This window comes from Odocoileus virginianus, chromosome 4, assembly GCF_023699985.2.
Source record: "Odocoileus virginianus isolate 20LAN1187 ecotype Illinois chromosome 4, Ovbor_1.2, whole genome shotgun sequence".
In the NCBI taxonomy this organism is placed as follows: Eukaryota; Metazoa; Chordata; class Mammalia; order Artiodactyla; family Cervidae; genus Odocoileus; species Odocoileus virginianus.
This window is the reverse complement of record NC_069677.1, coordinates 93,560,207-93,704,385: the sequence shown is the minus strand read 5'-3', so window position 1 is coordinate 93,704,385 and position 144,179 is coordinate 93,560,207. Positions and strand designations below refer to the sequence as shown.

Sequence of the window (144,179 nt, the reverse complement as noted above, 5' to 3'; positions counted from 1 at the left end):
GTACTGTACAATGCTAGTTTTAAATGCAAATATAAGAGCATTTAACTTGCATTTGCAGTCACCAATTCACAGCTTGTACATGCGTATGCATTTCATTCTTACCAGAAGAGTAGAAATGCCACACATGACTGACCAAACTGTTTATATTTCTTTATATGTGCACATTCTACCAACACTTTCTTACCTTCAGCTTACTAATAAATAGAGATGGACTGAAAGAAAACTATGAGTTGTCCTATCTTTCATTTTCCTTCTATGACATCATTTTCAGAGTGGCTAACAGAAAATAATAACGTTCCTCAGTTATTCATATTTTATATAACACCACTGCTCTTCTATGTCCAAAGCAAGTTCTGTCCCAAAGGAACCAGAAAGGCCTCTCAGCACTGTCAGTACCCCCTGGGGCCCCAGGTACAGAGGTACTGATATAGAACCGGCACACAGAAGTATTCTCAAAAGAAAATTCAGACATTATTACTTGATATGAATATTTCATTAAACAAGAAACAAACTGGGAATTCAGTTCGGTTTAGTTGCTCAGTCGTGTCCGACTTTTTGCGGCCCCATGGACTGCAGCACACCAGGCCTCCCTGTCCTTCACCAACTCCCAGAGTTTACTCAAATTCATGTCGATTGAGTCAGTGATGCCATCCAACCATCTCATCCTCTGTCATCCCCTTCTCCTCCTGCCCTCAACCTTTCCCAGCATCAGGGTCTTTTCAAATGAGTCAGCTCTTCACATGAGGTGGACAAAGTATCAGAGCTTCAGCTTCAACATCAGTCCTTCCAATGAACACCCAGGACTGATCTCCCTTAGGATGGACTGGTTGGACCTCCCTGCAGTCCAAGGGACTCTCAAGAGTCTTCTCCAACACCACAGTTCAAAAGCATCAGTTCTTTTGGTGAATTAGGAGTCTTCAAACTAGACGTCGTTAGAAGCTTAGCTTTCAGTAGTCACAGCTCAGTTCGTTTTTGGGTGGTTACTAACATTTCCACTTTTTTAGAGTAATATAATTATTAAACTTACTAGTTTGTAGCTGACTGGCTACAAAGCCGTCACTGACATTAACATGTGAGTGGTAAGGTCACACTAACATAAAGAAAGCTTAAATCTGTTTACGGTCAGAGCCCGCGTTTTGGAGAAAACACCCTGACAACATAACAATGGAGTTTGCAGTCAGAGCAGGTATCAATGCAATTCGTAGAAAGAAATTAGGTAGTTGCTTGGATTAGGGGATGGAAAATAGGGTTTGGTTGCTAAAACCTTGTCCACCGAAGCCAAACAGAAATACAGAGACAGAGCTTCGAGGGAACAGAAAAGAGTAGCTTCAGTATTTTTCCCAGGCAAAAGGGAATCGCAGAAGGCTAGCGCCTCAAGAATTGTGCCCTCCTCTCTCAAGAATAGGGAGAGGTTTTATATTCTCATGAAGGTCCTGCCTTTTTTTGTTGTTGTTGTTGCAAAGTTTCAAAACGCCACAGTTAGCATCAGGCAACTCAGCAACTTTGACAGGTATCCCTAAAGTTATAGGCCCATTACCTTCTTTCTGAAATACAGAATGCTACAAGAGAGTCGGACACGACTGAGCCACTGAACTGAACTGACGAGAGAATACAGGGGGAGAAAAAAGCCAGGTGCAGAGTATAATCTACACGGAGTCAAAGAGCAATCCGCTTTGTCAAGGACGGGTCCAGCTACAAGTGTTTGTTAGTAGTAACAGCTGAAGAAACAAGCAACATCGTTTAACTCTTAGCTGGTATGTGCCAGAGGCCGTTCACTCATTTCTGGTTTGGCTGTAACAGTTTGGACCTGAAAAATACTTAGAAAGTAGAATTGACAGGACTGGGTAACCAATAGGACACGGAAAAGCTAAGGAATGATAAATAATCAGGAAGATTTTCCCAGGCTTCTGGGCAAGTAACTCAACAGATGCTATTGCCATTTTCTGAGGGGCAAAGAAAAAGAACCTGGACCTGAATATTTCAGAGGTCTGCAATCTCCCTAACAAAATCCATTCAGTTACTCCAAAAGCTCCTCTCTGTTTCGGCTTGCATATCTCTTTAACTGAAGCTTCCCTGGTGGCTTAAAGGCAAGGAATCTGCCTGCAATGCGGGAGCCCTGCGTCGGGAAGACCCTTAGAGAAAGGAATGACCAACCCACTCCAGTATTCAGGCCTGCAAAACCCCACCCCTTTAACGGCCTCCATGCAGTGGGCTGACTGCTTCGGCCGGCAAACCATCAAGAAAACTCTTCTCGCCAGAGGGAGCCCTTGCGCACGACCTCGAAGATGGGCGGCGGGCCCAGTAAACCGGAAGCTTTTCACTCCCTAAAGTCCCCGCCCCTCAAGGTGTCATGGTGGCTCCGCCCCTAAGCCCCACAGCGGGTGGCTGAAAAGCGCCGGACCACTGACTCCGCCCCGCGGGAAACGGCCGCGGCCGCGCGAAGGCGCAGTCCCAGTGAGATCGCTTCTGGGGACTCGGCCCTTGGGGGCGGGGCTCCGCTTACGCCGGGGGCGGCCCGCCGCGTCACGTGACCGCCAGCCAATGGGCGCGCGCGACTGAGAGTTTGAACGCGGACGGCGGCGCGATCTGGGGTCTGAGGCTGGGGTCCCGGAGGTCCCGGCGCGCGTGCCCGGATCTTCCCGCGGAGCCTGGTGTGAGCAGAGCGACAGCTGCGGCGGAAACCGTGGCCCAGGTACCGTTCCGGACGTCCCGCGAGAGGCGGGTCTGCGGGCCTCACGCCCGCCCGCCCCGGCTCGCCTTCTCCGGGGAGGGGGCCGCGGCTTTCCGGGCCCAGGGGCTTCGTGCCGCGCCCCCAGCCGCGGGGTCTCCCGGTCATAAGTTCGGCGGCCAGAAGCTCGGGCCTGGGGCCGGCCTGCCCTTCGCCCTTCTCCGAGTTCCTCGTCTGTTCAGTGGGGACTGAGCCTCCCGCCGCGCGGAAACTGGGAAGTGAAGCGTTCGCGGGACTCCAAACCCAGGCTCGAGCAGAAGGGCCCGCAGTCCGGCAGCCTGAGCAGGTGGCGTCCTTCGCTTTGGCCGCTTCTCACTCTGGAGAAGCCGCATTGGCTGGTCCTCCCGGCCGCCCAGCGGCAGGGGCGACGCAGGGTGAGGGTGGAGAGCTCCCGCCCTGGTTCTTTGGAATCCAGACCCCTAACCCGAGTCCAGTGCGGCCCTGTCTTGACTTCTTCTCCAGGCTGCTGGCTGCCACACCCCCTCTTAAGACCGTCGGTCCAGACGGGAAGGAAACTTCTGACGGGGCTCATCTCCTTTTTAATTTTAAGTTGACTTAATGTACGAACGAAAGTTTTTAAGGTAGACTGTACTTTTAAAATAACTAAGCCAACTTGCTTAGTTACCTGATTTGTCTGGCTCGCAGACATATCCAGGTTTGAACTAAAGAAACTTCCTTGTGATAGGTAGGGTGTTTTATACATCCCGCTTAATGTCAGCGCTTTAAAAATAGTAGTTGTCCTGGAGACATGCCAGTATATATTGTATCTGTATTGGCAGAAAGAAAATGTTTAAATGAAATCTACAGTGTCTGTATTTAAGAACCCAGAGGAAAATAAGGAAGGCCTGGAGAAAATACTCAAGAAAATGTAAGGTTCTGGAAAATATTTGACAAACTCAGAGGAGATGAAGATGTGTTTTGTAGTGAAAACTTATGTATATAGATTGCCATAGGAAACTAGAATTGTTTTTGTAGTTTTAAGACCTGCAGAGTACAATGTAGGGCAAAAGGTGTTCATGCAAAGTAGTCTGTATTTAGTAGCAAAATACTGATGCCATCATAGTGCCTAGTATATAGTAAGCCCCCAGTATTTGTTACAGAATTAATAAGTGGCATATTACAGAGTCTTTGGGTTGGAAATCTTATTGATTAAACCTTTCCTATAAAGTACCTGAGGAGGATAAAATTATGCCACAAATATTAATGTAATTTAAAAGCTACAAAATGTAGATTATTACCAGATTATCTACTTTGGGCTGATTCTACAGTTACAAAGCCTCTAATCATTTTTTATGGACAACCTGTGTTTTCAATTTTGTTTTATATTTGATACCACCCCTTCAAAAATTTAATGATCTCTATTATTTTTAAAGTCCTAGGGCAGAAGATGGCCAAGGAAAGATGTCTCAAAAAGTCTTTTCAAGATAGTCTTGAAGACATAAAGAAACAAATAAAAGAGAAAAGGAGTAAAAATTTGACAGAGATTAAACGAAAGTCTTTGATCATTGCACCATGCCAAACGACCAGTAAGAGATTTTCATGTTTCCTGTACATCATTTTAAGGTTAGATTTAATTACTGATAAAAAATTTTATTTTCTTTTAGCCAACACTTCCAAAGTGCTAAACTATGAAGACAACAACAGAATGTTAGCCTTAGCTTTGGAAAATGAAAAGTCCAAACTGAAAGAAGCCCACGATGTCATCTTAAAGCTGAGGAGAGAATGTTACTTCCTCAGCTATCAGCTATACACACTGAAAAATAAACTTACGTCACAACAGACAGAAGAACCTGCTCAGGTATTTTCATCGGAAAGGCTGGATTTCTTAGGAAGAAAATGTTAAAGCTTAAATTAGCAATTTAAATCAATTGTGTTTTTTAAATTAATTATACTGATAGCTCTGTTATTAGTGAATTGGTCAGAATGTCTTTTCTCAGTGCTCTAGCCCCATAGTTGTGTGTGGCCAGTTAAGAATGCTTCAAGCATACTGGTGACACTCCTATAACTTGCTTCCGAAAGAGTGTAGCAAGACAAGGTATAAAATAAATAGTTTAGCCTCTTGCATGGCCAGGCTCTTTGTTTTTTTTTTATTTTTATTAGTTGGAGGCTAATTAAAACATTGCAGTGGTTTTTGTCATATATTGAAATGAATTAGCCATGGATTTACATGTATTCCCCATCCCGGTCCCCCCTCCCACCTCCCTCTCCACCCCATCCCTCTGGGTCTTCCCAATGCACAAGGCCCAAGCACTTGTCTCATGCACCCAACCTGGGCTGGTGATCTGTTTCACCCTAGATAATATACATGTTTCGATGCTGTTCTCTTGAAACATCCCACCCTCGCCTTCTCCCACAGAGTCCAAAAGTCTGTTCTTTACATCTGAGTCTCTTTTTCTGTTTTGCATATAGGGTTATCGTTACCATCTTTCTAAATTCCATATATATGTGTTAGTATACTGTAATGGTCTTTATCTTTCTGGCTTACTTCGCTCTGTATAATGGGCTCCAGTTTCATCCATCTCATTAGAACTGATTCAAATGAATTCTTTTTAATGGCTGAGTAGTATTCCATGGTGTATATGTACCACAGCTTCCTCATCCATTCGTCTGCTGATGGGCATCTAGGTTGCTTCCATGTCCTGGCTATTATAAACAGTGCTGCGATGAACATTGGGGTGCACGTGTCTCTTTCAGATCTGGTTTCCTTGGTGTGTATGCCCAGAAGTGGGATTGCTGGGTCATATGGCAGTTCTATTTCCAGCTTTTTAAGAAATCTCCACACTGTTTTCCATAGTGGCTGTACTAATTTGCATTCCCACCAACAGTGTAAGAGGGTCCCCTTTTCTCCACACCCTCTCCAGCATTTATTGCTTGTAGACTTTTGGATAGCAGCCATCCTGATTGGTGTGTAATGGTACCTCATTGTGGTTTTGATTTGCATTTCTCTGATAATGAGTGATGTTGATCATCTTTTCATGTGTGTTTTTGCCATCTGTATGTCTTCCTTGGAGAAATGTCTGTTTAGTTCTTTGGCCCATTTTTTGATTGGGTAATTTATTTTTCTGGAGTTGAGCTGGAGGAGTTGCTTGTATATTTTTGAGATTAATCCTTTGATGGCCAGACTCTTTGAATGGTCAGCAAAGTGAGTCAAAGGGAGGGCAAGTAAGCTGAAGGTCTGGAAGTGGTAGTGGAAGCCGAGTAGTCCAGAAGTTTTAATCAGTGCTGTTAATCTTAGCTTTTCTATGTCGTTTTGCTTCACCCGTGGGGTTATGTAAGGACTACCTTAACTGGGGAGATGAAAAGTAGTTAAGTGCTTTATGGAGAATCATTTTTACCTACTAGTTGGCTAAATTAGGACAGTTCAGTTCAGTCGCTCAGTCGTGTCCAACTCTTTGCGACCCCATGAACCACAGCACGCCAGGCCTCTCTGTCTCATTACCAACTGCCAGAGTCTACCCAAACCCATGTCCATTGAGTGGGTGATGCCATCCAACCATCTTATCCTCTGTCGTCCCCTTCTCCTCCTGCCTTCAATCTTTCCCAGCATCAGGGTCTTTTCAAATGAATCAGTTCTTCCCATCAGGTGGCCAGAGTATGGGAGTTTCAGCTTCAGCATCAGTCCTTCCAATGAATATTCAGGACCGATTTCCTTCAGGACAGCTCTACATTAACTGCCAAACAAGGAATATCTTGAACATTTTGCTGTCAGCTTTTTAATCTGATTCTGTTTGTGTCCAGGGGTGTATAGAAAGGCCAGCCAAAACAACACATGGAGAAAGTTTGGTTTAGGATCTTAGAAGAGTAGTAATGAGCTAGTTTCTCCTCTCATTTTCCTAGAGGCTACTGCCCAGGAAACTCCATGGGGCAGAGAAAGAAGTCGGGTGGTAACACTTCAGTGTCCATCTGTCTGCCACACCAGTGAAGACAGCTGTGTTGGCACCTAGGGCAGCAGCAGAAGCCAGAGCATAGTGCTGAGGGTAGGGGCATGGACTCAAGAAAGGAATTAAGTCCCCTCTCCATCAGAGGAGGGGTCAGTGAAAGAGTTTTTGCTTCCCTGCAACTAAGGTGATTCCACGTCTCTTCTGTGTATAATACATAGAATGTATGTGTATATATACATACATGCAATATATGCATTGTAGTGTGATAGAGAATTATCTATACAGATTAGATTTTTTTTTTTCTTTTTAACCTTCGTGTAAGGGTTAGATTATTTAAAATAAAACAAACACTTTTTTCCCTCAAAATGTAATCTTTGCTAATTGTTTTTTCTTGTTTGGTCAACTAGTGAGGAAAAACACTTCTCCATAGACATTTGACTCTTCCTCTTCCCTTTTCAGATTTTTGCTGAAATCACACAGAATAGTGTCAAGTGAATATTTAATAAGATAATCACAAAAACTGGTGGAAAAATTCTTTTATTATAGACCTTTTGACATTTATCAATGATTTTTTAGTATTAAAAGATAGCATTAGTTGCTAGACAAAAGTATTCTTAACATTTAAAACATCAAAGTTTGTTTTCTGCCACATATTTTATGTGTCACTTGCTCTCAACCATCATTGGGTACTTGTGCATCCTTGTTTATGAAGTCAATTTGTAGTGATAGAGAAGCTTAAAATGCTTTAATAAGAATGTTTTTATTTCTTGCCTATCAATAATTATCTTGCCTTTTAAGGATTAATCAGCACTAATAGCGTTTCTTACGTTTTATTATGGATCCTGTAAAATTTTATATCTCTCTGTAGTTAAATATCCTCTTTTATTTACCTTCAGTAATACTAGCTTTAGAATATTAGCTGTATTGATAATCAACTTAAAGCTTTAATTAACAGGATTAAATTTCCAGTTTTATTTCTGATGAACAGTTTCAACCTATTCATTATAATGTCTGTATATTGGTTGTCCATCAAATTTCATAAAACAACTGCACTGAATTGGAATGACTTTTAAGGAATCAGACTGGGCCTCTTGTTTCCCTGACACACATCTATTTATACACATCTGCCTGGGTCTACACTTTCTCTCCTTTTCCTTCTGGTGCCATTGGCTGAAGTGTCTGCTCCTATCCAAGGCCAGTCCCTCCCCGTGTGATCCGATTCTCCTCTTTCCTTCTTCTCTAGGACTTTGCTCCTAAAAAATCCTGGATGAAAGTGCAAACTATCTCCCTCTACCCCGTTGTTCCAGTTATGTACAAATGTGCTTTAGTATCTCTTTCACCTTAAGAGGAAAAGAAAATAAATGGAACCTCTCCTGATCTCATTCTGCTCTCTCATTTCTCTGCTTCCATTCATAGGGGAACTTTTCCAAAGAGAATAGAGCACTTACTGTCTTCCCTTCCTCAGCTTCCATTCACATTTGAACTCTTATGTCAGACTTTCATCCCCACCATTCTGTTGTCACTGTATATCTGGGTCACCAAAACCTCTTTGTTACCAAAGTCAGTAACTTTGGTCACTTTTCTTTCTTTGTTGGCTTTGAAGTACTGCTATGATACAGGAATGGCTTTGCTGGAAGTACTTTGATCTCAGCTTTCTTACCATCATAATCTCCTTGTTTACCTTCCTGACTGTTCCATGTACGTCTCTTTTGCTGGCTTCTTTCTTATACTCCTAAACATCAGTTGTCCTAGACCCATCATATCCCTTCCATAGCTTTAAATATTGTCTTCCTGCTGGTGACTTCCAAGTTTGTAGCTCAAGATCTACACACACACACACACACAGTTATTACTTGATATATTCACTTAAGTATTTATAAAGCATCTCAAACATACTTTGTACAAAGTATAAACTCTACTTTTTCCCCCTCCCAAAGATACTGTGGACTTCTGCCTCCCTCTGTAGGTCTTGCTCAGCTCAATCAGGCAGCCCAGGTGCTTGCTCAAGTCAGAACCTCGAGAAGCTTCCCTCTCACTCATTGTCCCTACCTCCACCCCTATTCAATGTGAGCACAGTTTGTTACCCCAAAACCTTCTAGGCTAAACCTTCACAGCTGTAGGATTCAGTCCAAGTGGACATGTCTTGCTTGATTGACATGATGACTTCCTAGCTGCCTGTGCCTTTGGCTCTTTTCAGTCCATGTTTCACATAGTGGTCTGATTGATCTTTTTAAAACTTAGATCATTTTACTTCCCTACTTAATATTTAAATGACTTCTCATCACACTTAGACTAAATGCCAAACTCATGGCCCTCAAGGCCCTACATCATCTGGCCTCTGTGTGCCCACCTCCTCCTGGTCTTTTCTGTGAGTGTGTTCCAGCCCCTGTGGCCTTCTTTCCTAAACACAGCAGGGTTTTCCTACATCATGAATTTTGTGTTTTCTGTTACCAGTGCTTCTCCTTCAAGTGACTGGCTCTTTGCGTTTCTTCAGATTTCAGATGAAACTCATCCCATCCAAAAGAGCCCTCCAGACATCAGTTACTCTGCCATTTCACCCTGAGTAAATATTTCCTCCATTGCGTTTATGACTACTAGCTTTTTTACATTTTCTCTCCCTATGCTAGATTGTAGGCTTTAAGAGGGTAGTACTTATCCTGTTTTCTAGTTATGTATTCAGTTCCTAGAACAGTCGCTGGCATCATAGCAGACTGTCAATAAGTATCTGTTGTTGAATAAATGAATGCTTTGTTGTGGATATTTTGGTTGTACCAGTGTTTCCTTTGTTTTAATACATTAACAGAACCTAGAATTATGTTCCTCTGGAATGGACTCCAAAAGTGGAACGGACTCCAATAGTGACAACAACTCCAGAGACTTGTTTGTGAAGCATTTACCGTTAGTATCAAATTCATTATTATTAATACCAATAAATATTTAACTGTGATCCATTTGTGAAAGGAAATTAGTATCATACTGACTTGTATTTGAAGTCTGATACTCTCTCAAGAATGTATTTAAGAAAATTTGATGTGTTGAAATTCTGTCCTATATAGCCACACCAAAGCTTTCTTCTATTTAGTTACTTTTTGATGTCTACGGATAAGAAGCTTCTCTTGAAGCTTCATTTGTGTTTTTCTTGTATCGTGTTTTCATTCTTAGAATTGGATATTTGAATGTTGGTTATTTTGCCAGTAACAGAGATAGTCTGGTTTAGAAAAGAAATCTAATAAACTACCATATTTAACAAATTGTTACACTGACTCGCTTATCCATTTCATTCTGAAATACCATCAGACCTCATATACTCCTTCTCTTGAATTAAGGGTACTCTGTTTCCTTATGAATTACTGAAATAAAATTAGATTAGTCAAATGCACAGATCTTAATTACAGAGCGCAGTGAGTTGGACTAATATATACACCTGTGAATCGAAACCTGGGTTAAAGTGCAGAGTATCGCCATTGCTCTGGCCAGGACCTCAGCTGAGCACTGCTGACTGTTTGGCCTGGATCATTCTTTGTTGTGGACGTGGTCCTAAGCACCGTGGGGCATTTAGCAGCGTCCTCGGCCTCTACCCGCCAAATGCCAATAGCAGCCCCCTCTCAGAGTTGTAAGAGCCAAAGGTGCGTCTAGACATTGCCAGGTGTTGTGGGGGCCCAGGGAGAGAGGGCAGGGTACCTGTCTCCAGCGAGAGCTCCTGTCGTGAGCCGTCCCTCCGTGGCCCTTCTGAGGCTGTGCCCCTCCCCTTGCAGAAGTAGTCGCTAATGTGATTTCTGTCCCCCTGTTACTTTTAATCACAAATAGTTTTTAAACTGTTGAATATTAAGATCCGATGCAATGTTTATGTGATGGCCAAAAAGTAAGATGAGATAATTGAGTTTTTATAAGATTTCTAAAATTGTTATTGATTGGTTGCTATTATTGTTTCTACAACTTGTACTTAAGTTTTTATTTCTAGAGAGGTAAATTCTGTATAGAAAAAAAATAAAATTAGAATGAAATGGCCATATTAAAGCATAGGAATGGAAATTTCTTATTCCATGAACCAAAGAGAAAAAATTTTTAAAGAAAAGGAACAGTGTTAATTCAGAGGAGTCAATAGGTAAATGCCACAAAAGTATGTTATACCAAAGAAAATCACAGCTTGGCTAATGATACAGTAGTCTTTGGAAGAGGAATCTAACTGAATTTCTTTTAATGTAGTTTATACATTAATCTGATTGGCTGTTTCTCCAGTTAAATGATGAGTTAGGGAAAGTGTTCAGGAGGAACTGTTCAATTTGAGGTGTACCTCCTAGGGGGAGCCGAATATCAGTCATAACAAGTCTGCTTCCATGTCATCATCATAAGTGTTTTTGGTTTCCTTTGATGCAGAACAGATATACTGATTTAGAATGGAATTATGAAATGTTACTAACAGAAAAAAATCTTTGTAGAAAATCTTAAATGCTTTTCTTGCATAACTGTTAAGTTTTTTATTTTTTATTGGTACTTTCTAAGGCAAGTTCTTGAGGATGCTGACTGTCCAGGACAAGAAGAATCATTCCAAGTAGAAGGTAATTCAAATGAAAATCTAAAAATACTATTAAGGCACGATGAGATCTTTGAGAACAAGTAGCAATTAAATTTCTCTAATTTTTGTTTTTTTACTTTTTAAAATCTGCTCATCTGGTATTCTGCTCAAAGCAAATATCTGTTTATTTTATACAGAATAACGAAAGAGTTTTAAAATCCACCCATTTTTATTTTTCCAAATCTGTAGTCAAAAACCTTGGTTACAGCTGTGGCTGCAGTTTGCTGAGCCTATGTGTTACACTCCGTTAGGCACTTAACACACATCATCTTCCTTAACCCTTGTAACAACCTTGGGATACATAGGGACAGACAGTCAAGAGGAAATAAATAGTGAGCTCCCCAGACTTTTATTTATTTAGAGTAAATGGAAAACTACAGGAAGAATTTTCATTAGTTCCATTTTTAACTTTGAATTCTAAGATTCTTAATTTAAATTTCCATAAAGTGAACCTGTTTTTCTCATTTATTTTACTTTTTTAATTCTCAGAGCCAATACCTACTATTTCTCAAGACAGACCGGGATTTGATTTGGATTCAAGTGAAGATAAGTCAACTGATATTGTCTTACCTAGAACTATATCTCTCCGTCGTGGATTAAAGAAATACAGTAACAGTCCATGTCAGATTACTGCTGTGGATGATTTTGGAATCAGTCATTTGTCAGAGGACTCTTTGGAACTAGAAAGGATTAGATTTGCAGACCCACCTATAAGCACATGGATACCTGAAAATATAGAACAAAGTGTTTGTCGGTACAACAGAAGTCAAATTTACTCATCACCAAGGCTGATTCACCCAGGACAAGCTACTAAAACAAAGAAAGACGTTTATGACTATAAATCACAGCAAACTAAGCACAGAGGTGCCAAAGAAAGAAAAGGAAAAGAGAAAGCTAACAAAAGGGGAAAATCAAAATCTGTATCAAAGTATAAAGGGAGCAAAAGTGAAAATAAAACTGTTTCCAAAAAAAAGTTGAATGAAGTTGTCACCTCCTGTGATGCTTACAATTTTAATTTGGAAGAAGGTGTTCACCTCACTCCTTTTCGGCAAAAAGTGTGCAATGATGCTAAAAGAGAAGAAACCAACAATGAATCTGAAGTGAGCATCTGTGAATCAAGCTGTTCAGGAGATGATTCTGATGACCTCTATGTTCCCACATGCAAGTCCAGTCCAGATCTCAGCAGTGAATCAACTAGGAGTCCTGTCCCCAGGCCTCGACCTAAGCGAGCACTGAGACATAGGGGCGGAAAGGAGACGGAGGGCTCTGAGATGAGGGAAGCTCCTCCTGGTAAGTGATTCACTTGTTTGCCTGCATTCTTATTGTTTATGATAAATGGTCATGCCTGGTGCTTATATACTAGCATTTACCATCTGCTTCTCTGGAGGAGGTTATAGACTTACCATCTGTCTCTCTGGGGAAAATTAAATAGTGGGGGACTGGAGATGGTAACCACAGTGTGTTGCTTTGACATACTTTAAGCTAATTTAAATCCTCTTGAAGAACAAATAGTACTTGTCATGGAGAGGGTGTTTTTACTTTCAGTAAATGAAACCTTCCAAAGCGAGGAAAGTTGTGGAGTTAGGTTGAATTAAAATTCCTATTATGCACTCCCCCGAAACATCCCCCTGAAAATGAAATCGAACTGAAATCCAGCGACCTGTAATTTTAATGACTTTGCTTTATCGTCAACTTGACAGGATCCAGAATTTAAAATAATTTTCTATTTAGTGAAGGTGGCCTAATAAGACCAAGAAAACCTTTTCCTCAATTCCTTAGTAGTATTTTATAAGATATGTGTAAAACATCTAAAAACTGTGACTTAGAAAACCTTGCTTTTATTGGTTATATCAGAAAGTAGCCCAGATATCGACAATGCAGCCTGCTGCCGCCCACAAAGATTTTTATCTGGGAATTGTGTTAAATAGTTAGTGTGCGAACATAAACAGGCAAGTTTTATCATTCTCAAAATGCTGTTGTGCTAGCTCATTTGATCCCCGTAACAGCACTGTTATGGTTGTTATGATGGTGTTAGTCAACTGTATCTGACTCTTTGTGACCCTATGAATTGTAGCCCACCAGACTCCTCTATCCATGGGATTCTCCAGGCAAGAATACTAGAGTGGGTTGCCATTCCCTTCTCCAAGGGATCTTCCCTATGGAGGGATTGAACCCAGGTCTCCTGCATTGCAGGCGGATTCTTTACTGTCTGAGCCACCAAGGAAGCCCCTAGTTAGGTGTTGAAAAGTGAAAAGTCGCTCAGTCGTGTCTGACTCTTTGTGACCCCATGGGCTATACAGTCCATGGAGTTCTCCAGGCCAGAATACTGGAGTGGTTAGCTGTTCCCTTTTCCAGGGGATCTTCCCAACCCAGGGATCGAACCCAGGTCTCCCGCATTGCAGGCAGATTCTTTACCAGCTCAGCCACCAGGGAAGCCCAGTTAGGTGGTTCAGTTCAGTTCAATCACTCAGTGGTGTTCAGCTCTTTGCGACCCCATAGACGGCAGCACCCAAGCCTCCCTGTCCATCACCAACTCCCAGAGTTTACTCAAACTCATGTCCGTTGAGTCTGTGATGCCATCCAACCATCTCATCCTTTGTTGCTCCCTTCTCCTCCCACCTTCAATCTTTCCCAGCATCAGGGTCTTTTCCAGTGAGTCAGTTCTTAGCATCAGGTGGCCAAAGTATTGGAGTTTCAGCTTCAGCGTCAGTCCTTCCAATGAAGATTCAGGGTTGATTTTCTTTAGGATGGACTGGTTGGATGTCCTTGCAGTCCAAGGGACTCTCAACAGTCTTCTACAACACCACAGTTCAAAAGCATCAATTCTTCGGTGCTCAGCTTTCTTTACAGTCCAACTCTCACATCCATACATGACTACTGGAAAAAACAATAGCCTTGACCATCCGGACCTTTGTTGGCAAAGTAATGTCTCTGCTTTTTTAAATATGCTGTCTAGGTTGCTCATAACTTTTCTTCCAAGAAGTACGCGTCTTTTAATTTCATGACTACAGTCACCATCTGCAGTGAATTTGGAGCCCCCAAAAATAAACTCAGCCACTGTTTCCCCATTGGTAGCATGCAAATATCTCTTTTAAGAAGTATGCTGTAATGATTTTAGATTAAATCAAACAAGATTGGCCAAATGTTGATAATTATTGAAGCTGAGTAAATGGGGGCTCATACTGTTGTCTCCATCCTTGTGTACTTAAATTTTCATAAGTTTTTAAAGGAAAAAAACACTAGTGTTACTCGGAATTTGGTCCCCAGACCTTCAGCATCACCTGGAAACTTCTTAGAAAAGCAGAACCTCATGCCATACCCCACATCCTTGAATCATAATCTCTCTTTTTAACAAATTTCCTGGAAGATTGGTATATGGGTAAAAGTTTTAGAAGCTTTATTCCAGAACATAGCAACTGATCCTGATGTTGTTTAACCATAGTTTCCAAACCAAAAGTTGGAATAATTAGTATAGTACAATTTGTTTATGTAGGGACAAGAAAGACAGAATATCTGAAACCCAGGTAGCCCTGAACAGTGGTTATTAAACATAAAATCATTTTACAGTTTAAGTTTAGTTTTTCCTGGGAAAGAGTTTGCTTTTTAAAGCAATTTTAAGAGATTATTTGCCTTGTAGTGTTCTTACTGTGTGCTGGATACCTCTCTCCCAATATAGATGTAGCTCCAGGTAGAATAACTTGGATGTTTCTGATAGGAAAATCTTTGGGTAACTTTTTCATCTACCAGCTTGATTAGCACACGTGCATGCTCAGTCATGTTCAACTCTGTGACCCCATGGACTGTAGCCTGCCAGTCTCCCCTGTCCTTGGGATTCTCCAGGCAGGAATACTGGAGTGGGTTGCCAATTCCTCCTCCAGGGGATACCCAGGGATCGAACCCACATCTCCTACCTTGGCCGGTGGATTCTTTACTACTAGCACCAGCTGGGAAGCTTTACTAGAGGGAACCCTGTTTCTCCTGGTTTACATAGAGACTATGACTTAGAATTCTATTTTATTTAGTATTTGGTTGGCCAAAAAGTTCACTTGGGTTTTTCTGTTAACAGCGTGTGCAGAATAGAATGCACTTACGTGGCTTTCTGAGACTGTAAGAAATCAGTTGATAATAATCTTTGGAATTGAAAGAGATAGAGACCTGGATAATTCTAAAGAACAAGGTGTGACTAAGTGAAGTTGCATAGTTGAAACTAATTCATTGTGCCCCAGCTATCAGGGAAGAATTTTCATTTTTTTCTTTAAATTTTTAAGAATTTTAAGTTTTAGTAAGCTATTGTTTTAGTAAATTCTTCACAGCCACAATAATTATTTCATTGTTATACTGAGAGGAAAAGATGAACAAGTTTTTAAAAACCTATGTTATAAAATGCTGGATTCTGTGTACTTAGATTTTTTTTATTGAGAGATGCTTGCTTTACAGTATTGTACTGGTTTCTGCCATACATCAGCATGAATCATCCGCAGGTGTACACGTTCCCCTTCTTGAACCGCGTGTGTACCTCTCAGCCCATCCCACCCCCCGGGTTGCCGCAGAGCTCTGGGTCGAGCTCCCTGTGTCACACAGCAAATCCGCACGGGCTCTCTGTTTACATGTGGTGATGTACGTTTCCATGCTGATCTCTCAGCTCCTCCCACACTGTCCAGTAGTCTGTTCTCCAGGTCTGTCTCCATCACTGCCCCACAGATAGGTTCATCAGTACCACCTTTCTAGATTCCATACACATGTGTCAATATACAAAATTTGTCTTTCTTAATTCACTTTGTACAGTAGGCTCTAAGTTCAACCACTTCACTAAAACTGACTCAAATGTGTCCCATTTTAAGGCTGAGTAACTTTCGGTGGTATATATGTACCGCAATTTCCGTATCCATTCATCTGTTGGTGAACATCTGAGCTGCTTCCATGTCCCAGCTGCTGTAAACAGTGCCGCAGTGAACACTGGGGCACATGCAGCTCTTTCCCAGTTATGGTTTTCCCAGGGTAGAGCCCAGTAGTGGGATTGCTGGATCACGTGGTAGTTCTGTTCCTAGTTTTTTAAGCAAACTCCATACTCTTCTTTCTGTGTGGCTGTATCAATTTACATTCCCAGCAGTGCAAGAGGGTTCCCTTTTCTCCACATCTCTGCAGAATTTACTGGTTGTAGATTTTTTAATGATGACCATTCTGACTGGTGTCAGGTGATACCGCATTGTAGTTTTGATTTGCATTTCTCTAATAATGAGCGATGTCGAGCATCTTTTCAAGTGTGTGTTGGCCAACAGTTTATGTTGTCTTTAGAGAAAAGTCTGTTTAGGTCTTCTGTTTGTTTTTCCGGTATTGAGCTGTGTGAGCTGCTTGTATATTTTGCAGATTAATCCTTTGTCAGTTTTGTTTGCAATTATTTTTTCTCATTCTGAGGGTTGTCTTTTAATCTTGTTTATCATTTCCGTTGCTATGCCCTTTGGAGGGCTTCCCTGGTAGCTCAGCTGGTAAGGAATCTGCCTGCAATGCAGGCACCCTGGTTTGATTCCTGGGTCGGGAAGATCTGCTGGAGAAGGGGGGAGGCTACCCGCTCCAGTATTCTTGGGCTCCCCTGGTGGCTCAGCTGGTGAATCTGCCTGCAATGCGGGAGACCTGGGTTTGATCCCTGGGTTGGGAAGATGCCCTAGAGAAGGGAATGGTTACCCACTCCAGTGTTCTGGCCTGGAGAACTCCATGGGGTCACAAAGAGTTGGACACAACTGAGTGACTCACTTTGCTGTGCAAAAGCTTTTAAGTTTTATTAAGTCCCATTTGTTTACTTTTGTTTTTATTCCCATTACTCTAGGAGGTGGGTCAAAGAGGATCTTGCTGTGATGTATGTCAGTGAGTGTACTGCCTATATTTTCCTCTAAGAGCATCATCGTTTCTGGCTTTATGTTTAAATCTTTAATCTATTTTGAGCTTATTTTTTGTGTATGGTGGCTCAGACAAAAGAATCTGCCTGCAGTGCTAGAGACCTGGGTTTGATCCCTATGTCAGGGAGAGCCCGTGGAGAAGGAAATGGCAATCCAGTATTCTTGCCTGGAGAATCCCATGGACAGATGGTATTAGAAAGTGTTCTAGTTTCATTCTTTTATATGTAGCTGTCCAGTTTTCCCAGCACCACTTATTGAAGAGGCTGTCTTTTCTCTATTGTGTATTCTTGCCTCCTTTGTCAAAAAAAGGTACCCATAGGTGCGTAGGTTTGTCTGTGGGCTTTCTGTCTTGTTCCATTGATTTACATTTCTTCTTTTGTGCCAGGAACATATGGGCTTGATGACTGGTTTTGTAGTAGAGTCTGAAGTCAGGAAGGTTGATTCCTCCAGCCCCATTCTTCTTTCTCAAGATCGCTTTGGCTATTTGGGGACTTTTGTGTTTCCATATAAATTGTGAAATTTTTTGTTCTAGTTCTGTGAAAAATACAACTGGTAGTTTGATTAGGGATTGCATTGAATCTGTAGATTACTTTGGGTAGTATAGTCATTTTTCACAATATTGTTCTTCTAATCCAAGAACATGGTATATGTCTCCATCTGTTTGTGTCATCTTTGATTTCATTCATCAGTGTTTTATAGTTTTTTGCATACAGGTCTTTTGTCTCCTTAGGTAGGTTTATTCCTTGGTATTCTTTTTGTTGCAATGGTGAATGGAATTGTTTCCTTAATTTCTCTTTCTGATTTTTCATTGTTAGTGTGTATGAATGTAAGGGATTTCTGTGCTAGTTTTTACCCTGAAACTTTCTATATTCATTGATTAGCTCTAGTAATTTTCTGGTGGACTCTTTAGGGTTTTCTATGTATAGTATCATCTCACTGCAGATAGAGTTTTACTTCTTTTCTGATTTGGATTTCTTTTATTTATTTTTCCTCTCTGATTGCTGTGGCCAGAACTTCCAAAAGTATGTTGAATAATCATGGCAAGAGTGGGCAGTCTGTCTCGTTCCTGATATTCGAGGAAATGCTTTCAGTTTCTCACTGTTGAGAATAATGTATGTTGTGGGTTTGTTGTATATGGCCTTTATTATGTTGAGGTATGTTCCTTCTAAGCCTGCTTTTTGAGGAGTTTTTCTTTTCATCATAAATGGGCTGCCATTGCATCCTCCAGGGGCTCTTCCCCACCCAGGGGTCAAACCTGCGTGTCCTGCATTACAGGCGCCGCCAGGGGAGCCCTGATCCTTTCAGTGTGTTGTTGGATCCTGTTTGCGAGAATTTTGTTGAGGATTTTTGCTTCTATGTTCATCAGGGATATTGGCCTGTAATTTTCTTTTTTTATGGTATCTTTGTCCAATTTTGGTGTCAGGGTGAGGATGGCCTTGTAGGATGAGTTTGGGCGTTTTCCTTCCTCTGCAGATTTTGGATGCATGTAAGGTGTGTAATCGCATAATTTCAGTCCCTGTGTTTGTCTGTTTTTTGGAACTGCACTCAATAAAACTTGTTTTTGTAGGTGCACTACTTGAAACTCACCAGTCACCTCATTTTAGCCTGAAGGATATCACGAATGTCCCTTTGTATCCTGTGATGAAAACCAGAAAGCTTTCTCTTTCTCCAAAAAAGAATGTAGAAAGCCCACCAGTGTCTTTACGTAAACGCAGGTGCACAGCCGCCATCGTGAACTATAAGGAACCCACGCTTGCTTTGTAAGTATTTGGCTTGTGGGAACTCACTTTTAATGACATGCCTGGGAGAGTAAGGTTATAGAGCTTCATTAAAGGGTGAGCCTCATTTGAAATACACCATTTTGATGAAAAACTGAAGTGAGAATATTAACAGTGGCATGATCTACAGTAAACTTAAACTGAAGAGTAAGTTAGTATTGGGATGCTTACAATTATGCTTAAGAGTTCTCTTTATTCTTACAGGAAACTGAGAAGAGGGGACCCTTTTACAGATTTGTGTTTCTTGAATTCGCCTATTTTCAAGCAGAAAAAAGATTCCAGGCACTGTTCTAAAAAAAAATAAGTGTGAAGCAAGTACAATAAAGCCTGTGTTAGATGCTGTTGAAATTCATCCTACACCCGCTTCTGTGGCGCCAAGAGGGAGTCTGTAAAATAGTATTCAAATGGTTAAACTATTGCCGTAGAATATTCTCTTGACAAGACTGTAGATCATGAGCATGTCTTCAAAACTATACTTCAGAAGTGATGTGTCTTAAACCTTTGTTACATTTGGTTTATTTTTCTTCTAGCTATAAAGAATTGGACTGAAGCACTATCATAGTTTAGATTTTTTTTATATTGCCTAAAACTTAATTGATGTATCTTATACCAACATTGGGAAATTAATCATGTTTCTTCAAATTAAGATGTTTTCGTTATAAGGCATCTTTTTTCCCTTAGGTGGGTAGTACTATGATTGAATGAATTTTTGAAGACACACTGAAGATCTTCTGAAACTCTCTGTACAGTGTTTGAATAAAATGAATCCTTGTCATTCGCAGTAGAGCATATGCTAAGCTGTTTGTGGGTTCCTTATACCATCACTGTATTTGATTTTTTCAGACAAAATGTGTATGAGATTGTGATTAGAGCACAATGGTTGCTTAGGCTCAGGGACTGGGTAAGTGACTACCTCTGAACCCACAGCTCCACATGCCCGTTGTTGAAAGTGATACATTAGCATAATCACAAATTATTGCGTCATGGCCTCTCAGAATAGTTCCTTGTTTAGTCAGAAATGCCAAATGTTAAATGTGTGAAAGCCAAGGCCTTTTTTATGCATTAGCTCAAATTGCTAAGTCCATGACCAAGGGACACTGCCAGTGGCAGAAGTGAGGTGTGCTCAAACCGGAAGCCACAAATTACCTCAAGTCAGGTCCTCAGGTGACGTGAAGCCAGTTTGCGACCCAGCCAACCTGGGACCCTGATGTGGAGAGTAGACCGCGGCCCGAGCTGGAGTGGGTCTGGCCTGGTTTAACTGCTCCAGCCTGCCCGGGGAGGACCAGCTGCCTTGGGGTCTCTGCCTCTGCCTGTAAATCCTGGTGTGACTTCATTTCCTCAAAGTTCCTAATTAAAGAATAGAATCTACCTTTCTAAGAAAAAAGTAAATTCAGTGAGAGTTCAGTTCTGAGAGTTTGAAACCTATACTTTTATATACTTCTGTAAATTTTGATTCATGTTTAAAGAGCAATAAAGTTTGTATAAGATAGTGCGTCTGTTTTTTTCCATTCTTTAAATACAGACGTATCCTATCTCTCTGGTCATCTTTGTCTCCAGCCATCACTGCTCTCACCTTCTGGGCATTTCTCCCCCAAACCTTGGCCTTCCCTGTGGCCATCGCCTCTGTCACATTGCCATCCTCGCTGTCTCCTCTTTTCTCACTGGAGCCTCCCTATCCCAGTCGGCGGTGTCTGTGTTCCCGGCTGCCTCTTCTGACGCTGACCTCGAGTTGTCTGCTGCATCTCCACAGCTGCCCGCGTCCCGTGCCAGTCACACCCGACATCCCTGACGGCAGCCCAGACTTCCCTGCTCCTGATGGAGTCCTGGGTTCATGTGGCCTGCTCTCCATCACAGTCTCTCGCTTTTCCAGCTTGTTTATTCAGCTGCTGCCCTTCCGCCTGCGGTCTGAATTCATTCAGACTCTAGGACGGCTGTCTTCATTAGGGTTCAGTGCAGTGTTCAGAGCTAGTCAGTCACCTGCTGCATTGCAAGAGCTCAGCAGCCACAGGTGACTCGTGGTCACCACACGGGGGATGACGCAGGTGCCGTCCATCCCCGTCATTCCAGGAAGTCCTGTTACAGGACTGATGGCTACTCCAGGCCAGTGGTCAGCAGCCTGCAGGTCCACGTATAACTCGGTTCTGTCTTAGTAATAAAAAATGCACTCAGTGAAAAAGAATGTTTTATAAAGTATATTCTTTAAATCTTAAAAATTACTGTTTTTAAGTCTGTCTGCTTTTGCATGGTCTGCAAGGTTAAGATGCTTTTTGTCTTTAAAAAACTTGCTGTTGATTTATTTTATCCCTTAAGCTTGCAAAGTCTAAAATATTTACTCTCAAGCCCTTTACCCAAAGGCTTGCCAACTCTTGCTCTTCACCATTGACTGCCTTTACTATTTATTACTTTATGGATCTTTCTCTCCTGACATTTTTGGATCTACCTCTATCCTCACCTTCCTTTCACCTCCATAATCAATTCTTCTGAATTTGGTGGCTTTATCCTTTCTTTAATTCACTCTTGGCTGTGCTGGGTCTCCACTGCCACACGCGGACTTTCTCTAGTTTCTCTGCTCTTCAGCGCGGTGCGCGGGTGTTCTGCGGCGGCGCCTTGCTGCCGAGCGCAGGCCCTCGCTGTGCGGGCCTCAGTCGCTGCAGCACACGGCCTCACTATTTGCGGCTCGCAGGCTCTGGGGCCCGTGGCTTCAGTGGTTTGGTGCACAGGCGTATCAGCTGTTCCCAGGCACGTGACCCCTCTGGGACCAGGGATCGAACCTACGTCCCCTGCATTGGCAGGCGGGTTCTTACCCACTGCGCCGCCAGGAAGTCCTGTGCTTCTGTAGCTTCTGTATTTTACTACTTCTTTATTCTTGCAGTGTTTATCCGTAGACTATTAAGATTTCTTTGTGTTTTAACATTTTACATGAATGTTGTATCCATCTTTTTACAACTTCTTTTCACTCAACACTGTGTTTAGATTTGTCCATGTCGGCAGATGTAGCTTATTTTCCTTGGTGTACAAAATTTTATTATATAAACCAGACTTCCTCTTCTTTTCAGAAACAATTGGCTTCCACTTTGTCATTATTATAAATTAGTGTTTCACTGAATATTCTGTGTTCTTATATGTATAAATAAGTTTCCAGGGAGTTAGCACCTAAAAGTAGGGTTGCTTTTCTCCTGATAGAACGAGTATATCATTTTCCAAACAACAATTCTTTAAAATTTAAGTATGTATTTACTTTTTGTAGTATACTGGATTTACAGTGTTGCATTAGTTTCTGGTAGGTATATAGCAAAGTCATTTACTTATATATAACCTATAATGGAGATTTTTCTTAAAGGTTACTGTAAAATATTGAATAGGCTTCCCTGTGCTATACAGTAGGTCCTTCTTTATCTATTTTATATATAGTGTGTATCTGTTGATCTCAAACTACTTAATCCTCTGTCCCTCCTTTCCCGTTTGGTAACTATAAGTTTGTTTTCTTTGAGCGTATTTTTGTTTTGTAAATAAGTTCATTTGTATTACTTTTTAAATATGTATATCTATTTATTTGGCTGTTCCGGGTCTTAGCTGCAGCATGCAGGACCACCTCCTAACAGACTTGTTAGTTGCAGCACGTGGGACCCAGTTCCCTGACCAGGGATCAGACCCAGGCCACCTGCACTGGGAGCAGGGAGTCTTAGCCACTGGACCACAAGGGAAGTCCCTCTATCATTTTTAGATTCCACATACAAGGGATGTCATATGATATTTGTATTTCTCTATCTGACTCCACTGAGTATGATAATCTCTAGGTCCATCCATGTTGTTACAAATGGCATTCTTTTGTTCTTTTTTAAGGCTGAGTAAAAACTATAAGATGCTATTTTTGAAGTGCAAGTTGTTTTCTTAGGTAGGTTTATTCCTAGGTATGTTATTCTTTTTTACATAATTTAATTTATGATTGTCCCCTTAATTTCTCTTTCTGATAATTTGTTGTTTATAGAAATAGATTTCTATATGTTAATTTTTGTATCCTGCAACTTTACCAAATTCATTGATGAGCTATAGTAGTTTCCTCGTGGCATGTTAGGATTTCTTTGTATAATATCATGTCATCTACAAACAGTGACAGTCTTCTTTCTTTCGCAGTTGATTCTTCTTTTTTCCTCTGGTTGTTTCACCTCAGGCTTCCAAAACTATATTGAATACAAGTAGCAAGAAGACCTCCCTGATGGTCCAGTGGTTAAGACTGTTTGCAGTGTAGGGGCACGCCCTGGTCAGTCCCACATGAGTGAAGTCCCACATGCCAGGTGGTGCAGCCCAAAACACAGTGGCAAGAGTGGGCATCCTTGTTTCCGATCTTGGAGAGAATGCTTTCAGCTCTTCACCACTTGAGTATGTAAGTGGCTGTGACTGTCATATATGACCTCTGATAGGTTGAGGTCGGTTCCCTCTATGCCCTCTTTCTGGAGAGTTTCTATCATAAATGGGTGTTGGAATTTGTCAGATGCTTTTTCTGCGTTTTTTGTTTGTGAGTGAAACAGCAGCTGGTCATGTTCTGGGGATTCTTTTGTAGGTAATTCGTTGCTTTTCCCTTGCTGCTTTTAGCACCTTATCTTTATCATTTTGATTACAATGTGTCTTGGTGTGTTCCTCTTTGGTTTGTCCTGTATCAGACTCTGCACCCTGGATTTGGTTCACAATTTCCTTTTCCAGGTTAGGAAAGTTTTCATTTTTCAGTTACTATCTTTTCAAATATTTTCTCAACCTTTTGATGAGAAATTTTTGATGTACTCCTTTCCCGATTTGGAACCAGTTTGTTGTTCTATGTCTGGTTCTAATTGTTGCTTCCTGACCCGCGTCCAGGTTTCGCAGAAGGTAAGTTGCCCCGGTATTTCCATCTTTTGAAGAACTTTCCATAGTTTGTTGTGATCTATACAGTCAACGACTTTGACATAATAAATAAAGCAGATGTTTTTCTGGAATTCTCTTGCTTTTTTGATGATGCAACAGATGTTCACAATTTGATTTCTGGTTCCTCTGCCTTTTCTAAATCCAGCTTGAACATCCAGAAGTTCACAGTTCACATGTTGTTGAAGCCTGGCTTGGAGAATTTTGAGATTACTTTACTAGCATGTGAGATGAGTGCAATTGTGCAGTAGTTTGAGCATTCCTTGACATTTGTCTTTCTTTGGGTTTGAAATGAAAACACCTTTTCCAGTCCTGTGGGCACTGCTGAGTTTTCCCAATTTGCTGGCATATTGAGTGCAGCGCTCACAGCATCATCTTTCAGGATTTGAAATAGCTCAACTGGAATTCCATCACCTCCACTAGCTTTCTTTGTAGTGATGTTTCCTAAGGCATGGCCAAAGATAAGTAAATTACGAAAGAAAGGAAAGATAAAGATCTCCTGTAGGCCCTCCAAGAGTAGAGTCTGTTTTCCCCAGCCTTGTGGAGTTCTTGCAGTCAAGTCCTGCTGCTCTTCAAAACCAAATGCTCTGGGGGCTTGTCTTCCTAGTGCCAGACCCCCAGACTGGGAACCTGATGTGGGACTCGGAACTCTCAGTCCTGTGGGAGAGCTTCCGTGAGAATTATTCTCTAGTCTGTGGGTCACCCACCCAGGGCATGTCAGATTTGATTATCTCACGAGACAGCTAGGCCTTGCTGTGGTTCCTTCTTGATGTCTTTAGCTGTTGAAGCTGTTACCGTGAGGTTCCAGTCTTTTTCTTTGAGGTTATTCTGCAGACACTTGTGATCTTGGCCTGCCTGTGACGGGTGAGCTCACAGCCTTTCTCCTCCACCATCTTGGCCACTGTCCCTAATAGCAGTTGATAAGTTCCAGGTTCCCCGACACGTGATCACTTGGTATTACTGAATGTTTAAATTAGCCAAGCCAGTGAGTGTGACACAATTTCTTTCTAATCACTTATGAGATTTCCTCTCACTGAGTTCATCACTTGTGATGACTCAAGTGTCAGTGGTCGTCCTCACCCCTCTGCGCGTTGCTTATGCGGCTGAAAGTTGCCCCCTGTTATACTGGAATGTCTTTTCCTTGATAAACAGTATGGCCTCTTTAATATTCTAGGTTCTGTTCCTTGTCTTTATTTACATGGGTTATAACTGTCTTTTCTCAGTTTTTATCTGGATTTTTTAACTTGATAAAGAGACTTTTAGGTTTTAATTTCTTCTTCAGTTTTGCTACTTTGTGTAACACAAAGTATTTGTTCATTTCATCTAAATTATCAAATACATGGGAATGATGTTTATAATAATCTCCTTATCCTTTTAACATCTTGCATGAAAGAGCTCTAATTTTGTCCTCTTTGATTCCTGATATCAGTAATAATTCTGTAATTTTTTTTAAGCACTGCATTAGCTACATCTCACAAATTTCAAATGTATTTTCACTTTCATTTAGTTCAAGATATTCTCTAATTTTGTTTGTGACTTTTAGTCCTTTTTCCCTTTGTGCTTCATTTTGGGTATCTTCTAGTGCTGCATCTTTAAGTTTACTTGTATTTTCCGCTATGTCAAATCTTTTATTGATCCCATCCAGTGAATGGGAAATGATTGATACTGTATTTTTTTTTCACCTTTAGAAACTCCATATGGGTGTTGTTTATATATATTCTATTTTATTCCTCAGTATGTTCATGGTTTCTTTGTATCCTTAAGCATATTTATGTTTATAAAAGCCATGTTAACATCCTTTTCTGGTAATTATCTCATTTTTGGATCAGTTTTATTGGCAAATTTCTCTTTTAGTTACATACCATAGTTTCCGGCTTCATATATCTTAATTTTTTTATTGGATATTGTACATTGGGAATTTAACATTCATATAAGCTACATTTTATTATAGGTCTTCAAACAGAGTTTTGAACTTTGTTGGGCAGTTAAATTTCTTGGAGATCAGCTTGATCCTTCATGAGCTTGGTTTTAGGCTTTGGGGGCAGGTCTAGGATACCTTTTCCTCTAGGCTCCTTTAGCCTCCGTAGTAACTTTGAAGCATCTAGGGTCTCCACTGCATGTTCCGTGTATCTGATGGTGATCATGTCTGTCCTTTCTGGCTGCTGAGTGCACGAATGGCTCCCAGCCCCGTGTAAACTCTGACAGTGATTTGGCTTACCTAATTGTTCTTTGCCCTACAACTGTTCTTTCCCTGGCTTCATGACGTTTCATCCCACACACGTGCAGATAAGCATTCAACCAAGATTCAGGGACCCCTGAGCAGAATTCTGGAAACTTTCCCCTGCATGGCTCCTTTCTTTCCAGCACTTTGTTTGCATATTCTTGCTTCCTTGAAACTTCCGTCTCTGTCTCCTTAACCCAGTGGTCACACTGGACTCTGGACTCCCTCTCCTTTACTAGGGAGACTCCCTGGGGAAGAAATATGGGATGAAAACAGGGCTCGCTCTCCTTATTTTCCTTCTGTCTAGGATCATAAACCTGTAATATCGATTGCCCACTTTATAACAGTGGTTATTATATTAAGTCCAGTTTTCTCATTTACAGTGGGTCAAGAAGTCCTGCAGTTGATATGCATTCATGAGAACAAATGGACCGTTAATTCATCATGCTTGGGAGTCAACTGATTATAAATATTCATGCCTTTTATTATAAGAAAAATTCTTAGTTCATTAAAAATTACTTTTTCCTCATTCTCTCCTTACTTCTGATAATTATTGTGCTTTAACTAATATTCAGCATCAACTGTGCCAGCATCATCAGGCACGGTTCTCGGCGTTCAGATTAGTTCAGTGAGCAAATGCTCGGCTCTGATGCAGTTCATATTGTTGGATCTGTCCTGTCCCTCTTTCCTATTTTCATCTCTTTAGCTGTGTTCTTTCTGTAATGTTTCGTCGCCTCTGTATTCTAGTTCACTCTATTCTTGGCTGTATCATTAGTCTATCTAGCCAGCCCCATATGTTTCCTTTTCCTTTTAACAACGATAAACATGCATTTTCTTTTGGAGTATTGGTGTTTTCTCACATTAGGTGGCTAAACCTGATATTTGATCATCTAACTTTTGAATATGATTTGGTATGATTTGATATGATTTGGTATGAATATGACTTGGTCATACCTGTTTCCCAGCTTTTTGTGAGCTCATCTTTCAGTGGACTTAATTTTTTTTTTCCCCCTACAGACTAATTTTATGTTTTATCAGAAGCCCTGCAGGTATCATTTAAGAACCAGTTTTTACTTTGTTACACTGGGAGGGATTTGGTTCAGGATTCCTAGATCAGGCAGGAAAAGTAAACTTGAAGTCAAAGCCTGGTTGAAGTCCTCGGGCTTCGGATTCTTAGGAAATCTGTCTGCCATGCTTTCTCTAATATGTACAGACCTTTATAGATTCCACCTTTATGTGGCAGGCAATGGGAAGGGGTCACAGCTTGTTTTGACCAATTCAGAGATATATTAAAACCTAAGCCCCTTAATTATGGAGATAACACCTTTCCCAGACTGACCAAGAATTAGTACCAGTGTTGGTGACACTGTTTTAAATTTCCTTTTATGTCACTTCAAGGTTGCCTATTCTTCCTTGTAAATCCAGATATATCCTTAAATTCAGTGCATTTTTATTCAGCATTTCCATGTATTTTTAGGGGGCAGGGTTTTCTTTTCTTTTTTTTTATTGAAGTGTAGTTGATTTCTCCCAGGAGAAAGAAGCAGTGAACCCACAAAAAACTGACCCAGCCTAGCCTATGAGTGTCCAGGAGTCTCTGGCAGAGGCCTGGGTCAGCAGTCGCCTGGGTCAGCAGTGGCCCGCCGCAGGGTCAGGGGCACTGAAAACAACAGTGCACACACGAGAGCTTTTGAAGAAGGTCAACGTTATCTTCCTTGAGTGAGTGAAGTCACTCAGTCCTGTCTAACTCTTTGTGATCCCATGGACTGGAGCCTACCAGGCTCCTCCGTCCATGGGATTTTCCAGGCAAGAGAACTGGAGTGGGTTGCCATTTCCTTCTCCAATTCTCCACCATAATTTGGTCTCAGGGAAGAAACACAGCCCCACCCATCAACAGAAAATTGGATTAAAGATTTACTGAACATGGCCCTGCCCATCAAAACAACACCTAGTTTTCCCCACTCAGTCTCTCCCATCAGAAAGCTTCCATAGGCTTCTTATCCATCAGAGGGCCAACAGAATCACTACAATCACTGAAGACTAATAAAACTGGTCACATGCACTACAGCCTTGGCTAACTCAGTGAAACTATGAGCCATGCCATGTAGGGCCACCCAAGATGGATGGGTCATGGTGGAGAGTTCTGACAGAACGTGGCCCACTGGAGAAGGGAATGGCAAACCAGTATTCTTTCCTTGAGAACTCCACTAAAAGTATGACAAGGCAAAAAGATCTGACATGAAAGATGAACTACCCAGGTCGGTAAATAGCCAATATGCTACTGGAGAGGAGTGGAGAAATGACCCGAGAGAGAATGAAGAGACAGAGTCAAAGCAAAAGCACCCAGGTGTGGCCGTGACGGTGACGGAAGTAGAACCCAGTGCTGTAAACAGCACTGCACAGGAACCTGGAGTGGTAGCCTCATGAGTCAAGGCAAACGGGAAGTGGCCAAATCAGAGATGGCAAGAGTGAGCATCGACATTTTAGGAATCAGTGAGCTAAAATGGACCAGAATGGGAGAGTTTAACTCAGATGACCATTGTATCTACGACTGTGGGCAGGAATCCCTTAGAAGAAATGGACTAGCCATCATAGCCAACAAAAGAGTCCCGAAATGCAGCACTTGGGTGCAGTCTCAAAAACGACAGAATGATCTCTGTTCGTTTCCAAGGCAAACCATTCAATATCACAGTAATCCAAGTCTATGCCCTGACCAGTAACACTGAAGAAGCAGAAGTTGAATGGGTTCTCTGAAGACCTACAAGACCTTCTAGAACTAATACCCAAAAAAGATGTCCTTTTCATCATAGGGGACCGGAATGCAAAAGTAGGAAATCAAGAGATACCTGGAGTAACAAGCAAGTTAAGCCTTTTGAGTACAAAATGAAGCAGCAAAGGCTAATAGAGTTTTGCCAAGAGAACGCACTGGTCATAGCAAACACCTTCCAACAACACAGGAGAAGACTCTACACATGGACATCACCAGATGGGCAACACCAAAATCAGATTGATTATCTTCTGTGCAGCCAAAGATGGAGAAGCTCTATACAGTCAGCAAAAAGAAGACCGGGGGCTGACTGGCTCAGATCATGAACTCCTTATTGCAAAATTCAGACTTAAATTGAAGAGAGTAGGGAAAATCACTAGACTATTCAGGTATGACCTAAATCAAATACCTTATGATTATACAGGGGAAGTGAGAAATAGATTCAAGGGATTACATCTGATAGAGTGCCTGAAGAACTATGGAGGCAGAGATCAAGACCATCCCCAAGAAAAAGAAATGCATAAAGGTAAAATGACTGTCTGAGGAGGCCTTACAAATAGCTGAGAAAAGAGAAGCGAAAGGCAAAGGAGAAAATGAAAGATATACCCATCTGAATGCAGAGTTCCAAAGGAAAGCAAGGAGAGATAAGAAAGCCTTCCTCAATCATCAGTGCAAAATAGAGGAAAACAACAGAATGGGAAAGACTAGAGATCGCTTCAAGAAAATTAGAGATACCAAGGGAATGTTTCATCAAAGACGGGCACAATAAAGGACAGAAATGGATGGACCTAACAGAAGCAGAACATATTAAGAAGAGGTGGCAACAATACACAGAACTGTACAAAAAAGATCTTAATTACCCATATAACCACTATGGTGTGATCACTCACCTAGAGCCGGACATCCTGGAATGAAAGGTTAGGTGGGCCTTCGGAAGCTTCACTACAAACAAAGCTAGTGGAGGTGATGGAATTCCAGTTGAGCTATTTTAAATCCTGGAAGATGATGCTGTGAAAGTGCTGCACTCAATATGCCAGTAAATTTGGGAAACTCAGCAGTGGCCACAGGACTGGAAAAGGTCAGTTTTCATTCTAATCCCAAAGGGCAATGCCAAAGAATGTTCAAACTACTGCACAATTGCACTCATCTCACACGCTAGAAAAGTGCTCAAAATTCTCCAAGCCAGGCTTCAACAGTACGTGAACTGTGAACTTCCAGATGTTCAAGTTGGATTTAGAAAAGGCAGAGGAACCAAAGATCAAATCGCCCACATCCTCTGGATCATTGAAAAAGCAAGAGAGTTCCAGAAAAACATCTACTTCTGCTTTATTGACTATGCCAAAGCCTTTGTGCAGATCACAATAAACTGTGGAAAATTCTTCAAGGGATGGGAATAGCAGACACCTCACCTGCTTCCTGAGAAATCTGTATGTAGGTCAAGAAATAACAGAACTGGACATGGAACAACAGACTGGTTGCAAATGGGAAAAGGAGTATGTCAAGGCTGTATATTGTCACCTTGCTTATTTAACTTATATGCAGAGTATATCATGAGAAATGTTGGGCAGGATGAAGCACAAGCTGGAATCAAGATTGCCCAGAGAAATATCAATAACCTCAGATACACAGATGATATCACCCTTATGGCAGGAAGTGAAAAAGAACTAAAGAGCCTGTTGATGAAAGAGGAGAGTGAAAAAGTTGGCTTAAAGCTCAACATACAGGAAACTAAGATCATGGCACCTGGTCCCATCATTTCATGGCAAATAGATGGGGAAACAATGGAAACAGTGACAGACTTTATTTTCTTGGGCTTCAAAATCATTTCAGATGGTGACTGCAGCCATGAAATTAAAAGACACTTGCTCCTTGGAAGAAAAACTATGATCAACCTAGAGAGTATATTAAAAAGCAGAGATGTTGTTTGCCAACAAAGGTCCGTCTAGTCAAAATGTTTTTTCCAATAGTCATGTATGGATGTGAGAGTTGGACTGAAAGAAAGCTGAGTGCTGAAGAATTGATGCTTTTGAACTGTGGCATTGGAGAAGACTCTTGAGAGTCCCTTGGACTGCATGGACATCCAACCAGTCCATCCTAAAGGAAATCAACCCTGAATATTCACTGGAAGGACTGATGCTGAAGATGAAACTCCAATACTTTGGCCACCTGTTGGGAAGAACTGCCTCATTGGAAAAGACCCTGATGGTGGGAAGATTGAAGCCAGGAGGAGAAAGGGACAACAGAGGATGAGATGGTTGGGTGGCATCACCAACTTGATGGGCATGTGTTTGAGCAAGCTTCGGGAGTTGGTGATGGACAGGGAAGCCTGGTGTGCTGCAGTGCATGGGATCACAGAGTCGGACAGGACTGATTGACTGAACTGACCAGAGGAGACAGCACCAAAAAGAGATTGCTATGGTTTATGTCAATGATTATTCTATATTTTGCTCTAGGAGTTTTATAGTATCCAGTCTTAGATTTAGGTCTTCAATCCATTTTCTTTTTCTGTGTGGTGTTAGAGAATGTTCTAGTTTCTTTTCTTTCTTTTTTTTTTTTTACAAGTAGCAGTCCAGTTTTCACAGCACTACTTATTGAAGATATTGTCTTTTCTCCAATATATATTCTTGCCTACCCTGTTGTGGATTAGTTGACCATAGAGTAATGGGTTTATTTCTGGCTTTCTATCCTATTCCATGTAACTGTATTTCTGTTTTTGTGCCAGTTCCCTACTGTTTTGATTTCTGTTGTTTTTGTTGCTTAGTCACCAAGTCCTGTCTGACTCTTTGCAACCCCATGGACTGCAGCCCACCAGGCTCCTCTGTCCATTGGGATTTCCCAGGCAAGCATACTGGAGTGGGGTGCCATTTCCTACTCCAGGGGATCTTCCTGACCCAAGGATCAAACCCACGTGTACTGTGTCTCCTGCATGAGCAGGCAGATTCTTTACCACTGCGCCACCTGTGGGGATTCTGTGTGTGTGTGTATGATTTTCAGATTTTCTTCCATTATAGATTGTCACGAGTTATTGAACAGTGTCCTGTGTCATACACTAGGTCCATGTTTATTTTATACGTATCAGTGTGTGTCTGCTAATCCCAAACTCCTGATTTATCTCTCATCCTTAACCCTTTAGGACCATGTTTCTGTTTTGTAAATAAGTTCTTTTTTTTTATATTCCACATCTAAGCAACATCATATACTTGTCTTTTTCTATCAACTTGTGTGTTGACTGAAGCCCCGCTTTGAGCCACCTGTGCCAGCCGCGTCTCTCGCTGCAGCCCCCTGTAATAACTTGTTCAGTGTCTGACGTCTGAGGTGTGCCTCCAGCTTTGGTCATCTGGTGCATACACACAGTTTCAGCAGCTCTTGTGAGCCTGTTGGTAAAGCCCAGGCTCCTTAGAGAGGTGGCTGATGACCCATCCAGAGCACATTATCAGCCTTCAGCCCAGCCTCACAATCCCACCTCCGAATTCACAGATGTTATACCCTGTCACATGGCTTACATTTCATCTCCAGTAATAGATTTTAGTCTCAAAAGCTGGCAACTCACCTTTGTATCCTTGTCATTTTATGCATAAAAAATGTTTAATGTGGAATATAGTAAGATTTCATAGTATAAAAGGAATTGGAACTACAGTTAATATGTAGATAAATAGCATTTAGAGACTTCATGCAACGCACAAGGACGGTCGCTCTTTGGCTGTAGACGTGGCTGGTGCTGCACCGAGTTTAATAATCCTGACTCTGGATCAAAAGTCCCAGCGTGTGACTTACTGCTGCTCTGTATCTCAGTGTTTTTATTAAACTGTTGCCAGGATTCAGTGACTTAATATGCTTAAGTGAAATGCTAAGAAGAGTGCCTGACACCTAGTCAGTGCTTGATAAGTGGTTCCCAGGAAAGAAAATTACATGTATGAATCCAAGGGCAACGAAGGCCACGTGCCGCAACCACGTGTGCGCTCTGGACACCACGTGCACTAACGTGAGAGAAGCCAGCGGCTGCAACAAAGACCCAAAGAGCCGAAAGTAAAGTTTCAAAAAGTAAAAGGGCACAAAAAACACCTAAACTCTGTGTATAACACTGCACTGTCAATTATACTTCAGGTTTTATGTCAGAAAGATATTGGGGGGCCCATCAAGACGGCAGCGCAGACGTATGTAGAGCTCACGTCCTTCCACAAATACATCAAAAACGCATCTCCATGTGGGACAGTGCTGACAGGAAACCCACGGAGCCCCAGCAGAGGACCTCAGACTTCTGAAAGGGCGAGGAAAGTCTCCATGTAACTGGGCTGGGCAAGAGAAAAGCCCAGAGCGAGAAAAGTCTGCAAAGGCCCCTCACTGGCAGGGAAGTCGGCCAGGACGGAGCGGCGCTCCAGTGCCTCTGAGGAGAGAGCCGCTCTCGCCCTGTCTCGGGCACATGGCCTGAGTCGTGCGTCTGCCGTCGGTGGGGCGCAGCTGGAGCCGAGGCTCTGGCGGACAGGCCTGGCGGGAGCAGGGGTGCTGGTGTGGACAACCTGCTGGGCCCCAGAGTCTGCTTTCTCCCCACTCGCTCTCAGCAACTGGCACCCTTTCCCGGGCCGCATGCGCCAGGCGCGGGCTCCGGGGCAGGCAGCGCCCACTGCGGGGAGGACAGCAGGCATCCACACTCACCGGCCCTCACCCCAGAAACCTTAACCCTACAAGGGGCGCTCCCACAAAAACAGCCCTTGGAGACACAGGAGGTGATTCTTCTCTCCTAAACTCATAGAGCAAGGGAGAAGGCAATGGCAACCCACCCCAGTGCTCTCGCGTGGAAGATCCCATGGCCAGAGGAGCCCGGTGGGCTCCAGTCCACGGGGTCGCAAAGAGTCGGACTGAGGGGCTTCACTTTCACAGAGCAAGGGAAATACGAGTAAAATTGAGGAGTAAGGAAACCATCCCAGTTATAAGACCAAGAAAACTCCCCTGAAACAACAATGAAAAGGACTTCTTCAGTCTAGATATAGAGCTCAAAAAGGAGACAATAAAAATACCGAAGATATTAAGAAAAGCTATTGACAGAAACGCAGATTATTAGAAGAACGAAATAGAAAGAGGAGCCAAGAAAACTTAGAAAACACAATCACTAAGACGAAAACCTAGGCTACAGGTGCTGAAGAGCAGGATAATAATGCCAAAGAATGAGTCCGTGCTCTGAAAAACACAATGGAAGTCACCCAGCCAGAACAGCAGACAGAAAATGAAAGAAAATAAAAGAGACTTCTGGGATTATGTGCCAACCTACACATAACAGGAATTCTAGAAGAAGGAAGAGAGGGGATCAAAAATGTACTGGGAGAAATGCTTATATGCCCAGGAGAAAAAGACAACCTATGGAACAGGAGAAAATATTTGCAAACATTTGTGATGTCCAAAGCTTTAGTTTCCAAAATATACAAACAGCTCATACAACTCAACAGCAGCAAAACAACGCAATCAAAAAATGCCTAAAGACCTAAACAGATATTTCTCCAAAGCAGACAGGTGGCCAACAGGCACAGGAAAAGCCATTCAACATTGCTAATTATTAGAGAAATGCAAATCAAAACTTCAATGAGGCAACACCTGACAATGGTGAAAATGGCCATCATCCAAGTCCACAAATAACAGATGCAGGAGAGGGTATGGAGGAAAGGGAACCTCCTACACTCGGTGGGGATGTAAATCGGTGCAGCCACTGTGAACAGGAGGGAGGATGCTCAAGAAACTAAAACCAGAGCTGCCTCCTGCAATCCTACTCCTGGACATGTATCCAGACAGAACTGTTAGTTCAGAAAGATAACGCACACGAACATTCACTGCAGCATACTTACAATCGCCAAGACAAAGAAGCACCAATAAATGTCCACTGACGGATGAATGGATGAAGACGTAGTGTGTGTGTGTGTGTGTGTGTGTGTGTGTGTGTGTGTGTGTGTGGACTGAAGCCCGCCAGGCTCCCGTCCATGGGATTTCCCAGGCGGGATACTGGACTGGGTTGCCATTTCCTTCTGCATGTCTTTGTGTGTGTGTATATATAGATGGAATATTACTCAGCCATAAAAAGAATAAAAGAATGCCATCGTAGCAACTTGGATGGAACTAGAGAAGTCAGAGAAAGACAAATACCACATGACATCATTTATATGAGGATGTGACACAAATGAGCCTACCCATGAAACAGGAAGAATCACAGAGAACAGACTTGTGGCTGCCGAGGGGGAGCTGGGGAGAGGACATTTTTTAAAAAATTAAGAACAGATAAACAATAAGGCCCTACTTTATAGCACAGGGAACAATATTCGATATCCTGTGATAACCATAATGGAAAAATGAAAAAGAATATAAAAAAGAATGTGTGTGTGTGTGTATAACTAAATCACGTTTCTATACAGCAAAAATTAACACAACATTGTACGTCAACTATTCTTCAATTGAAAACGTATATAGGCTTCCCTGGTGGCTCAGATGGTAAAGAATCCACCTGCAGTGTGGGAGACCTGGGTTGGATCCCTGGGTTGGGAAGGTCCCCTGGAGGAGGGCATGGCAACCCACTCCCCATTCTTGCCTGGAGAATCCCATGGACGAGGAGCCTGGTGGGCTACAGTCCGTGGGGCCACAAAAAGTGCAACATGACTGAGCGACTGAGCACAGCGTGTATTCAACAGCCACACAAGTATTTTTGGGGTGTGCTGAGGAGAAGCAGTGCTGCTCCAATGACTGAACAGCACTCTGAAGGGCAAAGATTTGAATCGGAGCTTGATCACAGACTCTGCAGGAAGCAAGAGCGTGTTCTACTCAGCTCTTTAAAATAGCCAACATCAAAAAATAAACAAACAAAATAGCCAACATCAAAAAATAAATAAATAGTCAACATCAAAAAATAAACAAACGAAATAGCCAACATCAACTCTACTTAAGGACTCTATCGCCTTTGCCTGTGTCTGCTGTTAGAATAGCCCAACTGTACAAAAAGGCAGATTCTGTTCTCAGATATCTTAAAGTGTGAATTAGGTATCCATCTTTTACTGTCAAAAATGTGAGGTTAACAGAGCAAAGGACAGAGATCAGTGAATTTTAGGGAGCGTCCAAGAACCAAGGGAGCAGGTATGCAGAAAGTTTGTGAACATGTGCATTAATTTGAGAAGGTCCTTTAGTCCAACATCCTCCAGGGGATTTCTTTTAACCTTCAGTTCAGCTCAGAAAATTACACACACACAAATACCATGTGATGTTTCTCATTTTTTAAGCTACCTCTGCCAAGGTGGTGCCAGACTTCCCAGTAACAGGAGCAGGTAGAAAGGTTGGCTTGTTTTCCTGGCTTTTCTCTGCTTTGTTGAAATTATATTGCTTTTTTAACAAACCCAAAGAAAATCTCTAGCTTTGACATTGTTAGCTTCCTTATTCTATTAAAAAAAAAAAAAAAGATCCTACCAGGAAGAAACCAAGGCATAAATATACATGAATTACATTTGAAAACTTGTTACATTTGCAAGCATTCTCTCACCCCCAAAGTCTGCTGTTTACTTTGTTGAAATTCCTCCTCTAAAGGGCCCCTGAAAACCTTTCACTTTGTTTTTCTGTTTCTTTTCTAGCTTCATGTTCATCTCTTTCCCAAACTGGAACATTCAGTTCCCTTCAGTTCAGTTGCTCAGTAGTGTCTGACTCTTTGAGACCCCATGAACCCCAGCATGCCAGGCCTCCCTGTCCATCACCAACTCCCGGAGTCCACCCAAACCCATGTCCATCCAGTCGGTGATGCCATCCAACCATCTCATCCTCTGTCGTCCCCTTCTCCTCCTGCCCTCAATCTTTCTCAGCATCAGGGTCTTTTCAAATGAGTCAGCTCTTCGCATCACGTGGTCAAAGTATTGGAGTTTCAGCTTCAGCATCAGTCCCTCCAATGAACACCCAGGACTGGTCTCCTTTAGGATGGACTGGTTGGATCTCCTTGCAGTCCAAGGGACTCTCAAGAGTCTTCTCCAACACCACAGTTCAAAAGCACCTATTCTTCAGTGCTTCGCTTTCTTTATAGTCCAACTCTCACATCCATACATGACCACTGGAAAAACCATAGCCTTGACAGACCTTTGTTGACAAAGTAATGTCTCTGCTTTTTAATATGCTGTCTAAGTTGGTCATAACTTTCCTTCCAAGGAGTAATTGTCTTTTAATTTCATGGCTGCAGTCACCATTGCAGTGATTTTGGAGCCCAGAAAAATAAAGTGACACTGTTTCCACTGTTTCCCATGAAGTAATGGAACAAGATGCCATGATCTTAGTTTCCTGAATGTTGAGCTTTAAGCCAACTTTCTCACTCTTCTCTTCCAGTTTCATCAACAGGCTCTTCAGTTCTTCTTAAACATTTTCTGCCATTAAAGTGGTATCATCCGCTTATCTGAGGTTATTGATATTTCTCCCTGCAATAATTCCAGCTTGTGCTTCCTCAAGCCCAGCGTTTCTCATGATGTACTCTGCGTATAAGTTAAATAAGCAGGGTGACAATACACAGCCTTGACGTACTCCTTTCCCTATTTGGAACCAGTCTGTTGTTCCATGTCCAGTTCTACCTGTTGCTTCCTGACCTGCATATAGGTTTCCCAAGAGGCAGGTCAGGTGGTCTGGTATTCCCATCTCCTTCAGAATTTTCCACAGTTCGTTGTGATCCACACAGTCAGAGGCTTTGGCATAGTCAAAAAAGCAGAAATAGATGTTTTTCTGGAACTCTCTTGCTTTTTTGGTGATCCAACGGATGTTGGCAATTTGATCTCTGGTTCCTCTGCCTTTTCTAAAACCAGTTTGAACATCTGGAAGTTCACCATTCACGTATTGCTGAAGCCTGGCTTGGAGAATTTTAAGCATTACTTTACTAGTGTGTGAGATGAATCCAATTGTGCAGTAGTTTGAGCATTCTTTGGCATTGCCTTTCTTTGGGATTGGAATGAAAACTGAACTTTTCCAGTCCTGTGGCCACTGCTGAGTTTTCCAAATGTGCTGGCATATTGAGTGCAGCACTTTCACAATGTCATCTTTCAGGATTTGAAATAGCTCAACTGGAATTCCATCACCTCCACTAGCTTTGTTCGTCGTGATGCTTCCTAAGGCCCACTTGACTTCACATTCCAGGATGTCTGGCTCTAGGTAAGTGATCACACCATTGTGATTATCTGGGTCATGAAGATCTTTTCTGTACAGTTCTTCTGTGTATTCTTGCCACCTCATCTTAATATCTTCTGTTTCTGTTAGGTCCCTACCATTTCTGTCCTTTATTATGTCCATCTTTGCATGAAAGGTTTCCTTGGTATTTCTAATTTTCTTGATGACATCTCTAGTCTTTCGCATTCTATTGTTTTCCTCTATTTCTTTGCATTGATTGCTGAGGAAGGCTTTATTATCTCTCCTGGCTATTCTTTGGAACTATGCATTCAAATGGGTATGTCTTTCCTTGTCTCCTTTGCTTTTCGCTTCATTACTGACCGTAATTTCCCCTGTCGGCCTCCATCTCATACTAACAGCACTGACGCACCCAAAGGAGAAAGCTTCCCTAAAAGCCTGGAGACTCAGGTAAAGGCACCGCGTTCTTTCCCTGCCGCTGTCCTCCACCCCAACCTCCACCTCTGCAAACACATCCCTCTTTTCCTGCCAGGGATAAATGAATAGTCAACAAATCTAAACATATATTTCATGATGATAAAAAAAAGTTACCTTAATTTGATGCTTTTGAACTGTGGTGTTGGAGAAGCCTCTTGAGAGTCCCTTGGGCTGTGAGGCAATCCAACCAGGCCATCCTAAAGATCAATCCTGAATATTCATTGAACGACTGATGCTGAAGCTGATACTCCAATACTTTGGTCACCTGATGCAGAGAGCAGACTCATTTGAAAAGACCCTGATGCTGGGAAATATTGAGGGTGGGAGGAGAAGGGGACAACAGAGGAGATGGTTGGATGGCATCACTGACTCAATGGACATGAGTTTCAGCCAACTCCGGGAGTTGGTGATGGACAGGGAGGTCTGGCGTGCTGCAGTCCATGGGGTCACAGAGTCGGACACGACTGAGTGAGTGGACTGAATTGCAAACGTGCAACCATCATACCTTTTGAGATTCCACAGTGGCATTGGTCTTCCCTTCGGGTTTTCTACTTTCTTAAGAAAGGTAAAGGCAGGGCCAGAGCGGAGCAGCTCAGAACACAGAACAGGCCGAGGACCGCGGCTAGTGGCCGCTTCAGCATCTCTTACATAAAACCACGAGGGTCGGTCTGAGAAACACCAGCTGAGAGGGGTGACACGTCATTAAGCTGACCACAATACTGCAGTCTGATCCTGGTTCTACTTCTGAGGTTCCATAATTATAAATTTTACTTCCAGGTAACATGAAAACCACAATGCTTTCTTCTCTTATAATGAATACTACCAGAGTTGAACCACCAAAACATTTTTACTGAGACTGCTGACCGTGGTTGTATGGGCTGGGGTGGGAGGGAGACAGTCGCCTTCTACGTGTTCACAGCCCCCAGGAGGACGCCAGCGGCTCCCCACGCCTGCCCCCCATCCCGGGAGCAGCTCGCTTCAGACTCGCTGAGACGAGGACCTGGCCTGGGCTGGCCACTCCTTCCTCTCCTGTGCGTCCTCGGAGCGGGCCTGCTGTGGAGGGCATCGCTGCCCGGGGCCAAGCATGGAGCTTAAGGGGAAAGGCCCTGACCCGGGGGGGATGTGACGGGGTGTGGAGCTGCTGGTCAGTCAGCCACAGCCCGAGGTTATTAGCCCATCTCCCACAGATACGGAAGTCACCATCTCTTATATATAAGTCACCATCTCCGATATGCATTCTGGTATTAAAATATTCTGGCCATCGTGCACCTCATTCCTTCAGCTGCTAAGATGACTCAGAATTCAGAAAGGAAGAGTGATGCTCTTTGGTGGGTACTGATACCCAGTACCCAGTACGAAATAAGTTTTTTCAGCACTGTGAGTAACATTAGAAACCTATGGGAGATGTCTAAACATCAGCTGTTATGTTTTGGGGGGGCAGGGGTGGTGTCTCCTTATTCATCTATCTCACAGATGCAGGAAAAACTGGGGCATGGGGTGGCTGCTTCTAAAACCAAGACCACTTCTTTAGCTGGATTTTTTTTCTTTTTTAATAAGTGACAATAGGCACAGTTAAGTGTCTCTCCTCTTGAAAATCTCTCAGTAATGGGCTGTGAATTTTTATGAAACTTCCCACAAATGCAACAATTCTGAACACCTCCCTCAAAGTACTGCATCCTAAGAACTAAGGATGTAGTCAGTCATTAACCAGATCACACATTTGCCCTGTTAAACACAAATCTGTCAGAAGAAAACACACCAGCAGACAGAGCTTTTTAAAATATAATTTAAAACTATTTTGTACCAGTACAATATATTAATTTTACAAATGTAAAATTTTATCCGCTGTTAAAGCATTTGCAAAAACCACACATCCTACTTCAGCTTTATTGCACAGTATCTATAAGAAAATATTAATTTTTAAATTAGAAAACATAAAAATGCTTTCAATATAGAAGAGACAATCTGATTTTAAAGACAATATTCTATAAGAATGTCTACCCAGAAAATAACAAACATTTCACAGGACACCGTGCTGGTCAGGTGCTTCAGCAGATCCAGGACAAAGCACTGTTTAATACCAGTCCAAGATACTTAATCCAAACTCTATCATTCTTCTTCATTAGAAATCTAGATGCCACTCAAGGTGGTTTCTTTAAAAAGTTGAGGCATTTCTCAGTTGTGAGCATTCTGAGTGTATCTTAAACATTAAAAACCATCCTTCCAACTCCACAGCTATCTGCAGGGCCTTTTCCTTCACGCACTCTCTGGCAACTGTATCTAATGGTTATCAAATGATCATTTCAGTTAGTTTATGCTGATAGAAAGCACTGAGTTACAGACACTTTTAAAACCTAGTCCTTTACAAAAAGCAGTTTATAAATTTGTATCATAAAAATTAGTGTCGAGACCATCAAGATGGCCACCGTTTGCTTTATGAGTTGGTTCTCCCAGAGCTGGGGTTGCAGACGTCCCACTTTTCAGTGTAGTGTTAATCAGGAAATAAATCCCAGCAAGAAGCTGGAATCCCAAGACAGGTTAACAAGGTTTTATGACGGATTTTAGTGGGATATTATTACCCTGTACCAAAGCAGGTGTTAAAATACTGACAGAAGATCTTGGTGGTAACTGAATTCATCTCCAAACATGAATATAATCTGGAGACGCCAAAGGACAAGTGTCCATAAACACATTATCAGTTGGGCTGAGTATATTGTAGAAAAGGGGAAAAATCTTTATTTGTTAAAAAAAGCAAAGGATTCACTAAATTTGATCCATAATATAGATTATACATCTTTTTAAATTAAAGCATGTTAATTCAATCTCAAGTGTTTTCAAATGGATGCCTTTGTGGCCCAAGAAATTGCCTTTTGGAACTTATGGCCTGCATAAGCAAAGTCAAATATAGTATTACAGACTCATGTAGAGAAAATAATTATTAAAATAGTGGTTATGCACTCACAAGTTTGTTATAGGTAGACAGAATTATCAAAAATCCAGACGCTTATAAAAAAAAAAGTCTGCATTGTTTAGAATTTCTTCTTTAGAAATCAAAGCAGTTGCTTTTCTGGAACTGCATTTTTCAGAACTGCTCAAAGCACCTCATCTAGATGAGTGTTTTTTAAAAATATATATAAAAAGTCTACCATGAGACTTCAAACATCATGTTTCACCTTTTATGGGCTTTTTATCATGTATCCCTTCCTTTAAAGTCCTTCAGAATAAAATAAAAATAAACTCTCACATTCCATTAGAAAAAAATGGAAACATTCGCGGTCTGAAAACTTTCTGCATCCCCCAAGTCGTGGTACTGTGTGCACTTTCCTCATGTACAAGCTGTGAGGAAACCCCTGATCATCTAGTACTCAATATTCAGCTAATGGACATGCCATAGAAAATTGACATTAATAATAGTAAATAGATTAAAATCTATTCCATAAAATAAAAATGTTCTATGACTTCAATTTAAATACACATCTGAAAAGCTAAGAGGAGGTTTTTTGTTTTTCAAAAGTGCTAATTGTTACAAGTATCTTCAATACATTATGTCCAATTCTTTGTAAAACTAAACCATGCTTTAGGCACACTGTTTGATGAGTTTCTAAGAAGCAGAGGAAAAAAATATCACTTGTCAATTAATCCAGCTTCCTTAATTTTACTGAAGAAGAATTTCTCCAGGATATTGGCACATTTGTAGTATTCACTCTCAGGGGGGTTGTACTCTTTGCAATTGGTAAAGACTCGCTGCAAGTCTGCCATGAACAATTTCTTAGACACGTAGTACCTATTCTTGAGGCGTTCACTCATGGTTTTCAGATCTACACAGGGAAAAAAAATATTAGCAATTTTTGACTCCTTTCAAACACTTGCTGACAAAAGTGAGACTGGCAAAGAAATGTGTCATCAGTCTGCCCACATTTTCACCACCTCAATAGTTTGTTTAAGAGAAAATTCATATGATCAAGGAAAACAGTTCTTGAGGCTTGTGTTCTTCTGTGAGGGTATCCTGTGCAAAATCAGTGTTTTAACACTGAAGGGACCATCAGTGGTCATCTGGTGCAATCCCCTATTCAGTGTGAGGAAGCTAAGTAGATCAGCAGCGATAGTACGATAAACTAAGTACTGTGAGCTGATCACTCAGAAGTACAGAGAATGGGCTCCACCTACATGGAGGGCAGCGGGCGGAACATTTGCACTGAATTATTTCATTACTTAAACAATCAGGATGAGTCTGCTTCTCTAAATCCCCAGTTGCTTTGGTGTTGTAGAGAGAACTAAAGTAGGGAAACAGATCATAAATACATCTGCAAGTACAACAGCGACCTTGCATGTAAAATGTTTCCAGTGAATTTAGTTTCATGCTCCATTAATGAAATAAGAATGACAAACTTTACTTAATGAAATACTTTCTAAAGCAAGTAAACCTTGCAAGACAATTGTAAAAAGAATATTTCTCCAATATATCTACTTGCTTTAAATAATATTACTTTACAAATGAAAACAGTGCTCCATCTAAATTTGTAAGAATATAATGGGGCTTCTTTAATTCTCACTCTCAGAACCAATTTAAAGAATTCCATGCAGATTAGAAGATGCTGACATTTGTCTGTTTATAGGTCCCTAGTTGTCTCTAAGTCTGGTTCTATCATTAAAAATTATATCAACTATTAAACTGGATTAGCAGATATACACTACTGGATATAAAACAGATAAACAAGGTGTGTAGCACAAGGAATTATATTCAATATCTTGTAATAAACCATAATGGAAAAGAATATGAGAAAAACTACATAAACTAAGCATGAAAATATATATATATAAATTAAGCATGAGTCAAAACCACTCAAGAAATGCTTCTGACTACCAATGACCCAAATTCCCACTCTATCATCAAATTTTCCAGAGGGAAAGACACAATCAAATACACTGGGATTATCATTTAATAAGATAAATAAATTTATGTGCAACATCTCAAGTGGGCAGAAACTGATTTGCATCAAGATCCTTCCTAAATCTACCACAAAATTCGAAAGGAGACATGGGAAATACCTGCTTCCCTGTCTCCTTTGATTGAAGCCTATCTTTTTTTCATTCTTTGATTGAAGCCTATATTGGTTAGAAATAAGTCATCACATGTGTGTGTGTGTGTTCAACTTTACACTTTCTTTCTTCTCTAACTGAAACAGTTTGGAAGGAGACAAAAATTGAAAAGTGTGTGAAGGCTCAGCAGACGCCCCGGAACCGTCTCCCAAGTGTGACAGGTGAGGATGTGCTCTCGTTTAATGAAGCAGCACTGTCCTCCTGGGGGAGACTGGAGGCTTACCCTTCCCTCCACCTAAACGCCAGTTAAGGGCGGCTGAGAACGCGCTGCAATGTTTAGAAGGAAGACAGGTGCAAGCAAAAACAGGCGCGGTGGGGCGGAGAATGAAACTTGACACAAAGAAGCTTAGCCTACACCTTTTCAAACTATTCTTTGGAAGAGAGGAGGAAAGAACAGCTGGGGATGGCAGAAGGAGAGTCACAGAAGTGTCTGGACCTTTCTGAATAGTGACAATCAATGCTGCATGCTTCCTTCTCCATTTCCTTTCTCCTCTAAACTGACAGACGGCATTTTCCTTCCTCTGACCTTCTTAGAATCTTTCAGTTGACCAAATGGCCTGGGTCACAGAAGAAGGTGATCGCACACCAGTGGTAACAATCAGGGGACAGGGCTGAGGACCATCCCCCCGGGAGCACGAACATCCCGGGCCGGTTCTCAGGAGGGCCTGGGGTGGCCCCGGTGACAAGGCTGCAAAGGCCACTGAGGTCTGGACACGGGCGTAGAGGGCTCCAGCACATCTTTCACGTCTCGTGTCTGTGCTGAGTCGCTCAGTTGTGTCCCACTCTCTGGGACCCCGTGGACTGCAGTGCCCAGGCTTCTCTGTCCCTGGGTTCTCCAGGCAAACACTGGAGCAGGTGGCCAGACCCTCCTCCAGGGGGTCTTCCCGACCCGGGATCCAACCCGCCTCTCTTGTGTCTCCTGCACTGGCGGGCGGGTTCTCTACCACCAGCGCCACCTGGGAAGCCCTTTTCACATCATGGGAATTACCAACGCCCAGGTCAGCCTTCCATCTAGAATTCTCCACTCTCTCCACCCTCACTCAGACTTTCAGACTGAAACACATGGAAACAAGGCCGAGAGAAAAGGGAAAGAGAACGGCAAGCATGCGTGGTCGCTCTAAGGCCTGGAGACCACGGGAGCCATCCGCTGCACGGTGGAAACACTCCTGAGAAGACTAAGGCCAGAGACGCATCCGCCAGCGACTGCTCCAGGGGAGCCGGCGGGTCCCACTCCCTCTCCTTTCACCTCCTAACGCCCTCTCAGCCCCAGGAGGCCGCATGGAGAAAAGGGACAGAAGATCTCGCTCCCCAAAAGATGGCCCCACAACTAACTGATTGGGAAAAAAATGAAATTCAGCTAGTGGTCTTCAATTTGCACGATGCCACATTAGTTTAATTTGGGGATTCTCAACTGACTCCATTAATCATCTATTTTAGCCTGGTGCAGACTCGGCAACGAATTCCACAGTTCTACATTTCTAAAGGCATCTTCTATTTGTTTTGGATGTGGAACAAGGCTTAAAACAGGAGTGTAATTAGTAAGCCTCCCAGTCTCCACCGAGCGCCTGGGGGAGCCAAAGCAGCGGGAATGCTCATCACTTCTGTCTACAAGGACATCGGGCCAGCGGCGTCAGCTAACTTCACCTGTTTACCTTCCAAATCTCTCAGGCTCTCAAAGCCACCAAGGGGACAAGCTGACACTTTTCCACTTGCAGCCCAACAGGTTATAAGCAAGGTTGTGTTCAAACAGCATACTTTCACCTCTGGTGCCGTCTGAGCTCATGCTGACAGAGCGGCCTTGACAGAACAGCGCAGAGTCATCTCCAAGAAGACGGCCGCCCGGTGCCCACTCCCTCCTCTGACCCCTGCCCGCCCCGCTCCCCGGTCCCTGCTCTGACCCCTGCCCACCCCGCTCCCCGGTCCCTGCTCTGACCCCTGCCCGCCCCGCTCCCCGGTCCCTGCTCTGACCCCTGCCCGCCCCGCTCCCCGGTCCCTGCTCTGACCCCTGCCCACCCCGCTCCCCGCTCTGACCCCTGCTCACCCCGCTCCCCGGTCCCTGCTCTGACCCCTGCCCACCCCGCTCCCCGGTCCCTGCTCTGACTCCTGCTCACCCCGCTCCCCGGTCCCTGCTCTGACCCCTGCCCGCCCCGCTCCCCGGTCCCTGCTCTGACCCCTGCCCACCCCCGCTCCCCGGTCCCTGCTCTGACCCCTGCCCGCCCCGCTCCCCGGTCCCTGCTCTGACCCCTGCCCGCCCCGCTCCCCGGTCCCTGCTCTGACCCCTGCCCACCCCGCTCCCCGCTCTGACCCCTGCTCACCCCGCTCCCCGGTCCCTGCTCTGACCCCTGCCCACCCCGCTCCCCGGTCCCTGCTCTGACCCCTGCTCACCCCGCTCACCCCGGTCCCTGCTCTGACCCCTGCCCGCCCCGCTCCCCGGTCCCTGCCCTGACCCCTGCCCGCCCCGCTCACCCCGGTCCCTGCTCTGACCCCTGCCCACCCCGCTCCCCGCTCTGACCCCTGCTCACCCCGCTCCCCCGGTCCCCTGCTCCTGACCCCTGCCCACCCCGCTCCCCCCGGTCCCTGCTCTGACCCCCTGCCCGCCCCGCTCCCCGGTCCCTGCTCCTGACTCCTGCTCACCCCGCTCCCCGGTCCCTGCTCTGACCCCTGCCCACCCCGCTCCCCGGTCCCTGCTCTGACACCTGCTCACCCCGCTCCCCCGGTCCCTGCTCTGACCACTGCCCGCCCCGCTCCCCGGTCCCTGCTCTGACTCCCTGCTCACCCGCTCCCCGGTCCCTGCTCTGACCCCTGCTCCACCCCGCTCCCCCGGTCCCTGCTCTGACTCCTGCCTCACCCCGCTCCCCGGTCCCTGCTCTGACCCTGCACCCCCCACTCCCCCGGTCCCTGCTCTGACCCCTGCCTCCGCCCCGCTCCCCCGGTCCTGCTCTGACCCCTGCTCACCCCGTCCCTGCTCTGACCCCTGCCACCCGCTCACCCCAGGTCCCTGCTCTGACCCCTGCTCACCCCGCTCCCCGGTCCCTGCTCTGACCCCTGCCCGCCCCGCTCCCCGGTCCCTGCTCTGACCCCTGCTCACCCCGCTCCCTGCTCTGACCCCTGCTCACCCCGCTCCCCGGTCCCTGCTCTGACCCCTGCTCACCCCGCTCACCCCGGTCCCTGCTCTGACCCCTGCTCACCCCGCTCACCCCGGTCCCTGCTCTGACCCCCTGCTCACCCCGGTCCCTGCTCTGACCCCTGCTCACCCCGCTCACCCCGGTCCCTGCTCTGACCCCCTGCTCACCCGCTCCCTGCTCTGACCCCTGCTCACCCCGCTCCCTGGTCCCTGCCCTGACACTCCTAACCATCCACTGCCCGGCTCACGCGCCCTACCCTACGACAGAGAAACACGCCCTCGGCAACGTCTGTCCCCACACCACCATCCAGAGCTTTAAGTCTATACTTAGAAAATGTTAATGGCATTACCCATGGGGAACCTTATAACTTCATAATATCCCGGAGCTTCTGTTCTCTTCACGGGTTCCATGAAGGGCCAAGCGCTTTGATGGCTCTTGGGTAAAGAAAAAAGTAAGGTATCTAATACGGCAATTCCATGCAGGAAATCACTTCAAAACACCCGCGCGGAGTGGAGGAGAGGCGCACACCCACCTTCACCTGCTGCAGGATGCTCCTGAGCGTGCTGTACAGCTGCTCGGGGTCCCGGGCCTCCCTGCTGGGAAGGAAGGGCACACAGGAGAACAGGCGCTAGCGTGCTGCCCCTGCCGGCGACGCCTACCCAGCCCATCCGCACAGAGACCGAAGACCAGAACCACTTCTGCGTGTTTTACGAAAAGGGAAACCTAGGGAGTGCTGTGGTGGTGACTACAACCAATTCGCCTGTTTTCTCTAAGTTGCTGGGCGGGGAAATAAAAGCACTTCCGTCAGTATCCTCTGGCCCATCACACTTACCTCTTCTCTCTTCCGCTCGGTTTCCAGCCTGTCTCTCCTACACACACCAACGAAATTAAACAGTGAGTGAGAACTGCTTTCGGTCAAGAGAGTAGCACAGTTAATACTTACAAAAATGCAATAACGTACAGCCATGACTCAAACAAGATTACTTCTGAAGAGAGACTGAAATTAACTGCAATTAATTCTTTCCTTCCTTACACACTTGGATATATATTCCCAAGACTGGCACTGCTCCATCTGCTAGTTATTTTTTTAAAGCAGGAACTCCAACCTTTCAGAGGAAAGCATAACAAACCAGCACGTCTGGGCCTGTGGGCACGTATATTTCTAAAACTGTAAGTCACATTTTCTGCTAATCACCATGTGAAACAGTTAAGCTGTTATTTTAGGTTGGAAAGAACTCTGTCCTGCTCTCTATTTTATTTGGCACAGAACCTGCTTGTAACGCAAGATGGTCTCGGGCAGCAGGAAGAAGACACAGCCTGGAGTCCAACAGACCTGGATTTGATTTTTTGTTCTCTCCTTAAAAGCTAAGCTACCCTCCGTATTAGTCAGCCCTTGCCTCTGTTTATCAATGTATAAGACAGACTCCAGAACTGAGCTGATTCCTTTTGAGATTTGTTGATGCATGTATAAAAAATTTAAAAAACAAACAAACAAACATAAGAATGCTTGGCACACGTACGTTCAGTGACAGGCAGCTATTACACCGTTAATAAGGATAATACACAGAAGTAAAATTTCCAGGTCTAGCAAGGAAAGTAAGATCTGCTGTACGGTATACTTTGTAATGAAGACGTCTATCTGGCCCAAATAATGTCTTATTTTCTTCTGGAGAATTTTAGTTTTGTTTATTTAATCTTAAATACTCTAGAAGATCCTAGATTTGAACTGAATCAAAGTGCCAACATTTATAGCTTCTGATCAACAAAAACAGCTATTTTATATGTTTTAACCCAATATAATTTACTTCTAACATACTCAGAGAAGAACCCTTGGAAAACCACTCTAAAACAGGGAACCTGAGACCAGCGTTACACTGTCGGGTCACCTGGTTTACAAGTCGGGGGCGCTAAGCTGGGCCGAGCACAGCTCTGCCCCGGACAGCCGGGGGCGGGAGAAGGGCGTGGGCGGGAAGCCGCCTGGAGGAGGCAGGCCTGCTGCTCTTCCCCCGGTCACTGGCCACGAGCTGCTCACGGTTACGGGGCTGAGCCAGCCTGGGCCTCAGCCTCCCAGCCCTATGAGCAGAATTCCCTGTCCTTGAGGTCACCCGTGGGAGCGTCCAACACTGCGCCACAAACAACAGGCTCTCAAAGCGATGCGTTAACAGCTAAAGCAGGAGCCGGGCCCTGCTCGCTGTGGTCTGTCTGCCCCGGAAGCGGAGCAGACGCAAACGAGAGCACTGCGCTCTTCCGAGACCGCAGGATCCCAACTAGAGACGGCGGGCGGGCGGGCGCCCGAACCACCGCGCTCCGGCCTGCTGCTGCCGGGGTCTCGGGGCACGACCTGAAGCTTCTGCCTTTAGAAGATCAATACATACGAATTCCAGGAATGCTTTCTATCGGGATCTGCCGAACTCCATCTTTAAAACAGGAAAGTCCAGGGTAGACTTTCCGAATCTGGGCTTGTTTTCTTTCTATCAGCTTTTTAATGATCTGCAAAGCACAAGAAGAAACAAGTTTAGTGACCGAAGTTTGTGGCTCCAGCTTAAGTCAGTCAACCTAAGAAGTTATTTTCCCAACAAAATTAAGTCTTTAGGAAACAAAAGGGTGAATGATATTAAACGGTGAGACATGAAAACATCCTACGAGGCCATGCACGCTTACTGTCACTGACAGAGCCGTCGCTGAACGTCCCCTGCCCTCGGAAAAAAAGCCGGCATTGGGAGACCGCACTGCCCTAGAGCCCACTGCCCTCTTCGGCCTAAGGGCCAGTCATCTCGGCCCTCCCCCGGAGCCTCGGCCACAGCCCTGCAGCCGGGCACCTCGGCTTCCCTCGCCGTCGCAGGCCCGAGCTGCCCCGAGCACCTGAGCGGCAGGCGGACGCACCAAGTCCCCAGGGCCAGGGAGGACGGACTCCCTGGCGCTCACATGTTTCAGGGCGTCAGCCCCAACCTACCACGCTCGCATCCAGAAAGCAGCTCTGCAGACTGAAGGCAGCACAGTCAGGGCAGGGGCCGCCAGAATGGTTTAGGGAGTTTTGGGAGGAGTCCGTTTGTCTCCAGTAGAGCTTCCCAACCCAGGAATCACACCCAGGTCTACGCTGCAGCTGGATTCTGTACCGTCTGGGCCCCCAGGGAAACCCAGTGTTCTGATGTAACCACTTCCAGGGCGGTTTTCCCTTTAAAGAGGGAAAGGGACTAGTGGTGCAGTGGTGAGGACTCCATGCTCCCGATGCAGGGGCACAGGTTTGATCCCTAGTCAGAGAACTAAGACCCCGCATGCTGCACAGAGCAGCCAAAAAAAGGAAAGAAAGACCAACAACAAACTCAAAGACCACCATCTCGAGATTAACTATATCAGCGCAGAATTTTGGAAAACACTAAAACAGTAGCAGTCATTAATCAAATTAATGAAAAAATTCAAGTTGCTAACTTCTTGATCTCAAATGGAAGACTGGTAAATGCTACAGCATGAATACATAATCTTAACAATTAAACACAGGACTTCATAAAATGAATAGAAGTGGCAAGATAGACTGGTGGCAAATCTGCTCAGGGCTGTCCAACATCATGTAAACCACTCAGTAATTTAAAATTTTTCAGTAGCTACTTTAAAAAAAATAAAAAGAAACAGAAGAAATTGATTTTAACAATGTATTTTTATTTAACCCAATATATCTAAAATACTGTTACTGCAGCATATAATCAACAGAAAAAACTATGAGATATTTTACATGCTTTTATTCACACTAGGTCTTCAAAATCAGAATGCAGTTTACACTTATAGAACATCTCAGTTTTGACTGGCCATGCAGCTAGCACCCAGTAGCTACATGTGGCTAGTGGCTACTACTGTGGACAGGCAACTCTAAACGGAGGCTCTGCATTAGGTGTTAAGTCCAGGTCTTTTTAAAAAGACTCCTCGGGACTTCCCTGGTGGGCCAGTGGCTAAGACTCCACACTTCCAACTAAGGTCCCACATGCCACGTGGAAGTCACCCCACCCAAAAAAAGAAGAATTTCTGGAAACATGTATACAATGGAACATTACTCAGCCATAAAAAAGAATGAAATAATGCTATTTGCAACAACATGGAAGGACCTAAAGATTATCATACTAACTGAAGTAAGTCAGAGAAAGACAAATACCATGTGATATCACTTATATGTGGAATCGAAAAAAGTTGATACAAATGAACTTATTTACAAAGCACAAACAGGCTTGCAGATAGAAAACAAACTTAAAATTACTGAAGGAGAGGAGGGGGAAGAATAAACTGGGAATTTGGGATTAACAGATGCACACTGCCATATAAAAAACAGACAGCAAGGACCTACTGCATAAGATAGAGAACTCTACTCAATATTTCATAAGAATCTACATGGGAAAAAATATTAATGTGTGTGTGTGTGTGTGTGTGTGTGTAAAACACTCAATCACTTTGCTATACACCTGAAACTAACACCAACACTGTCAATCAACTATATTTCAATATAAATTTTTTTCAAAGAGTCACAATGGCAATTTCTTAAATGAAGTCCTTCAGAAAACTTAATTTCAAACACAGCTTTAAATGCTTTTTTCTCTTCACCAAAGATGCTCTCAGATGTGATAACTGAACAGGCGGCTTCCACCCCCTCACGGAGCACCTTGAGGTGACTGGTAATGTTGGGGTGGGGGGCTACCCAACCTCTCAGACCCTGAGGATCACTTTAGAAAGCAGACCTTTCAATCCCACTCTAGCTTCTTATCATCGCCTCCCTAGAAACTCTCTTCAGTTCATCACCATGTCATCTCCGTATCCTCAAATCCATCTTTCATTCCAGTTTTGTCTTTTTTCGTCTTCCCAAGCAGAGAATCAGGGGGCATATCACCTACTTTTATATTTCACCAAGTTGCACGATGTCTTCCTACAAAAGACCCGCTGCTCTTCTTCCCTCTTTGGCTCCTCCGAGCCCTGGGCGGCAGCCTCACGCGTGAACCGAGCTTAGAGCCGACCCTCCTCCAGCCCCACACACCCCCTACTCCGTCCTGCCCGCTCCCGCCTGGCCACCCTTTCTCAGAGGCGCTTATCATCGCACGCCTCAGGCTCCAGGCGCTCCGGGGCCCAGGGGCCTCGTCTGCTCCTGCTGACAGCCTTCCGGGTCCCCTGGCCCCTCCGGTGACGCAGGTGATGCCGGGCCCTCTGCACCCCGGGTCTGCGCTCACCCCAGCGCTCAGCCTCCCGGCCACAGTCCTGGTCCCCGTCTGCACCCGGCGGCCTCTGCTCCTGCGCCCCGGGGGGAGGAAATCCGCCTGCCTGTCTGCTCCTGAGCACCGTCCATCCTGCCCTCCTCAGGGCCTTCCAGAGCTGAACTGAACGGCACGTGTGACAATCACCTGAATTCTACAGAGGTCACTAGGTAAATCCAAGAACCTCACTAAGGTGAGTTCCGAGCTCTTTTAAAAGGAGGAGGTGAACAGCTGCATTCGGGGGTGCCTGCTGGAGATGTTGGAAACTGAGGTGGGGGACTCAAGGGGACGGGGGGGGGGGGGCCTTGTCTTCTCCAACGCCAGGCTCCGCTGGACCCAAGACAGCCCGGACAGAGGGTCCCCAACCCAGCGGTCTGGACTCGCAGCCTGCGGACCCCGCGGGGTCCCGCTCTGGCCTCCACGGTGGGAACGTGGGGATGCAGGGAGCGGGGAAGAGTGGGGACCAAGGGGCCGGGGACATGGGGCACGGGGAGCCGGGTGCCAGCTACTAGCACACGGCTCGGAACTCCGCCTCATGCTGGAACCTCTGCCCGAGAAACAACAGAGGCTGCTTCTACTTTCTAGTTTAATAAAAAGCCTTTGGCTCACTTCCGTGGGACGTGTATGGAGAAGTCTGAGCTGTTTTAACTAAAAGGGAAGCACTCGCGGAGCACCTGGTTCTTAGGACACACCCTGAGAAGGCGGCTTTATCTCTGCAACGTCAGAGTCATCGACCAGGAACTAAGAACTGGGATCGAGGCACAGAAGCAGAAACCAGAGAACAAAGACAGGCCTGAGGCAGATGTCCTTTTTGTTACTCACTAGAACAAAGCACCTGCAGTCCTCTTGCCTGGAAAATCCCATAGACAGAGAAGCCTGGTGGGCTGCAGTCCATGGGCTCACTAAGAGTCAGACACGACTGAGCGACTGCACTTTCACTTTTCCCTTGCATGCACTGGAGAAGGAAATGGCAGCCCACTCCAGTGTTCTTGCCTGGAGAATCCCAGGGACGGGGTGCTTGGTGGGCAGCCGTCTATGGGGTCGCACAGAGTCAGACACGACTGAGCGACTGCACTTTCACTTTTCACTTTCATGCACTGGAGAAGGAAATGGCAGCCCACTCCAGGGTTCTTGCCTGGAGAACCCCAGGGACAGGAGCCTGGTGGGCTGCCGTCTATGGGGTCGCACAGAGTCGGACACGACTGCAGCGACTCAGCAGCAGCAGCAGCAAGGCGCCTCTGACTGAGTGACAGAAGAATAAAGCGGGGCTGGGGCTCCCAGTGTCCACCTACACTGCAGGAGACGCAGGAGATGCGAGCTGGATCCCGGATCGGGAAGATCCCCTGGAGGAGGGCCTTGCAACCCAGCCCAGTGTTCTTGCCTGGAGAACCCCACGGCCGGAGGAGCCTGGGGGTTAGGGTTAGGGTTAGGGTTGGTGCATATGGTCGCAGAGACTCGGACTTGACGGAAGCAAACTGACAGACAGGTACAAAGCGGGATTGGCGTGGGGCGCGATTTCCCAGTGTTTGAACTCCAAGAGCTAGGGGCCGGGAGGGTGACCCTTGGTTTACTACGTAAAGTTCACTCGTTTAATAAACGGCCCGTGTTGTGCTCCCCTAACTATGCCTTTATGTTTCTTTCTCCTGTCCTACAGAAATGTGAAACTTGTTATGTAATCAAGTCCATCAACCTTCCCTTCACCCCTTCTCTTAGTTCATACGCATAAAAGACTTGACCCCAGTATCAGAGGACAAATCTCCTGGGACTTGCCTGGGGGTCCCTTGGTTAAGACTCCGCACATCCACTGCAGGGGGCGTGGGTTCAACCCCTGGTCAGGGAACTAAGGCTCTGCAAGCTATGTGGTGTGGCCAAAAAAAAAAGTTCTCTCCAGATCACAAATCATTTAATATCTGGAAGAATACACTTTCAGAACTTGCAATGGAAAAGAGAGATGAATACACACTGAGATAAATATGGAAGATGATGAGTGACTGAAGTCCAAATGAGTGGATCAAACTAGTGCTTGAGAGGGTCAAAGAGGAATGGAACACAGGCAGAAGTGGTGTGTGTGTGTGTGCACGCGTGAACTGGGAGAGGAAGTCAGTGAAGGGTGAAGACACCACGTGAAAGGGTTAGAGCGTCAGTAACAGCCTTGGAGAGCAGTTTAGAAAAGGGAATAAAGAGATGAGTCTGGGAAGAAGGCATGGGGCCGGCATGTAAGAGGCCTTGAAGATAAAACCACTGTATTTTACACCAATTTAATAGGTACTGACCCCTGCTTCAAAGTGGTGATGCAGACAGGAGGTGAAGAAGAAGAAATCCAGACAGAGCAGGGCAAGCAGAGGTCCTGGTGTCCAGCAGACGCCCCCCCTCACCCCCGGGGCCCAGAGGTGCGCACCGCGGCCCAGAGGAGCCTGGTCTGTGCAGAGGGAACCCGAGTCGGCCACACGCTTACCTCCTTCTGCTTCTTAATGATGACAGAGAACTCGGTGTATGGGATCCGTGGATTTAGCTCACATCCCATTAAAGTGGCGCCTTCATAATCCTTGATGTAGCCAACATATTTGGTTTTAGGTATTTTAATTTCTTTGGAGAAACCCTGCAAAACCAGTAACTCCATTTAAAAAGGCCCTGAGCATCAAACACCCTGTCTGAGTGCAAACTGCACGTGAGGCCTGGCTTGGTGGCGGCGGAGGCCCGAGCTCCTCTCCGGCTATCCCGGGGCATCAGCACGGAACTCCTCTAAGAAGCTCATCAAAAATCAAACCGTGCGAATAGGAAGCAACCGAACATAAAGTAATACTAATATCTGATTTAGCACTAAACTGCACGCTCTCTCCCAAAGTAGAGAGGGGGCCTCTAGGATGTTCTGGAAATCAACTAACAGTGAACCCTATTTTGAAAGCAAAATTTGTCCAAAAATATAGCAAGAACCTTGATATTGAAGAAATGAAACACTTAATAGACAAAAAACTTCCAGACCATCACAAGTGTGGTTGTTTCAGTGACATTAATACTTTGCAATATATTCATTTACATACTTTAGGCTGTAATAACATAGTTATACAGGGAATATAGTCATATTATTTATAACAATTTTCCTTAAGGTGTCTGTTTCAAATTTTTGCAGAAAATTACTTGGGACTTCAGTTTCTTGCCTCCTCTTTCAGTAAAAACTTATTTTCCAAGCAATTATTCCCATCAGCCTCAGAGAGGACCACAGACGCAGACAAGTCATTGAAAACAGAATGGAGAGAGTGACATGGAAGCTTACACACCACCACGTGTAAAATAATAACCAGTGAGAGTTTTCTGTGTGACTCAGGGAGCCCAAGCTGGGGCTCCGGAACTCCCCAGAGCAGTGGGGAGGGGTGGGCGGTGGGCGGCAGGTGAGGAGGGAGGAGCTGACATGAGCCTGCGCTGATCCACGTGATGTGGCGGAGGCCAACACAGGAATGGAAAGCAATCTTCCTTCATTAAAAATAAACCAGCTTGGGGCGGGGCGGTGGAAAGCATGGCTGAGGGCTTCCCTGCTGGCCCAGCGGTACAGAATCTGCCTGCCGATGCAGAAGCACAGGCTTGCTCCTTGGTCCAGGAAGGTCCCACTGCGCCCACGCTCCAGGACCCTGAGCTCCGGAGCCTGCGCCCCGCAACCAGTGCCTGCGCCCCACGCCCAGCGCGGCCCCCCTGGAGCCGGGGTCGCAGGGAAGGGGGCCCGCTCGCAACAGAGAGAAGCCCACGCAGCGCCGGGCAGCAGAGACAGAGGCAAATCAATGAAAAATTCCTAATCTTTTTCTAAAAAAAAAATCCTTGCTGAGTTACTTCTTTGCAATGCAGGTACAGCCTAGGAAAGCTGACACTGCCCAGTAAAATAAAGCCACTGAGATCTCTCTAGCAAGTTTTACTATAAAAGTTACCAATGCATCGCAGAATGAGAAGAAAATAAAAAGGTTAATCATCTGACACTGGAGGGAAAGCTTTCTAGTCATATGTATAAGGACTTATATTTTTCAAAGAGGTTAACAGATTTTATGTGATAAAATCTCCAAAATTCTATACATTGGGAAAAAAGCCATAAGCAATGTTGAAACAGAAAAACCGGGGAGAAAAATCATAAAATAAAAGGTTACTACTCTCATATCCTTATATATGAGTTCTAATAAATCAATAGAAAAATAAATATTTTAATAGAAAAAGAGGCAAAATACAAAAAAGTGGCACTTCAAAAAAAGAAGAAATACAAAGAGTCAATGAATAAGGAAAAACAGGTCAAATCTCACAATAATCAAATAAATGCAAACATACGCAATTTGTTACCTAGGAAAGGGGTAAAAAAATTTTTTTCAATAAACTCCTTTCCTGAGCCCCTTTACATACTGCTGACAAGAGCAGAAATTGTTACAGTATTTGTTATTATTTGTTACAGAGCATAACAAAACGTTAGATATGTCTGGAAGCCCACACTCACACATAGACACTTATTTACAAAAAATACATAAATTTCCCTAAATGTGGGATTGGTGTGAGAAATTAGTTTCCATTTCTACAACAACAATTCAGAGAACCATCAAAAATCATAATTAAAAAATCAGACAATAGTAAGTAAAAAAGTCAACTAATTAAACTGCATATAGTATGAGCCAAGTTTCTGTTTATATACACACAAACACACACAGAGAAAAAATACATAGGAAGGGTATCTATCAAAACATTAACAGTAAATCTCTGGGTGATGGAATCACATGAAATTTTCCCTTTTTTTGGAGTTTTATTTCATTTTCCAGTTATTATATTTCTATAATAACTATACATTACTTTTGTCATCAAAAGAGTAAACGGACAGTGCTTAGGGATCCAGGACGACAGAGCTCTATTAAACAGAGTAAACGGACAGTGTTCAGGGATCCAGGACGACAGAGCTCTATTAAACAGAGTAAACGGACAGTGTTCAGGGATCCAGGACGACAGAGCTCTATTAAACAGAGTAAAGGGACAGTGTTCAGGGATCCAGGACGACAGAGCTCTATTAAACAGAGTAAACGGACAGTGCTTAGGGATCCAGGACGACAGAGCTCTATTAAACAGAGTAAACGGACAGTGCTTAGGGATCCAGGACGACAGAGCTCTATTAAACAGAGTAAACGGACAGTGCTCAGGGATCCAGGACGACAGAGCTCTATTAAACAGAGTAAACGGACAGTGTTCAGGGATCCAGGACGACAGAGCTCTATTAAACAGAGTAAACGGACAGTGTTCAGGGATCCAGGACGACAGAGCTCTATTAAACAGAGTAAACGGACAGTGCTTAGGGATCCAGGACGACAGAGCTCTATTAAACAGAGTAAAGGGACAGTGTTCAGGGATCCAGGACGACAGAGCTCTATTAAACAGAGTAAACGGACAGTGTTCAGGGATCCAGGACGACAGAGCTCTATTAAACAGAGTAAACGGACAGTGTTCAGGGATCCAGGACGACAGAGCTCTATTAAACAGAGTAAACGGACAGTGTTCAGGGATCCAGGACGACAGAGCTCTATTAAACAGAGTAAAGGGACAGTGTTCAGGGATCCAGGACGACAGAGCTCTATTAAACAGAGTAAACGGACAGTGTTCAGGGATCCAGGACGACAGAGCTCTATTAAACAGAGTAAAGGGACAGTGTTCAGGGATCCAGGACGACAGAGCTCTATTAAACTATTAAAAACATGTAGCAGGGACCCCCTGCTGGTCCAGTGGTTCAGACTCCACTCTTCCACTGCAGGGACTTTACACCCAGTCGGGGAAGGAGGGTCCCACATACTGAGCCACAAGGGCAAAGAGACAGAAGAATCCTCAGAGCGCTGAGATGAAACTTCTGGTAGAAAGAACTAAGATGCGGCTAAGCGCCCAGCCACCCACAAGCTGACGGAGCAGGACTGTCTGGAGCCCTCTGTGACGTCAGAACTTCCTCTCGGCCATCAGAAACGCACTCTGCCTTCCAGAGATTAAATCTATTTCTCTCATTCAAGGTGAACTCCAGTCCCCCAATGTGAACCCCCCTCAGCCTGGGGAGACCACGTTTTAGACTGTCGGGGTGCAACAGTGCACCCCACTCACAGATGACATCCCTTCATTCACTCAAACATTTATTTAGTACTGATGGTGTGCTGGTCACAGCCTCTAATCCAGACTGAAGTTTACCTCTGGCTTAAAGCTTGCAAAATAAATGTGTGTCCTTATAAGGAAAAGACACTGCTGGGGAGAGGACTTATTTGCACGAAAGCTACTTGAGTGCATATCAAGAAAAGAAAGGGCAGAACAGGTTTGCACAGCCGAAAAACCCACCTGCTTCTTGAAATATCCAATTGCATATTCATCTGCATAGGTGAGGAAGTTCAGGATGTCATGTTTTATGTGGTATTCCTTCAGGTGGTTCATCAGGTGTGTTCCATAGCCCTATGGGCAAGTCAGTATACAGACAAATATATTACGTTCTGGACAAAAGAAAGTCCCACATTTTCACTGAGAAATACTGGCAAATTTAGGCATATGTATTACCAATGTAATACCAATACCCTTCTTGAGTTTCTGAACTTTGAAAATGAGCTGCAAAGCCAAAAAATTCATAATTGTTGAATCAAAATACAATCATCACTTAAAAACACAAGTTTCTGGCTCTTAGAAAAGAATATACCAAAGCTACAAGCTGCTCATTCACACCTAGAGATTACAGGCTGAATATTAATAGAGGTGTCTGGAGTAAATATTGATCATGAATTTCTGCTTATGTTTAGAGTATTTGAGAACCTGAGATCAAAAGAGCAACGTAAATGAGAAGGGCTAACCTTTTCTACAATATTAACTAATCCAAGTGTTTCCTATATAAAACAAATCATCAATCCTTTCAAAGAACTGTATCATCACACACAAAGGGTTTTCATCTTGGTCTTTTCAGACCTTTCCCAGCAAAGTCTGAGGAGCCCCGATGTGCTGAGTGAGCCAGAAGACATTAGGAAGTAACTAAGAACAGTGACAGAGGATGGGATGGTTGAATGGCATCACCAACTCAATGGACATGAATTTGAGCAACTCTGGGAAATGGTGAGGGACAGGGAAGCCTGGCATGCTAAAGTCCATGGGGTCGTGAAGAGTTGGACATGACTTAGCAACTGAACAACAGCAGTGAAAATAGTGAACAATGTTGAATAAATTAATGATTGAAATATGAAAAAAAAATTAAATAAGTTTTTTGGTGATGGACAAAGCTTAAAGAAAATGTATAGATTTAAAGGGATGGTTTGAGAATCTCATAAAAAGATGAAAGTAAACCCAGACACGAATACCTTTACATCAATATTTTAGAATTTGATGACACATTTTTCTAAAGAACTCAAAAGAGGCTCACAGGTATGACATCATGGAACTACAGCACCATATTGGAGAAGGGTCTTGGCAGTCATTTGGTCTAATTCTTCCCCATGTGAAGCTAGGAGTCTTCTGCCATCTACCTGGGGGAGGTCAGCCGCTAGAAAACCTCCAGCTTACGGTGCTCACTGAGTCCTGGGACCAGTTCGTTTTCAGCCACTGTTGTGGGTGGGAAGTTCTTTCTAATTTTCACCTGTGATCTGACCCCTTGTTTTTTCTATTGACCTTAGTTCTGCTCCTAGAATAACAGTGACTCTTCCCTGCTCTTAACAACTCCCTAAGCCCTTGAAAATCACCCATGTCCATCCCGACCTCCCAGGTCCCAGGTCCCGCCTCATCGAGGCTTCAGTCCTGCCTCGCACGCATGACTGGAGACCCCATCTCAACGTTACTCATATCGTTCAAGGCTTGCTCTTGTGTAACAATACACTTCTAGAGCACGGATCCCCAAACCAAGCATAACATCCAGGGGATGATCTGACCAGTACATAGGGAAAGAGTACAACTGTCTTCCTATTCTGGAAACTATTCTTTCATTGGTATTGACCATAGACATGTTAGCTTTTCCCAAACATGTCACAATACTGACACTCTGCAAGTCTGAATATAACTCAGACTGAAGAATGAAGGAAAGCTCTCTTAAGGAGAAGAGAGTAAAATGGGGAAAATAAACACATAAAACTCATAATTACAGTATACGAGTAGCTGCTCAAAGCAGCAGCCACTAGCCATGTGTAGCTTTTGAGCAACGGAAATATGGTAAGTCCAAACTGAGGTGTGCAACTGTAAAATACACACCACAAAAAAACACCTCTCATTAACAACGTTTATTACATACTGAAATGACTGTATTTTGGACACATTCAGTTAAATAGAAAATGTCTGCAAAACAGAAACAGAGGCACAGACGCAGAACAAGCGTATGGACAGCACGCTGGGAAGGGCGATGGGCTAGACGGGAGACTGTGGGTGGGATTTCTGCTTTACATGGAAATGTATTTCTACATGACCTACCAAATTAAATCTTGTTTTTAAAGAAAAGTGGGGGAAAAAACTGGAGAAAAGGGAAGGATTTGCTACTGCGTGTGCAGAGGAATAGTAATGTCTAGGGATCAGTAAGAAATGAGTCTTCTAATGAAACCTAGATGCAGCGGTTGGAAGAGACAGGCTTTTGCTGTATACGCCACCTTGTGAGGAGCTAATAAAACTATTAGAATCCATGGGCTCCTCTGTCCATGGGATTCTCCCGGCGGTGATGCTGGAGTGAGTTGTCATGCCCTTCTCCAGGGGGTCTTCCCAATCCAGGGATCAATCTCGGGTCTCCTGCGCCTCCTGCATTGCAGGCAGATTCTTTACCTCTGAACCTCCAGGGGGGTTCCTCTTTGTTGTATTTCCAGCATGTAAAAATCAATTCCAGGTACCTGGTATATACTCAATAACTATTAGAAGGTAGTTTTCCCCTGGGAATGTCTAGTTCTGCAATATTCTGCATTTTTTCATCTTAATATATCACTGACATTGTTAATAATGGATTTATCAGAGGATGAGATGGTTGGATGGCATCACTGACTCAATGGACATGAGTTTGGGTAAACTCCAGGAGTTGGTGATGGACAGGGAGGCCTGGTGTGCTGTAGTCTATAGGGTCGCAAAGAGTTGGACAAGACTGAGCGACTGAACTGAACTGAACAGAACTATGCATTTTCTCCCCTTCATCCACAATCCTAGGATTTTACTCAAGAAGAACAATAATAGTTCTGTTAGCAGCATCTCAAAATCTGCATGAGATAGTCTTTATCGCTGGCCACTGATCCGTCACCTCTCCAAAGAATTTCCAGATTCCAGCTACTTGTGAGTAGGGGCTGTCTTTCATCTTGAATCCTGTGTGACTAGTATTGTGACCAGCAGTAGTAGAAGCTCAAATATCTGCTTGTTTAAAGAAGCAGTAACAGAGTTAAGCTATTATATGCGAAAATGCTTAGATTTTTCACCCCAGCACTGTTTCTCCTCTTTGCATGCCTTTATTTTCAACTGTCATGGGCTTTCCTGGTAGCCCAGTTAGTAAAGAATCCACCTGCAATGCAGGAGACCCCAGTTCGATTCCTGGGTCGGGAAGATCAGCTGGAGAAGGGATGGGCTACCCACTCGAGTATTCTTGGTTTCCCTGCTGACTCAGCTGGTAAAGAATCCGCCTGCAACGCAGGAGACCTGGGTTTGATCCCTGGATTGGGAAGATCCCCTGGAGGAGGGAAAGGCTACCCACTCCAGGATTCTGGCCTGGAGAATTCCATAGACTGTATAGTCCATGGGGTCACAGAGTCGGACATGACTGAGCAACTTTCACTTCACTTCAACTGTCACCAAAAGGATTCCTTTCCAAATCCACCTGGTAACTTCAGTGTTTATTTAAATACTTATTATGGTTAAATAAGTATTAGCCCTGTAACTTTAAAGTTGCATATAATGTCAAAACCAAATAGTTAGATAATCTATTTTAAAACCTGGTTAGGTGCTTTAAGTAAATTCTCAAATGTTATCTTGTATGTGTTCTAAGCAAGATAAACTCACATAAAAATCTTATTTGAAGCATTACAAGAATTTATATATAAGCTTAAGTCTCTAAAATGAGTGGATGCAAATTTTAAAGTACCATTTAGCCCAGATTTTTAATACCTCAGATCAAAATTGTAATCCTCCACTTATGATCTTGCTGTTTTCACAAATAAATGCTAGCGCCATTGGCTTCCACCAGATTCATCCATTCTATTCAGTTTTTAAAGGTTAATCTTAATTTGCTAAAACTACTTTCAAGTCACTTACAAAAAATGGCTTTTCTTTTTGTTTTTCCTGCTCAGTTTGTGATTTGGCCATCTTCCTTTAAGTCTTTAGAAAATTACATGGTTTGGGGGAAAAAAAAATACACTACCCTTCTGGGAAGTAATAAGACAAAGCATCTGATTCATATTAAGCACCTTTAGTTACCCTCTGGAATCCTAAAAGTGTCCAAGGCAACCTTAACCAACCTTTCCAAACAAGCTGCTTGGTGTAGCTTTCTGTGCAAACAAATATTATGCAATCTTCTTCTGAAATTATAAACCAAGGGCATATTTTCAAGTTCCTCTCCCTACAAAAAGCCCAACCAAATTTTCTTTAAGCGAGTTCCTAAATTCAGGACCCTGGAGTTGTCTCTCAGTTTGGCCAGGGGTAAATGAACCTGTGACAGGCATAGCGAGCAGACCACCTGAAGACACACCGCCAAAGCACCCCCACACAGGGGCAGAGGTCAGTCTCATGCAAACGTGTGCCCTCACCTCCCCCAGTCAGAAGGATGAATGTGACACTGCTGCATTTTGTTTGCCCTTGGATGCTTCACGTTGTGAGTCAACGTCAAAAGCCCCTTTTGTGCTTTCTGAGAGGAGCCCACAGCTGTTGTCGTCGGCACAGTGACTGTGACACAGAGCTGAGCTGTTAATGAAGCCAAAAGCGCCCTCAGTGTTGGCTGCGGCCCCCAGGCCAAGCACGATTCCTTCCAGAGATCATTCGCTTTCGGTTTCTGTATCTGGCATTGCTTCATGGTAACTGAAGAAGGCAACAGTGTCCTTAGGCCCGCACTGTCCAAGCCCAGACAGCCCTAGTCCAGAGCAAGGCAGGTGCAGTCTAAAACACAGTGTGGATTCCAGAGACTCGGTACAAATCGAAGGATGTAAAGAGTCTCCATAATCCCGGGCCTGAGTGCCTGCTGCAAGGACAGCACTTCGCATATACTGAGTGAAATACAGTATATATTTTTAGAATTATTTTTCCGTATTTTCAATGTAGCTAACAGAATATTTAAACTCATATGTGGCTGAAGTGGGCACATCATGTTATAGACCATTGGACAGCACTGCCTTAGACTTTCCAATACGTTATCCAGTAGCTACTGATTCAGTAGCTACTTATCTTTCCACCAAATGCCACAGTTTTGTATGACTTTAGGACTCCCCAAGTACCAAACCCTCTGAAGACACATCTCCGGTTCCACTTTCATGAAAGCAACATCACCGAGATCCTCCTGCCGACGAGGGGTCTGGTCCACTCCCGGCAGACGGCGAAGCCAGCCGCGCGGCTAACGCGGCAGTCTGGCTCCTGGGGACAGACTTGTGCCCAGGACAGCTAGGAGGGCGAGTCAGAGTCACACACACTCGCAGACCCAACTCTCACACCCACAGAGACCCGACTCACACCCACACAGACCAGACTCACACCCACAGAGACCCGACTCACACCCACACAGACCAGACTCACACCCACAGAGACCAGACTCACACCCACAGACCAGACTCACACCCACACAGACCAGACTCACACCCACACAGACCAGACTCACACTCACACACACAGACCAGACTCACACCCACACAGACCAGACTCACACCCACACAGACCAGACTCTCACACCCACACAGACCAGACTCACACCCACACAGATCAAACTCACACTCACACACACAGACCAGACTCACACCCACACAGACCCGACTCTCACACCCACACAGACCCGACTCTCACACCCACACAGATCAGTCTCTCACACCCACACAGACCCGACTCTCACACCCACACAGACCCGACTCTCACACCCACACAGATCCGACTCTCACACCCACACAGATCCGACTCTCACACCCACACAGACCCGACTCCCACACTCACACAGATCTGACTCACACTCACCGATCAAACTCACACTCACACCGATCAGTCTCTCACACTCACTCACACAGACCCGACTCTCACACCCACAGACCCGACTCTCACACCCACACAAATCAGTCTCTCACACTCACTCACACAGATCAGACTCACACCCACACAGACCCGACTCTCACACCCACACAGATCAGTCTCTCACACTCACTCACACAGACCCAACTCTCACACCCACAGACCCGACTCTCACACCCACACAGATCAGTCTCTCACACTCACTCACACAGATCAGACTCACACCCACACAGACCCGACTCTCACACCCACACAGATCAGTCTCTCACACTCACTCACACAGATCAGACTCACACCCACACAGACCCGACTCTCACACCCACACAGATCAGTCTCTCACACTCACTCACACAGATCAGACTCACACTCACACCGATCAGTCTCTCACACTCACACAGATCAAACTCACACTCAAACTGATCAAACTCACACTCACACCGATCAGTCTCTCACACTCACACCGATCAGTCTCTCACACTCACACCGATCAGTCTCTCACACTCACACAGATCAAACTCACACTCAAACTGATCAAACTCACACTCACACAGATCAGAATCACACACTCACACAGATCAGTCTCTCACACACTCACACTCCCCAAAAGACCCACGTTCCAAACCTTGCATGAGTACTTCTGAAACCCAGTCATACCTTTATTCACATTTTTCATCAATTCCCCGACAGGATTTCTTTAGCCCTTGTCCCCTCACTCCAGGCACGAGGTCCTAAGGAATCTTTCTGAGGTCTGAGCGGCCTCAGGCCTCTCCCTAACCCACATGGCACCACACCCCTTCTGGTGGTGCCATGCCCCCAGGCGTGTGTGGACACGTCTGCACATGGAAATCACCACCACCACTGAGAGTGTTTGCAGACAGCTCTTCACGGGCCATAAACTAAACCTGAGCTGCCCCTGGGGCTGCCTGGTGTCCGCAGCCCCGGCCCCGACCCTGAGGTCCGACAAAGCCCGGTGGAGACGGACTGTGGGTGTGTGGAGGCGTGTACCCTCCACACACACACACGCTCGCAGTGAGAGGATACTCCTCAGAGTCCGGGACTCTCTGGACGTGGAGACCCTGCCACGCTCTGCGGCTTTCGTGCAAAGCACCACGTCCTGCGTTTCCTCCGAGACCCTGGGTGAGCCTTACCTTGACTTGCTCGTTAGAGGTTACGGCGCAGAAAACGATCTCTGTGAAGCCCTGGGACGGGAACATCCGGAAGCAGATACCGCCAATGACACGGCCGTCTTTGATTAAAGCAAGGGTTTTGTGTTTCCTGGAAGATGAAGATTGCATCACCGTTTCACCTCCTGTTTGGGGTGTTCCTCATTAACCAGTCAGGAAAACCGGAAGGAAGGGGGGGTTCTTTCTTGACTTTTCTGTGGAAACCGCATCTGCCTGGTCACCATCTCACTTAGAACATTCTCTAAGTGGATGTCTTAGAGCAAGCTTGCCACCCAAGACGTCCCCAGAGTTTTCTTGAGGACCAAATGCCAGCCACCTGAGGGGGGTCTGAGCCCCCAGGCAAAGAACAGAGCCCGTGGACAGGCACTGACTGGCGCTGAAACAGGGTCACGTCCGACACCCATGAGCCCGGGACGGCAGCCCAGGGAGAGCAAAAGCCAGGGACCCGAGCGCACATTTCTGAAGCGTTCACTCTCACTCAGAAACGCCACAGAAGCTATAGGGGAGAGAAAACACAATCCACCTGCACGGTTTGCTAAAACCAGGCCTCCAGACTCCCGTCAGGCCTTCTGCCTAAAATGTCGCTCTGAACAGTCATGGGCATGGGTCACAGTCCACACAGGTGACTGGGCTCTGTATGTTAAAATGCATTCAATTACGGAAGCTTCCTTTCCTGTCTTTTCCTTATTTTTAATGCAATGGGTGATCAAAGTTAACCTAACACCACAATAATCTTGCCAGGGCTTATAGACTCAGGCAAGAACGGAATCTACTTAAGATGCGAAAATCAGAATATTTGACTGTGAGAAAACTGGGACATCCTCTTAATGTTTATATATTCCTTCACTAATGCAACGAATGAAGCACATAATGGTCACTAGCAGCTTAAAATATAAAGACTCATTAACAAAAAATTGATCAGCTGCTGGAAAACTAATCTGAACGCCTTTGGCCATGGCCGCGGTTGTGACGTCACACTGTCCGCACAGCTGACGACAAGCAGCAGGACTTGGTGGGTGACTGTGACTGACTTCCACTACCCGAGCGGTTCCTCTTTCATTTAAAAAGGAGAATGAGGTCCCTGGTGGCCCAGTGAAGACCTAACCTTTCAACGCAGAGGGTGGGATCAAACCCCCATTTGATTCCTGACCAGGGAGCTGAGATCACACTTGCCTTGGGGTCTAAAAACCAAAACATAAGACAGAAAAAATATTGCAACAAATTCAAGAGAGACTTTAAAAAATGGTACACATCAAAAAAAAATCTTCAAGGCTGGTTCATGTTGATGTCTGGTAGAAACTAATACAATTCTGTAAAGCAATTATCCTTCAATTAAAAGTAAATAATTTTTTTTAAGTAAAAAAAAATCTTGAAAAACAATGCATTTTACAAAATAAATCAGGAAAGCGGAAAGCAAAGGGATGGAAGCAAAGCGGGGGCAGGACTCACGGGTCGAAGACGAGCCGCGTGATGTACTCTTTGGGCATGCGCGGCAGCTGGTGTGAAAACACGTTCTGCAGCCCCACCAGCCACATGAGCACCTTCTTGTTGGGCTTCTGGCTCAGGGAGTTGCCCACCACGTGGAACTCGATCACACCCCGCCGCTCCTCCAGCCTGGCTGCCTCGTCCCTGGCCGAGTGCGCCGACAGAAAGTTGGTCTGGGAGCAGGAGACAGGAGGTTACATGGAGCCCCTCCCTAAGACGGGAGGGACAGTTCACGGCAGCGCCTCTCCTCCGTGCGCTAATAAGATACCTATTTGTGGGTTTCAGGGTCCCAACCAATAACACACAAGCCATGAAAACAGAACAGACAGCTAGGCAGAGCGTTCTGCCGGACCAGAGTCTCCCCCGTGTCCATGGACACTCGGTACAGACCAGGAATCACCAGACTTTCTCTGAAGGGCCAGACAGCTCATGTTCGGATCTGCAAGTCAGGAGGCCTCTGCGGCAGCTGCAGACACTGCGGCAGGGTGAAGGCAGCCAGGACCACGCGGACATCGCAGTGGGGTGAACGCGGGGGAGACCACGCGGACACGCGTGGGCGGGGCAGAGCGCCGAGGACTTGACTTAATGGGGGAGGCAGACTTTCTCTCCTGAGTGCTCCAGCCTGCCAGCCCTTGGTTTTGGGACTCCCGTCTAGCTGAGCACCCTTGGGGTCACAGACCCCAAATTCTCCCTGCAGGCCCACGAGCGGCAGTCACGTCTATACTACCAGCACCTGTTTTTCATAGGATGAGACTCTTCTTTGCAAACGTGTCGTGTTGACCACTCTCAACCCCAGCAGGCAGCACAACCTCCTCCCAGCACCCTGCGCCCCATCCTATTTAACCCACGCAGTGGGTGCAGGTCAGTGTTCAACACACAGACCCCCAAGGCAGAAGGGCCAGCTGCTGGAACATTCCGGCTTCACTGGTCTATGGCTGACCTGGAGGCCCAGCGGCCACCATGGCCAATTTCAAGCTTCCAACACATTTAACAACCATCTCACAAAATTCCTGAAAATTTCACAGTTGCCTTGTGCACACCAGTACAAGGCAACTTCAGGACACCACTAAATCCACCCAACAAATCCTGAAATGTGTGACTACATCCACACTTCACAGCCGAAACAAACTGAGCAAAACTGTTCTGTGAAGCTACTAAATCCCCGACAGACATGTACACAAAAGGTACTATAGTCCCAAGTCCCAAGGACTGGATACCTAGAAGGAAATGGAAAGAACAATCTTACAAGGAGATCACTCTCTTAACAGCATTCCAATTCTGTGCATTATCCTCAACTGCACAAAATAAATCTCTAAGGAAACATGACAAATTAAACATGGATACCTTCACCCAGCAGAGCCATTCTCAAAAAAATTTTTTACAGATGTTTTGAAAAATCATCTCATTTCTTCATTTCCTGGAAGCTGTCAGAAACGTCTTAAACTGCTTTGCCCCTGGATATGACACGAGATGACAGCAGTCCTTTTGCCCCAAAGGCTTTACTTGCATCTAATCATGAGTAAACAGACACAGCCAAATACAGAGGCCTTATGCCAAAGCAGGATTCTGCAACAATGGTGCTGCCACAAAAGGCCAAAAGAGAGCTGGGGAACTGTTCTAGAATAAACTAAATAGACTAAAGAGGTGAAGAGATCAGAAGTAAATGCAATGTGACCCCAGACGGATCCTCCAACAACAGGAAGATATATGATAAACAACAGAATGTGGATATATGGGAAATCTGGATGTGGGCTGTACATTAGGCCAAGAGTGAACCAGCAAGTGGACTGGGTTTGGTACCCAGGCTGTGGACTGCCTATCCACACATTAGATGATATTGTAATTCAGCTAAATTTTCTGGTGGTGATAACTACACTGTGGGAATGCAAATGAATAGTCTCAGCCTTCAGAGACACATGCAAAAAAGTTAGGGGTGAAGTGTTAAAACATCTGTATCTAATTCTGAAATGGTTCCACATGGACAGGGAGACAGAGGGACAGTGAACGTGGCATGCAAACCATTTGTGAGTCTAAATAAAGAGACTCTGGATCTTTATCACGGAATTTTTGCAACATTTATGAGGGTTTCAATTTTTCAAGATAAAAAGCTGAAGCAAGAGGAATGCCTTCAACAGTGGGGATTATGTTTCCCCGTGACGTGGCTGTCATCAGCGGAATTAAGCTCTCATCAGCCTGCCTGCCTCTCCACCCTGAGCCCCAGACAACATGCAAACAGGGCGCACAGCTCCCTCAGCAACACCACCCCGTCCCCAGCAGCAGGAGCGGCTACGGGGTGGACAGGGCCCGCCCGCAGGCGGCTCGCGTTCCCCCTGCTGACCTCTGGCCCAAGCATTGCCGCGGGGTCTGTGATGGTGGACATGACCTCGTGGATTAACTCCAGTGGGATATCGCCCATCACCCGGGGCTTCTTGGTCTCCTCCAAAATATGAGAGTCGTTCATTTTCCTCTTTTCTCCTTGATGATCAAAATAAAAGGGCGAACGGTGGGTTATTTTAAACACAAAGCATGTGCCAACTAATCCAACTGATTTTCTAATAACACTGACAGGTGTGGACATCAACCCCCCGTGTACCAGGGAGGAGCGGTGCAGCAGAAGGTGGGAAAGAGGAGGCCGCAGTAACTGCCCACTGTTCTTTTTCTTTTCTACTTTACTTATTTATTGGCTGGGCAGCATGTGGGATTTCCTTGAGCAGGGACTGAATCTCTGCCCCCTGCACTGGGACAGAGTCTTAACTGCTGGCCCACCAGGGAGTCCCCCAAGTGCCCACCATTCTAAAGAGCATTTGCTCTCGGCACTAAGTTTTTTAACTTGACATGTGAGTTATTAAGGCACTGCTCCTTCATGTGCATATTGAGGGGGGAGTCTAATTATCACTGGTTATTAACCTCCATGTTGGAGATTAATTGTCCCTTTGTGGTCAGAAGAATATGGCCCTTAAGATACCAAAGGTCAAAATTTCTTGAAACTTGAGTTATGACCTAAAACTTGACCAATTATTTGTAAATTAAGCATCTTCTTGGAAAGAATGTACACATTCGGGAAAATACATTTCCCGATTTTCAGTGCTCTCTACGTGTTGATTGTGTTTGTGGGGCTTCTGTCCTTAGTGATAGCTTTGTCTGTTTGATCTATGAATTAATCAGAGATGTTTCTTCAAGTATTCAACTTCTGGTTGATTTGATCATTTCTCCTTATAGTTAAGTCTTTCTTTCATATATGTTTGCATGGACGTATGTATATATACATCTGTGGATGAATGTTATATGTGTGTGTATGGCTACATATACTGGAAATACACTCATGAACTGTTTCACTTTGCTGGTGAATTTAGTTTTTGTCATTACAAAATGACCCTCATGATCTCTCACAATCCTTTTTTTGCCTTAAAATGATGCCTCACAAAGTGAGCAGGGCCCCTGGCCTTGGAAGTAGGTACATTCATTCCTAGATGTCATAATATATCACAGCTTGGAAAAGGCCAGGCAAAATCACGGAGAACTCTCCCCGACTTTCCTCCTTAGATTACACGGCCGCTTTCTGTCCTACCATCATGTTTGGTTTTTCTTTTTCTTTTTTTTCCTTCTGTCATAACGTATTTATTTTCACAATTAAATTTTTAAATGCTCAAATCCAACTGATTCCTCGGGTGTGAATTCCAGTAAGCAGGCTCCGTAAAGCATTCACACCATGCTGAGCTAAACAGCAGCAGCAGTGTCAAGCATCTCGTCCACACAAGATGCTTTTCCAAATATGAGGCAACTTACTAAACAGCTTTTGTTGAGTTGTATTTTTATAACTCTTTAGTTGTTATTATTGGAGGTGAGTGAGAATATTTTCCTTCATTTGATCAACTCTTCAAATCCCACAATTCCACAAGAATAATGGTGTGAACTATTTATTTTGGAGCTAAGGTTTATACCCAATATGCCCCAAACTGGATAGCTTGCTGAGTGCTGCAATGAGAAAGCACCCTGGGCTATATCTGAATTCAACGGCAGAGATTCCAGAATAGTCAGTAGCGCCTCCCTCGGAAGTGGCCCAGTGCTGCACGCTTCGCCCTTCACAGAAAACCCTCTCCTCTCCCCATCTCACGGGACTTCTCAGTGTCAAGCTTCACTCGTGCTGAGATGTGTCTAACGTCATGGCTGTGGACACAAACGCGGCCTTCGGAACATTCTATAACTGCGAAACACCTCTAGCATTAAGAGATTTTTTTGCCTACGTGGCAGATTACATTCATGGCCAAATTCTTTCCCCTCCTGTATCCAGCTTCTGCCAAATGATTCTGTGGCTCTTCCTACAAAACGCGTAAAGGGCATCTCCCAACCCCTTGATTCTGAGTCTGACCCCATGATTCGCTTCCAAAGACAAAATAAGATTAGGCATCATGGTGTACCAGCTATGAGCTTAAGCTGCAGGAAGCTGCATTTCTTCCTGCTCTCTGGTGTCTCTGCCATCATAAGGACGTATTCTGCCCCAAGGAAAGGAAAAATCCAGTGGTCCTCAAAGGAGGACGAGAATTATGCGAGCATAGCCTGAAGGAGACGAACCATATCAGCCACCTCCTAGGCAGCACACAGAATGAGTGAGCTATGATAATAAAGGATCACAATTTGAGACTCTGCGTCTCAAGTTGGTTTGTTAAATAGCAATAACTAACCAATGCAGCTCAGAGGGAGTTCCAGCCATTAAGATCCTTGATACGCACAGCACGCAGTTGCTTTAAGGCTCCCTTTCACACTCCTCAGATAACGGAGCTTCTCAGACAAATCACAGTCCTCGCTGATGCCCTCTGAGCTTACCTGGGTTTGTCTCAAGCCCGGACACGCCTCGACAGGATGGGCTGGTGCTCCCTCCATTCTGCTGCTCAAGGGAAGTGGAGCTGGAATTGTAGGACACTGTCCCGGCCACAGGAGGTGGACTGATAACTGCCCCCGGGAGAAGGAAGAGAAGGCATTAAATGACGTCTTTCTTGGGTAGTAATGAACCAAGTGCACGCGAGACCATTCCACTCCTGTCCAGCACCCCAAAGCAGTCATCTTTAAGACAGACACTGTGGGGCCAATGTGAGCTTGATAATAAAGACAAGGGCAGATTATAACCCACTGGATAAAATAAAGATATCTGAGTCCACAGTGATAATAATATAAGAAATGAACAAATAAATAATTGGGAGAAGGTAAAACTCTCCTTACAGGAGAATGCCAACAAATAAGGAAGCAATGATGAAAGTCGTGGGGCGGCAGATTGGGTGCATGAGGCAGGTGCTCGGGCCTGGTGCACTGGGAAGACCCAGAAGGATCGGGTGGAGAGGGAGGTGGGAGGGGGGACTGGGATGGGGAATACATGTAAATCCATGGCTGATTCATTTCAATGTATGACAAAAACTACTGTAATGATGTAATTAGCCTATTAAAAAAAAAAAGAAAGTCGTGGGGCAGGGGGCAGTTAGGGAGCAGCCAGCACATAATGACTGATTCAGGGAAGAAGCATCTGTACAGACCGAATCTTGTGACTGCAATTTTGATAAAGATAGAATAGCCTCAAAGTATCTCCCCACAAAAGTACCTTTTTCTTTTTAAATTACCAAAGCAGAAAAGTTAACACTGCTGTGGAGAAATCTCAAAAACCCCACCTTAATTCAGTGACAAACTTCACACCAGTGATAATGGGAGAAGCCAACATTACGTGCCTCCTGATGTGACAGAAAATGGCTGTGAACCGCATGGCTGAGATAAGAGGAAGGATGAAAAACAGAAGCCAGATTAAGGAGTAATATGGCATCAAGGTTAAAATTCCTCACTGTGATAACTGTGCTGGGGTTAAATACGAAAACCCTCTTGCTCTTAGGAGATTCCCACTGAAGTCAGCAAAGGGGCGTGACCTTTGTAACCGACAGACCGTTCAGAAGACAGAAAGGTACACACACGTTAATAAACATGGAGAGAGACAGAAGCAGGAGAAACGATGGCGCAACAGGGCAAACGTTAACAATTGCTGAGTCTGGAACAGAAAATACACAGCACGGGACTGCTTTGTCCTGGTCCTGTAACTTTTCTGTAAGTTCAAGAGTGTCTCCAAACAAAACCATTTTGTTTTGCCTTTACAGAAAAAGAAAAAGCCAAGGTAGGAAGTAGGACGTTGTGTGCTCGTGCGTGGCTGATGGCAGGACAGACGTCAGCGACACCGCACACAGACCTCGCAGACAAGAGGCCCCAGAGCACGCCATCTCGGTGCGGGGACGCCCCCGCAGCCAAGAGTGGTGAAAGAAGCAAAACTAGCTACAGAGACACGGGCACACAGCTCCTAACTGAACAGCAACCGGTATGTAAAGAACTGGAATATACTGATCGACAATGTGTGTTAGCTTCAGGTACAGATCGAGGTGAATCCGTTAGACATTTACATACATCCACTGTTTTTTACATTCTTTTCTCATACAGGCCATCAACAATAAGTGTTAAAAAGAAAAATAGCCATATATAGGTGAGACTTCCTCAGATGCACGCACACGAAGGAATCAGAAGAGACGGAAGCGCCAGGCTGCAGGCCATTCGTTCCAGCAAACAGGCCTCCTGAATTTCAGGGCTTCCACACAAAGAGGAAGCTCTGGTGACTCACAAGACATCTGAGAACCTCGCCGAAGTTCAGAGCCGTCACTGTGACTGTCGCTTCTCACAGGTGCCTGGGTGTGCAGACGTGCCAATTAAGGAGACGATGGCCCTTTTCTCTCCCCCAGAGCACACGCTGCAGTCACAGCCGAACAGAAGTCGGCCGGCTCCTGACGGCAGCAGGGACTGAGGAGCGTGCCCCAGCTGAGCTGGGTGACGGCCGGAGCCACTGGGGTGAGCCTGGCATCCCGGGGGCCAGAGACAGCCGCCTGCTCCATGCTGTGCGGGGACGGGCGAGCCTCGGGGAGCGGGGCAGGCCAGGAGGCGTCCTGAGCAGGAGGGCCAGGGAAGTCTTCACAAAGAGGGGCCCCCTCCAGCCCTCCAGCGGAGAACTAGCTGGACCTGCCTGGAGCCAGGATCGGGTCCCCGCCTGACCCTTCCTCTTTCCTTCCACAAGCGTCTGCCTGTGCGTCTGCAAGGCACACGGGGGTGCAGCGGGAATCAGACGCAATGGGGCACCCAGTCCTGTCACTCGGAAAGCTCTGCTTTTGGGCGACTGGCTGCTCCTCTCTGAGCTCCCATGTCTCATCCACACACAAGGGTTAATCACACCAACTTCTCCTGGTTCTAGCTAGAGCTTAAAGACCCGAAGCAAAGCTCACCAGCCAGCACTCACTGGAAGTGTGAGCTATTCTCATGGATAAACTGGGTCTGACCAGGTAGGCGTCACACTCACCAAAAGGGGGCTGGGGTAGTGTGGTGACTGCTGAGGGCAGCAGGTATCAGGCTGATGCCCATCAGACCCTCCAGGAGCTGTTAACATGCCAAAGGCCACACCCTTGGTCACTTACGCCACAGCCTCTTGGCAGGAGCCTCAGGATCAGTAGGTTATTTTTTTTTTTAGTAGTATTTATGCATCTGGATTGTGGGGTCTTTAGCTGCAGCCTGCAAACTCTTCGTGGTGGCATGTGAGATCCAGTTCGCTGGCCAGGGAGGGAAGCTGGGCCCCTGACGGGGAGTGAGGAGCCTGAGCCGCTGGACCACAGGGAAGCCCCAGACATCAGCAGTATTTTAGATCCCGTGGGCGGTGCCACCGAGCAGACAAGCTAAAGAACCGGGGATAGGATATTATCGAGGTTCCAGGTTTGGAAGAAAGGAGACCCAGCTCTTGCCGGGAGGCATGGAGAGAATTAGAAAAGGGTTTGGGGGAGAGATGTCATCCAAAAATCAGGTAAGTCAAAGGCAGAGACAAAGCCAACAGCACGGGCAGAGCCGGACGCAGCAGGAGCCCAGGGGCGCGGGGAGCGCTCCGGGAAGGGCCAACACGCGGGCTGGAGTCCTGTCCACACAGACAGGCCCTGGAGGGCTGCAGACTGTGAGCCAGAAACGTGGGATTATATTTTATGGCCTAAGGTGAAAAAACACAACATAAAAGGTGTCTTTGACATGGTTTTGGGAACAAGGATCCAAAGAAAGAAGGTTTGATACGAACCAAAATACCTCATTCCCTAAGTATTCTGCTGGGTAGGATTTAATTTTATTCACATCCAAACTCAGGCTCCAGATGAAATAGCATTTTAATCACCTTCTCCAGTGCCGTATGCTCAGTGAAAGAAGCCAGAGTCGGACGTTACGTGCTGTGTGATCCCACTCGTGTGGCATTCTAGAAACGCACAACTATGGGAACAAAGGACGGGCCGGAGGCGGGCCGGCAGGGCCGAGCTCAGCGCCGAGCACGCCGCAGGGAACTTTCTGGGCCGACGGCCATGGGGTGATACAGCACTGGGCGTTTGCCAGAATCCACAGGACCGCACACTAGGGGTGGCTAAGGGTGACTTTCGCTGGATATAAAATCAAACCGGGGGAGGTGTCGAGAACGGCAGAAACAAACGACCTTTGCTGCAGGCGGCACTCACAGTCCCCAGGACACACTGAGCCAGATCTACTGAAAAGGCGACACCAAAATTCCACGTTCTGCCTCGCCCCGCGGCCACGCGGAAATGCCTGCTCTGGGACCTCCTGACAGCCTTCTCCGAGGCTCTGAGCATCCAAGGCAGGAGTTCAGACCCTGGCTCCAGAGTCCGTGTGACTCCAAGTCACACGTCCTCACCAAAGGCCCACTGAGGCCCTGAGCCCACGGGGGACTGCACGTCCTGAGACTCAGCCCCACCATTACCCGAGAGCAGCCTGATGCTCCAAACAGACATCCAGGCTCACAAGGCAGACTGAGACGTGCCTGCAAAGCAGGCCGTGACCAAGACTCCGTCTTTAAACAGTCGGCATCGGCCTGCAGACCTGAGCGCCGGCGCTTCGCCCTCCGCACGGCTGTGCAGGGCAGACTGAGCAGACCTTGGGGCAGAGCAGCGGCTGCGGCGGTCTCAGCTGTCTGCCTTGCACCCGCCCGCCTCGGGAACAGGGATGTTGATGCCAGGTTTGCCAAAGTGTTTACTTTTCTTTGCTGACTCTAGTCTTCAATTTCTTGATGAAAAATGCAAATAAATGCACAGTGAACTGCAACAAACACTTCCTGGTTGTGTTCTGATTTATGCAAAAAAGAAAAATTTTTTTTTTTTTTTTTTACCTGTTTGGATTCCAAGCTGGCTGGTTCTGGAAGAAGCTGAGAGAAAATCCTGATCCCAGATGGGAGAGTTTTGACTATAAACTTCTTCTTCTAACATGGACAGAAACCTAGGCACAAGAATAAAGGCAAGAGTGAGATCACAAGTCATGCATTACGAGGACCCATGGCAATCCCACCAACACTAGCATCTCATCCTCAATTCAGAAATATGAAATACTCAAGTCAGTAAATCATCAGGTGATGATTCAGTTGGGTGGCCTTGGTATATTCAAATAGAAACGCATTTCTACAAACGTATTCTCTTTGGACTCCATGTAGGTATTAGTAGATACAACCTAGACCACACAGAGAATTACATCAGTGGAAATGCATTTCACCAAGTCCCCCTGGGAGAGTCCTGGAACAAGAGCTCATCTCTCCTTAGAGCTGTTGTCGTCATTTCCATCACAAAAGCTGCTCATATTTACTGAGTCCTTGCCACGTGCCTACACTGTGCTGAGAACGTTTCATTGAATCTTCTTATCAACACAATGAGTTACAGATTTTGTTTTTATTTATCACACACATGTACACATAGCTCTTACTATAGGATGGACACTGTTCTAAGCAGTCGACGTATATTAACTCACTCGCTCTTCTGAATAACCTTGAGATAGGATCCATTACTGTACTCATTTCACAGATGAAAATAACTTAGGGCACAGGCAGGTTCAATAACTGGTACAAAGGCCCACAACCAGTAAACTGCAGGGCCAAGACTAATTACCATGTTATATTTCCAGTCATGTTATAAAACAAGCAGGTCTCAAGTTTTGGGGCCACGGAAATCACCTGCACACCGTGGCTGGAATGCAGACACCCAAGCCCCACCCAGGCTCACTGAACTGCAGGCTGTGAGAAAGGTCCAGGCAACTGAATGCTGGTAAGTACCTTGGACAGTTCTTGTGTTTTCCCCCCAAATGCAAAAGATTGTGAGTAAAATACCAACCCAAATCTATACTTCTGGTATTGGAAAGCTTTCCTGCAAACCTTTCAGGCACATTCATTCTCATGAAGGAATATAGAACAACGGCTAAGAGCCTGGGGTCTAAAACCCAGTTACCACTTATTATTTCTGTGACCTTGGGACAAATTCCTAGCTTTCCTCTTCCTCGGTTCCCCTTTTATAAAATGGAGACATCAACAGTAACTTCTGCACACGGTGGTGTCAAAGACTATACACTGTCATGCTGCAACCGGTGCCAACCGCTGAGAAAGTGCTCCTTCGTTCACTCAACCAACACTGGCTGCCCGCCACACGCCAGGTGCCGCACCAGGCCCTGGGGGGCAGAGTGAGCACAGCCTTGCCTTGCGTGCAAGACATTTATACTGCAGCGATGTGAAAAGTTAGCAATTAAATGTCTCTGAAATTTTTAACTCCAAAAACCCTTTTAAAAGTATTTTCCCTAATCCATTTGGCAACAAAATCTTACCTGAACATATGCAAGATTATTTACAGTCTTTATAAATATAAATGGATTTGCTTCGGGGGATCTGCCCCCACCGCAAAGCTATGATATACAGTCTATGTGTTCTGTTACCTTTATAAAGCAGTCAAGTTTACCTTAAAGCTTGAATTGTGAAACATACCAAGTTTGGGTCACTGATTAAGGACTTACATTAACATTAACATCATCGTCATCACAATTAGGGAAAGCACCACTAATCTCCTCATGAATCAAAGCCTGTAAGACTGCAGAAGGGCAGGGAGAGGTCGGGCGGTGCAGACAGGTGGGGAAGGCCCTGCGGGTCTCTGGACTGGCCTCTCACACTCAAACATTTAAGAACAAGGAACCACTGCATGAACGTCGACCTGCACTCAGCCATGAGGTGCACGGTTTAAAGAAACAGCACGGGCCACTTTTTGCTGAGCTAGTCACCATTAACTTACACTTCAAAACACTTCAGTATGTCTCTCATCTAACACAGAAAGACTAACAGCAACCGGAGGCAAAATCCTTACTGAGATCACAGTTTGACCTTGCTGAGGAGAAGGGAGGTTCCTGATGCATCTTCTCCTTTGGCCCAGCAGACCCTGCCTTCACCTCGCCCAGCCCTCAAGATTTCCCAACCGCCCCTCATCACAGAAGTAAATTTCCTTTCCTTTCCCAGGCTCCTACTTTACGAGCAATTACATAACAGAACACTTCATGAAGCCCTACGGAGACTTACCAAAGAAGAATGCCATTAATAATTTAGGCAAATAGTCATGTGTGTGCTATATATATATATATATATAAAATTATTTCAATACAATAAAAGACAGTCTCATCTAATGTCATGAGAAAGTGCTTATTATGTATCCAGGGGTTACAAAATTGAACACAGAATAAAAGAACACAAGACACGGAGGAAACAATAAGAAATATCTAAAAGCACAGAAAGTAGATCACAACGGTAGGGCTATAGCAGTCCTGCCTCTTTGTTCTCTCTGAATCAGGTCTTCAGCGAATGTCCCTCTGTCACTGTTACAATGGAACGCAGACACCGAGGTTCTGCAGGACGCCTGCGTGACTCGGTGGGTGTGGGGGTGGCACGCAGGGAGGCCGAGCAGCAGGAAGGGCTGGAGCCCTGCAGACGCAGAGGCTGGGGTTGCACCTCAGCAGAGGCCTGGGTTCAGTGCCCGGCTGGGGAACCCGGGCCCCGCGCCCAGGACGCCTGCGTGACTCGGTGGGCGTGGGGTGGCACCAGGGAGGTCGAGCAGGAGGAAGGGCTGGAGCCCTGCAGACGCAGAGGCTGGGGCTGCGCCTCTGAAGGGGCCTGGGTTCAGTGCCCGGCTGGGGAACCCGGGCTCCGCGCCCAGCAACACGGCCAGAAAAAAGAAGGAAGGGCGGCGTAGGAGTGCAGGAAAGTAAGTGTGCAAGACCTGAAGACACCCAGCAAGGACGGGGCCCCACGGGGTCAGAGGAATCCAGTCTGACTCTGAGCCAGGCCCCAGCTCCAAACGGCACCTCTGGCTTCAGCATACGAGATTCTGCTGCCAAGTCTGCAGGTATGAACCCCTAACAGCCTCCAGTGTTGTCATATTCAATGGAAAGGGACTGAAAGGAGAAGTGGGTGGTAGCTTTACCCTGCCATTAGTAACAGAGAAGGAAGAAAGCGGCACTGATTTTCTCAGTTAAGCAGCTTAAGCATGCCAGAACTACGGGCTGAAGGAACAAACACTGTAATTAGCAAATATCTCCAAGAAGGAAAATGAGTTTGCTATGGGAAAAAACCTGCTCCTATGCAAGATAATTAAAATCTCTCATTAAGCACCATAAAAGGTGTGACGAGGGAGGGGTCCTCTGTCTGCTGGCTTAGAGGCAGGAGACAACTATAACCTGAACACACGAAACATGGCTTATGCGGCAGATGTAACAGAGAAACAAGAAAACTACATTAATCTCTAAGGAAAGGAGCTTAGATCAGTTAACAGGCAGCCGCTGAAATACACGAGCACCAGAGTTCCTAACCTCTTCAGGAACGACACCCGAGCTGCTGTTTAGGTCCTTCTGGACGTTCCTCCCTGCAGGACACCAAGTGTTCGGGCCCTGCCTCATCCTGGGTTGTCGCCGTCTTCAGGAAATGCTGCAAATCAGGTCACTAGGACTCACGTTCAGCTAAAACTCATGAGAATTATTCTCTAACTAACACTGGAGATTCATGCTAAACTGTAAGAACAAACTGTTCCGTCCGTTTTCATCAGAAAATCATTTTTGTTGCTGTTTTGGACCTAACTTATCTTTAAAAATTAAAATGATCATGTTTCCTGAGACACACATTGGGTAACCCAGAAATAGTAGCGATTATAAAAATCTAGTATTTCGGATAAAACAGGATTCCATCCATCTTGGTTCCAGGAGCATAACAGCACCTCTCCTAAACTGCTCTCCGCCTCACAGCTGTCTGTGGCAGAACTCTCTCAGACCTAGAAAGCCTGTTCAAATGACAGCTTCCACCCACGCTGGACTAGCGCGGCTGCCAGAGGGAGTGAGCAGGAGGAATCAGCTCCGCCCTGTCTCGCCGCACAAAGCTGAGGAGTCACCTGCCAGCCAGTCACCTGCCACCCTCAGCTGCCAGCCACTTACATTAAAGTCTGCGTTCTTCACAGTGAAAACCCATTCCAAGCCCAGTGGCATTCACTGTACCTTCCTACCCCCCTGACCTATTTCCTACATTTGGAAAATATTTAAGTGAGTCTTTACACGCTTGAGGTCTAGCAGGTTCAAGCAGCAAGGAGCCAAGGGCACGCGTGTGCCTGGGAAGCTGAGTACAGAGGCACAAAGATCCTCCTGCCAGAGATCCGTCTATTCCAGGCCGGCTCCCAGCCTCGGAGTCCAGTTCGTTCCAGCTGAGACAGGGATGACCTGCTGGCCACAGGAAGGACAGGAGAACTGGGTGCCTGAATCAGCCCCGGGCTCTCCTGCACCACCTCTTGGAGACCACTTCTGCAGGGTCCCCACTGCCCTGGAGCTGCTCCACACACAGCCCTGGCCTGTCCTCTGAGAATCGGGAGGGATAAGACAGGCCAAGGGAACAGTCGACCCAAAGTCAAGCTCATTTCAGATGGGCTGGAAACACTCACGAGGCTCCCAGGGGGGCTGCGAAGATGGGGGTCCTGCCACTACCCCCCCCAGTTCTGTCCACGAGGCTTCGGTTATACCCGTCCATCTCAAGCGTGGCACCGCGCAAAGACCCCACGAGCCCTCCCTTACTTCGGGAAGTGCGTGAGGATCAGAGTCCGCTTCTCCAGCGGGAGTTTGTCCTTCTCCTGCCTCGCCTGCTCCAGCAGCTGCCGCCGCATAACAGTGAAGACGGAGCGCAGCAGCGTCCTCCCGAACACCTGGGCCGTCTCGTACCGCGGCAGGCTGTCGCAGAACTGGGGCACGTTGCAGTAACACAGCCACCTGCACGGAGGAGACCACAGCATCAGCGCCCGCGCGCCCCGCCACGAGGCACACCCGCGACGCGACTCAACACCGGCACCCTCAGCGCGAGACCGGGCCTGCAGACACGCCGGGGAGGCACCGCCAGCGGGTCAGATGCTGGCTCACCCTGCCAGAGCCCTCGGGCCCAACTCTACTAGTCACTCCAATCCGCAGCATCTTTTAAACAGGAGGATGGATTCAAGGGGAACAGAGCACATCCCTTTTGGAGGAGAAGCAGAACTCCCCCACTGAACCCTCTGAATAAAACTTAAGACTGCTTTAAAATGCCTACACAGCACTCACACCCCCCACAGCTTCAGTGAGAAGATAAAGATCTCCACGACTGCTCAAAACTCAGTCAAAACGCAGGAAGTAATAAGCTTCCACCATCTGTCACCTAGGTACATGTTCAGTGACTCAAAGTCAAAACTGTTTCTCAGTGTCGCGTGGGGCTGGAGGGGTGCCGGGCCCAAGGGAAACCAGGCCTTTCCTGAGCACAGTGTGGGGCACAGGGCTGATGCAGGGCAGATTCAGGAGGCCGCTTTAGCCGAGAAACTGAAAACAAACATTCATCAGCCACCACCTGCTCCAGGGCCTCCCGGAGATGCAAGGCCTGAAATTCCCAGCAGTAGGGACAGGGGGCCCAGCGGGCGGCAGAGACCAGGAAGAGACCCAGCTTCAGTGCCCAAGTTCTGCTCCTCAGAGGCAGACGCAGCTGCCCCTCATCAGGGAGGGACCCCACTCCCCAGACAGAACCCTAACCCCGCCGGGGACCCCTCTCCCCGGACGGAACCCTCTACCCTACCAGGCGTCTTTGGCACCCTTTCAGGTGGGGGCCGAGCTCCCACACACCCAGACAGCTGGAGGAGACCTGATGACAGTCAGTCCTCAATAAAGAGTGGAGTAATGTCCACTTACTCAGGCTGTCTGACTTATTCTTTATGTTACTCTGTATTAGCTCCCCTATGTGGGGTGGGGCCGCTTCATCTTTGGGGAAGAAAACCTTCATTAGTGTTAGTTCATCTACCTAGATTCAAAATTAACCTTAAAACCCTGCTACTATTTCTGTTCCTCTCAACTTTCCTGTCCTAATAATTCACACGCAAATGTCACTCTATGATACAATACCCAGATGGGCATCCTAAGTGCCGTCCTGTATCCTGTCAAGTTGAAAACAGTGACCTTGGTAGCAGAAGAAACTAAAGGATGCATTTATTTTGTAATTTATAAGGCACGTCATATAGAAATTCATCAACTTCAAAGCTAATTTTTGCTGGAAGTTAGTCCGTGGCCACTTAATGAAGTTAAAATATTTGGAGTTGAAGGAAGGCCAGCTTCCAGGGAACCAATTATGAAAGTACACACGTAATCACAAACCATAACCATCAGATCAATTTCATGAGACTGTAAATCTTAATAAAAGTATGCCCAACGTGGTACAATGGGAGATATAAGGATTTAAGGATTTAGAAGCACCCTCCGATAAAGGCTTCGTGACGACAAGATCGCTGTGCCCTGCTGACACGGCGCAACAGCCGGCACAGCTGTGTAGCCACCCAGCCAGGTGTAACTACTGAGCGCTTGTACAAATGAAGAAACACTTTTCTTTTTAATTTTAACTGACGTATAGCTGGCTTACAAGGTTCTGCTAGTTTCAGGTACGTAGCAAAGCGATTCCGTTTTATGTGTGTGCGCGTAGAGATTCTTTTCCCTTATAGGTTATTACAGAACACTGAATACAGTTCCCTGTGCTACATACAATCAGTACTCGTTGTTTATTTTATACACAGCAGTTGCATCTGCGAACCCCAAACCCCTGATTTATCACTCTCACCCCTTTGTTCTTTGGTAATCATGTTTGTTTTCCTGAAGAGACTGATTCCGGGAAAGACTGAAGGCAGGAGGAGAAGGGGACGACAGAGAACAAGGCGGCTGGATGGACCGACTCCATGGACGTGAGTCTGAGCAAACTCCGGGAGACGGTGAAGGACGGGGAAGCCTGGCGCGCTGCAGTCCATGGGGTCACAAAGAGTCAGACAGGACTGAGTGACTGAACAACAAATTTTAATCAATTTAAAATTTACTTTCAACCAACAAGGGCTTACTGTATAGCACGGTGAACTACCCTATGATAAACCATAATGCAAAAGACTCTGAAAAAGAATAGATTTATATTCTTTTAATATATATCTATGTACAGTTGCTTCAGTTGTGTCTGACTCTTTGTGACCTCATGGGTTGTAGCCCGCCAGGCTCCTCTGTCCACGGGATTCCCCAGGCAAGAATACTGGGGTGGGTTGCCATTTCCTTCTCCAGGCGATCTTCTTAACCCAGGAATTGAACCTGCATCTCTTACATCTCCTGCATTGGCAGGCGGGTTCTTTACCACACACACACACGTATGTCTGTATTGTTCTGCTGTATGCCTGAAACCACTGTAACTCAACTACACTGAAATTTTAACATAAATAGAGGAAAAAATATTTAAAAATTTACTTTCAAATGGAAACCCTGAGAAATACTTTTTCGTTTAACTCAACTTTACTGTTTTGGTAGAACTCCATTTAGCTTTAACCACTTAAAATGTAATGGATAAATTAAAATATGCTGTAATTATAAAGCCCCCTCATTGGATCTGGAAGATTTAGTATAAAGAAAAGTAAAAGACATCATTAATAATTGCTCATATTGATTCCATGTTAAGTGATAACATTTTTATACAATGGGTCAAATAAAACACTATTAATATTAATGTCCTATCTTTTTAAATGTAGTTAATAGAAAATGTCAAATTACAGCTGTGGCTCACATTTGTGGATCATGTTATATTCTATTTGGCAGTGCTGATTTTGAGTCTGAAGAGCATTCCTATCTATGGAGGTCACATATGTCTGAGACTCTACTGAAGATAGATGCTATTTCTGCTACAACGATAGTGATAAATATTATAAAATCATAAAATGTTATCCAAAGTGCTTAACACATCATTCACTCTCCGCAGGGCAGAGGAAGGCAATGTAGATTAATATTATCTAGTCAAAATCTTCAAACAAAAGGTTTCCACTTATTTCCTCTGAAAATCACTTTATAGTACTTTAGTTTATACTTTTTTATTTAGTTCTGGTTTTGCTTCCAAAACTAATCTTATAAATTCTAAGGGCACTGTACGAAAAGACAGGAGATGAGTCAACACGTTCTGGGCGTTTTGGGTGTTATAGCGATTGACACAGTCTGGGCGTGCGGTGAGACAGAAGGAAACAGGAACGGATGTGTGTCTTGCTACTCCGATGTTCCTCTAAACACTAACCTGGAAAACAAGGGTGTACCTAAACCTCTGGTTTCAGGTCTCCTCAAAAGAAGTGAAAAGACGGTTTAGTCACTTTTGTATGCCTAACAGAGATCGCATGGTGTGCAAGTCACTGACTGTTCAAACAACTCTCAGATATTCATAGCACTGGGATTACTTGCAGTGACCTTGCTTTCTTTAAAACGTGAGTAGACCAGATAGGAAAAGAAGTGAAACTCTCTCGGTTTGCAGATGACATGATCCTCTACATAGAAAACCCTAAAGACTCTACCAGAAAATTACTAGAGCTAATCAATGAATACAGTAAAGTTGCAGGATATAAAATTAACACACAGAAATCTCTTGCATTCCTATACACTAACAATGAGAAAACAGAAAGAGAAATTAAGGAAATGATACCATTCACCATTGCAACAAAAAGAATAAAATACTTAGGAGTATATCTACCTAAAGAAACAAAAGACCTATACATAGAAAACTATAAAACACTGATGAAAGAAATCAAAGAGGACACAAACAGATGGAGAAATATACCGTGTTCATAGATTGGAAGAATCAATATTGTCCAAATGGCTATACTACCCAAAGCAATCTATAGATTCAATGCAACCCCTATCAAACTACCAACGGTATTTTTCACAGAACTAGAACAAATAACTTCACAATTTGTATGGAAATACAAAAAACCTCGAATAGCCAAAGTAACCTTGAGAAAGAAGAATGGAACTGGAGGAATCAACCTGCCTGACTTCAGACTATACTACAAAGCCACAGTCATCAAGACAGTATGGTACTGGCACAAAGACAGAAATATAGATCAATGGAACAGAATAGAAAGCCCAGAGATAAATCCACGAACCTATGGTCACCTTATCTTCGACAAAGAAGGCAAGGATATACAATGGAAAAAAGACAACCTCTTTAACAAGTGGTGCTGGGAAAACTGGTCAACCACTTGTAAAAGAATGAAACTAGAACACTTTCTAACACCATACACAAAAATAAACTCAAAATGGATTAAAGATCTAAATGTAAGACCAGAAACTATAAAGCTCCTAGAGGAGAACATAGGCAAAACACTCTCTGACATAAATCACAGCAGGATCCTCTATGACCCACATCCCAGAATTTTAGAAACAAAAGCAAAAATAAACAAATGGGACCTAATGAAACTTAAAAGCTTTTGCACAACAAAGGAAACTATAAGCAAGGTGAAAAGACAGCCCTCAGATTTGGAGAAAATAATAGCAAACGAAGCAACAGACAAAGGATTAATCTCAAAAATATACAAGCAACTCCTGCAGCTCAATTCCAGAAAAATAAATGACCCAATCAAAAAATGGGCCCAAGAACTAAACAGACATTTCTCCAAGGAAGACATACGGATGGCAAAAAACTCATGAAAAGATGCTCAACATCACTCATTATCAGAGAAATGCAAATCAAAACCACAATGAGGTACCATTACACGCCAGTCAGGATGGCTGCTATCCAAAAGTCTACAAGCAATAAATGCTGGAGAGGGTGTGGAGAAAAGGGAACCCTCTTACACTGTTGGTGGGAATGCAAATTAGTACAGCCACTATGGAAAACAGTGTGGAGATTCCTTAAAAAGCTGGAAATAGAACTGCCATATGACCCAGCAATACCACTTCTAGGCATACACACTGAGGAAACCAGATGTGAAAGAGACATGTGCACCCCAATGTTCATCGCAGCACTGTTTATAATAGCCAGGACATGGAAGCAACCTAGATGCCCATCAGCAGACGAATGGATGAGGAAGCTGTGGGACATATACACCATGGAATACTACTCAGCCATTAAAAAGAATTCATTTGAATCAGTTGTAATGAGATGGATGAAACTGGAGCCCATTATACAGAGCGAAGTAAGCCAGAAAGATAAAGACCATTACAGTATACTAACACATATATATGGAGTTTAGAAAGATGGTAACGATAACCCTATATGCAAAACAGAAAAAGAGACTCAGATGTATAGAACAGACTTGTGGACTCTGTGGGAGAAGGCGAGGGTGGGATGTTTCAAGAGAACAGCATCGAAACATGTATATTATCTAGGGTGAAACAGATCACCAGCCCAGGTTGGATGCATGAGACAAGTGCTCGGGCCTGGTGCACTGGGAAGACCCAGAGGGATGGGGTGGAGAGGGAGGTGGGAGGGGGGACCGGGATGGGGAATACATGTAAATCCATGGCTAATTCATTTCAATGTATGACAAAAACCACTGCAATGTTGTAAAGTAATTAGCCTCCAACTAATAAAAATAAATGGAAAAAAATGAAAAATAGAACGTGAGTAGAGCTGGAGGACTCGAGTGGTGAAGGCCACGTCACCTACCGCCTGCTGGACAGAAAGTCCTAAAGCTTTCAGGAATTAAGTGACCCTCCAGGTTTTCCTGCACTAAAGGCTAGTTACTTTCAGAGTCCAGACTAGAAGCTGGGTCTCTAAAGCCCCATCCCACTGTTCCTCCCCCAATCCGTGAGAAATACCATCCTGGGATGACACGCCTAATTATGAACATTCAGGAAGCCTGGCAATGGGTCTATACCTCACAGTGCAACAGTTACAGGAAACTTTCACCAGAATTAATTTAGTTATATCTCATTTGCTTGCATTCTTACAAAACATCTCCCCAAGATAAGCGTAACTTCTAATTTTGAGATGTTCTGCACAGTTCAGAATCTAAAACTAAGAATTTGCCACGTTCCTTTAGCATGGGCATCCCTGGGGGTTCAGAGTGGTAGAGAATCTGCCTGCAATGCAGAGGACCCGGATTTGATCCCTGGGTCGGGAAGATCCCCAGGAGAAGGAAATGGCTACCCACCCCAGTATTCTTGCCTGGGAAATCCCATGGACAGAGGAGCCAGGTAGGCTACAGTCCATGGGGTCACAAAGAGTCAGACACGACTGAGCAACTTACACTTTGACTTTAGCATATTCTGTTGGTCAGATGTATTTTAAGAAGTCATATTCCTCTGACACTTTTCCAGCTATTTTCTCATGGAATATTACATTGGCACACCATCAGAAAATTCAGGAAATTTCAAAATATTTGTCTAGGTCTGTCTCTAAAACCACAGTGACTTCTGGGGGACATAAAAGGTATATTTAATATAAACTCATGTATATTATTAAGGTTAAGTATATGTTAACATTAATATATCAGATTTTTCAACATATAAAATACTTAAATCTTGCCCACTTCAGAACATAGAGTATAAGTAATGTAAGCAGTCCTGCTGTTCAGCAAGCGCTTACTCTTTCATGGGATAAGTCCTCTCGTAATAAGGAAGGAACACAATCACTTTCGGAGTCAGTCCTGTTCCCCGAGGATCCTGTCTCTCCCACCTCCGTGCTGTGATTCCAGAATCTTCCCAAAGGACCAGACTGCGCAGGCACGCTGAGCCAACAGTCCACAGCCCCGGCTCCCGCCATCCCCACGGGCCGCGGTGCCCGCAGGGTTAACAGTGCTGCGTTTGAGAAGCAGCATCAGTGAGGAGGGCGGTGTGAGCTTTCCTTGGTTCTCAAGCAGTCAGGACAGTGAGGTTTATGCGAGGCAAGCATCTCTCAGCGTTCACGGGTTGGCCTTCTCTGCTCTTCATCGGCAGGCCTGCTTGGAGGAGGAGCTCCCCTATTATTACCACCCACTGAGGCTGCGAGGCTCGCCCATCCAGGGCTCAGCAGGTCACTGCCTCCAGCGCAGGCCGCTCCCCTCGAGGCACCCTCTGCCCCCAGGGAGGCTGGCCCCGGACCCTGCTGGGCTCTGGGCCGTCACCACCCTTCCTTCAGTGACCCCAGAGCCTAAGCTCTCCTCTCCCAACGCACGCTGGTTGGCGGTGACTGAGGCTCCGAGGAAAAGCACCAAGGGGCATCTGAGCATCTCCCCAGGGTGCGGGGCGGGGACGGGGGCGGGGACGGGGGCGGGCCGTGGTTCAAGCCCACCACTCCTTCCACAAGGAGGCGTCACGTTTACGACTGACTCCCCAAGGGTTTGCGAGTGCTGCCCAGTACTGGTGATTCCCACGTGCTACACACTATTGTTACTGTTGTCTAAAACACAGCATTAACTCCTGTGCCGCTCACAATGAATTCCCCTCCTTGATTACAGTCTTTCCTCTCTTAGAGTGGCAAATATTCCAGGGGTTTGGCTTTGACAAATACTCAGTTTTGTCAACTGTTCACAGATGGAGTTAAAAGATACGGGCCTTCCCCACTGGCCCAGTGGTTAGGTCCCTGCTCTCCCACCGCAGTGGGGCTCAGGTCTGCTCCCTGGTCAGGAAATTAAGATCCACCATGCCTTACTGTTCACACAACAAATAAAGTAAAACAAAACTTGTTAAACTATATATATATATATAGAGAGAGAGAGAGAGATAGAGAGAGAGAGAGAGAGAGAGAGAGAGAGAGAGTTCTACTATTTCAACTCATTATAAACAAGGGTTACAATAATATAGGAACTACTCTGAAATGAAGATGTAAAAATAAAGGTATCATTTTTAAAGTGGATTATGAAGCAATCTGTAAATCCTATTTACACTTATTAAGATAAAATATTTTATAATTCAAATTGTATATATTGTAAAAGGCTGGATGAGAGGCAAAAACTTGGATGTTACTCATAAAATCAGGTCAGTGATTAGACAGGAAAGTTTAGCTTTAACTCCACCCATTTCTACTTGTCATCTGCGGTTAAACCTGGGTACAAGTGGTCTTTACAGGTTGTCAAAAAAACATTGCTTATTTTAACTCAAGAGGAAAAAAAGGCTAAAAACAAAAAACCCTGTAGCAAGCTTGATATGCCTATTAAATACAAATGGGAAAAGTTATAAAAAGGTGAATAAAATGGATGGTACAAGTCAGTCTCTTCCTTAAAGATGAATATGTCACACTATTTTGTATGGTCCACATTTATGACTCTTAAATCATAAACTCAATTTTATTATCCTGCAAATCATAGGTAATAAAAATAAATTCCCATTTTAGAAAAAATGTAATCCAAGAATATGTGCAGAGTTTGATGCCCACCAACAGAGAAAAGATTAGGTAAATCACTGTGCATCAACAGACAATAATGTAACCAGTAAAATGTTTAAACGGGGCAGGGTGGACACAGAAGATGCAAATGCTCTCTTTTCTTTCATTCTAACAAATGTAAAATGTGTATTTAAAGAGACAAAGGCTGTAAGACGATGTATATAACACTATTATATTTACACCACAGTGCTGAGACTATGATGGTCTTCCCTTCTTTGGAGAAGACTCTTGAGAGTCCTTGGACTGCAAGGAGATCCAACCAGTCCATCCTAGAGGCGATCAGTCCTAGGTGTTCATTGGAAAGACTGATGGTGAAGCTGAAACTTCAGTACACTTTGGCCACCTGATGTGAAGAACTGACTCACTAGAAAAGATCCTGATGCTAGGAAAGAATGAAGGCAGGGGAGAAGGGGGCGACAGAGGATGAGATGGTTGGATGGCATCACCAACTCAATGGACATGAGTCTGAGCAAGCTCCGGGAGTTGGTGAAGGACAGGGAGGCCTGGCGTGCTGCAGTCCGTGGGGTCTCAAAGAGTTGGACACGACTGAGTGACTGAACTGAATCGATATTCTTGGGCATTACATTTTTTTTTTAAGAGTAAGTTCTCTACATAATTACAGAGTCATAATATAGTTATCTAGGTCAGCAGTGCTCAATAGAAATACAATGCAAGCCACATATGTAATTTTAAATTTCCCAGCAGTCACATTAAAAAAGTAAATAGCAACAGGTGAAATTAACTTTAATATATTACTTAATTCAATATATCCAAAATGTTACCATTTCAACATGTAATCAATATAAAAAATGATTAATGAAATACTTCACATTCTTTTTTTGCACAATCTTGGAAATCTCGATTTAGGCCAGCCACACTTCCAGGGCTCAGTGACCTCGTGTGGTGAGCAGCGATTGTACTAAGTAGTTCAGCTCCAACTGATCCGATTCTTCACACTCAGAATCTCACGGCCAGAGGGGAGGAGCCAGCCCGCTCACCTGGTGTAGTTCTCCTTGTACCCAGAGATGTCGTCATTGGGAGAGCGCAGTCTTCGCTGAGATGGTGCCTCCAGATGCCAATAGTTGATGCGGTTCAGGAACATTTTTGCCAGTTCAACGATCGTTTGCCTTTCTTTGGGTGGCAGGTGACTGAATTTGTACTGTACAAAGTTATTCACACCCTTAAAAGGAGGGAAGGCAATTTATTCATGCAGCTCTGCAATCCTGAATGCCCACCCAGGCAGCACCAGTGGTGGTTATTAGCAAAAGAACAGACAGTTCTCTAGTCACAAAAACCTCTTTTTTCCCTATTAGAAAACAGGAATATGCCCAGAGGGAATCATGCCTCAGATCACAGCCTATGAAAAGTGACAAGACACAGAAACTGGGAGCTGCAATTCTCTGCCTGCTGCAATCATGAAGCGACGAAGAAAAAATCAAAACAGTGGACTGAAAAGGTCCACTGTTTATTGTCCCAAACAATAAAATATGGCTATTTCGCAGAATAACTCTTGCTGTACAATCAAAACAGGAGCTCACATATAATGAGATTCTTGGATAAATGTTTTTACATTCACAAAATTTTAATCAAAACTCTGCTAGCAAGGCCTTGCAATGAATTAAACCACAAGAATTTAAACTCTTTACTATCATTCTTTCAGTTTTTAGTAAACTTACCCCAAAAAAAAATTCTTACTCAAAATTATGAGCTTTTGAAAAAAATCTGTGGATTAATTTAATCTGTCTTCAGAACACTCTCATCTAATGTAACTTCAAATAAAGTAACAATGAAATTTTATTTTGTAGGGTTTGAAGACATTTCTTCTACTAAAAACTGACTGATAAAATACACTTATTTGTATCTCATATCATGCCTCTGTAACTACTCTCATCAGGAAACTCAGTCCAGAGTGTCTGACATTTACTTATGAAAATAATGAGAGGCTAAAAAATTGATACTGATGACAGATCATGACAACACCTAACAGGAAAGGTCTGTACATATTAACAGATGCCCCAGGTGGATCTAGGCTTCTCTGCAGAATCATAATGTGGCAGGAAGCCAACTTTTGGATACAAAAATCTCATTTCTTTTCTGTGCCTTTTGCTTGACTTACAATGTTTTTCACATTGCTCCTGAATTCCCTCACCTCAATAGACTTTTCAACAGTGCCAAACACAGGGACAAAGACTTAATTTTAAAACATCAACACCAAGAAAAAGCCCATTTCATGTGTTCTGATGAACTACATGTTCTACTTAATTTTTTTTTCTTTTCCAAACACACAGTGAATTCTGAGCATTCAGCAACCTAACAGACAAAAGCTAAATCATTTACTACATGGAGTATTCACTTCTGATCCAAAGGGCTTGAGACTATTCCTACAGACTTGAACATCTCTAAGCCAGCTATGAACATGGAAGATGAGGTTTGTTCAGCCTTAAAGCAATTTAAAAAAACGGGGCTTCTCATATTTTTTTTTTTACCTGTTCAATACTAGGTTTTTCAAAAGGGGGCTTCTTCTCCAAAGAGCCTTCAACCACCGGTTTTCCTCTTTGTAAAATAGACTTCCTCAAGAGCTGTAAGAGATCATTTTTAAAAAATCAGTGTCTCTCTCTCTCTCTCTCTCTCACACACACACACACACACACACACACACACACTGGTGTCTCCAAGCTTACACTCTTGTTAGGGGCAAAAAGGCCACATAACAGAGCTGGACCGGGTCACACCATGCCGTCTCCCAAATACAAAAGGAAGAAAACAAACAAAAAATCCAAGCTGGCAGCAGAAATATTCCAAATAAGTTGCAAGTGCTGTCTAAGCTCAGAGATGAGAGCTCAGAAATCTGGTACTGAGGGAAGATGTCACAGCCGAGAAAGGGTGCTCTGAGTGTGGAAGGGAGGAAGAGTGTGGGACATGACCAGGAGGAAAGGCGTCTGAGGAAGGTGAGGGGTGATGCCAGCCTCGAGGAGCTCGAGGGTCCATGAGGCTGCCCCAGCAGGTGGTCAGAGGACCCCTGAGACCTTGGAGCTGTTTTCTCCATAAGGCGTTTAATTAATCAAGATGTGAATCAAAAGTAAAACATAAGAGCACCAAATTTAGTCTTCATTTTAAAATCTTCCTCTGAGACATGGAAGCTGAGGCTTTTCTCTAAAGCACTCCGTGCCTCACACAGAGCCTTTGGAAGGGAAGTCACCATATTCCATTTATCTTAATTACATGTGCTGTTGTCTCCAAGTCAGGTCTGCCTCTGCGCAACCCCACAGACAGCAGCACACCAGGCTTCCCCATCCTCTGCCATCTCCCAGAATTTGCTCAAATTCATGTCCACTGAGTCAGGGATGCCATCCAGTTACGGGTCAGTGAAGCCTCACATCGACAGATGGGAGACCACCAGCGAGCCCCCCTGCCCCCCGAACCTCTCCTGCTCACCCCCCCCACCGCCCCGCTCCTGGTTTCCGCTGACCCCGAGGCCTGGAGCGCCCTCTGCACACGCCCCCAGGCCAGGCAAGGGTGCTCATGCCCTGGGGGGCCTGCTCTAAACCCGGAAAAGGCCGTGGCCCTCTCCGCATGCAGGAGCCGCGTGTCGCAGTCTCGGTCACAGGCACGGTCCTGGCCTCGAGGGGCCGCCGCGCATGGTCGGGGGCTTGTCCCCACTCCCTCTCCACGCGCAGAGTGCAAAGTGCAGAGCAAGGGTCCTGGCATCGCCGAGCCCACAGAACAAAACGCCGCTCTGAATCCCGCCACCGGAATTCCAGATCCTCAAAGAGCAAACACCAGAGGGAGAAAAGAACAGAGCCAGTCATCAAGCCCCAACTTGAAAAACACATTTGATACTGAACTTCTTTACCTTCAACCTTTGCGTGAACCTTCCATAACCCTTCACACAGGCCAGTTATGACATATATGCAATCATTCGTTTATTCACTCACCCATGTATTATTTACTTATTACACATTTATTTACATCTTTCCTCCTTTCTCCATTGATTGCTTTTTCAACAGAAACAAAACATGGCAAACTTTCCCCCAGGAGTTAGTGGAAACAGATGACACCCCCCCCCCAAGGTGGAAGATCACCCTGTGTCATCCCCCCCGGGGCTGGGTCTGACAAAGACCTCAGTTCTTCTAGAGGTGCTATATCAATTACTCACACTGAGCACTTGCTGATCCTTTCAGAGTATCATACCCACCTTCACAAAAATAAAGGGGTCATAATGATAAGTCGTTACATGTTTCTAAGGATATGCAAAGACTGATCATCACATTTAGATACAAATAATTCGGGCTGCCCATTTTTTTGCCCATTTTGCCCAATGGATCATTTGGAAACTTGATCCATTGGGGGTTTCAATTTGGAGGAAGATGGATAAATAGGGGAGATGCTGACTCTTAGCTTCCTTGTCTAAACCAGGATGGAGCTGGGATAAACAGGCAAATATTCAACATAAAAATGTTAACAGCAGTAGTGGCAATTGCCCCTTACTTGCCAAGCACTCTCTGTAGTTCTATCTGTACTATCTCATGAATCCTCCTCACAGCCTTTTGAGGAAAGTGCTATCATATCATGGTCTACACTTTTAATTTTTTTTTTAACACCAAAAACATTTTGTCCTGGGGTACAGCTGATTAACAATGTTGTGGTAGTTTCAGGCGAACAGCAAGGGACTCAGTCACACACGCATCACAGTCTACACTTGACAGATAAGGAAGCGGAGCTGCACACCCTGGCTGAGGTCACGAAGGGATGAAGCCAGGCCTGGGAGCAGCCAGGTGTGCTCCGGCACCAGGCCGACGGGCTCCAGGGTGAAGCCAGCTTCAGCAAGGAGCTTTCCACCAAGTTCATCTTCAACATCTAAGGCAAAAGTTTCCAAAATGCACTAAAATGTGCAAGTGCGTGTTAATCACTTTTAGAGACACAGAAGACACAGAACTGGTTTTCCAAAGCGAAGAAGAAATGGATGATTCATGACACACTTGTCCGAAGAATGACTCTAGGGGAGGGGAGGGGAGAATGCTGAGTATTTTGGATCTTGTTCTCAGGAGCAAACATATGTGCACTGTTAAAGATGAGAGAGGGAAGAAAGGCAGAGTGATGTTTTCTGGCCTCTTAGGTGGTTCTGAACAGAACTGAGCGGAGGTCAGCAGGATGGAAGCCTTTCCTTCCAGCAGGGCGCTGGGGAACCACCGCCAGGGATCTGGGTTCCAAGACAAATAACAGTTGCAGCCATGCAGACGTTGTTTTTCTCCAACTAAGAGCTTTTTCCAAAGACGCTCTAAACAGCACGAAGCTGGTGGGGTTCAGTCCAGACGACTCAGCCCACGCTCAGGTCAACAAGCCGTCACCTGGAGGAGCCGGGCGCTTGCTAACAGCTGTGCTCTCACCCCTCCCCCATTACTTATCTTTTTGGTGTTAAAATCCCCACAAGATTCCAATGTTTAAAAATATAACCCTTTCCCACTCTTGCCCCTATCGACCCCCAATATCCCCAGCACTACATTCAAAGACAAAAGCTAACAGAAGAAAAGGAACAATGACGTATTGCCACCTCAACCCAAAGCGACAGGACTGGGTCGGAAACTCGCCCTGAGTTTCCAGGCAGCCAGAGCAAAAGAGGAAACTCCTGGTCAGAGAGAATGGGGCCCAGACCCCTCCCGGCTTCAGCTCTGGTGAAGGGTCGGTGTTTGTTTTTAGGTCCTTGTAAGGGCTACACAGTACAGCGCAGTCTACAGGGCCCCAAATCGTCGGTTTGGGTTTTTTTTTAATTTATTCCTTCTGTCAGCCACCTTTGCAAAACTTATTTTTTTGGTGACCTGAATTTCTTCTATCCGGTCCCCCCAACTCCACCATTTCCCTCCCCCTGTCAGTGCAAACCAACCCACATCTACGGAAAGGAAGGGCCTGGACCCTCTGGAGCTGAGGCCGCGCCCCAGGAGGCAGCGGTAGGGGTGGCGGGGCTGGTGTCAGCGAGGCTGCGAGCGGGGAGCCGGGAGCGGGGAGGCGCACACCGACCGGAGCCCTCGCTCCTGTGCTTGGGGCACCGAGTCCAGCCACCACCCAGCCAGGCCCCCTGCCTCCCCCGCCGCCGGGGCCCCGCGCTGGGCTGGGGGCTTCAGGCCCCCCGTGGGGTCTGACGCTGTGCGATCGCGCACCACCCAGAAGGCGCCTCCGCAGCCTTTTGCAGGGGCGGCCCCTGGCCCCCGCTGGCATCTCTGCGCAGCCATCAGCTCATCTTCCCTAACTGAGGTGGGAAGTTAGTGCCACGTGTCCCTGGCACCACGTCCCCGCCCGCGAGCGCCCTCCCACGCGGACGGCACTCACTCTGCCGCTCGGGGTGCACGCTCACCACCACCTGCGCGCACTGCCGACCTGCTGACGGTCTCCGCCTCTCCTACTGAAACCTAAACTCCATGAAGGCAAGGACTTCGCTGCCCAGGGACCCAGGCTTCACGCCCACACGAGCACCCGCACAGAGCAGGCGCGCACTAAGTCCTCCTCAGATGGACAGACGGACAGTTGGACGCATACTTGGATGGACAAATGGACGGATGGAGGGATGAACAGAAGTGTGATGGGAAGAAATCCATAAGCATAAAGATACTCCACTCGGCCGACAGGTAGGAGGCGCTCAGGGAGAGGGATGTGCTCCAGGCACGGTGCCCCCGGCAGAGTTCCCCTGGAGAAACTTGCCTCTGCAGACCCAGGGCCAGCCTCCCGTGACCTGCTGCATCTGGACAAAGAGAGGGAGAAGGAAGCCTTTCTAAGCGTGGACGTCTCACCTTGAACAGGTAGAAATAAACCTGCTTGGTGTCAGCATCCTCTTCCCTGTGGACGCAGGTGAAGAGATACTCCACATCCAAGACGATCCCCAGCAGCCTGTTCATCTCCTCCTCCGACACATTCTCCAGGTGCGACACATGAGCAGCTGCAGACAGAAAGGAGGGCAGTGGGAGTCAGCACAGCTCACCTCTTCCTTATGGCCAGACTTCTCCACCTGTGGAGTCCAGTCCCCAGCCAGGGGTCAAACCCACGCCCCCTGCGTTGGAAGCATGGAGTCTTAGCCACCGGACTGCCACAAAGATCCCAGTCTGGAACATTCTCTCCCAGGAACCTTCCAGAATACCAATATTTCAGATGGCCTTGTAAACAGAGGAATTTTTCTGAACTACAAGACTGAAATCTGCTTACAAAACTGACTTACGTTAAATTCTGCTTTGTCCCTATAGAAGCCAACTCCCATCAGGTCCAGAGGGCCCTGTGGTCCTGGAGCCTGGATCCAGGATCTGAGGACTGTGGGTTCAGAAGGATCCAGAAAACAGACTCCCTAAGGGTTTACATCTAAGTCCTATGAACAGTTCTGGTGGCCAAGAACATCACATCGCAAGAAAGACCAAAAAAGTATCAGTAAAATCTGAATGAAGCCCTTTTCCTAAGCCCTGAGACGCACAGAAAGCTGTCTCGACAGCAAATACCTAAGGCCAATTTGCGTTCAAGAGTCAGCATCCTCCAAGGTCATGCCCCAAACCGCCTTCCCTTCCTCTATTCTGTGCGCTATTGTTAAGTGACCTATCCGTATCCTCCCCTCTCCCATGTCCCTGTTCTCTCTTCTACCCAAATCCAGTCCACTTTTCGAGGTGAACACATTTTATCCTCAAAACATCTCATGAGGTAGGTCTGAGTAACCCCGTTCTATGGTTGAGAAAACTAAGGCTCAAGAGACTGAACACTGTTTCCTCCAGTGTCAGCCTGCAAGAAAAGACAAAGCTCTGACTCCAATCCTGAAGCACGCACACATGTGCTTTTTGGATGATTAGCTGATTCGCTTTAAGTCCTTCTCACTCTTAAGGGTCTCTCAAGGCCTCTCGAGGTCGCAAGAGTCTCTCGGGGTCGTGAGGGTCTCTGGAGGTGACTCGTCCGAGAACCCACCAGGAGCACCTCCGGGACGCGGCCCAGCTCTCAGAGTGTCTCCAGGAATCATCACTACACTTGCTGACAGACAGCAGCCCTGCAAGAGCAATCCTTTGAGGCGGAGCTGTCGGTGTGCTGGCCGAAAATCCTTGGACCTAGAGTGCTTGAGATGACTTCTCAAGAAGAGCAGAGCTAGGCCTTGGTCGCCTTTTTCAAGGGCATGCTAAGCTGCTGCAGTCACGTCCGACTCTTTGCGACCCTACGGACTGTAGCCCGCCAAGCTCCTCAGTCCATGAGATTCTCCAGGCAAGAATATGGAGTGCGTTGCCCTGCCCCCCTCCAAGGGATCTTCCCAACCCAAGGGATCGAACGTGCACCCCAAGTCTCCTGCATTGACAGGAGGTTCTTCACCACTAGCACCACCTCCTGCACATCATGAAGAGCAGGCTAGATGGAAATTTAAATGCTTAAGACAGGAGACCTGAGGAGATCTATCTACCTCTGACTCTGCACAGGAGGGAATCCATAATCTCTCCTTCAAGCTCTGTGTGACCCAGGATACAGAGAACCAGAGCTGGTGATGCAGGAACACGAAACAAAACAGCAGGTTCCCAGAGGGAGGAAGGCAAGGCTCTGCTGGACAAGGGGGGCGACCTTACAGCTGAAGATGGTCGGGATCCTCCTCCGAAAAGAAGGGAAGGGCGGGCCAGGGATGGGGAGCTACACGGAAGCAGAAAGATGACGCTGCATGAAAAGGGTTAAACTTCTAGAATGAATAATGGGTTGAGGTGGAGGGGGGGAGATCAGATGAAAACAGGGGGAGGAGACCACCCGCCAAAGAAGATAAGCTGCTCTGGACAAGCCGCCAAAAAAGAGAAGCTTCCCTATGGTGAGAAAGGGGACAGCCTACCACAAGGCATCAGTACTTAGTAGCCCAGAGGGTTAATTTTGACTCCAGGCTAAGACCTGAACTCCTGTCTTTGCCAATTTTGTTGTTATAATCATACATAATGGCCTGCCTCTGAGAACCCTGCCCCCTCTGCCTGACTCTTAAACTAAAGAGCTCCAGTTTAGCTCACAGGGAGATAACGTGAACCTGCCACCTATGAATGACCCTAAAGAAATTAATACATCCTCCTGCCTGAGGCTTGCAAGAATCAAATGGTCTCTTTGTTTCCTTACCCTCCCATCTCTGATCCATAAGTTTATATGGATCCATATCCAAATCCATCAAAATCCATAAATGGTTATTTTGAGACATTAGTCTGCTCTCCTGTCAGCCAACTTTCCTAATAAAAGGAGTCCTTGCCTCAAGGCCTCATCTCTGGGACTCACTGGCTGACTGTGCAACACGCAGAGCGTGCTCGGACCTGGCGACATTCTCAGACTCTCCAGCTGTGGGTCCCTCTCACCAACGCTCCTTTGCGGTCTCTGAGCACCCTACACTCAGCCTTCTCTCTCACCAAATCCACATCAGCAGCTAAACCCAGGCCAACCCAATCATCCCCGCACCCCTCATCACCTCCCCACCCCAACAATCAGGGCACCACCGTCCCCGCACACTTGACCTCAGAATTACCAGTCCTTGAGGTCATCCTCAGAATGGTGGCCCCCTCCAGCCAAAGAGCCCAGCACTGACTGCCTCACTGCCCTTCCCTGGCACAGTGCCTGCACCAGACACAGCTGGGCACCCCCCTACACTCTTCCCCACTCTCACCTCTAATCACGGGGACCTCAAGCCTTTCCCCAGACTGCTCTGTCGCCACGGGAGGGAGGGAGACTCTCCCCATCAGACCCACGTCTACTGAGTCCAGAGATGGCTCCTTAGGGCTGATGAGCAGAATTAGGGGCTTCCCAGAATTAGTGGTGAAGAACTCACCCACCAGTGCCAGAGACATTACGGAGCACGCTCCCTGGGTCAGGAGGACCCCCTGGAGGAGGGCATGGCCACCCACTCCAGTGTTCTTGCCTGGACGATCCCATGGACAGAGGAGCCTGGCGGGCCACAGTCCATGGGGTCGCAGAGAGTCGGACACGACTGAAGAGACTGAGCATGCAAGCATGCACAAGCGAATTAAACAAATTCACCAACGAGGCCAAAGTCCACCCCACGTCATGCAAAACCCAGATACACTTCACTCTAACTGAAATGCTAAACTACTTACTGAACTCATATTTAACCAAAGACTCACTACTGAAGAAAAAAAATCTCAATCTTCTCCAAAGAAACCTTTTGATGCAAATAAGGTTTGCACTTCAATTGATGCACTTCAATGAGCCCAAAGTATATTTTCTTGAAGAGATATGCCTCTATACTACAACGCACAAATCTACAACAGTTAATTCAGCCACAGAACTCATAATACACAGTCAACACTATTTAAAGCTTTGATATACGTTCCCTAATTTATCCTCCCAGTAAAGCCAGCACCAGTCCACCACATCAGCGCTGAGACAGACCCCTTCCCCCACACTGGCCAACAGTGGAGAATCTGCTCATTCAGTCAATCTTCTGAAAATCAATCAAAGTCCCCCACTGTTTTGATCTGCATTCACTGGAATGCCCCTGGAATTGTTTTCCATTTACTGGCCACTTGTATTTATTCTTTTGTGTACTAACTAGTCAGGCCCTCTGCCTGCTTTTCTAGGATGTGGGTCTTTTTCTGTCTGTCCTCCCAGATTTGTTGGGGTTTGTTTGTTGGCTTGTGGTTTGATTAAGGAATTTTACATTTTTCAGAAAGCCGAATATATGTCTGGCATTTCTTCAAGGCTGCTTGCAAAGGTCTTTCCCATAGAATCAAAAGATGACAAAAATGTATTTTCTCCCAGCTTTTAACAGGTTTAGTCTTAAAATTGAAAACATTCCTCCACCAAAACATCAATATCATAAAAGACAAAAAGAGGGAGGGTGGTGGGGAGGAGGGCTGGTACACATTGGAGCAGACTGAAGAGGCATGCAGTGACACTGTGATTTACAATAAAAAACACACATTTGGTCTTTGTCCCCTTTCTCAGCAAAGTGCTCCTAAAACTCCTGGAATTGCACAAGTGATGGTAACAATAAAGGTGAAAGGAGTGTCTGTTGTTATTCATAAAGACCGTTCCAGCCGCACCTGCATTTCTGTGAATGGACTTTTGCAAAGCCCCAAGGATGGGGACAGCGGGCAGGGGAAGCACACAGAGAGAAGAGGGTTGGAACCCCCACCTCGGGAGGGAAGAGGGTCTGGAGGCTGAGCTAATCACCACCAGCCAATGATCTGACCACGGTGCCTAAGAGGCCTCCATCAAACCCTGAACTGAGAGGCTCTGCGAGGGGAAGCCGAGAGATGCTGGGAGGTAGCTCTCTGGGGGATGCAGAGACGCTCCGTGCTCCCCACCCTGCTCCAGGGTTCTCCTCCACCAGCTGTTCCTGACATGTATCCTTTTATAAAAAACCGGAAATCTAGTGACTGCTTTCCTGAGTTCTGTGAGCCACTCTGCAAAGTTATCAAAGCCCAGAAGTAGGAACCTCCAGTTTACAGCTGGCCAGTGGGAAACATGGGTGATGACCTGAACTTGGGATTGGTGTCTGAAGGGGGTGCAGACCCCTGACCTTGTGGGGTCTGCACTAATCACAGGCAGGTAGCACTGGAATTAAGTCGCCGGACACCCAGTCGGGGTCTGCTGGAGAGCTGAGTAGAAAAGCCCGTGCATCTGCTGTCAGAAGCTTCTGGAAATGCTGAGGAGAGGAGATTCACTGACTTTCACGTGACAACTAAATACCAATGTGATCCTAGCCTGCTGGGTGCTTAATGGAGAGGAAAAAATGCTCTAAAAGACATATTTGGGTCAACTCTAAAATTGGAACACAAGCAAGCACTAGGTTAAGTATTACATTAATGCTAATATTTACTGAAGCTGGTAAGGTAACTAACCTGAGGTTATGTAAAAGAATATATGGGAATCCCCTGGCAAGCCGGAAGTTAGGGGTCTGCTCTCACTGCCCAGAGCCTGGGTTCACGGCAGGCAATGAGGGTCCTGCAAACAGCGCAGCACAGCCAAAAAAAGTAATAAAAAAAAAATTTATAAAAAAAGAATATCCTGAATTTTAGAAAATATATACTTAAGTATTTTAAGAGGAAAAAGCCATGATGTAAACGCATCTTATTCTCACGTGATCTGGGAAAAAGTATGATACATACAAACACACACATACACACAGAGACTCACGAGTGTGATACGTGAGTGTGTGCACACACATGAGAGCACAGGACGAGGCAAACACAGCAAAATGTCACCAACAGGCAAGTCTGGGCAAAAGACACAAGGGATGTTCCTTGTTACTATTCTCACCACTTTTCTGTAAGTTTGAAACCATTTCCAAATAAAAGTTTTTTTTAAAAATCTTTCTTCCACCTGGAATTTTATAATCAAACGTAAAGGGACCTGCCTTCATTTCAAATCATCGTCGAAGATCCTGGTACAAAGCATCCACATAATTACCCAAGAATGGCCCAGCCCCGACTTGGGGTGGGCGCACTTCCTGCAGTGGTGTCCCAGCAGAGCCCACCGCCCGCGGAGGGCGGGAGGCGCGGCCAGGATGGCAGGCTGACCACCGTGCATCCCCCTGGCGGGGCGGCCCGTCACTGTGCAGTAGGTCAGACCACAGATGCCAGGGGGCCAGAGCCACCCGCCAGGGATCCAGGCACCGCGCCTCGCCGGGAAATGAAGCACCCGGCGCCTGCAGGCCTCAACCTTCATGCCTCCAGCCCCAGCCCCCAGTCAGCACCTCCTCCTCTAGGGCAGCCGAGTCCTCACACCCTGCGGCGGGGCCAGGGCACGGTCCAGACCCTGGACCGGACAGAAAGCGGGCGGCACGGCATCCAGGGGATGCGCAAGATGCTCAAACACGTATTTGGCTCGTGGGAATCTGAGGCCAAGGCTAGAAGAGATCAAATGAAGTCCTTCAATGACAGCTTTCGACCAGACGCAAAAGGCTAGTAACTTAAAAGTAGTTTCCTATAACAGAAAAGAATCTGCAATACTGCAGAGACGGATGGATGGATGGGCAAGTAGGCAGACGGGTAACTGAATCACTCTGCTATACACCTAAAACTAGCACAACGTGGTAACCTTCATGGTCAAATACTTCAGTTAAAAAAAAACAATAAAAAATGAAAGAATTTAAAAAATAAATAAAAGTGGTTTCATCTTCAGTAATCTCACATCTGGAATGGAGAAAAAGGGTCATTTAAGAGTAAGACCCCTCTAGAGAGCTCAGCCCAAAGGAATGTGTGAGCCACATCTGTGTGTGTGTGGGTGTGTGTCTGTGGGTGTCAGGCACTCAGTCGTCGGCAACCCCATGGACTGTAGCGCATGGAATTCTCCAGGGAAGAAGACTGGAGTGGCTTGCTATACCTTGCTCCAAGAACTTTCCTGACCCAGGGACTGAATCGTCTCCTGCATTGCAGGTGGATTCTTTACCATCTGAACTACCAGGGAAGCCCGAGAACCACATATGTACATTTAAATATTCTAGCAACCACTTTAATATTTTTTACCAATAGGTATTCAAGAAACATTTTAATTAAAAAAAATTTGGCCACACCACACAGCTGGCAGGATCTTTGCTCCCTGACCAGGGGTTGAACTTCTGCCCCCTGCAGTGGAAGCGTGCAGTGTGACCTCTGGACCACCAGGGAAGCCCCTAGGAACCACTTTTATAAAGGTAAAAGGAAACAGGTGAAGTTAATTTTATTTTTTTTTTGAAGTTCATTTTAATACATTGTATCTAACCTAGTGGATACCAAATTATTTCAATGCATACTCAGTATTAAAACATTTTACATTCTTTTCTCATATGAAGTCTTCAAGACTGGTTTGCATTTTCCATGGGCAGCACATTTCAACTGGAACGGCCACGTTTCAAGTGTGGTCATTCGTCAGTCACACGTGGCTGGCAGCTACCGCGATGCACAGAACAGGTACCGATCATGAACCATGAGAACCCCTCTGTGAATAAACACCACCAGCCATCTTTATAGTGGTCCTGAATGCAATGAATATTCTAGCAATGAAGAAACAAACCCAGTGATGCCCAAGGGACTAAACATCCCAGGAACTAGAGAAAAAGCCAGTCCCCTTCCTGTCAGTGGAGCACAGAAAAGCAACAGGGGCTGGAGGACCGCAGTTACACCAGTTACACAAGGTCTGGATTCTCTGTACCGAGGGCCGCGTGAGCCAGGGCGCGGAGGCAAGTCAGGCTCCCCCGCGGGGAAGGACGAAAGGACAAGGCAGGCGCTGTGTGCCCCCACGTGCAAGGCAGAGGGAGACGCCTGACACACATCACACACTCAGCCCAGGGGCCTGTCCTGAGAGGAAGGGTGCCCGGATTAGATGGCGAGGACACCACTGAGCGCGCACACGCACGCCTGTATGGGAAGCCAGGTGTGCAAGAAGAGACTCAGCTCCCGGTACTGCTGCAAGTGTGAGCACAGGACTGGCAGGCTGGTGCGAGGGGCGCTCAGAGCAGTCCCCCAGAACCTCAGGACCCCGGGGCTGAGCAATCCCCCAGGACCTCAGGACCCCGTGGCTCAGAGCAATCCCCCAGGACCTCAGGACCCCAGGGGCTCAGAGCAATCCCCCAGGACCTCAGGACCCCAGGGGCTCAGAGCAATCCCCCAGGACTTCAGGACCCCAGGGGCTCAGAGCAATCCCCCAGGACCTCAGGACCCCAGGGGCTCAGAGCAATCCCCCAGGACCTCAGGACCCCAGGGGCTCAGAGCAATCCCCCAGGACTTCAGGACCCCGGGGCTGAGCAATCCCCCAGGACTTCAGGACCCCAGGGCACTGGGAAAGTAATGATAAACCAAGTGAGCACAAAATGCTACCAGCTTTATCCCCAACTCCTGCCACAGACTCACAGCTCCCGACAACTCTGAGGCCATGGAGAAAGAGTACAGAAAAACAGGGACTCCTCCCCGAGAGGGATAAACAGACTTGACCAGGTGGCTGTGTCCCTGTCTGGCTGGGCCCCATGTGTCTGTCACGAGGCATCCGCCCAGGACACGTGTACAAGGGGGCCAGGGGTGAGCAGGTGGCGGGGGTCTCTCGATGTGGTAGGAACACAGAGGGGGGCTTGGTCCCCTGTGATTCCAGGCAGGGCCCTGTGAGGCTCCCGGGCAGGAGAGCCTTCCCGTGTCCCCATCTCTCACTTACAGGAAACAGGTTTCATTCATTCTATGACCTTCCAGAAATTCCAAACAGCAGGTCCAAACAGCTGCTAGTCAGGGAAGGGAGGGGACGCGAGACAAGGGAGGAGCTGTCAGAAACAAGGCGGCCTTGAGGCAGGGTACCAGGACCCCTCACGGAGTACACAGCAGTGACTCTGAGCCGCTTGCAGCTATGAAACCCCCACCACGTGGGAGAAGTTAGCTGTTTGCTGCCCGTAAGCATGCAGACCCTAGAGCAGCTGGAACCAGGTTTTTGATGCTGACTCCCAATTACCTCACCACGAACCAATCAGAAGAAGGTCCTCCAGCTGATGGCCCCCTCTGAACCATTACTGTAAAACTTCCCACTACCTGCCAGGTGGAAACACACAGTTTTTAGGGCATTAGCCTGCTGTGTCCCCTTTTGCCTGGCAAACCAATAAACCTATTCTCTGCTACTTCACCCAAAACTCTCCAAAAAATTCCAAAATCTCCAAATCTCAAAAAGTTTCCAAGATTTAATTTGATGTTGGAGTACAAAGGCCAGATTCAGCTTCAACAGTCCATGAGAAAAACACTTGATAAGATACGTGGTGAGACGCTCCTACTGCTCAAGAAACAGGTCTGGTCTAATTGTTAATGCTGGTCTTTACTTTGCTTGGAAAGTTTCTACTGTAAATAAGCAGGTAAGCAGAGATAACCACAGGTGAAAGTGAAAGCCACTCAGCCGTGTCCAGCTCTTTGCGACCCCATGGATTCTCCAGGCCAGAACACTGGAGTGAGCAGCCTTTCCCTTCTCCAGGGGATCTTCCCAGGGGTTGAGCCCAGGTTGAATAAATACCAATTTCCACTTTCTTGATGTTTAAATACATGTGTCTATCAGGAAGATTTAATGACATTAAAAACCAATCGGGGGCTTCCCTGACAGCTCCGTGGTCCAGAGGCCCGCGCGGGAGGCAGGGCTTCAGCCCCTGGTCTGGGAGGACCCCACAGGAAACAGGGGACTGAATTCAGGAGCTGCAACTATTGAGCCCTGCCCTGGAGACGGCGCTCGGAAACAGGAGACAGCAGCCCGGTGCGAGGCCCGCAGGTCACAGCTGGAGAGGAGCCCCCGCTCAGGAACTGGAGAAAGGCCCACACAGCGAGGAAGACTCAGCTCAGCCAAAGACAAATACATTTAAAAATCACAACAATAAGAAATCTCCATAAAAGTGCAAAACATTATCACTACTCAAATTTAATAAGCAGTATGTCTCTGCACAGTTCAGAACAATGGACGCCAAAATGACAACAAAAGTCCCAGTTTTGTTGTGATCACAATGGGTATCTCCTCCTGTCCTGGTCATAAGAAGGAGGCTGCCGTTGAAACAAGCAGTCCCAAAATAAGAAATCCTGCTTAATACTAAAGTAAGGAGGTGGGCTTGGGCCAACTGAAGAGCTCTAGGCTAGGACCCTTTGTCAAACTTTGGATGTAATTATAATCCCAAATATCAAATAATTTCAGAGAATGGAGAAGAATGTTCTAGGCCTACGCTATCCAATAGAAATATAATGCTAGGCACACATGATTTTAAGTTTTCCAATAGCAATATTAAAGAAAAAAGAAACAGGTGAGATTAATTTGAAGAATATTGATTTATTTTATTAACCCAATATATCCAAAATATCATCTCAGCATGTAATCAAAATTAATGAGATATCTTACTTTTTTCATATAAAACCTTCAACATTTGGCCTGGATTTCACACCTACAGTTCATCTCAATTTGGAGCAGCTACAATTCAAGTGTTCATTAGCCAAATGTAGCACGTGGCTATAATATTAGCAAAGACCGAGACAGTTCCATTCTGTGGTGAAGATTCTAAAGAGCAAAGCGGTTAGGGGACGGGTAAACTGCGAGCCAGGCCTAGAGTTGCTTCTAACTCCCGACCAAACATTTGTTCTATTTAATCAGACGGTCAGCCCTGCGATTTGACACAGAGAGTATCAAATTAAGGCAAGCCAAGGACACCCGGGATGCAAGTCACTGTCAAGACCGTGTGAAACCAGAGCTCACTGTCAAAAGACCGTGTCTGGCTGAACCAAAGGACACCCAAGAGCAAATCAACAGAGCAGACCCCATCTCAATCGGTAAGCCTGGATGCTTTGTTTTGACAAGTCTGAGAACATCACAGGTATTGTAGGGTCCAAACTCCCCAGGCTCAGAACAGTGACTGTGAAAATAGCACGGTGCACACAGAGGGAAGGGTTTTTGAGAATTCAAGCTCACAAGGCACTGGACAGAATTTCCTACACCCTGACCCTCCTCACTGTTGGTAATATTTATGAAGTAATCAGGGGCTTCCCTGGTGGTACACTGGACAGAAACCCGCCTGCCAATGCAGGGGACACGGGTTCGGTCCCTGGCCCAGGAAGACCCTACACGCTGCAGCAACCACTGCAGCCCACGAGCCTGGAGCGTGCTCCGCATCAGGAGCGGCTCCAAAATGGCAAGCCCAGGCTCTGCAGGGCAGCCCCGCTCAGCACAGCACAGCGACAAGACCCGGCACCGCCAAGGCACAGAAATCATCAAGAAAAAGAAGCCGTCTGCACGAATAAGAAAAGATGTCTTGCTTAAAAGGAAATACTCTGGCCCAAAATAGGAGAGAGAGGGAAACTGTCATATGTTAATCACTGTTAAAGCTGGGTGATGGATACAAGGCTATTTATTATATTAAATGATTCTTCCTTCCTTTCTGTAACATGAAAGTTTCCACAATAAAAAGTTTTGGTTTTTTTAAAGGAGGGAAGAGGGAGGGGGGCATAGTCTTGCTTCTAAAAGAGGAAGTTTCCTAGTGTCAGAATCCTGACACCAGGACAAATAAACAGACTCCAGCATTCTGGTGACAATTCCACGAGCACTTGAAAATATGCAGACGTTTCCATTTTAAGGAAGCGACCGAATGGAGAGCAGAAGGAAGGAAAGAGGGAAAATATTTTTAAAATGCCTACAACCCCAACGTCCTGAGAAAATCACTGACAGCAGCATCTCAACATACACCCTCCAGACCATCCCGGTCTGTTTACTGAAACGTGTATCACGGCCTCCAGCCTGATGAAGTGAGGTGATAGCGGGGCTGCTCTCCAGGAGCGGGCCTGCCTCGGGAAGGGCCGCCTTCCAGGCGGTTCTCAGCGGGAGGGTCAAACTCTGGGCTGGGCAAGTGACAGAGAGGTGTGACACAGCCCCCCCTCTGAAGATTTAACTCCCCAACCAGGGCGGGGCAGTGATGCTCTTCGGTCCCTGAGTGTGTCGCACTCTCTGCGACCCCGGGGACTGCAGCACACCCAGCTCCCGCCCTCCACTACCTCCCGGAGTTCGCTCAGATTCCTGTCCATCAAGTCGGTGATGCCATCCAACCATCTCATCCTCTGCTGGCCCTCTCCTTTGGCCTTCAGTCTTTCCCAGCATCAGGGTCTTTCCCGATGAGTCGGCTATTTGCATAGGGTGGCCAAACCACTGAAGCATCAGCATCAGTCCTCTCAATGAATATTTAGAGCTGATTTCCTTTAGACTTGACTAGTGTGATCTCCCTGCAGTCCAAGGGACTCTCAAGAGTCTTCTCTGGCTAGTAGACCTCAATCATCCAGGGTCCTGGACAGAGGACCTTGAATTCCTACAGGTGGGATCCCAGAACCTGACTGACTCTGCATTTCTGTCTCCAGCTTGTGAAAACAACCAGTATCCTTCTTACAAACACGGTTTTCTCATTTAAGCTGGATAGAGTTCCCATCCGTTGTTTGAAGTAAAGAACTCTGATAAGAGTAATAACGAATTTTCCACCAGGTACTGTGCTAAAATTTTGATTGGAGTTAATTCATTTATTCCTCAAACACTCCCATGAGGTAAATACTACCACTGACTCCATTTCAGAACTGCAAACCTGGAGATCCAGGCAGATTAAATAGTATGGCCCAGCTTACCACTACTGGTTGTTGAGCTGGGATTTGAACTTCGGCTGGTGGATCTTGCCATTTTATCCAAAATCATAAAACCTTCAATTAAGCTGCTTTCTGGCCTGCTTTTCTCATTAACAATATGTTAACAATGTCTTTGCATGTTGGAAAATACACCTTTTGTTAACAGCCACAATGAATTTCATAATTCAACCAAGACCCTCTTCCACTGGGATATTTAGGTTGTTTTAGTTTTTCAGTATCATGAATATGGCTCTAATAGCTGCCCTTTTAATCTGAAGGTGCATCCGATTTACAGTTGGGTTAACTTTCCGGCCTGGGTTTGTCAGGTCAAAGGATGCACGCCCTTTCCCATTCCCAGTACGTGTGGTATAGCAGGGTACTATCCTCACAGCCTGTTAAATGCAAAAGGAACAACGTCAGCTTTTCTCTGAGAAAGGCTGTGGGCATTCCTGTGTGCTCGGAAAGGAGACAGTCTGCGCAGCTAAATCAGAAAGAAGATTCTGTTTTTAAACGTTAATTGGTGAAGGATAATAGGATTTCCCAATCAATACCAAGTACAGTTCAAGTCCAGTGTTTGAGTTCTATTGCGTCACATTCCCCGAGGCACTTCTAAAGGGCTTTGCTCAGGGATGACTGTGGAAAAGGTGAGTTACAAGCAAAGACGTTCCTGCGACTCTTGGCCTCTTTTCTTTGCACTGGCTGCTTCAAAAGCCAGAAGAGACACCAGTTAAATCAACACAGTGATACGACTGCCAGTGTGTTTATTTCCCCCATGAGTCTGAGGTTCTCTAGTTCCTGTTCTCAGGTCACTCCGGTGTGCTAACTTCCTGAGGAGATCGCACTCTTTCCTACTTTGTTCTATATAGACTGAGCCCTCTCTAGCTGAATACAAAATCACACTTCAAACTAGACCTAACTGCTAGCTAACAAGGCTGATGCTCCATCTGAGATGAGCAGGAAGCTTGAGAGAAAGACAATGGCTGAAAGCACCCACCCCTCACAAGGGGGCAGGTGGGAAAGACAAAATACATTAGGATGTGTGGCCGGGGCCGCACCCTTGTAACACTGGACAGCAAACTCCACACTGAGCCGTTCTCTGGGAGACCGGATGACTGAAGGCAGAAAAGTACGAACAGTCCAAGATCCCTTGTGAATTTGAGTATCTAGGGAAAACTAGTTACTCAGTAACTTTTATCCACTCAGACAGAATATAATTTAAAAAGAAAATGTTTGTCCTAAAACTAGTATCAGGACATAGAATATATTAGCACAGTCCTGGTAACTAACTCAGGCAGAGGTTGGCTAGGCTAACAGTGATTTTCTTGCAGGGACAGATAAGAATGATGAAAGGGAAAAGACAAGTAAATATTTACCAAACACAATTCCAAGGAAGAAAAGAGATAGCAGACCCAGGAAACTAAAGAATATGAAGATAAAATGAAGCACTCCCAGAAAATTCAGGGACTCAGAAGAGAATAAAAAATTAACAATCAGAGTGGATCAGGACATGCTACCTATTATTCTAACTAGTTCAGCGGCCACGTTTCCTCCTATTTGGCAATCCTGATGCCTGCCCCCAGTCAGTGGTCAGCCCAGCTCTTGGGGGAAAGTGAGCAGAGACAGTGAGAGCGGCTGTGGAGAATGCGAAGAATCCGCCCGCAGGACACACGGTCCCACCCCTGATCCCAGAAGATCCGATGCGCCAGATGAACTAAGCCCGAGTGTCACAACTCCTGAGCCCAACAGCTGAAGCCCCGTACAGACGAGCCACCAGATGCGAAGCCCTCACACTGCGGTTAGAGAGCAGGCTCAGCTCGCCACAGCTCGAGAAAAGCCTGAACCGCAGCGAAGACCCGGCACAGCTGATAATTCAAGTAAAAAAAGAACGCATGCAGACAGGGCAGGATTCTCCTCCCACAGGAAGCCTCCCAGCAGAACCAGAAGGTTACGGGATCATGCTTGCGGCCTCCTCAGGGGCGAGGTGTACAAGCCTGGCTAACCCGCCGAGGCCAGCAGGCAGTCTCAGGGGACACAGCTGGTCCCCAAGGAGCGGGACTCACCGAGGGCGTGGCTGCAGCTCCGGCAGGACTCCGTCAGGCTGACGATGATCTGCTGCAGGTCGGCTCTGGGGGGAGTGGGCGAAGGATTGGGGTTTTTCCAGCCATTGCATTTACAAGATTCCTCTGCCTAAAAAGCGAATAAAGAGAGAAACAAAATTATATACTAGACACCAAGGAACTGAATGTTTCATGCACAAGGAACACACACCAGTCACAGGACTGCAACCTCCCCACTCCTGACTTAATAATGTTCTCTGTATTAGCAGCAAACAAAAGCAGAAAAAGGCAAAGGGGTGTGTGACTCAGGCATGTTGCTTTTGTCGTTGCTTTTAGGGTTTCGGTTTCTTTTCTGCTGATCCTGCCTCAGAGAGGAGACTGTGCCCTCCACTCTGGTGCCACGGCCCCAGGGAGCATCCACGGGGTCTATTCATCAAGCTTTCCGAAGGGAAAAGCCAGATTCCTGAGGTCCCCGCAACACGTGCGGTTCCAGCGACAGCTCTGCCCAGGGCACTGACGGGGTCAGCAACCCCAGGGCCCTGACGGGGTCAGCAATCCCAGGGCCACCAGAGGATGCCCCAGCCGGCTCCTCCCACTCCCCGCCGGCTCCTCCCACTCCCTCCCCAGCTCCTCCCACTCCCCCACAGACCCCTCCCACTCCCCGCCGGCTCCTCCCACACACTCGCGGGCTCCTCCCAGTCCCTCGTGGGCTCCCAGCTGTACAAGTGGAGAGGGTTCTTCATGGAGGCCACGAGTTCTCCCTCCAAGAAATATCCCAGGTTTCCCACATCAGAGCACTTTTTAGTAACACTTGACAGCATCTTTCTTAACTTTCCCCACTTACTCTTCACATTTCCCCTCCTTCTTAGAAAACAGCGAACATGCTCAAGTGTTTCTGTGATGACCTGGGGTTATAAAGCAGAGGAGAGGAGTGGAAAGGTATCAACTATTCCCGATTATTCTACCGAGTACCACTCTGGGTCTTCACGGGTCATAAGGTGTGGAGGGAAACGTGGAAAGCTTGCACTGAATGATTCCAACCTTTACTCCCTTCACTGACTCTATCCTTCACCACATCAGTTCAGTTCAGTAGCTCAGTCGTGTCCGACTCTTTGCGACCCCATGAATCGCAGAACGCCAGGCCTCCCTGTGCATCACCAACTCCCGGAGTTGACTCAAACTCATGTCCATCGAGTCAGTGATGCCATCCAGCCATCTCATCCTCTGTCGTCCCCTTCTCCTGCCGCCAGTCCCTCCCAGCATCAGGGTCTTTTCCAATGAGTCAACTCTTCAAATCAGGTGGTCAAAATATTGGAGTTTCAGCTTCATCATCAGTCCTTCCAGTGAACACCCAGGACTGATCTCCGTTAGGATGGACTGGTTGGATCTCCTTGCAGTCCAAGGGACTCTCAAGAGTCTTCTCCAACACCACAGTTCAAAAGCATCAACTTTTCAGCGCTCAGCTTTCTTCACAGTCCAACTCTCACATTCATACATGACCACAGGAAAAACCATAGCTTTGACTAGATGGACCTTTGTTGGCAAAGTAATGTCTCTGCTTTTTAATATGCTATCTAGGTTGCTCATAACTTTCCTTCCAAGGAGTAAGTGTCTTTTAATTTCATGGCTGCAATCACCATCTGCAGTGATTTTGGAGCCCAAAAAACTGAAGTCTGACACAGTTTCCACTGTTTCCCCATCTATTTGCCATGAAGTGATGGGACTGGATGCCATGATCTTAGTTTTCTGAATGTTGAGCTTTAAGCCAACTTTTTCACTCTCTTCTTTCACTTTCATCAAGAGGCTCTTTAGTTCTTCACTTTCTGCCGTAAGGGTGGTATCATCTGCATTTCTGAGGTTACTGATATTTCTCCCAGAAATCTTGATTCCAGCTTGTGCTTCCTCCAGCCCAGCGTTTTTCATGATGTACTCTGCATATAAGTTAAATAAGTAGGGTGACAATATACAGCCTTGATGGACTCTTTTTCCTATTTGGAACCAGTCTGTTGTTCCATGTCCAGTTCTAAGTGTTGCTTCCTGACCTGCATACAGATTTCTCAAGAGGCAGGTCAGGTGGTCTGGTATTCCCATCTCTTTCAGAATTTTCCACAGTTGATTGTGATCCACACAATAGAAGGCTTTGGCATAGTCAATAAAGCAGAAATAGATGTTCTTCTGGAACTCTCTTACTTTTTCGATGATCCAGTGGATACTGGCAATTTGATCTCTGGTTTCTCTGTGTTTTCTAAAACGAGCTTGAACATCTGGAAGTTCTCGGTTCACATATTGCTGAAGCCTGGCTTGGAGAATTTTGAGCATTACTTTAATAGCGTGAGGGATGAGTGCAATTGTGCGGTAGTTTGAGCATTCTTTGGCATTGCCTTTCTTAGGGATTGGAATGAAAACTGACCTTTTCCAGTCCTGTGGCCACTGCTGAGTTCTCCAAATTTGCTGGCATATTGAGTGCAGCACTTTCACAGCATCATCTTTCAGGATTTGAAATAGCTCAACTGGAATTCCATCACATCCACTAGCTTTGTTCATAGTGATGCTTTCTAAGGCCCGTTTGACTTCACATTCCAGGATGTCTGGCTCTAGATGAGTGATCACACCATTGTGATTATCTGGGTCATGAAGATCTTCTTTGTACAGTTCTTCTGTGTATTCTTGCCACCTCTTCTTAATTATCTTCTGCTTCTGTTAGGTCCATACCATTTCTGTCCTTTATCGAACCCATCTTTGCCTGAAATGTTCCCTTGATATCTATAATTTTCTTGAAGAGATCTCTACTCTTTCCATTCTGTTGTTTTCCTCTATTTCTTTGCATTGATCACTGAGGAAGGCTTTCTTATCTCTCCTGGCTATTCTTTGGAACTCTGCATTCAAATGGGAATATCTTTCCTCTTCTCCTTTGCTTTTAGCTTCTCTTCTTCTCACAGCTATATTTTTAAGGCCGACTCAGACAACCATTTTGCCTTTTTGCATTTCTTTTCCATGGGGACGGTCTTGATCCCTGTCTCCTGTACAATGTCACGAACCTCCGTCCATAGTTAATCAGGCTCTGTGTCTATCAGATCTAGTCCGTGAGAAGATACCCCTCCGCCAAGGTAAGGAGCAGCGGCTGCGCTTTGCTGGAGCAGCCGTGAAGAGATACCCCACGTCCAAGGTAAGAGAAACCCAAGTAAGACGGTAGGTGTTGCCAAAGGGCATCAGAGGGCAGACACACTAAAACCATAATCACAAAAAACTAGCCAATCTGATCACAGGACCACAGCCTTGTCTAACTCAATGAAACTAAGCCATGCCGTATGGGGCCACCCAAGACAGTCGGGTCATGGTGGAGAGGTCTGACAGAATGTGGTCCACTGGAGAAGGGAATGGCAAACCACTTCAGTATTCTTGCCTTGAGAACCCCATGAACAGTATGAGAAGGAAAAATGATAGGATACTGAAAGAGGAACTCCCCACGTCGGTAGGTGCCCAATATGCTAATGCATCAGTGGAGAAATAACTCCAGAAAGAATGAAGAGATGGAACCAAGGCAAAAACAATACCCAGTTATGGATGTGACTGGTGATAGAAGCAAGGTCCAATGCTGTAAAGAGCAGTATTGCATAGGAACCTAGAATGTTAGGTCCAGGAATCAAGGCAAATTGGAAGTGGTCAAACAGGAGATGACAAGAGTCGACATTCTTGTCGACATTCTAGGAATCAGCAAACTAAGATGGACTGGAATGGGTGAATTTAACTCAGATGACCATTATATCTACTACTGTGGGCAAGAATCCCTTAGAAGAAATGGAGTAGCCATCATGGTCAACAAAAGAGTCCGAAGTGCAGTACTTGGATACAATCTCAAAAACGACAGAATGATCTCTGTTCGCTTCCAAGGCAAACCATTCAATATCACGGTAATCCAAGCCTATGCCCCAACCAGTAATGCTGAAGAAGCTGAAGTTGAATGGCTCTATGAAGGCCTACAAGACCTTTTAGAACTAACACCCAAAAAAGATGTCCTTTTCATTATAGGGGACTGGAATGCAAAAGTAGGAAGTCAAGAAACACCTGGAATAACAGGCAAATTTGGCCTTGGAGTACGGAATGAAGCAGGGCAAAGGCTAATAGAGTTTTGCCAAGAGAACGCACTGGTCATAGCAAACACCCTCTTCCAACAACACAAGAGAAGACTCTACACATGGACATCACCAGATGGTCAACACCGAAATCAGATTGATTATACTCTTTTCAGCAAAAGATGGAGAATCCCTTTATATAGTCAGCAAAAACAAGACCAGGAGCTGACTGTGGCTCAGATCATGAACTCCTTATTGCCAAATTCAGACTGAAATTGAAGAAAGTGGGGAAAACCACTAGACCATTCAAGTATGACCTAAATCAAATCCTGGACACTACTGGCCTTTAAATAAACTGCAATATTTTTATGCTTGGGCTTTGTGTTAGATCTTTTGTCCCCTCAGACGTCTTTTCTCCCTGGTTTGGATCTCCCAGCCCCCCCAGCCCCTGATGTACCAGATGGCTGAAGTTAACAGAAGTCTGAAAATTTCAGAACGGCTGCTGCCTTGACCTCACATGGAAAATTCTCCGAAGACAGGAATAGTTCTTGAAGTGTACCCATGTAAAGGAGATTAAGAAAAGAAAGAATAAATAACTGGCAAGGCAGGGAGGGTCAAGATGCAAGAAGAAAAACCTGCTTTTGATGGTAAGCCCTTCCCCGTGGGCATGTGGATCCTGGCAATCGCCATCTTACTGCTCCTCACAGTGAGGATGGGGAGGAAGGACCTTCCACCAGCGACCCCCAACAGAGCAGCCCCCAGTGCCTAGCTCCAGGGACCCTCATTGGTCTGGCCAGGCACCAGGCAGGGCCTACTGCTACCCACAGGCTCTGATACTAAGCTAAACTGGGCCCTGAAATTCTCTTAGGCAAGCCATCTGCCTCTGAGAGACAAGGTCTCCAAGGCCATGTTCCTGAGGTGATGCTCATGAGAGTCTGCTCCCCAGAAAGCACCCCACAATCTCGAGGGCTGGGGCAGACCCCCACACATACCCACCCCTCTTCTCCTCGTGGTGGGCCATCTGCCCCCACCTCCAGCTGTTCTGAGCAGTTGGTCTGATTCAGCTGACCTTTCCAAAAAAGGCCTTCGGCTAAAGAAAAACAAGTGATGGCAAAAGCAGCCAATGAAGGAGAGCGTGCCAAACCTAAAAGGAGAAAACAGCGGCGGCCAGAAACTGGGGAGTCCGGAGAACTACATCCTAAGTCACGGACTCACGATAGGCGAGAGTCTACTCCCTGCGGCTACGTCTGCTGGGTATGGAAGTTGCCAAGGAGACCCTGCTGGTCCGGGGGAGAGCAGCCGTGGGGGGCTGGGGGCGGCAGACAGGCAGAGCAGGTGAGCACAGCGACAGGCTGTCGGAGAGGGTGGTTCTGGGAGAGAAAGGCTGACGGCGGGTCAGGAAGGTCTGGGAACAGAGAAGCCAAACGCACGGTTTTAACCGGGGCCTTTAGAGACGGGGGCGTTCAACCAAAGGTTTGACAATGAAGGTCGCTGGCAGAAGAACAGCCCAGGCAGAGGGAGCAACCTGTGCAAAGGCAAGGGCAGGCCTGGTTTGCTCAACAGAGCGCAGGAGCCAGGGCGAGCGGAGCTCAGGGCAGAAAGGGGAGCGCTGCACTGGGGACCCCACAGAGAAGGCCTCCTGAGAACGGTAACATGTCAGCCCGGTTACTTGTCTTCCCCTCCTCTCAAGGAGGGCCCTCCGGGCTTCAAACAGGAATGGAGACAGAACACAAGGGCTTGAGGCCGGGTGTCTGCAAACATTTTCTTTCTCTTTCACTCTTTACTTTAGTCATTAGGGTCAACCATCCCCCCTCTCTTTTTTCCCTTAAATAGCAATCATTGGGGGGGGGGGGGATCCACCCACTTTCCTGTCATTAATCTGTATCAGTAAATCGTCTTACTTCCTTCTGCTTCTAACTTCCAATCCAGGATAATGATGCTCCTATCACACAGAGAAGCACATTAACTACAAATACGACCCAGCACTTATAAATCTCTGAGATCTGGATAGAAAGGAAGGCCCACCAAGAGACCGCAGGATGCTCCCTGAATTGTCCTAAAGGTGCCAAGCTGCCTAGTCAAGGGTTTTGTGACTTAGCGAGGACAAGGGCTTACGTTGGGTGTGGGGTCAAGCGGATAACAATCGGAACTCAGTCTGTCCTCAGTCTGCCTCCGTGACCTCTGCGGCTTTTGACAGACACGATGGATTTTGCATCTGGTCACAGAAGCAACCACAGCCGCGGTCTGCTTCACGGGCAGGCTGGCCCCGGGAAGGAAGTACCTGTGGCAAGAGCTCCGTGTGGACCACAGTTAAACCCACTGAGCGCATCTGTCGCTCCAAACGCCGAGAGAGACTCTGACCTAGGTAAGCATGAGGTTCCTCGTTACAGGGACGCGGGGAGGCTGGCCAGCAGGCCTGATCAACCCTGTTCGCTCCACGGCTAAGAGGACAGCCATCACCCAGACAAGACAGAACCTCCTGCGGCAAAAGTCTGAGCCCACAGGTAAGAAAGCCCGCGGCCGTGCCTGAGGTGGGGCCTCCCCGCAGCTGTTCCCACGGCACGCAGACGGCACGCACGCAGACGGCACGCACGCAGACGACGGCACGCACGCAGATGCCCCGCACGCAGACGGCCCAGCTCGCGAGAGGGCTACGGGACGGCTCCCTGCGTTTGGAGGCCGGGGGGTGACATGCACAGGGAGAAGGGGGGAAAGGAAACGAGCGCAGAGCCTTTCCTGCTCCTCACGCCCCGTGTACTCACTTTTCAAACCCCGAGCACCCTCTGCGTGTCCCTCACATTACAAGCCTGGATGCTGAGACACCAGAACCCTCTCTTCACGGGAGATGAAGACGCAGCCCAGTGGCGCTCGGCTTTGAAGGCCCCGGAGTCACTGGAGAACGTCCTCAGAAAAGTAAAGCGCAGTCTGGGAGCGCGGGCAGCGCCAGAGGGAGGCAGGCATCCGTCTTCTCTAAGCGAGTGATTAAATTCTCCCAGACGGCCCGGTAGAAGGAGACTGGATCTTCCCGCAGCAAAGTCCCAGGACCGGGATCTTCCTTCAGGATATGCTTCCTCCAAGCCTGGAGGCGCGCAGAAGGCAGGGGTGGAGACGGCGGGGAGGGCGGGGGAAGGCAGAACGCGTCCGTGAGGACTTGGCCGCTTCCCCCGCAGCCCCTGACCAGCCGACAGCAGCGACGGGACAAAAATGTGTTTGCCAGCAAAGCGTTTCATTCTGGGCTGAGGTTGGCAGACAGGCGGCAGGGGACAGCACACAGGATCAAAGCTCTGTTCAGGAGGGTGGGCCTGGAGTGATGCAAAGGCAATTTCAAACCTTAGCTTCAGCATCTGTGAACTGTATGAACGTGGGGTAAATCCCTTAACCTTCCTAATCTATGAAAGGAGCACAAAATAGTCATCCCACAAGACTGTTAGAGGCACTAAGGAATGAAGGTGGGTAGGCGCTGAATGGGTGGAACTGGTAATGAAGATGCTGGTAACATGGTAGGAGAGCCCTGTTAGGTGAAAGATTAGCTGAGACCAGAGCTCTGTAAATCATGACCAACTATGACAGTTAATACTTTAAAGCAAGGACCTAAAGAGGATGCAACCAGCGAAAGTAGCTTGAAGATACTGGTCCCAATCACTGTGGAATCACAGCACTTAATGAACAAAAGATTGGTCAGCTTACAACCGAAAAGTGACGCTCCTCACATACATGATCCAGCAATCCCACTGCTGGTCATGCACCTGGAGAAAACTAATTTAAAAGATAGGTGCAAACTAACACAACATTGTAAAGCAATTATCCTCTGATTAAAAAAAAAAAAGTTATTCCTAACTTGAAGTCACTTGCTCGCTCAATATTAAACAACAAAAAAGATATATGCATCCCAACATTCACTGCAACACTATTTACAATAGCCAAGACATGGAAGCAATTTAAATGTCCATCAACAGAGGAATGGATAAAAAAGATGTGGTACATGTGCACAACATAAACTGGAAGGGCCAAAGCTGGAGCTGGAGCTCCAATACTTTGGCCACCTGATGCTAAGAGCCGACTCACTGGAAAAGACCCTGATGCTGAGAAGGATTGAGGGCAGGAGGAGAAGGGGACGACAGAGGATGAGACGGTTGGATGGCATCACTGACTCAATGGACATGAGTTTAAGTAAACTCTGGGAGATGGTGAAGGACAGGGAGGCCTGGCGTGCTGCAGTCCATGGGGCCGCAAAGAGTTGAACACGACTAAGTGACGGAACAAAAACAAGCATACACAATGGAATATTACTCAGCCATAAAAAAGAAAGAAAGCATACCATTTGCAACAACATGGATAGACCTAGAGACTGTCATACTGAGTGAAGTAAGTCAGAGACAGAAAGATAAATATGGTATCACTTATATGTGGAATCTAAAAAAAAAAAGGTACAAATGAACTTATTTACAAAAGAGAAATAGAGTTACATATGTAGACAACAAACTTACTGTCACCAGTGGGGGAAGGGAGGAGAGACGGATAAACTGGGAGCTCGGGATTGACATCCACACACGCCACATATAAAACAGTAACTAATGAGCACCTACTGTACAGCACAGGGATCTCTACTCAACATCCTCCAATGACTGTATGGGGAAAGGATCTTCCAGATGTGTGACGATATATATATGTAACTGATTCACTTTGCTCACACCTAAAACAATATTATTTATCAACTAGACTTCAATTTTTCAATGGATTAAAAAAAATAAGGCTAAATATTTGTTCTGACAAGGAACCCATCTAGGTCCTAGTGAATGGTAGCAAAGACAAACTCACCAAATAATACGGACCATAATTTGATGTATGTTTGTTAAATGCATAAGCAATTTCAAATGTAGGAATGCAGATATACAGAGGAACTAGAAAGAGACACACTTTCTAGTGTGGGGGGGTGAAATTTGGGAGGAGAAGAGACATTGCCTTTGTATTCTATATTCTTCTCTGGAGTTCATATTCATGGGTTGATTGCTAATTTTCTTTAACATTGATTCCTCTGAAGGAAAAAACATAATTCCAGAGAGATTCCAACAACAGTAACAGAGGCTCAGTACACACAGGGAGGGTGGAAACCACAGCCTTATCATAAACCACATGTAAGAATTCCAGGATCCAACACCCTTGTCCCTGTGGCACTGCTTATAAGCCCCCTCCCCTCACTTAGGTTCAAGCCAAGACAGGAACAAGCTTCCAGTTCTTGGAGAAAAGGATACGGATTTTCAGAGATAAAAATCTTAACCTCATGATTGCAACAGACTTAGAGTCCAGAAGTTAAAGTCGATGCCTCTTCTTGTCTTAATATGACAGAAGACTGCTGTGTTCTTGGGAGCCTGAGAAGTGGGTAGGTCATGAACCTCACATCAGGGAGAGTCCTCCCAAGACCCTTGCATTCCCCGTTCTCAGTAAAAGACGGCTACACCCCCGACACTGAAGCCACTTGTGACAGCAGAGTTTGATAAACTGCACAAGAAACTCCGATGATTTAGAAAGTAACTGAATGAAGGACTTTTCTTTCAAAAGTGGCCAACCCCGCTTCCTCCACTGAGTCTAGCGAACCCAGTAGCTTTTACAAAGTAGGTTTTTGTTTCCTTTGTTCAGAAGGACTGAGACTTTTCCCAAATAAACAGAGAAATTCCATGAAAACTAAGAGAAGGGTGGAGGGAGGGTGAGAAGGGAGCACAGAGAAACCCTGAAGTGGGAAAGCTGCGTCAGCACGTGCAGGGCTCCAGGCCGCCCCGCCGCCCCGGGCAAGGCCGAGGTGAGCCACAGTCGGAAATGCTCTGAATTCAGAGACAGTGTCAGAGGTGGGGGAAGGATACTAAACTATCTAATCAGGAATTCTTTTCTACTGATTCATGTTATAATGATATTTTCAAATATTAGGTAAAACATTAAAACTAAGAAAGTGTTTTCTTTCCATTTTTTATGTGCTGAATACTTGTCCCCCAAAGTTTATGACCACCCAGAACCTCACAAAGGGACCTTGTCTGGACCCAGGATTACTTAAGGATCTTGAGACAAAATTAACCTAGTTTAGACTGGGCCTTAAAACCAATAAGTGGTATTTTTGTAAGAGAAAAGGAGAGGGAGATCCGGACAAGTCACTCACGCAGATGGAAGATGCCCTGTGGAGACAGGCAGAGACTGGAGAGGAGAACCTATAAAACCAAGAGGGAACTTCCCCTGTGGTTCAGGGGTTAACAACCCACCCTGTCGATCCCTGGTCCTGGCCAAGGCTGCCAGGAGCCACCAGATGCTAGGAAGTCCCAGGAAAGATTCATCCCAGACCCTTCAGAGCCCTGCCCTGCTGACACCTTGATTTCAGACCTCTGGCCTCCAAAACTGAATTAAAGGAAGAAATTCCTGATAATGTTTGTGATCATTTTTTTATGGCATTTCAAGAAAATTAATGCAAGTGGCATAAAACAGATAAGAACCTGCTGTGTAACACAGGGCACTCCACTCGATCCTCTGTGATGACCTATGATGGGAAAAGAATCTAAGACAGAGTGGATATGTGTGCACGCATAACTGATTCACTCTGCTGGACACCTGAAGCTAACACGACACTGTCAATCAACTGTAATAGAACATTTAAGAACACAAGTGGCTGTCAGGAAACGTTAAGTTACAGACAGGTATGTGCTCATGTTCGATTCCTATTGATGTTGCTGCACTAGAGTTTAAAGGGAATTTACCCCTCCAAACCCAAGTCTTCACTACAGACCCTAACTGCTAAGGTACAGAAGAGTCCCCATATTTCTTAAATGCTTCTAAATGATGAAAGTTATACCCAATTGAAATATCCGGAAGTCTCTTGATTTTGCTCAGTTGTTTCTGGATTTTTCATGTTGGTGGGATAAGAAAATTACTTCCCTACATGTGTACAAATATCACAGGACACGCTGAACCCTAAGTGCATCGTATTTTTTAATGTGTGCAGGACCTATGGCCCAGTTTACGAGAGAGGACGTACTAAGTCCTGAGAAAACAGTCAGCATCACCCCTGTTGCCAGCAGCGCATTTTCTGCCAAGCACCCCAAGCTGCTGCTACCTGCCCTCCTCTTCGGCCTCCCTATCTCCCTTCCAGATGTTCCGGCTGCCACTGTTCTCTGAGATAAGAGGGCTCCCTTCAAAACACCTTAATTAGACCAGACGGCTGCTGGCTCGGGGGAACTCCCAAGGGGGTTGGCCTTGCAGCTTCAACAGAGTATCAGCTGCAGGACAACCTTGCAGGGAGTGACTGCCAAGCCAATTACTGTGGCAGCTACAAACTGGGCGTGGGGGCTGGGGAGCTCGTTCCCCAGGAGCCGTTTCTGCAGAGCAGCAGCGCCAAGAGAGAAAAGGCCGCCTCCGTGCTGCTGACAAGCCCATGGCATAAAAATGGTCTCTGCCCTGGCAGGATCCAGGGTGAGAGGTCAGAGGATGCAGAAGCCAGGACAGAAGGAAGCAAAACTGGATAAACAAGTAACCATGACCCAGATGGCAGGCAGACAGGGAGCAGGGTACTCCGGGCCTGAAGAGTCCTGGTTGGCACCCAGAGGAGCCGCAGTGGCAGCGCCAGGCCCTCCAGCAGGACGCTCGCTGTCAGGCTTAAAATGCCGGAGAAGTTAAACCAGTGACAGGGAATGTCCCACAGCGAAAACATACAGACAGGATTAGGGAGTAAGACTGAGAGTCCAACATTACAGCATGGGCTACAACAGGCTGTTGCGCACATCCCCACCTCGCCCTGTGTGAGAAAGGGGTTCACCGCTCCCACTACTCAGAAGAGAAAGCAGAAGCTCCAGACGCTAAGACACCTCCCTGAGTTTGTTCGGTCTACCCTGCAGAAGCACCGAGTGTGCTCAGGCCCTGTGGCTGTGTGCGCCTGTGTGTCTGTCTGATTTGCTACCTCTCTTTTCCAGGCTGGACAAAAGCAAACGCTCAAAGGTTAAGAACGAAAACAACAATAGGATACAACTTCTCCCCCAGGAGAATGACTGCAATCAAAAGAGCAGGCAACGCGTCTGGTCGTGAAGGCACACGAGTCCTCGGGCACTGTTGAAGGGGCCTGTTAATATGGAGCAGCTGCTTTGGAAAACAACTCAGCAGTTTCAAAAAAAGTTAAGCTAACAGAAAACCCCCAAATAAACCCTCACATAGGTGGTCAAATGATTCTCGACAAGGGGGCCAAGACCATTCAATGGGAAAAGGGCAACCTTTTTGACAAATGGAAAAACTGAATATTCACATGCAAAAGAATGAAGTTGTTGAACTCTTACCTCATATAGAAAAACTAACCTCAAATGGATTAAAGACCTAAAACCTAAATGATGAAACTCTTAACAGAAAACATAAGGGAAAAGCTTCTTGACGTTACATTTGTCCATGACTTCTTGGATAGGACACCAAAAGCAGACAGCAACAACACCACCACGACTCAATCACAATGTAGAATTTCTGCGCATCAGAAGAACACAGAGTGAAAAGCAGTCAAATCATAGAGACAAGGGGAGGCTGCCAGGAAGTGAGGAACTAAAGCCATGGGGAGCTCCTGTTCAAGGAGAGCAGAGTTTCCGTTCGCAGGATGAAATACAGTAGAGAGATGATGATGGTTGTACAACAGGGTGAATTTCTCAACACTGTTGAACTTAAAAATGGTTAAGATGATAAATTTTATGTGATGTGTATTCTACCACAACTTAAGAAAAAAATCATTTTCAGTAACATTACTCATATTAACCAAAAAGTGAAAAGAACCCAAAGTTCATCAACCGGTGAATTCATAAAATCTGGCATCCCCACTGGAATATGACAGGGCAGAAAACAGTGACATAATGATGCAAGCTACCACAGGAGGAGCTGTAAAACATGATGCAAGGAGCCAGGCGCCAAACAATCACACATTATACATGTCAGTTACATAAATGTCCAGAAAAGGCAAATGCATCGAGGTGGAAAGTTGACTAGGCTTCCCTGGTGGCTCAGGGGTAAAGCAACTGCCTGCAATTCAGGAGACCTGGGTTCAGTCCCTGGGTTGGCAAGATCCACTGGAGGCGGCATGGCAACCCACTCCAGTGTTCGCACCAGGAGCATCCCATGGACAGAGGAGCCGGGGGGGGGGGGGGGCGCAGTCCATGGGGTGGCACAGTCGGACACGCCTGAGAGCAGCAGCAGAGGGCAACAGCAGTCTGGGCGGGAGGTGCACACAGGCCCTTTCTGCGGGAGTGGAAACCTGGACTTGGCTGATGACTGTGCTACTCAGTTTCCCAAAGTGACTGAATTGCACACTTGGAGCCACAGGAGTTCATGCCATGCGAATTATACCTCAATAAAGCTGTCGTGTAAAAGGGCAAGAACTTGCTACTAAATTCTATCTATTCAAATATGGGTCTTCTACAGTGTGTCCCAAAATTGAAGCTTATTTTCTCAAATACAAATGGAAGAAGCTTAATAAGCTACATTAAAAACCATCATCATAATAAAACACCAGCCCCAGGGTGGGGGGGGAGGGGGTGGGGGTCTCCACCGCTGTCCTTTCTGATCAAGGAAAAAGCAAAAGAAGTCAGAGCGTCTAGGTGACCATGCCAGTGGGAATCTACCCCAGCAAAGGAGAAATAACAAGCGACAGAAATAAGCCGTTAAGTAGGCTGCCCTGGTTTCACAATGAGTGGAAAGGCTGAAACAATTAAAACATGCTAATAATAAAGCCCTCTTGCTGGCGTTCCTCTCACTGACACCTTTGACCTGCTGCCCTGCAGCTTTCTGGCTTGTTTGCAAATTCATTCTATCTGAATCAGCAATGGGTTTCTGTACAATGACTCCCGTTCCCCTCCTTAAACTACAGTAGAAAATGGAAGATGCAGCCTCAGGAAGGCAGGGGAAGAAGGGAGACCGACAATTTCTGAAAATGATTACAAGAGAAGGAAGAGTGAGCTGGGGTTGGGAGGACTGGGGTGGGAGCGTCTAAGTTTTGACTTGCCACCATCATGAGCATCTGAATTCTGCTCTTAACTGTGAGCATGTCTTTTTTTTTTAACATGTATTTCTTTGAAAAAAATTTCTTTCCTCCTATTTTAAAACAGCAACAACACCCGGAGTCTGCTGTATGAGCTGTGATTTCAATAAAGGTTCTCTCTGGAAGTGAACCGCTTTGGAAGCAGTTTGAATGATACTCGTGGGGTGTTCTCAAATTTTAATCTGCCCCCAAATTACCTCAGCAATCTTGTTAAAATGCAGATTCAGAATCAGGAGGGCCAGGGTGAGGCCCCAGAATCTCATTTCTAAGCAATGAGGTGAGGACCACACTTGGAGCAGCAAAATGTGAAGGTGGCCTTGGGGATGTGACTGTTAAAACCTCTCTTCTCCCTGATTAACGGGAGCTTTCCACACACGCTGTGAATTTAAGCAGCTAAGCCATCCTTTCTGGGACGCAAACTTTTTTCTTTCCTCACTGGGTGATAATCCCTCTGGCTTCCACAACTGCCTGTGGATGGCCCGCAGACAGCATAAAGCTGTGACTGGAAACAGGGATCTTTAAGATTTGGGGGCTTTGAGCGCAGGTAAAAAGAAGTGGGAGTGGGGAGACAGTCTTTCCTCAGGAGCTCGAATATGCCTGGGACTGAAGGTGCCCTTGGAAGGAAAGTTATGACCAACCTAGATAGCATATTAAAAAGCTGAGACACTACTTTGCCAACAAAGGTCCGTCTAGTCAAGGCTATGGTTTTTCCTGTGGTCACATATGGATGTGACAGTTGGATTATAAAGAAAGCTGTGTGCAGAAGAATTGATGCTTTTGAACTGTGGTGTTGGAGAAGACTCTTGAGAGTCCCTTGGGCTGGAAGGAGATCCAACCAGGCCATCCTAAAGGAGATCAGTCCTTGGTGTTCATTGGAAGGACTGATGCTGAAGCTGAAACTCCAATACTTTGGCTACATCATGCGAAGAGCTGACTCATTTGAAAAGACCCTGATGCTGGGAGGGATTGGGGGAAGGAGGAGAAGGGGACGACAGAGGATGAGATGGTTGGATGGCATCACCGACTCGATGGACATGAGTTTGGGTAAATTCCGGGAGTTGGTGATGAACAGGGAGGCCTGGCATGCTGCGATTCATGGGGTCACAAAGAGTCGGACACGACTGAGCGACTGAACTGACTGAAGGTGAAAACTGGGGATCCCCTGGTGGTTAGCAGTTAAGACTCCACGCTTCCCCTGCAGGGCGAGGGTCTGAGCCCCGGTTCGGGAACGAAGACCCCAGGTGCAGCAGGGTACGGCCAAAAAAACAAAGTGGAAACAGAACTGGAAGGAGAGAACGGACAACCAGTGCTGCTGCTGACAAGTCGCTTCAGTCGTGTCCGGCTCTGTGCGACCCCATAGGCGGCAGCCCACCAGGCTCCCCCGTCCCTGGGGTTCTCCAGGCAAAAACACTGGAGTGGGCTGCCATTTCCTTCTACAATGCATGAAAGTGAAAAGTGAAAGTTAAGCTGCTCAGTTGTGCCCGACTCTTAGCGACCCCATAGACTTCAGGCTCCTCCATCCATGGGATTTTCCAGGCAAGAGTACTGGAGTGGGGTGCCATTGCCTGCTCCGGACAACCAGTGAGGCACTGGGAAACACAAGGTCTCGGGAGACCTTGAGGAAGGGTGCCATTCTGGTCTGGAAGCCAAGTGGAACCAGCAAAACGAGGACTGAGGAGAGTGGTCAGGCGGTACAGCGGAGAAGAGAACTCAGCCCTGAGGAAATGACCCCAGGGAAGACCACCGGGTACAGTCAAGATTCGCACAACGCCCTTGCAGACCCTCCGAGACGCGCTAACATCAGACCAACGGGAAAGCTCTGGGAGGAGACCCCTGGGCCTGGAAGACGTCCCTGCGTCCAGGCTGGAGTCAAGTCAAGATCTGACTCTCACACTGATTCATCCGATCTGGGCGAATCCAAGGCCCAGGACCCCCGAGACCCCCAGACGCTGTTAGAACGACTCTAGGGCCGCGACCGGCCTGCGAGGGGCGGGACCCCTCATCACACCCGAGTCAGCCCTCCAGGCCCAAAGCCAGCGGCGTCACCCGGAGGGGCTCCGGAGGCCTGAGTGACTCAGGGGCCCCGGAGCGCAGAGCCGCAGACGTTCCCGGAGCCTCGTCCTGCGCGCGCGCACACGCCTGCGCGTGTCCCCACCGTGGGTTTCGCCAGAGACCCCCGAAGCGGCTGGCGCGGACTCCAGCGCAGGCAGGGACGCCTCGGTCCCGCCTGCTGTCTCAGCACCGCACCGACCAGACGCAGCACAGACCGTGGGCGCCGCTCCGGGGCCCCCACAGGGTCAGCCTAGCAGCCCCACCGCCCGCAGAGCAGGCCCCCAACCAGGCTCCTCGGCCGGATTCTCGAGGCCGCCCTCAGCCCCAGCACCCAGCCCACCACCCTTCCCTACATCCGCGTCCCCAGCTCCCAGGGTGACCACCTGCCTGCGAGCCCCCATCCCGGGCCACCTGGCTCTCCTTTCCAAGTCTCTCCGGTTCATTCTTCTCCTCTCTCCCCGCCGGGCCCGGCAGATTCCCACCTTCAGCACATGCCTGCCTTGCATGGAACATGGGCTCCGCTCAAAAATGCCACCAGCAAAGTTCAGCACTTTTGTCTGCCGCTCCCAAGGGGACTGTCGCCTTCATCGTCCTATCGCCCCATCCTATCTCCCCACCCAAGGGCCCACAGAGCCCGCGAGTCCGCGCTCAGAGAGGCCTGCGTGCTGCGCTCACCCGGCTGGCCAAGGAGCAAGCACCCCACCCAAAACCTCGACCTCGACCTCCTGGCTCTAAAACATCCCATGTGTCCTCCTTCCTGCTGCAGAGACTCACTGTTAGCACGCGGGTTCAGTGTGAAGTTTTCTACCTGAAACTCAAGAGCTTCCATCAATGGCTCTCCCCTTTACCCAGGGGACCCTAATTCCCACTATTTCTGTTTGCTCACTTTCCTTTGCCTCCATTTGGGCAAGTCACTGTATTAAGATCAACAGTTATCACTTAGCACTGTTTTCTTCCCCCAAGTATAGCTGACTTACAATATTGAGTTCCTTTCCTGTATAGGGCGAAGTAATTCAGTTATACCATGTATGTGTTCTTTTCCCTGTTCTCTTCCACGACAGGTCATCATAAGATGCTGGATCCAGTTCCCTGTGCTAAACGCAGGGCCTTGCTGTTCACCGTTTTGTACACAGCAGTGTGTGTAAGTGAAACCCAGACTCCTAACGCATCCCTCCCCCAACTCTGGGGGCCATAAACTTGTTTTCTGTTTCTGTGAGTCTGTTTCTGTTTTGTAAGTTCACTTGTACTATTTTAGCATCCACATGTAAGTGATACCATATGGTATTCATCTTACTTCACTTAGGATGATAATCCCTAGATCCATCCATGCTGTGGCAAGTGACATTATTTCATCCATTTTAGGACTAAGTAACAGCCCAATGCATATACACACCACACCTTTATCCATTCATCTTCGCCAGCACTTAGGTTTAATTAGCGCTGCCTGTAACTGGAATAGTAGCTACCATTTGCTAATTATTTAGAATGCTCCAGATATTACACACAACTGCTAAATGAAATCACCTCACTTCAGCATCACATTTGACTCAGAATCACACTGTAACAGGTCCGTAAGAGAGTTCCCAACTCACCCGTCTCAATGTTTCTCCCGCGGTCTCACCATCTTGATAAATGGATCCCTCCTCTCAGCTGCTCAGGCTTACAACCTACACATCACATACATTCACCTGCCAGCACGCCCCCCAATAACTCAAATCCTGTTGCTTCTAAATTCATAACACAGCCTCAAGCTGTCTCCTCACGCGTCACTGCCTTCACCCAAGCACCGTCCACTTAGGCCCGGGCTGTAGCGACTTCAAATGCCCCCGATTTCCTCCTCTTCGTCTCACACACTTTATCCTCCTCAGAGCAAAGAGGATGCTTAAAACGAGCAGGTCTCCTCTGAAAAGACTGGGAACAGGCCAGATCTATCAACAGGCAGACAGAGAAGCTGTAGCACATCCGTATAGTGGAGTATTTCTCAACAATAAAAAGAAATAAACTACTGATGAATGCAGCAACATGAATGAACCCCCAAAATCCTAAGCGGAGCGCAAAAGCAACAGTGCGTACCACGTGGTACAAGAAACGCAGGAATACCGAAACCAGCCTTCGGGGACAGAGATCAGCGGTTGCTTCTGAGGTGGGCAACTTTCTAAGGTGACAAAAGCGTCCTGGGTCTGACCATGCATTTGTTGAAACTGCTCGGAAGTGGGAGATCAGATCATTTCACCCTGTGAGGACGACCCGGCAACCCGGCCCCATCACCCCCACCCCCAGCCCAGCAGCCCCAGGCTGCCCGTGACCCCGCCAAGCCCCTGGGCCGGAGTCTCTGCGGCGGCCTCTCCCCGGGGCCCGGGGCCCCACGCAGCGCTGGCTCCCTGCCGTCACTCAGGTCCAGGACGGGCCCCTCTTCGGAGAGGGCTTTCCGTCTGGCGGCGCCGCCCAGGGAGCCTCGTCCGCGGCTCTGCTTTCGTCTTCACTGTGTGCGGCACTTAGCGCTCTATTTTCTTGTTTACTGTCTGCTTCTGCCACCAGCGAGCAAGCTCTCCCAGAGCGAGCGCCCATCTGTCGCTGTGTGCCCACGTCTGCGCGTTCCAGGAGGGTCTGCCGGGTGGACGGGGATGGTGGCAGGACCCCCTCTGCTCGACAGCCCTGAGAGCTGAGCTTGTGGAGGGGGCGGGACCCCCACCGCCCCGCAGACTGACAGCTCGAAAGCAGCACTTAGGGACACACACACACCCCCGTCGCCGGCCTGCCGCACTCGTGGACACGCCCCCGGGGGGTGGCGGGGCAGGTGGTCCTGCGGGGACGCCCGAGGCTTGGCTGCCAGGACTCACGTCGCTGTTTCAAAGTGCGCTGACCTTGGCTTCCCTGGCCTTCTGCCAGCCAGTTTCAGCACCAGCTTGTTAGAGCCGATGCAAACTGGAGCAGCGGCCATCAGTCACTGGGATGTTGGTCAGGAATCACCCTGCGCTTCGGGACACTCCCGCGGACCACAGACGCCTCCCAGGAGGCTGTCCACCCCCAGTGCGCGTGGGGGCCGGCTCCACGGTGTGGCCGTCATGGAAATACCCCCACACTCCTTGCCTTGAGGTCACTGAAGAGACCACAGGAAACCTCCGAAGGTGAGGTGGTGCGTCACTCCAAGGGAATCGTTAGAGACATCATTCACACTTTTTCTTCCAAAATAAATGCATTTGACTCCTGATTAAAAACATAATAAGTCCTGTGTCTGGGCCTCTGGGTACAAACAGAACAAATTAAAGACAGCCTATCATGTGGGGAGGAATAAACTGGGAAATTGGACCGTTCCAATATACACAACATATAGTTCCATATGTACACTACCATATAACACAGATAACTAACAAGACATACTGTGGGCTTCCCTGGTGGCTGAGCTGGTAAAGACTCTGCCTGCAATGCGGGAGAACCTGGCTTCGATCCCTGGGTTGGGAAGATCCCCTGGAGAAGGGAACACTACCCACTCCAGTATTCTGGCCTGGAGAACTCCATGGGGGTCACATGGAGAACAGTCCATGGGGTCACAAAGAGTCGGACACGACTGAGTGACTCTCACTTTCACTTTCACTCAAGGACATACCGTGAGCACAGGGAAGGCTCCTCAGTGCCCGGTAATGACCGACATGGGAAAGAATCAAAACAGTATGTGTGTATGTGAGGCCGATTCACTCTGCTGTCCACCCAAAACTAACACGACACTGTAAATCAACTACACTCCAGTAAGAAGTTTTAAAAGAGAAAGCCTACCTGAGTGGCGACCTTCCTAAGTTGCCCATGGAAACAATGTTTATAACGACCCCCATGTTATACACATGCACACGCAAGACAAAAAGATGAAAATCCCTTTGCGTTAACCCTATCAACTACAGAAAAGATTACTTTATGGTCCATATAATTCCATTAAATAGTAAGCTTATCTTGAATATTTAACAGGGTTTTCAAGGATGAGCTGTTTGGGAAAACCAGAGGCTGTACAGTAATCAGGTTGCCTCACTGCCTCTCCTGGGGAGGACAGGGCCCTTAGCGGCCTCAGCATACAGTTCTGGAGATCGGGTGGGTGTGAACCAGGAGGAACCGTCTCTGTGCTACGTGTCCACCCCCTGGGCCAGTAACACGGAGGTGTCAGCGTTCACTGGGGCCTCTGGACCAGACTCCAGCCAGCCTTCTAGGAACCCAGACACCGCACGCAATGCGCTCGGCTCTGCGTGGCTTACAGGACACAGTGTACAGCTCGGTCACCTTCCGCAGCCAAGGGGGGTGACAGCAGGACTTGGCCTGACATTCACCGGCACGGGCGCCCCAAGAGGCTGCAGGGAGGAAGAAGGCCACAAGCTGCAGGATCCTCCTCTCATCCGACCCGTCTCTCCATCTGCGCAGCTGCACGCCTGCTAGATTTCCCATCATATTCTTACCCTCATGGGTTCTTCCGGTGCATCCAAAGATCAAATTCCCATCTTTTCTTTCAGAAGCCTAATCAGGGGACTTCCCCGGCAGTCCAGGGGTTACGAGGCCATGGTTTCACTGCCAGGAGCCTGGGTTCAATCCCTGGTCAGGGAACTAGGATCCCACGAGCCACGCAGTGCGGTGCAGCCACAAAAAAATTAAAAGTTTCACAAACCTAATTAAAATTCATCCTAGGAAGCTGTCCACATCCAATGACCTCCATTCTGTAAATGGTTAACCAATTTTAACTTGTTTTCTAGCTTAAAAACATGGGCTCTTACGAACTAGAGCTATAGCTGACAACACACACGCAGCCTACGGCCGCCACGTGGAGTGCCAGAGCCAAAGGCAAGGCGGTCATGCCGTGCTGACGCCACTGATGTGACCTCCAAGGGAGGCAATGCTAGTGTCTGGCAAAAAGCATCAGAAAAAAGGGGTACCGGCGGTGGGGAGGGCGCACAGGGCCTCTGGGGGGCTGGAAACGCTCCACAGCATTATCCAGGTGACAGTGGCACAGACGTGCAAATATGCAAAAGCACACCCCACATCCTCACACACACTGATGCTCCTAGCACTGCCCCGGCTGTGAGCACAAGGGTAGAAAGACTTTCGTCTGGATTGTGCTGAAATTCTGCCGCGTGTGCAGTCTTAGCTGAAGCTATTCGGGGACTCCTAAATTCCCAGGACAGGCAAGTCCTCACCTCTCCAGCCCATCTGTCATCTCCCTTCCACAGGGAACTCTCTGGGGCCAGCGCCGTGGCCGCTCTGGATTGTCAGCTTTAAAACAATCTAGGGCATGCATCTGTCTGCCCCGGGCCAGTCATAAAGAACACTTACTCTGCTCGCTTTTCGGCCTGCACGTGTCAATGGACTAGAGCAAGCCTCTGAACATACTTCTCAATAGGAGCACAATAAACATCAAATGGGAGCAGGAGAATGCCTGCCACGAACTCAGGCCCCCTGTAAACCGTCTGCAGGAAGGCGCCCTCCCGACGAGGGGAGCCTCTGGGGAGGACGCGGGCGGGGGCAGCCCCGCCGGTGAGACGACCTCCCAGCCTTTCTGTTCCCCCAGGTGGAAGCATTGATGATGTGCAGGAAAACGCTAGCGACAGAACTGCTGATAGCAACGGAAATTGTTAAAAAATAAAACACGTCCGTGGAATGCCTGTGTTCTTCTAAGAAGGCTCGAAGACACCCGACAATCTTGTCTTCGTGGTAAACCGACGAGGCGGCCCCTGCCTCCCACTCCACCCGCAAGGAGACTGAAAGGCAGGCAGGTGAGGCCTGCCGGGGGCACCCGGCTGGGGGCAGGCCACCCTCCAGGCTCCCTTCAGGTCACAGGGGGTCCCGCCCAGGCACTGCGGCAGATCCAAAGCCAGGTTCGGAGTAGGAGAGGTCCAGAGCGGAAACCTCTGACAACTCTTCCAGAACCTTCCTCTCAGGGTGGAACAGACGACTCCGTCAGAAGCCGCTGACACCCAAGCTTTACCGGCACTGAGCTGAGTATCCAGGCCTCTCATCTGAGAAGCAGATGTTCTGATTGTTCCACGGTACCTGGAATGAAACTGCATGTTTCACCCTCAATGTTCCCTACGACCGGTCAGAGCTGTGGAGTTACAGAATTAAACGGACGCCAGATTAAATCCTGCTGGTGTGGACAGGTAACCAGGTTTAGACCTACTGAATGGTAAACATGAACACACACAAGACCCAGCAGCACGGCCTCACAAAACACTGTGTTTTTTTGCAAGCGCAGGCTTCCTAAAACCAAACAGTCCTCAGCAGATTTTTGTGCTGTTTTGCCCTCTAAACTACTTTTCTCAGTTACATAAAACTGCAAGCTGTAATCCGAAGGCTTTGCAGGCTGGCATTTCAATCTCCTCTGAGAGTTCAGGAGGAAATAATTCAATTTGGTCCTCTTTCTCACTTTCTGTATGGTGCCTGCCAAATGAGACATTCTGCCGGACTGCTTGGTTCCCCCGTACCCCCTTTCAGAGCAATGTGGCGTGAGGCTGAGTTGGTTTTTTTGGCTTGAAACATTTTACCTACCCACCTGGGCGTGCTGTGCCTTGCTGTAACAATACCGCTGATCTAAAAAAGTCTCCCAAAAGATACTTTCAGTTGAGTTTCTGTTTGCAAACCAACAATCACACGACATAAAACATCACTAAAAGGGTGCCCACAGTGGGAGGTGGGGGGCGATGACCAGGCTTTGGGGGCGGGGGATGGCAGAGTGATAACGCTGGACTGCGGCCATGGAAGTTCTACTGGACACCTTTACTCAAAAGCACCTGCCTACACAGCTAGTTAGCTTTATGGTCTATAAATTATACCAAAATAAAGCTGTTTAAAGATATGCCCAGGATTCACAATCGAGATTTTTTTCAGGTTTTGAGTGCTATTCAAATTAACATGAAAAGTATTCCTTTTTCCCTCAGCTGCAAAGTTACGGTATTCGGGGGCAAATCAGCCTTCTCCAGAGGCGGTTTCTCGGCTTCCGCACCGCTGTCTCAGGGGTCGGGTCCCCGCGGCGGCCCGCGCCGCGGGACGGTCACCCACGCCCCGGGCCTGTTCACCGGCTGCCGGCAGGGCCGCCTCCCGACCCCCCACCGTTACAACGGCCGAAACATCCCCCGGGGGCGCAAGAGCTCCCGGCTAAGAGCCGCCGCTCCAGACGCCGGAACAGCATCTGCTCCGGGGGGGGGGGGGGACAAACGCAGGCAGAGGCTTCCCGCGCTCCCCCAACTTCGAGGCTGGCCCTCGGCCCCTCCGCTGCGGCCGGCCACCCCCGACGCAGGGCGCTTTCCCTCTCACAGCAGCACCTCCGCCGGCGCGGGCGTTTCACACCCAGGGCCCCTTCTAGATGATAAACCATTATTTTTTAAATGAAGGCTAATTATCTGGTTCTGTGCGCACGTAGGTCTCCCAAGTATGGCTCTCGGCCCGGAATCCCATCCAGTGCGTCTGTAACTGCTTGGCGGCCCCTGACTGGGACCCTGAGCACAGCACCAAGCAATTTCTTTTCTTGTTTTTAGTAATTTCTAGTGGAGTGCTGTGGGTTTACAGTGTTGCATCAGTTCAGGTGTACACAGATGTGAATCAGTTACACATAAACATATACCCACTCTTCCTTAGATTTCTTCTCCCGTCGGGAATCACAGATTATTGAGGACGGTTTCCTGTGCTTATCTGATACACAGCACTGTCAACCTCAACTCCCAGTTTATGCCACCCACCTCTTTCTCTCCTGGAAGCATAAGTTTGTCTTCCATATCTGAAACTATTTCTGTTTCAGCACTAGGCAGGTTCATTTCGCCAGTGTGGACCCAATAGTCTAAGGTTCCAGGAACATTCTGGGACCTACTGTCTTTGAACTTCAAGGCTGAAGTCATGGTCTCCCTCTTAGAGATGAAGCAAGCCAGGTTCAGAGGGAAACTCTGTGACCTGTGCCCAAGGCCACACACGGGGCAGAAGTGAGACAGGAGGCTAAGCCCCGCGTTCCTTCTCAACTCCCACGTTTCCAGGGTACCCTACTCTGAGCTGCTCAGAGGATGCACCATGGACCACACACCTGCTGGTCCTCAGACACCGGAGCCCATGTGAAGTCCTCAGTGTCGCCCTGTGAGGGGGGGCTTCTAGGCCCGCGCTGTGGACAAGGAAATGGAGAGTGAGGTAAAGTCATGTCCAAGGTCACGCAGTAGGGCCTGAAATGTGAACTCAGAGGACTCTCGCCCACCACCCCCTCCAGCCTCCTCTCGTCGAGAAATGGCCCATTTCCCCAGGAAGACTCAGGTAATGGTTTTGGTTTTCCGGTACATAAATTACACTCTCATTCAAACAGATGTGGATTTGGGCTCCTTGTAACTTACTTGGGGCTCCTTCTATATCACTAAAAATCTATTCCTATGCACATCTTTGAGAGCCCTGGAAATGCCCTATGTGAAAAATCGCCAATTCCCTCCACCCAGCTGTCAAGAAGTGGTCAGGCTACAATTTCACTACTACTGGTCTTCTAGCAGTTAATCATCTCGGTTTTTTCTAGTTCATTCAGCCAGTCAATAACCACATCACTTAGGATCTATTCACAGTGACAAACACATTACCAAATAATCACACAATTAAAAGTCAAGATAAAAGCACCAAGAAGAAAAAATAAGTACAGAGGGGGTTCTGAAAATTTAGAACGGGAAGGCTGAATAGGGTTGTAAATGTGATGCAAGGAATCTGACATTTGCAGGAAGAGCTGGGAGTTCACTTGAAGGTGAGGGAAGAGGAGCTTTCAGTCCTGGTGAACAGTACATGCAAAGGCCCTGAGGCAGAAGGGAACCTAGGATGCATGGCCCTGAAAAGGGGCCAGAGACAGCAATGGCCAGCCCACACAGGGTCTTTCAGTAAAGAAAAATTAAGGGTCAGTAGGGACAGAATATGGTCAGATCTACACTTTCAATGATCGCTCTACCTGGGTCACCTGAGTGATCTGGGCCAGGACACAGTTCAAAGAACTCTACTCTGGATCCTGCAAAACAAGTTTGTTTGTTTCTTTTTTTTTTTTTTCTCTCCAGGGTGTGATGCCCCTCCCTGGCTAGGAACTACCTCCCTTCTTTTTCTGTTTGTTTGTGAAGTTTAAAGGCCAGATCTTTCATCAGGTCTGAGGCCTGTTCTCTTTCAATAGCTCCAACCACATCTCCCCTCCCCAGGAACGTACTTGTCTCTTTCCAGAGAGATGTCACTTTTGCCAAGGGCCAATCAGTGACAGAAGATAGGGGAATCTGTCCTTTGGGGTTTTCTTACAAAAAAGGCACAGGCAAGCTCAGAAAGGAACACAAATGCTGGTCTGCACCTCCTCACACTCAAGCACAGTGAAAAAAACAAACAAACAAACAAAAATCCCAAAATAACATCAAGATCTCTGGCCTCCCTCCTGGCAACACACACACCTCCCCACCAACCTGGGCCCCGGTCAGTGCGCTCGAGGTCCCGCTGGCCCAGCTCCAAGCTGTCATAACTACTTTCAGTTTCTCCACTACAAGAAGCTGCAGCTCATCCCACCCTGCACCGCTGAGTCCTTAGCACCCACTGCCACTTCCTCCAGGAAGCTCTCCTCCCGACCCCTGCTCCAGTCGGTGAAGGCCCTGCTCGGAGTGCCAACAGCATTCTAGGAAGGCAGGTTTTCTGAGATTCGCTGTAACTGGCTCACCCACCACTTGCACACAAAGCCGTGCCCACATCTGGCCAGTAGCCCCAGAAGGACACGTTCTGGGTGTCACTGTCCCAGCGTCTAGCACAATGCCTGGCACCCCGATGGGAATCCCTCTGACACTGAATGAATGAATGACCAAATAGATATGGAATGTAAAACACTCAAGTTACAAACTTCAGAAAGGGTGCTAATTTCACTCCAAGGACATTTGAAAGGATTAAAAACATGAATGCAGGGCACAGATGAGCAAGGGTTTTAGACAGGACCAAAACTTCAGGCAAGTTAGGGTGGCAGCAGGGTGAGAAGGAACCCGACAAAGAACCAGACCAGAAACACGGAGCGGACAGGCGCCGGGCCGAGCGCCTCTGGTTCCGAACCCGCGGCCGCCGGGTACCTGGGCCCGTTCCCGGCCCGGCACAGATCTGCCTTGCGCCCGCGGCTCCCCCGCCTTTTTCTGACCCATCTACGCGACTGGCAGTCAACCCCCGGGCCCTTCTAAGAAGCACTCTCCCCACTCGATAACTTTTGCACTCCTTCAGAAACACCAGTCATGGAGCACCACTGTCTCCCAGTTTCCGGAATCCGATACCGTCCCGGGTGGCACTGAGGTTGCCCCTCGGGATGCGGCCTGTGACCCGCCCAGCATCACATCACCTGAGAGCAGCCTCAGCCTCGTCCCAGCCCTTCGGACACCGAGTCAGTATGGAAGCGGCTCCCGGGAGACGCCTGTGCGCACTCAAGTCTGAGTGGATGCTACACCAGCCGACAAACCTTTACTGAACCGGGCAGGGTCTACACAGGGCGTGAGCGGCGCGGAGGGGAGCGCACCCAGGAGCCGAGAAGCCCCAGCAGACGCTGAAGCCGCCTGGCCGGGGGACGCGCGCGCGCGGGGTCACCGACCCCGAGCGCCCGGCCTGGCCGAGTCTGCGGGGGGCGCAAGGCCGGGGGGCGCCCGTCCCCGCCCCGCCGTCACCCGGTCCAAGCCGAGCTGACAACGGCCCCCCGGTGGCGCCGCGTCCGGACGGGCAGCGGGGCCGGGGGTGCTGTTTACAGCCGAGAGCCGGGGCGGCGTCCCAGCGGCACCAGTAACAGCACGGGGCGCCCGGCCGCCCGCCGCGCAGCGCCCCGGGCCCCCACGGCCGCGCCCCCGCCCCGCTTGCCCCGACTCCTGGGTCGCGACCCCGCTTCCACCCAGCTCCGCCTAGCGGGGACGAGGGCCGAGGGGGGCGCGCAGGTCCCCGAGAGGGGCTCCCAGGGACCCGCTCCGCTCCCGGAAGGCGCCTCCGGCGAGCTCCTACAGAGCAGCAGCGCCCCAGGGCAGCGCGGGCGCGGAGCAACGCCTGTGGGTGGAGGTGGGGGGGAGTCCTCTTGGGGTTGGCGCCCCCCGACGGGGCTCGGTCCGGGACGGCTCTCCGGCTCGGGGGCGGGCGAGGGCCGGGCGGCGCGCCTACCTTGCAGGCGGAGTACACCCCGAGTTTCTCCAGCTTCTTGGCCCGCGGGGCGGAGCGCAGCTGCGCCTTCTTCACGGCGATCCGGGCCGAGCCGCCGCCGCCGCCCGGGCCCTCGGTCGCGCCCGCCGCCGCCCCCGCCGCGGCCGGCCCGCAGGAGCCCGCGCCCCCGGCCGCCGCGCCCGGGGGACCCTGCGGGGGTGCGGGAGGCAGCGGGAGCGCCCCAGGCGCGGGCCCGCCCGCCTCCGACATGCCGGCCCGGAGCGCAGCAGGCGCCGCGAGTCGGGGCCGGGGCCGCCGCCAGGGTCTCCGCCCGGCTCTGGGCGCCGGAGCGCGGGACCTCCGCCCGCCGCCCGCCGCCCGCCGCCGCCCGCCGCGCGCCGAGGCCGCAGCTGCTCGCGGAGGGAGGGGCCGGCGCCGCCCGCCGCCCGCCCGGGCCTCCTCCCCGCGGGTCTCCCCGCCCGCCCGGGCGCTCCTCCCCGCCTCCCCCCGCCACGGCCCCGCGCTCCTCCCCGCCCGCCCGGGCGCTCCTCCTCCCGGCCCCGCGCTCCTCCCCGTTCCTCCCCGCGCTCCTCCCCCGGCCCTTCCCCCCTCCCCCCCGGCCTGCCCGCCCCCGCGCCCCAGACCCGCGCCCGCCGGGGGCGAGGCCCGCCGGGGGGTTGGAGCGGGTGGAGAGAGAGGGGGCCCCCGGGCACCTGCCGGCCACCCCCCCTCCAAGCCGTCGCCGCGGGGACACAGGCGGGAGAGACGCGGCCCGTCCGTCCCTCGGCTCCAGTCCACCCTCCCTCGGAGCCGGGCAACTTCCTCCACCCTAGCGGGAGCCCGAGGAAAAAAAAAAAAAAACATTTTTGAAAAGTACCCGTCCACGCTAATCCTTTTCTTTGTTGCTAATTCACCAAAATAAAGGCGTGATGTTTTGCGTGTCTCTTTGCAGTTCCTTTGCCTTCCCCGGTCTCTCTTTTAATTCAGAAAGCTTCCAGCCTATAAGCGATCTCTGGATCCCATCCGGCAGAGAAAGGGAAAGACGGTTAATCGATATTTTCTAACATTTTTGTTCGAAAGGGCTGGTTGTGGAAAGAACGGTCGTCCAAAAAACGCCGTGCATATGAAAACTAAACGCAGGGGGAGAAGTTGGCTGCTCGGGCTCATCTCTGCAGGTGGGGGTTAGAACCGTACTCCTTTCTAGATCCTTCTTTCCTGTAATGTTTCACAGTTTTCAGAATTGATATCACCAGCATGCGTATTAACCATGAAAACAATTAGGCAGCATCCAAAAGAATGTGTTGATTCTGGCCTCAAACTTAAAAAAAAAAAAAGAAAAGCTCAACTCAGCGTTTTCAACTTTGTTGAGACTGTTGCAGACTACCGGTCTCATTGTTGATGACAAGGAGGGTGGTGGTTAGTAATTCGGAGAATACGTTTCAGTTTTTTTCATTTGAAAGTTATGCACTTTTGGTCGGCCTTTCCGAAGAGCTTTTGAAAGCCCAGCGCTATATTTCAAGACCCTCCACAAGTGTCCTGCTTTTGTAACGGTCATAATTTTTACATAATATGGGCTATTAATGTCCGTGTTATCAAATTCTTTGCATACTTTATAGCTCTCGCCCAACTCCAGCCAGAACGCGTGCAGGAATGTGCTTTTCCCTGGAATTATTCCCTTTCCCATCCCATTTTCTTCCAGTTAATTTTCTCTAGCCTTTTTCTAGGTTCTCTGTGTTCTTTCTACTTTTAATACAGAGTGATATATAAAAATGAACTCTTTTCTTTCTAAGTTAGTAAATCCAGTGACATTAGACAGCACAAAAGGAAAGGGCCGCTCCCCTCTTGAGCCCCAGCTGAAGGCCTGAAACGGTAGACTTGAGTTCCATCAGGACCGTCTCAGCAGGATGTCTTAAAGGCTGCAGGAGCAGAGTCCATGAGCGAAGTCCAACATCAAGATGTCAGCAGATATTGAGAGGGGCTTGGGTTCCACGTGGCGGCATTTGTCAAACTGATAGTCCCCTTGAGATCTGTGCGTTTCACTGGATAAAAATATCCTTCATATATTAAAAAAATTATAAATATTTTTTAAGAAATTTAAAACTCATAAATGTTAAAGTCTAGTTGGTGGTTCTCCTGCTGAAAGTTTAGGGACTCAGCGTCCTGATATACATGGTGTGCTTTAAGAATCATTTTAAAAAAGATGGATTGATCCATCTGTGAAGGGACAAGCAGGCAGATGAACAGATAGTTATATATGATCAAACCAGTAGAGCGGAATGTTGAATCTAGACGGTAGGTATATGGGTGTTCACTGCAATTTTTAAATCTTCTCTGTACGTTTGAAATTTTCATCATAAAATAGTGGGGGGAACCCAGCATCAATATTAACTTGCCCATCATCTCTCCCTCCCGAGCTGTCCCCAGAATGCAGGAGGCAGGCTATTTCCAGGATGTTTTGGAGCAGAAGAAAATAACCTCATTTCGGCCTACCCTGAAAACCATCACTGTCGGAATGGTGAATCGCTTGTGACATCCACTGAACATTATTTTTCATTATTTCCCCCGCTCAGAACGCCCAGATGACATTCTGCCTTAGGCTGAAGGCCCACAGTGTCAAGGCCTGCTTCAAAATGTGTTGTAAGCACCAGGCAGGGACAGTTCAAGGGCAAAGGATCCAGGAGGCTTGTTGCATCTACATAATCAGGCTCTGTGAGCATTTAGGAAGCACCCGGGTGCTGTCCTTTTATGAAGCGAACACCAAGAAAATAAAAGGCAAGGTTTTCAATTAGAAAGAATTCAAAACTGTGGAAGGACGACGATCTAAAATGGAAATCGCACACCTGGGGCCCTGAAAAGAGAGAAATGTTGAACTTAAGAATTGAGCCAGGGATTGGCCAGAAAGGCTGGTCCTGCAAACGGCCCGCCTTGCTTCCTGACCAGAGAGTCTCAGCGGTCCTCCAGCCCACAGCCCCGGTGGACTGCGCCCCGCGCCCCGCTTCCCGCCCCCCCACTACAGCCCCTCCGCCCAACTCACTTGCCTGTCCCCGTAGCCTCCTGGGATCTGCATTTCCTCAAACTGCAGTTCCTATTCTATTTCCACGTAATCTCAGTTTCTGGTAGTTCTAGCTTGCCTCAGTTTACCTCTGTATTTAGTTTGACACGACTTGCTGAAGGAAGAAAACCACAATTAGGAAAGACAAGGCTCGGAGAAAAGGATCTGAGGGAGCAGGTCTCCAGCTGGAAATGACTTCTGGCTTAAAAATTCTGTAGAGTAGTGTGCAGCTGTCACGACTGACCTTCACACAAGGACAGCAAGTGAAAGTGAAGTGCAGTCGCTCAGGCCTGTCCGACTCTTTGCAAGCCCGTGGACTGTAGCCCACCAGGCTCCTCCATCCATGGAATTTTCCAGGCACGAGTACTGCGGTGGGGTGCCATTCCCTTCTCATACAAGGGTAAGAGCATAGGTAAATCTCCAGGGATACTGCTGGATGAACTCTGTACAGGATAATACCATCTATATTAAAACCAAACTCACACTGAAGCTTCCCTGACTGTCCAGTGGTTAAGACTCCATGCCTCCACTGCAGGGGGCACAGGTTCCATCCCAGGTTGAGGAACTAAGATTTCACATGCCTCGAGGCATGGCCAAAAACAAAAGAAACGCATGCTGGCATACAAGCACAATTCTGTGTGTGTCCAATCAGCGCATTTAAAAACGCAAAAGCAAAACAAAGATCTAGAAACATTTGCAGCCAGCTTCTAAATGGAGCTGCCTTTCACCGGACTCCTTTGAGAGTAAAGCTTCCATTTCTCATTTAAAAAACAAAACAAAACACTATTTGTTTTTAATCGAAGGATAATTGTTTTACAATATTGCGCTGGTTTCTGCCATATGTCATCTTTTCCCCATTTTTCTATTCCTTATACTCAGTCTCCAGTCTGTTCATCTCGGTCTCCACGCTGTTGTTTCGTTGGCAAGTCATGCCCAACCCTTCTGTGAGCCCTTGGACTGTCGCCCACCATGCCTCTCTGTCCGTGGGACTTCCCAGCAAGGATGCTGGAGCGGGCTGCCGTCTCCTTCCCAACTCTGTCTCCACTGCTCTCACCTATCGCCCATGCTACGAACAATGTCTTTTCTGCTCTGTCTGCTTTTGCCCTTTCTACCACAATCCCCTCTTCACAGTTGAGTTTTCAAACTGTAAATGCAAGCCTGATCCCACAACCCCCTGCTGGAAACCCCCAGATAGCCTCTCATAACATTGCAAACACACTCTCAACCCCATAACCGGACTGGCAAGGATCACCTCTCTGGGCCCTTCTCCCAAGTGAGTGGTTTAACTCAGAAAGCTTTTTCTGCCTCAGGGCCTTTGCGTTTTCCTTCTGGCCTGACACCCTCCCCCAAACGGCACTGCTGGCCCCTGTTCATCCAGGATCCTTTGGCTGGAGACACCTTTCCATCCGAGAAAGAGGCAGGTTTGGGACCATCAGTCGCTGCTCCAACATCTAGTACCTTTGGGCCATGCTTCTTCCTACTCGGCTTCTGTAAAACACCGACCCTGAAGGCCTCAAGCGGATTGATGCTGTGCCCACCAAGGGCTGGGTCTGCTCCAGGCAGCGGCAGAGCCTGAGGCCGGGGGCTGGCCCCACCCTCCCCGCACAGCCGCCTGCTTCTGGAGACGGAGGCTCAACGGGAGTGTGAGACGGAGGCTGGGCAGGCAGAGAGCTTAGCATGGAGATCCTTGGGCCAGCTTCCCGCTGGAGAAAGTGACAATGATCACTGGACGTTTGTTTTACTAACTGATAAAATAAAGAAGAAAGAGAAGGAAATGGCAACTCACACCAGTATTCTTGCCCGGAAAGTTCCATGGGCAGAGGTGCCTGGCAGGTGACAGTCTATGGGGTCGAAAAAAGTCAGATGTGACCGAGCACACGTATACGTAACAAAATCTATCCTTCTAAGGAAAAATTATTGAAAAATGATCATCCAATGAGTCCTAGGATGGGGAGACATAAAATCTCCTTCCTTGGTTTTCAAGCATTTTTGCAATTAAATCATGATTTCCAGTGTGAGCCTTAACTATGACCCAAATACCATTAGTGCTAAATTTTATTCATTTTTATTTTTAGGTGTTCTTAATAGAAATTTTCATATCTAATGTTAGTAAGCCTAAAAGTGTTTGGCTGAGCATAGCCTTTGAAAAGAGAGAGGGTTTTTCCCTTTTGTTTTTGTTTATAATTACTAACACATAACGCCTGTTTTACCAAACTACCTATCATGTACAATAAAGGTGCAAAATAAGTAAAAGAAATAAAGTTTCCTTTTTCTGAACTCCAGCTAAATGACTGACTGCTTATCTAAAGCAATATGTGAATATTTATCTCTTTGAGCAACTTCAACATTATATGAGAAAATCAAATTTCCAAAGAACCAAACTTTGGTGTGAACTAGATTTTCTGTAAAAAATCTGAATATCATGAATTTTACTAATGTTAGTGCCAGATCATTGTAAGAGAGAGTCTAATTCTCAAACTCTATAAAAATTTTCATACACATAATTTCAAAAATTAAGAAAAAGATTGTATTAGGACAGGTCTCCTAGTTTAGGGTCTCCTTATCAAGGGAAAATCTGTTTCTTCAGTTCCTTAGTCTTAAATCTTGGCTGGCTGACCCTCTGGGGCTAAAATCAAAATCCAGAGGGGAGTGTTTCAAAATTTATAAAAGAAGTGCTATACTTCAGCAAACACTTTGGGTGAAGAAAACAAATAAAAAAAAAACGTGAAGCATGATAACATGATATCCTACCAAAGTACAAAGCTGTATGTTGTTATAAAATGTCTCAAACTTGTAGAAAAATATAGGGAGTGATTTAATATCTGTATGTTCACCAACCACATTTTCTTAATGTGTTCATTTGCCAGAAAGATGTGTATTATTAGTTTAACAAATCCATGGGCCTTGGTGGCGGGCCAGTGGTTAAGACTCTGCACTTCCCCTGCAGGGGGCCTGGACCCCATCCTTGGTCCGGGAGAAGGTCTCACAAGCCGCAGGGCTGAGAAGAGAAAAAGAAAGAAATCCTTCCTCACTGCTTTTATCTAATTTCCCAAGTGCCCGCCTCCCCATAAGTAAACACTCTAAGGAAGGCCGCGTCCTTCTTCGTGTTTTTCAGCATGTACAGAATGAAGCCTGTAGACAAGGGTTAGATGAACCTTTTCTCTGCAGGCCTAGATCCGGGTACTTTAGGCTTTGAGGGTCAGTCTCTATCAAAAGCACTCAACTCAGCCAAAGTATGCTGTTCTTGGAAGGAACCCTGCATTCTCTGACATAGTCAGAAACTAAGCAGGAGGTAAGCATGTCCTGGCCAGACAGTCATATCTTTCTTCTTGTTGTCTAGAATACTTGATCTACATTTTTTACGACAAAAAGCAACTTCTCACTTTATCACAATATATTTGTTTGCTTGTATTTCTTTTTCTTCTGGATAGTTTTGATCATCACCTCCTGTACAATGATATGAACCTCCATTCATAGTTCATCAAGCAGTCTGTCTGCCAGATCTAGTCCCTAGACTCTATTCTTCACCTCCACCATATAATCATAAGAGATTTGATTTAGGTCATACATGAACGGCCTAGTGGTTTTCCCTACT

The 144,179-nt window shown here is 46.9% G+C and overlaps 2 protein-coding genes across 5 annotated transcripts; one reads left to right on the top strand and one right to left on the bottom strand.

Moving 5' to 3' along the window:
- Positions 1–2,512: 2,512 nt before the first annotated feature.
- Positions 2,513–20,346, top strand: SGO1 (shugoshin 1). Of its 2 annotated transcripts, none has more exons than XM_020903914.2 (8): positions 2,513–2,692; positions 4,102–4,254; positions 4,333–4,526; positions 9,413–9,507; positions 11,113–11,168; positions 11,675–12,475; positions 18,647–18,839; positions 19,062–20,346. In XM_020903914.2, exons 2-8 carry the CDS (start codon positions 4,116–4,118, stop codon positions 19,159–19,161), a joined length of 1,578 nt encoding a protein of 525 aa, XP_020759573.2. In that variant the 5' UTR covers positions 2,513–2,692; positions 4,102–4,115; the 3' UTR covers positions 19,162–20,346. The 2 variants fall into 2 exon arrangements, with proteins under 2 accessions (XP_020759573.2, XP_020759575.2); XM_020903916.2 differs by lacking the exon at positions 2,513–2,692 and adding an exon at positions 2,808–3,014.
- Positions 20,347–40,097: 19,751 nt separating this feature from the next.
- On the bottom strand, positions 40,098–137,940 carry KAT2B (lysine acetyltransferase 2B). 3 transcript variants are annotated; one of them, XM_070467065.1, is made up of 18 exons: positions 137,554–137,940; positions 110,272–110,398; positions 95,936–96,081; positions 91,640–91,732; positions 90,152–90,333; positions 80,573–80,764; positions 75,837–75,943; positions 71,447–71,572; positions 68,961–69,097; positions 66,587–66,795; positions 65,102–65,228; positions 58,107–58,217; positions 54,238–54,381; positions 48,930–49,044; positions 47,387–47,423; positions 47,087–47,150; positions 46,904–46,988; positions 40,098–42,147 (listed from the first exon to the last, which is right to left on the bottom strand). In XM_070467065.1, the coding sequence occupies exons 1-18, from the start codon at positions 137,800–137,802 to the stop codon at positions 41,954–41,956; spliced, it is 2,445 nt and encodes an 814-aa protein (XP_070323166.1). In that variant the 5' UTR covers positions 137,803–137,940; the 3' UTR covers positions 40,098–41,953. The 3 variants fall into 3 exon arrangements, with proteins under 3 accessions (XP_070323166.1, XP_020759564.1, XP_020759567.1); XM_020903905.2 differs by lacking the exon at positions 137,554–137,940 and adding an exon at positions 134,474–134,599; XM_020903908.2 differs by lacking the exon at positions 137,554–137,940 and adding an exon at positions 116,623–116,818.
- Positions 137,941–144,179: the final 6,239 nt, after the last annotated feature.

What these genes read in the sequence shown, in the direction of transcription:
- SGO1 (XM_020903914.2), top strand. Translation starts at nt 4,116, where the DNA reads ATGGCCAAGGAAAGATGTCTCAAAAAGTCTTTTCAAGATAGTCTTGAA. An exon ending in TGCACCATGCCAAACGACCA is followed by an intron (nt 4,255 to 4,332) that starts GTAAGAGATTTT and finishes ATTTTCTTTTAG; the next exon opens with CCAACACTTCCAAAGTGCTA. An exon ending in AGACAGAAGAACCTGCTCAG is followed by an intron (nt 4,527 to 9,412) that starts GTATTTTCATCG and finishes ATACATTAACAG; the next exon opens with AACCTAGAATTATGTTCCTC.
- KAT2B (XM_070467065.1), bottom strand. Translation starts at nt 137,802, where the DNA reads ATGTCGGAGGCGGGCGGGCCCGCGCCTGGGGCGCTCCCGCTGCCTCCC. An exon ending in ATCCTCACGCACTTCCCGAA is followed by an intron (nt 75,944 to 80,572) that starts GTAAGGGAGGGC and finishes TCTTGTGCCTAG; the next exon opens with GTTTCTGTCCATGTTAGAAG. An exon ending in AGTTATAAGGTTCCCCATGG is followed by an intron (nt 42,148 to 46,903) that starts GTAATGCCATTA and finishes TTCCCTGTGTAG; the next exon opens with ATCTGAAAACCATGAGTGAA.